At 36.7% G+C, this 112893-nt stretch overlaps 1 long non-coding RNA gene across 1 annotated transcript; it reads left to right on the forward strand.

The window, feature by feature from the left end:
- The first annotated feature begins 39411 nt into the window (after positions 1–39411).
- On the forward strand, positions 39412–110378 carry LOC134168106 (uncharacterized). The gene is made up of 5 exons (XR_009966420.1): positions 39412–39479; positions 78243–78307; positions 97071–97198; positions 107432–107533; positions 108804–110378. It is a non-coding gene; the product is annotated as an uncharacterized LOC134168106 (long non-coding RNA).
- Positions 110379–112893: the final 2515 nt, after the last annotated feature.

Genomic DNA, 112893 nt, shown 5'->3' on the forward strand with positions numbered 1-112893 from the left:
AAAATTAATAAAACACATTTATGCAGGTGATTTCATAGAACCTATTACAATAACAGTGACACTCTCGCCTTTCATCATCCTGTTTGTGTATTAGACACAGCACAGTTTTTCAACATGCATGCTTTTTTCTTTCTGCACTAAAAAAAAACTACAATTGAAATCTAAGAAACCAACAAGAAAAAAATTTAGATCAAAACATGTTCATAAAAGAGATCCTACTTTTTATTAAAATTATTCTTTTTTTTTTTTACATAGTTTTATAAATTTTGTCATTTCTTTTCATGGCTAGGCCAGACATCTTAAATATCACTTTGGCTGCTCAAGTATTTCCTGTATTTTCCTGTATTTTGGGGGTTGGACTAGATGATCTCTGAAGGGCCCTTCTAACCCTAATGATTCTGATTCTGTATTTTTACCTCCTTTTCTCCATTTGCCTTCCCCATCAATAAGTTCTCTGAAGAAGTAGAAGCCACCAAAACCCACCAAAGACATATTAGCTGAATTCAGAGTTGGAACAGAACCAGATACACTGTAACGTACCATCATTTTAGTTACGTTTCACTTTTACAACATGAGTTTGTAGATTGTTTTTAGAGATCTAACTTTCAGCTGTGTTTTACTCTTCCAAGCTGATAGTAAATCTTTTCTGTTCTAATCTGCTTTTAAGATTCAAATTCCTACATGATTTTGTACAATTTACAAGTTTGAAATTGGCTGTTGCTGGCACTGAACTGTAAAAGTTAACTGCTTATCTTGGAGAAAAAAAAAGCATAAGATTAAAACGAAATCATATGATGGATTTCATTCACAGAAGTTAATTCATATTCGTTGTTGCTTACATTTGCATGAACAGAGGTTGCTCTTGCCATTCTGCACAACACAGGTCTCTCACAACAGAGGTTCCTCTCTAGAGGAAGGAAAGGTTGCTCACATGCCTGTGGAAGTTAGGGAACAAGCTCAAGGGAAAGAAAAATTAAAAGACTACAAGTTTGGGCAGGCAAATACAGCAGAGACCAGGGATCCTGCTTACAGCTTATGCGGAGACTGAGAGTGCTTGAGGAGCTGGGAAGAGGCAGGCAGGCCACAGAAGTAACAAGAAGCATTTCCTGGGGACTATGCAGAGTTTACTGCAGCTCAGAAAGTCACTGAGTTGCTTACAGCCAGACCTGAAAACAAGATTCCCTGCAGGGACAGAAGTGGCATTGCGATATGGAATATCTCCCTTTCCATATATGTTATCCTAGTCCATTCAAACTTTGTGATTTAAAAAAAAAACATCTTCCTAGTTTGTTTTCTAATGAAACCTTTGTTGTTACTCTGAATAGGATTAAAAGTGGTTTAGTATTTATCGCAGACAAATTATAAGTAGATCCACCTCAAAATGAATAGGAGTGCCAGTAGGATTTGAACCTAAAAATCATAAACATGCTCTGTTCACTACCTACCTGAATACACCGAGATTCATGATTTCCTTTGTTGAAAGGTTGTACTAGAAAGAATCATGGGCTACATAGGAAAACTGTTGAAACTGCTCTCTAAATCCATTACTTCTAGTAAAGTCTTTTGGTAATTGAGACTAAAACTTTGACTTTCTCTAAAACCAATTTTCTTTAAAGCAGAGATGCTAAATAACTCCAGGGAAAAAAAATAATACTGTGATTCAGAAAGACTGCAGAACTACTATGCAAAAAGTAAATCTCACACTTTCTTACGTGCACATAAGTATGATATTTCAAGAAAAGGAGACAGGCAGATGTCACGCACTTCATTATAATTTCACAATAAGGTAATATATGCAATTGAAAATATTGCAAGGAAAGGAAAATAGTTTTGCAAAAGTGATTTCAGGAATTCCCTTGGCTTCACAAGTTAGGATTTTGCTGTAATAAGTGATAATGCAAAATACATTATTATGTAGCAACAGTACCACTAGACCACTTTCACAAAGATGTTAATAGGATTTTCAAACTCTTTCATGTCCAAAACCAAAAGTTGAAGTACAAGATTTACTCAGTGGGCTTATATATGTGTGCAAAAATACCTATAAACCTTTCTAACACCATATCCTCAAGTGTCAGACACTTCCTTACACTGTAATCTTCATTAATTCACTTTAAATGGTATTTAGGATTACTGTATGTCTTAAAAAATATGTGTTTAGGAATGCTTAAAACGAAACGCAAATGCTATACCTCCTTATCCAACATGGCTATTCATAGTGGAAACATTTACACATGCTTCTCTGTCTACAGATAAGGTTTGTGGAGTATATTCAGTGCAAGTAACTCTAAAAAGACTTTTTTAATTAAAATTCGATATTTGGCTAATTTAAATCAAACTGTCAGATTGTTCTGTGCTGTCTCTTCAGCTGCTTAAATGCTTAATCTTGCTCTAAGGCACTGGCATACTAAAATGTATTTTAACAGAAGTCCAGCCTAAAAGTACAGTGTGCTTACACTTGCTCTAAATTAACTCAGAAGAGTCTCTCAATCTTTTCTGATAATGTGTAAACTCTGCCAGAGGAGTTGTAGAAGAGTGAATCCTCCAACTGGAAGACTAGCCCGTAGTTGTTACCAATACCAATAAAAAGCCACTAAGACTGAAACACATTTGAAAAGTGCTGCTGGTTGATGTGATCTAAGTTGTGCCATTTTTAATTTCCTTTGTTACAATTATTTTTATGAATTCATTGTTATCATAAATGGTTTTAAGTGGTTATATTTGATGTCTCACCAAAGTTTCTCCAGTATGCTTACACTGCCATCTATAGGGTACATTTCTTTTCCCACCCCAGTCTGTGCAGTTACATGCTGTAACTTGGCATATACAGAAGTTGTGTTGTGTGACTTTTATACTGACCGTTTCAGTTGTGGACCACAGAATAACATGCATATAAGAAGTGTGGGGAGTTTAAGCAAACATTTTCTTGAAAGATAGCAGATACTAGAAAAGAGATTTTCCAGAGTAGGTGAATGGCTACTCACGGTCACACTTTAATAAATTGGTATCTGGGCAGCTTGCTTCATCAGCCCAGGTGCTGATGCAAGGGATTATACGATATCGGTCAGCTGTGTAAGTGGGAGTATACAAAAAGAATATTCCCTTATGTCTGCAAAATAGTTTCTAGGTGCTGGTAAAAGTTGAACTTCCTCATTCTGAAGAGCTTGGTTCCTCCCAGGTTAACATTTTTTTACCTGTTAGCAGTGTAACAAGGTGGTCAGCCACAGGGCTTCCCGGGACCAGTAACTTGAGAGAGGTTTAGAGACTGACTCAAAATGTTTTAACTATAAGTATTTTATTCTCGTCTCTGATCTACTGGAATTCCAGGTCCACCCAGTCTACAGTTTTGCAATATTCATTGTATTAAACATATTGTTATATAAGTACATTAATATATATTCTTACAACAATGTAGAAACATACAAACTAAGAGATACTGGTTAGAGACACTAAACTGCAAGAGAACACAGGTATATATGGATGTTCAGAATGCAGGAAAATATATTCAGGGCTTCAGTAATTCTGGAAAAAAAGAGACTGTTTTGTAGCTAAAGCAGACCTGTGCCATTATGCATGTGAACCTTTACCAAGGGAACAGTGGCTTCTCATTTAAAGCATATGAATTAATAGTAACAAAATACACAGTGCAAGTTCTATGATTTCTTAAGTCTTCTAATGGCTGGAAGCTTAGTCTAGACATTTTCAAATAATTTTCACTTCACAAATTTTTTAATGGCCAATATATGCACGCACACGTATGTATACGTGTATGTGAAAAGTTCTGTTGGCTTTCTTGGCTTTTTGCAAGGTTTTCTGATAGAATGTATGGAATGCTGCATCCAGGTAAAGAAATTAAAAATCAAAATTTGCACACAGAGCACTCTGGTACTGCAGTTTTCTGTGGCTGTTATTGCTGAATGCTGTACCTTATGGTAAGTCACGGTCCACTGTCGCATACATCTCTTACAGTATTACTCTTGGGAAGAATGGAAGAACCAGGGGATAGGAAAAAATCTGTAATTTGTCTGTCTAGATTTAATTCTGTAAGTATATACTTAAAGATGCAGATAGTCTTTACATAGCAGGCAAGCTTTTATATGTTCCATTCTTGCTACAACATCTACGGGGCTAATTCAGTTTCTTGCAATGTCCTTTAAAAATACTAAATTTTTAGTAGAGTTCACATGTTAAACTTGCAGGAAAATATCTTTAAAATTAGTATGAGTCTTATTCCTATGAAGTGATACTATTTCTTTCAAAACAATGAATTCTAGACAAAAATTGGTGGCTGATGAATACAGTAAGGATTACAAATGCACTGAAACCTTTTTCATAATCTGCATAAATTTTCTGGAAAGAAGCAGCTGAACAAATTGTATCTTCTCATCTATGAAATTAATACTTTTGGATTGTAATGAGAATTGCTTTCTGTTTCTCATCCAGTTCTTCTCAGATTAAAAAATAATAATAAAAGACAGAAAACAAATCATTTCACTTCGGTTACACTCTCATACCATTAGAGCACAGTATTTTGTGACAGAGGAATGCTTTTCAGCAATAGGGCTTTTAGTACCAAATGTATTTCAAAGTAATACATAGTAGTGCTCAATGATGTATCGATACGCATCTGTCCTCCTATAAAGATGACCTTTAGAACTCTCAGGGCCAATGTTGCACAACATTGTGTGGACATTGCTCTTACAGCTTCATAATGGCTTACTGTTGTAAGATGCTCTGTAATTAAGACTGTTGGGTCTTTTTATTGGCATGGAAAGTGTGAATCTCAGTAAAAGATATTTCACAAAGTATGCAGTTATTCAAAGTGAAGTAGTAATAATGGTGTCCCATCGTAAAAAAGATTTCAACAGACTCTTGGCCAGACAGCCTGGGAGTTTCGCAAACCTGAAGACTGTATACTGCACACAAAGGAAAATAAGAGAGCTGAAAATAAGGTACAATTTACCTTATTTATCAACTTGTAACCGATAGAATTTTTTGCAATGTTACCCTTTTATAGTTAATACTATTTGGGACGGTTGGGTTTGGTTTCTGTCTTTCTTAAAGTATAAATTTTTCTTCAATTAAAAAGGTTTGAGAAATACTATCTTCATACATTCCAGGGTTTGAGAATACATTAATCCTTTCACTCTGAACAGCCAATGAACACATTTCATAATTATATTTGCATAAGGAAATTTCGTATGTTATATTTCTTAAGCATAAAACTTGTGTTTCTTCTGAAGTCAAGTATAGGAGCTTGTTTTTACAAAGTAAGCATTGAGATTTTTGTCTCTGCTAGACAGTAATTGCAGGGATAACCCAAGTGTTAATACAGCGTTACTTAATATCCTTCTTCTGTCGATTAGCTCTTAATGCCGTTGTCATATGTGTAACAATTGAGTCTATGTATTGAACATTTATGCATAATTGCTTGTTTCCTTTACCTTTCCCATTTTATCTTCCTTAATGTTAACTTCTTTCATTTATTTTTTTCCTGCTGTTTCTACAAAATCCTCCCTACATTATCACTTTCTAGAAGCTTTTCTGGAATCAAATTATTGTTAAATGCTGTGAGAGTGAAGCTGTTTCAATAGAATTTTGTCTATAAATCTCAATGTAATGCTGGAATGAATTTAAGGTTTAATTTCAATGCACTGAAAACAGAAAGAGGTGTATTTGTGGCCATTTTCTGCTTCTCATACCTTGACATTGTCTGTTGGTTCAGTCCTGCTGTTCTAAAGAAGTGCAGGTGGATTCAGAATCATAGATATGTATAATTCATTGCTAACATACTCATTTATGATATTGCTAACATTAATTTTTCAGTGCAATGATGGCCTTGTTTTCTGAAAGGTGTTCTTTATATAACACTGAAGTTCCTCTGTTGCTCGGTCAGCACAGTGTGGAAGTCTGTGACTAGCTAGGTGGCCTGGACCCCAGCTGGTTTGCTCCAAAGGGGAGCTCCAGTGTAAACAAACATACACACTGTGTCAACACTTTAGAGACCCACACCCATGAGCAAAAGGCGGGGTGAGTGAAGTGACAGGGAGAACTTGCTGGCACACAGCTGCACTCTCTGGATCTGTGCAGCCAGCCTGTTCGACCTGTGGCTTCAAATCATGGCATAACAATCTAGCTGAATGCTCAAGTAAATTAGATTATTGACTTAATTTGACAAGATATATATATGGTTAAGTTATGATAACATTAACTGTCAATATGCTGTTAATAAAGAAAATGTCAGGGCCCTGAGCATGTTTATGCCCAGAGCAGCCTCCCCAGGGCTTCCTCTCAGCCCTGTGGTCCTGAGCCCATGTCAGTTTCCCTGGGGTCCTCAGGCCTGCCGCATGACACTGTACAGTGTTTGCCTGCAGATCCACCACCACCAGGCTCTGCCAGCCATGGGGCCTGCTGACTTGGGCATTTCCTGCGCCCATCGCTGTTCCCACAGCCCAGCTGTTCTGGGGCTGGCCCTGATCCTGGTTCCCCTCCTGGGCCTGAGCCTGCACATCGCCCATGAGCTGACATCCCAGCATGGCCTGAGCCCTGTGGGCTGCCCACCCTCAGGGAGCAGCCTGGTTGTTGCCATGTACTGGCAGGATGGGTTTGGGTGTATGGATAAATGAAACAAACACCATGTGTTATTATCAAAAAGGTTTTTTTTTATATGTGTTCTTAGTGGTCTTTTTAAACATTTTTATCTCATAATACATGTTTATTCAAAGATATGTTTTTCCCTTATCTTTACTGTTATATTCTGTCTGGTTTAGAGCTAAATCTGCCAAAGGCAACAGGTATTAACTACATATTCTGTGTTACGGCTCTAATGCCAGTGTCTTGAGGAACAGGATTAATCATGCAGGCAATCAGCTGATTAAAGAAGTGCAATTTCTTTGGCCTGTCAGTGCACCTTATTTTTTTCATTATACCTGGTTTAAAGTATATGATGCTACAAGATTTAGGAACTGGCCATGGAAATAATTTGGACTCTATGGAAACTTATTTACTGTTGTGTAAGCACAGCGGGCACCCAGTCTGTACAGTTGGTACACCACTGCCGTACCATTTAGGGTAAAAAAATGCAGCAGCAGAAAAGGAGTCTATCCACATATGTTTTGCCTGGTGTAGTTTATATTGTAGCAGTATAACAGAGAAGTTGAAAATGCTTCTGATGTTAGGTCAGATGTAATAACTGCTGCCCTCGCTAACCTTTTGAATTAAGGTAATACAGCTACTGAAGAAGTTGTTATATCAAGAAAAATGATGGGGTGACAATTTTAATTCAAGGAATATGAATTAATTTCATGAAGGTTTTCTAAAATCATTAAACCCTTGTTTTAATGTAACCAGTACTGCTTCTTGATGAGAACAAATTACAGAACACATCATCTTGGCAGGAAATACTAAAAAGGGATAGAATTGGAATGTTCTTCATAGATATTCTCTTCAAAATATCAGCTGTTTTTCCAAAATCTAGATAATGGACATAAGACTTCTCATTTCAACCAACCAACCAAAAAGTATTTTTAGTCACAGATATCCAAACATTCTCTGTATTAGAATGTTCAAGGTAAAGAAAAAAAAAGCTAAAACTCCGTATTTGTTTTTAAATTTCAGAGCAATTCAAACCATACATTTTTCTTGCATCAAGATGTGATCACATTATAATATTTTGATTCAGATAACTATTCTTTTTAATTTTTTTTACTATCACCAGAGGACAAGTGTAGATGCTAATTTTACTGGTATATTCCTACTCTATATTTAATATATTCTTTCTGTCCTAGTCAGGTCAGGTAGCAGTGAGACAACAATTGTAACTTGAATTAGGAAAAAATGCATTGAGTTAACTTGTCAAAGCTCAGTCTAACAAAGGAGGGACAAAGTCGTCTTAGGAATAAAAATGGTTATATTTTATGGGACTACTGTAGCAGTATAGTATGTAACTTGCAGTTACCAGACACTATATTCCAACAACGTATTATATTATCCATTCATAGACTGAAGGTGTCAGGTACAGCATGTCTTGTTCTGAGCCTCTGTCATTTTTAATTTATGCTGATTGATTTATTTACCCTCATTAAAAAGTACTGCACATTTGAGTTGGTTATAATTAAGATGCATGCATTCTTAATGTAGCTACTCAACTACAACTGTTCCAGAAATCAATATGACCTCTTAAATAAAGAATGCGGGCTATTTGTTGTTTGCTGTAGAAACACGTATTACTGTGAGTGTGCATGTGCTCAGCTAAGATGGGGTCCTCAAAATATTATGTATGCATCTATAATTTTATCAGAAATCTTTCTCTTGTAGATGATTGCATCTATTGAGAGTCTGTTGGTTTGCCATTGCAGAAGTTTATTTGCATTTTGAGCTAACAATTACCTGAATTCAGCAATAACAGGAATGGGGTATCACTGCAGTGGACCGTGCATTGAGTAGGAAATAATGTCTTTCTCCAGTCAAATGATCTTACCTACAATTATGATTGCTGAATGTCTTTCAAATAGGTATGTTATTGTTCATAGGCAACTCCTCTGAGACTGCAAAGACAAAAATGGACCTAACTGTAAGTAATTTTCCACATTTCATCTTTCAAGTCAGTTGCATAAGTATTCATGGAAGTGCTCAGTAACAATGAATTAAGTGGAAGTATAGCAATATACTTACAAAATTAACTCTTCATAGCATTGCAGTCTTTCTGATTGAGTAACTTAGTGGTCTTTTTATGGTCTTTATTAAAGATAAAATATCTAATACTAAGTGTACAAGTCTTTGGTTTTGCTAAAACATGAGGGTTAAAAAGTAACATTTTCTTAAGGAGAAAGATCACTGGATCATTAAAGGTGATCTATTCACATTTAAAAGTGTGATATTTTTAACCAATTATTGGAAATAAAGCTCTTTTTTTTTTTTCTATTTAGCAAGAAGTTATGTAAATGATGAAGAGCTTAACTCGTCTGAATTACCAGCTTTCGATGTGCTGAACAGAGTTACAAATTGCCCTCATTTTAAATGACGTTATTACTGTGTTTATGACATTGAGAATGGGTTACTTCACTAAATGCATCATTACAATTCAGTGTAACATTCTATTTTCAGAGTTATACAAAGAAAAAAGAATGACAGGAAGGTTATAAGCAGGCACAATTACTGGCAGCCTTTTTTTTACAAATGAACAAGTTACAGTTTTGGAAGAGTACTATTTGTGCCAGAAAAAGATTTTGATAACTGAGCCTGTCAGGAACACCCTGAAGGTCAGCATATCTGTGGATGAGACCTACTGTAGAGCACACAATTTACTGGGTGAATCAGCAACATTTCTCAAAGAGTACATCATTCATCATGGTTATAACAACTGAGAGGCAAAAATGTGATTAATGTCTTTCTGCTGTTTTGGAGATTTGGAAAGCATACATCAATTTCTTTGTTCATCAGATAACTCATTTCTGAAATACATCTAAAGCCAAAAAAAAAAAAACCCAAGCATTTGAGTGTAACTTTAAAATTGCATGCCACTTTGGTGTGCATTTTTTGTTTATTGTTTCATGATGCAGTGTGAGTGCTCTATTTCTGATGTGGTCATTGATTGTATAGAAACAGAGTAGACTGTATTATATATAAACTGTGGAAATCCAGATGGTACTGGTGAGCAGCTCTAGGGTTTGCAAGGTACACAGTTAAACTGGCAACTGGCAACCAGTTCTTGACAAGTGACATACGTAAAATAAATGTGGCATTAGTAGGTGTATGGAAGACAGGGTGTGCTAGGGCTGGAAGAAGCACATTGTGAATGAATGTTAGTGACAAAAGAAAATGTCATTATGAATAATCATTTTAATGCTATCTGCATTCCTTGGGAAAGTTGACATTCCACTGTCTTCCGATTCTGTAATGGTTGCATGACATTTGCTTTTCAGAAGCAAGCCTCCTTTATTATCCGTGCTGAGTTTTTCCTCTTTTTTGTGTCCCTTTCACATGCCCATCAGGCAAGATGCTTTGCCAGAGGAGTGGTATGAATAACTAACAAACACCTGGAGTATGAGTTAAACTTTTGGTTTTACTCCCCACATGCCCTTCCTCAACCCTTTCCCTCCCACCCCCCACCTTTAATATCTGGGCTGTTTGCAGCTGTTTGTCTTGTTTTACTGATACCCAAATACTGTGTCCTCCACAGTCACCTATTGTATGTTGTGGCATATGTGGTTACGAGAGGCAAAGATAACTTGTCTCTTAAGGGTCATACTGAATAAAAGGTGTTTACATTTGATGGATTGTGTATTCTGTTTTGCTCTACTGCAACGGGTTGGATGCCTACAAGCTGCTGATGCATCCAGGGCAGAAGGAATCATACATGGGATGAGGAGCTGCTGGACTGCATGAGTGACAGCAAGCTGACGGTGTGAGTCTAGGTTGCTCTCTACACCCCTAGACACACAATTGACACCCAGCATGAAGAAAAGAAAGATACACATTCAAAAGGATCTGCAGAGAGAGACTTCTGAGATCTGCAGCAACAGGTCATCGGAACAGATCATCAGAATTTATCTGCTGGAAAGCAAGTCTTAAAGGATGAAACAAGCAGAAGTGATTGCAAGACCCTTTTACACTCTAATTACCAGAAGACATGAGATGTTCTATAAAGCACAGTTCTGTTTTACAATTGAATTAAACTTGGCTTTAGAATGTAGAATCTTGGTGGTTTGGGTTTTGTTGTTGTTTGGTGTGTTCATAGAATGGAAATAAACTATTGGCAGGATCACCTGAAATTCTGGTCAACTTGCATGCCTTCTCAAGTTCAATGCGGGCAATCCGGATCTTAGGTTTAAAAACTTGCTTGTTTTAACAAACTGTAGCAAGAAAAGGGGTTTTACCTGGAGGAAGAAAACCTAATCTGTTTTTGATCTGTTCACAGAATGTATACACTTAATTTTTGTGGGTAGATTACAGACTGCATCTGCAAACAAAGCAGTAACAGTGTTCTTTGTTAGTTGTGTATTCTCTGCTTCAGTAAGATCAGTTTCTAGATTACTGAAATTTTAATTTCCTTCTTTCCTTACATGCACTGTGTAACTTTGTAGTTCTCTTCAGATTCTGGTCATGGGAAGGGTTCATTTAATTTCTAAGAATTTGTTGCAATTTTTTAATTAGTATCCCATAAAGAAGTTTTTATTATTTGTACATAACAAACGCCAAGGTTTGCGATTTATAATGAAAATATCATTGGAAAATCTAGGGACTTGATCAGAAAATAATTTCCTAATTAGGCTGCAGGGGAGATTAAAGTGAGATTTGCATTAGAGCTGACAATTTGGCAATCAGATTTGATATAACAGAAAACATGACCTGAATCCATCACAGGGAATTAAGAGGCTATAAATGATTCACTTATGTCCTTCATCTTTTTAATCTAATGGCTAATCAAAATTTGTATTATTAACAGGCATGTCCTTGTGTCTCTAAATATGTTAAGAGAAGAAGAAATGACATGAACTTACCACATGTACTATTTGTTTAATAAAAGTCTTCCAAAAGAGAAGTAAATTGTTTCAGTATGAAGTATGGACAACTGTAATCTTGATTTAGAACCATTTGCATTGGTTACGTGGCTTATTTAAATACTTACCTGTAGGATCTGCATGATCAGAAGTAGTTTTGAATGGGCCTAATTTCAATCCTTATTTTTCCTGTCATGTTACACTGATTTTCTCCATTTTCTGACTTTTAAGTCAAAATCTGTATGCTAATTCAACATATTTTCTGCTCACAAAAGACTGTAGAGGTATCTTTAAGCTAACCATACATAGGCCCTGAGCTATCCACCTTAACTTTATGCGCTGAGCAGCCCTCCACAAACAAAATAGCAGAAGCTAAAATGCACACAGTCAAGTATGGGCATAAATCTAAATCACTTCAATTAGACTATTTGTTTCTTAAATAAAACTGAGAATAATTAAGACGAAAATTGTCTAAATAGAAACAGTATTCATTTTGTAGTGAGTATTTCAGAGTGATGTTCAGTGTTCCACATCAAGCCTAATATCTTCTTATAAAGGAGTTACAAAAGTGTATATGCTTTTAAGTGTCAATGGATTGTGGGACAGCTGTTTCAGAACTTAAAATCTATTAAAAACTCAAATATTACCCATGTGAATAATAAACAAATGACAATTCCATAAATACATCAATATAGGCAATAAACAGTGACTCTTTGCCTCATTTACCTTTCATGTTGTACAAAATTCATTATAGTTCATATAATTCAGTTAATTTTTTGTAATATTAAGTATAAAACTTTGTAGTACACCATCTATCCTATTAAATATTTTACTCCAAAGTTTTACAAATCTAACTAGTGGCTGGTGTCTGATACTTCGTGCATTGGGTTTTTTTTTAAGAGAAAAAACCCAAAACAGCTACTTTTTTCAGCCTTTTTCTGATTAATATGGACACATGGCAAATACATGGTAAAAAATACCACATTCAGTAGTTTGAGGTTTTCTGTTTTTTTTTGTTATAGTTTAGACAAGTGGATAAATATTGAATCATTTTTCATTCCTGTAAAAATTCACATTGCAAAAATGGGTAGCAATATTTTACAGGTGTACTTTTGACATCTCTGACTACAGCACAAGTTTTTGATTTTCTGTTAATTTTACAGCGTACTTGCAAAGATTAAAGAGATAGTACAAAAGAACAGGTAATACAAATGTAAGTATTCGCAGAGAAAAAACAAACAAAACCCTATGCAAAAGTAGATACAATTGAAATTTTTTAGCCTGTATGTAGCACACCAGCTGTTCTCCAGGCTGGAAATGAAATGTGCCTGTATTGTACTTACAAATGTCAAAGGCAGATGTTTATCACCCTGAAATGTAGGGGGGCGAGTGTTCCTGTTGATTAAGTGAAAGGCGTCATCAATTGCAGCACACCACGTAGTGATACTGCGATCAGATAAAAGCAGGGAGAAGTTTCCAGCCCAGAGGGGTGAACAACCAGAAGGGATTGTGCAGCACTGTGTGTTATTCAACGATACTTCTTTTGTTTTTAATAAATCAAAACTTAGGCTGAGTCGGGGAAAAAAAAAATAAATCCAATGATGTGAAGTAATCGAACAGTCAAAAATTATATGAAAAGTCCCTGTTGAAGAAATACTTGAACTGACAACTTGGTCTCTTGCTCAGACACGACATTTCAGGCCCAGGGAGTTTTAGCTCAGACTTTTCTGATTAAGACACATGATTTTGTTTGTTTTTCAGGCTGTCTTCAGTTCCTGGGGGAAGGACCACCTTGGTATGGTCAAATGATGGTAAGAGCACAGTTCTCAGGCAAAGGAAGAGCATGAAAATGTTCTGGTTAACAGTAATAGCAAAAATGTAATGCACTACTTTTAGATATATTAAACTTTTAGGAACAGGATTCCCCTGTTTAGAAAATAAAACCAACTCTATGAATTGATGCCTGGATGTAGATATTACACCCACACAGAGTCTTTATGTAATCTGTGAGCTCCCAGTCAAATATAAATCTCATATTGTCACATCTCTTTATAGGACTGAATTATATATTAGCAGTGATTCTTTGTTTAACAGTTTTATTGCTTTTTAAAGGATGTTTGTTATTGATTCAGTGCAGATACCACATTAAAAAAAAAAAAAGTGCATTTGGAACTGACTAAAGCCTGTAGAATGACTTTTAATACATTTCTGTTAACAGTTTGTCTGAAAAATCATTCTAAATTTGCTTTTCAGAATCTTGTAAATATTTAGGATGACAGAAAAAAAATGCCAAGCCCATTGAAAATACAAATACCAAACAAAAATATACATAGAATCACAGAATAGTTAGGGTTGGAAAGGACCTTAAGATCATCTAGTTCCAACCCCCCTGCCATGGGCAGGGAAACCTTATGCTAAATCATATCACCCAAGGCCTCGTCCAGCCTGGTCTTGAACACTGCCAGGGATGGAGCATTCACAACCTCCCTGGGCAACCCATTCCAGTGCCTCACCACCCTAACAGGAAAGAATTTCCTTCTTATATCCAATCTAAACTTCCCCCGTTTAAGTTTTAACCCGTTACCCCTTGTCCTATCACTACAGTCCCTAATGAAGAGTCCCTCTCCAGCATCCCTATAGGCCCCCTTCAGATACTGGAAGGCTGCTATGAGGTCTCCACGCAGCCTTCTCTTCTCCAGGCTGAACAGCCCCAACTTCCTGAGCCTGTCTTCATACGGGAGGTGCTCCAGTCCCCTGATCATCCTCGTGGCCCTTCTCTGGACTTGTTGCAACAGTTCCATGTCCTTTTTATGTTGAGGACACCAGAACTGCACACAGTACTCCAGGTGAGGTCTCATGAGAGCAGAGTAGAGGGGCAGGATCACCTCCTTTGACCTGCTGGTCACTCTCCTTTTGATGCAGCCCAGGATACAGTTGGCTTTCTGGGCTGCAAGCGCACACTGCCAGCCCATGTTCATTTTCTCATCAACCAACACCCCCAAGTCCTTCTCTGCAGGGCTGCTCTGAATCTCATCTAAGATTCTTAAAGAAAATACGGGTGTTATTCTGTAGAAATGACCAGAACTGATTTTTTGCTATTTATCTTACTCTGTTAATCCTGGGTTAGCAAACTATTAGGAATAATGTTTTATATATTTGTGGAAACATAAAATGGTAGATAAACACAAATAGAAATGCTATCATCTTAAAATTAATTTTTTAAATTAAATGTTTCAGCTTCATTAAACCATCTTTTCTCATTCATACTAAGAAGTGAGAGGTTTTGCTGTACCTTTTGCCATTAAAGGAGGAAGTTTCACAGCCTACTTTAAATTATGCAGCAGTTACTGTTCTCATTTTTGCATCTTATTAAAACAATTCTATATAACGTCCACAGTAAAGTTACAATTCTACCTCACAGCCAGCCCTCTTTTAATTTCAATACTTTTACAACGCTCCTTACTTCCATCTCCTGCACAGTTATATATTGTTCTGTGCTTGAAGTACTGCCTAGAGTTTAAATTGCCTAGTGTTTTCTGCTATGTGTTTGTGTCAAATGTCTGTAACTTTATCATATATTTACAGTTCATGCTGAAAATTGCTGTGCAAGTTTCTTCTACTTTTGCAGTAAATATCTGATAAAACCTGTAATTCTTATGAAGGAAGAGGTTAGGAGAAATCCTGGGAAGGAGCCTGAAATCTGACAAAAGGAATTGCACTGTAAATGAATTCTTGTTATTTCAGTTTTTGAGGTTTTTTTCCCTTTCCCAAGGGAAATAAACTATATGTTAACCCAACCTGTTAGCTTCTGGAAAGTCTCACCCTTAGCTAACCTGGTTATAATTTTTGACCTATGAATTCTGTAGGAATTCCAACAGATGGGTCAGACATGATGACATGATGACGGCTAAACAAGTTGGGAAAGGAAGATCCATTGTAGTCTCAGAAGAGCTGCTTTGGAAAACCCTGGGAGAAGAAAGCAGAAGTGGCACAAGCAGTAAAAGCCCAGTGGTAGATGCAGCACATGAGGGCAAGGCAAGTGTGGGAACATGGACCTGGGGAGGAGCAAGAGAGGGGGAGCGGAATGCCACCATGACAAACCTTGAATGGAGGCTGTATCTGAGCTTCCAGCTACAGCTGTATCACCGTGTGTTTAGTGAAGGGGATGCAGTTATAGTAAGCTGAGGTTTTAATTTCTGTAAATAATTTTATCAAGTATTTAAATTGAAGAACAAAGGAAAGTAATAAAAATAGATATGCTGAATTCTACACATTTTTACTTGGTTGGGTTTTTAGTAACAGCAGTTAGAAAGAGGGAAAAAAAGAAGGAAAGACTGCATCCCCAAATAGCTGTTTGGTTCTTTATAATATAAATCAAGCTTGTAAATTATCCAAATAATTTAAAGAATGCATGGCTTTCATGTGAATGTTGATATAAATCCTCCCTTCTCTCTCTCTTGGCCTCCAAGAATTATTCAATATGAATCTAAGTTTAAAAGCTATAAATACAATGAATCATAAACAGGAAAGCAACTAGGTTGTATGCGAAGGTGTGTAGAGAAAGAAAGAAATCTGTCTATCAGCTTGCTAACACACACTTGCACAATGTACGTCCACACTGCACTAGGATGTTTCTGGGAGCATTTAATTGCAGAACCAGTCTTTTCAGTTTTTACATTTGGACCATTACCTCCCAGTACTGGTCACTTCTATTTATGTGGTGAATATTTAGGTCATCTGATTTTCAGTCACAATTTATTTCTAAACTGGAACCTGGAAAGCTAATGGTGCATACAACTAAATGGCATGTTAATGAGGAAATGAATTTAACTGGTAATTAAGGCACTGGCATTTGTGAGTAACAACTCTTTTTCTAGAAGTACTCTGAAACCATTTCTGGAAGGGCGGAAAACTCAACAGTATTATCTCTCTAGCTTGCTTACCAGAACAGATAAAAGTTTTACAGTTCTTAAGTGGAATCAGTTTATGGCATCACTGAGTCTTCCTCCATAAGTTAGGTGTCAAATCTAAAAGCATATATCCTTTGGACAGAAAGGCTATTGATTATTAATTCTAGTTTGAGAAATAGCTGGCTAATTTCTTTTATAACTTTATTTTTCGTTGGTTTATCTTACCTGTTCTATTCAATGTTGAATAGATGTTCCTCAAGATCTATTGTTGGATTTGTGTTCTTCTGTTATAATTTACAAGAAGATACATACATTCCAAAGAGACTTCCAGTGGAGTTTTCCCCTAGCAATTTTTTATAAATATCATTCTCAAAGTATTTTCATGCAGCTGTCAAGGGAGGAAGACATTCCAAGTAAGATATTTTGATAAGTTTTTAAGTTGAACTGTCTCTTACAACACCTTAATATACTCCTCATGTTGCTAAGCATGTAAAAGTACAGAAAATCTTGTATTTCTCTGCTGCTACTTCCTATTGATAGTATCAAAAGTTTAGTCCATTTGTAAGTCACTTTCCCACTTTACTGAGCACAAATACTGGTTCTACGAATCTATTTATCAGTTTCTTGTTAGCTCAGCTCCCTTTTATAAAGCAACTGTCAGTTCTATCAGAAGAACTGCTTCTTCAAATCAGCTTTATTTTTCAATCTGCTAGTGGTGTAGAATGCCAAGTGAGAACCTTTCAGTTTTTGTCTTTTCCTCCTTCTCTTGACAAAACTTAAAATGTTTTGCCTGTCATATATTTTATTTATCTAGGTGGCTGTATAGTACGCATCCTGTGACAAATGCGCCTGTCATCTATTCAAATGATAGCAGCCCTGAGGCTAGTGGTACTTTGCAGTTTGACAAGGAGGTGCATAAAAGTGTCTTTTCTGTCACAACGAAGTCCATGAATACTCTTCTTTTTCAGCACAGAATATTTACTTGAATGCTCTTTCCAAAAACCTACTGAAATACAGCGGTATTTTTGGAATTTGACAACAGAGAATTTGCTTTTTACTGTCGGTAAAAATAATATTTTTTCTTCATCCATAAAACATGGGAAACTGAGGAACAGAGATGTTAAGTTACCTGTCTTCGAAGTCAGGTTCTGTCAGTTTGGAATGCTGTTCTGCTCTTGGTTTTCACCCTCTACTGACCTAACCAGACTAGCTTCAGAAGAATTATATCCTTGAGATCAAAGGTTAGCAATTTTAGTTCTGAAAGTGAAAGTCTATTGGATGTATTTTGCTTTTGGCTTTTACCTTGCAGAAAAATCTTGACTTCCTTTAAATTATAATGTGATACTAATTCTTTTTTATTTACAATACTTGGTGTTTTATTTTTATAAGCACATTTAAGAATACATACGTATCTAAGCAGGAGTAGGATATTTTAAAGTTAGAAAAGGGAATTACAAGGAATAGAAATGCGTTGACTCTTTTATCTTTGATAATATTGCCTTTTATACTTCATGCATTTAGCTTTTATTCTCTGGTTCAATATGATGGGTAATGATGCAATTACCTAGCAGTGCAGGATGTAGTACTTGAAAGTACAGGGTTACAAAAATGGGTCCATTCAGTGATAAGATTAAAACTGATTAAAAAAAATATTAAAAAATCTGTGTTTTAATATCCTGTAAGAGCAATTAAAATCTGTATTAACATTAGCCCTAGCAGAAAGTTTCAGAATTATTTCTCGTCCACATTGATGAGCCTTTATTATAGAAACCCTGAGGTATTTTATATCTCACATGGAAGAATATAATTAGACACAAATTGATAGGTCTTGCCTAGTACAAAATTAGAATTTATAACAGATGATTCTGAACCTGTTGTCTGCCCGGTTTTACCCCTAGCAAATGCATCTGCAAACACTGTAACTAATCCCCTAAAATAATCTGTAGCCAATGTGCACGACATTCCCATTTCCTGATACACAAACCATTACGGAGTCATCCAGGTGCAATTCTTTTACAGCTTTACTAAACACTATTGAACACCTAATGACCTTGACAAAACGCCGTGCATTAGGGTTGTGAGTGCTAACCTGCTTCATCTTAGTGATGATGCTGTGTAGCAAAGCAAGATTTTCAGTAATGAAGAACCATAAACTTTATTTGGTTTAGTATGTTTTCCTACCTCCCCTCTTTGCTCAGTTCCTATTACCCTACATATTCTTTTTTAATTGTGTAGAATTTGTCATACATCAGTTAAATCATTTTGTGCTTATTATGGTGCAATATTCAAGTCAGTTTCCTTCCTGCAAATAAAAATAGTAAAAGACAATAATGCATTGTCTTACATATATCTGAGTTATAGGTAGAAGTAGAATCATGAATCTGCTAAAATAAAGTTCTTGAAGTGCCTGGAAAATACAGGTTGCTATTAGCTAAAAGGACTAATAGTATTCACAAGTGTTTATTTTGGGAGCTATATGGTCTAACTAACAGGAAACACTCAATGCTGGTAGATAAAAACTCAACCAGGAAACACTCAATGATGGTAGATAAAAACTCCCCCTGAAACAGTAGTTCGTGGGGAAAATTATTCATGCCTGTCTTGAAAACATAGCCCAAAACTGATAATGTTTTGTACCTCATTAGCTTCTGGGATAGTCTGAGAACAGAAGAATGAGTATGAATATAATCATATATACAAAAATATGGCATTCAGTTATTTAATTCTCTCTAAACTGTCACAATCATGATCCAGATGTGCAGATTATGTTAAATAGTTGAATGCTTACCCTGCTCTAGAAAGTAATATGAGTATTTGGATCAAATTCTTAGGCTTATAAGGTATAGGATCAGTAGTTCAACAGAAATCACCTTAAAGCTGTGCCTCCAGAAAGAGTTTTCTTTTAAAATTCCATTCAGTTGAAATCTCTCTAATGTATTTTTGTGGTCTCATACTTGTTTATTGTCTCCTTGACAGCACTGTTAGCAAAAAATGCTGTTGTGAACTTCCTATAATGAATTTGAAATCGTAGCAAAGGCTCCAAAAGGAGAAACAGATGTAACTGTAGGCAGCATGCACTTTGGAGTACATTTCTCTGCAGGCTTTGAGAAGGGCGAGAGAGAAGTAATGCTGTCTGTCTGCTACAAATGTTAGTTCTAGACTGAAGTATATAAAAAATCATTTGATAAGCTACCTTTTTTCCAGTCATGCACTGTATATAGGTAGGCAGTTAGAAAAAGACAGGGAGAGGATAGCACATCTGTTGGACAGATGAGCAAATTAACAATGATATTTCTGTGTATGCTACAGTACTACTACATGCTGAATGAACAGATAGTGCAGTAATTTCTGCTGACTTTTTAAATGTGCTTTTCATTGAAAATAGCTCTGCATAATGTTCATGTGGTTTGTCTAAATACAAAAGCTTTTCCTCATCTTACAGAGTCATAAACTTCTCATTTTACAAATACGTAAAAATTGCTGAAAATAATTCATTGTGATATCAGGGGGTGACAGTGTTGGTGGGTAAGGGAAGGGCAACTGATGTGTCATCTGCCTGGCCTTGTGCAAAGCATTTGACACTGTCCTGCATGCAATCCTTGTTTCCAAACTGGAGAGACAGGGGTCTGCTGGAATGGATCACTTTGTGGATAAGGAATTGGCAGGATGGTCATGCTCAAAGAGTTGCAGTCAGGGGCTTAATTTCCAAGTGGACAACACTGGCAAGTGGCATTGCTTAGGGGGTTGGTGTTGGAACAGGCACTGTTATCCATAAACGTTTTTTCAGACTTCTTTCTGTTTGATCTGGATAAAGCAGATCATACTCGACAATAATTGCTGAAGCTAAGGTTTCCAAACAGCTAGAATGACAGTTCACATTTAGATGATGAAATACTTATTTTTCTGTTTCTTTTTACCATAATTTATTTTTATCTTAATAGTATGGAAAATTCTAGGTGAGACTGCAAGTCTTGAAACTTAAGTTTATAGTTTTTAGAGCATATACATGTAAAATTAGATTAATTTACTTGTTTTTAAATTTATAATGTAGGGGAGCAGCAGGATAAAATTGGTCATTTGTCATTTAGCCTTCAATCTCAAACATAAAACCTCTTTTTTTCTGTTACCCCAAAAAGGAGGGGAATTTAGCATCCTGATACACGTTCTGGGATCTAATTCCAAGTATAGTCTCTAGAATATGTCAGATGAAGAATTATACTTTAACCACACGTTCAGCAATCGCTTGCTTTTGATCCTATTCACTTTAAAAGACAGAAAATTGACAGTTTAATGCCAAGGTACCTTGCACCAAGACTTTCATTGATTAGTTTTCTTATTACTAACGCACTGATATTTTGGTGAGAAAAAAAATACACAATTGTCTTTATAAAGTTTTCCATCCTGATTAAAGTTCTGTAAACAGTTATGAAGTTAGATGGAACATTCCAGTATAAACTGATTTTGGCTGGCCATTAATAATTACAGTATAATACCTACACTGTAAGAAGCATATTAGAAGAATTAATAGTTCTAACAATGAATCTCTGTAGCACAGCTGATGAAATGCAAAAGTAGATTTCCTGCTTCAGTGTTTACATTCATGTTTGCTGAAATAAACTCCTGTTCCCTTAAGACATAGTGACATTTCTGCCTGAATTGAAGCTACTGATCTTTGACGTTTATATAATATCCAAATATTTTAAGATAGACTGGCAAGTCAGTATTAAGAACAGTTTCAATCCAATATGTATTTTACAAATACGCTAGTTTGTAACAAAGCTTAAAATGTCAACAGCTAGCTTTAGCTTTTTTTAATCTATCTGAAGATCTCTCTTGATTAGCTTCTTTAATGACTATTAATGACGCCTGTATAAACAAACAGGGATAGAAAATCAGAAATCATGGAAATAGGACTGTTTTCTACTTGCAAGACTAGATAGATCATGACCATATCTGGCATGAGACCATACCATGAAAGAAGAAAAATACTGTGAGAAAATTAAAAGTTCTGTTGTATTTATTCATACAGTGCAGTGTATTTCCTTCTCCTTGTTTGGATTCTACATAATATACTTTGAATTCCTGTTCAAGGAATACAACAGACACAAGGCACAAAAAAAATCATATAAATACATTCTGTAATAGCAAGAACTGAAAGTTCACTGGAGGGGCAAAATCTTTATAGGCACTCATTAAGACTAAGAGCCTCGTTCTTCAATACCAGCTTTGTTACAAAAGAAATCTTAATGTCCTTTCCAACCCTAACTATTCTATGATTGTAAATACCTATGAAGATGAGAATAAATAATCTGAGGATAAAGGACTCTAGGAATATTTTGGGACTGAGCTACAGTCATATGTGGAATGTGAGATAGCATTCCTTTTCTCTTCATTGCAGAGAGCTGGCAACAATTGAGGGAAACTTGATTTGTGCAGAATTAGGATGCTTTTTTACAGTTTTAGAAAGCTCAGGAATCTTTTCCATGTTTGGTTGTGAATGATTCTGATTTTGATGAAGCAGTTCTAGAGGACAGGGTTGTTTTGAGGTAGGGAAGGCAGGCAAATTTGGTGAACATAGGCCTTTCAGAGTTTTACTTGGTAAGTCTTATCCAGTAGCAGGTTTTTTTCTTCATGTTATTTTCTTTCTTGGTGCTTCTGAATGATTGTATTATATTTAATACTTGAATATTTACAAATTCTAAGTCATGAGTCTTAAACTCCATGGCCAATGGCTTTTTAACTTTTAGGAAGTTCTTTGAGAAAGTTTGCACTGATAATGACTACAGCACATACCCTGTAAAGTATGCACTGGCTTGTTACCATATGAAATTTCAAGACACTGAAATGATACAAAATTAACATGACACATATTGAATGGATTGGAAGGAAGACAACTGACAAGTCTGAACATGAAAAGAAATCACTGAGCAGGTGTGCTTCATAGGTCTCGAGGGGCCTGTCTCTTCTGTAACATGTTTATGTTACACAGAACTGAAAATGCCAATACTGAAATTTCTTGGTACACAGCTTGGGATATGGTAAATAATAAAAAGCTTGATCATTAATCCGTGTGATCCCAGTAAGGTGGATTAAAGTAGGCTGTAAATGGTTTATATCCTAGATACACTTAACAAAGCAACTCTGCGAGGCCCGTATTTCAGTGTGTCTTGTACGCATCAAATTTCGTGTTCCTTCCTTAAAGCTTTTTTATATGTTCCTCGGTTAACTTTCAGTCTTCCAGTATCTCTTTCAGACCAGGTCTTTCCATACAACTCTCTAACAGTGAGGTATGACCTTTTGTTATATCCTTTCAGCAAGAATCTCCATTTGTTCTCAGCTGGCACAAGCAAAATGTCAGCTTTCAGGAAAAACATTTTAACTATGCAGTATCACCAAGTTGCATAGCTGGATTAGAACAAAGATCCCACAAGATTGGCGATTTCTTTTCCTTCCAGCTGTTCTGTGTTCCAGAGTAGGCTGATCCAGCTGCCTATGCATGTTATATGGAAAAGTATCTTTGTAACAACATTAATGTATTTCTCAATCCTGACATTCAGGACTACGGTACCTAGCACTACATAAATCTAAATATTTTCAGGTAATGTATAGATGTCAGAGATGATTATCAGTTGCTGAAGGTAGTTGAATAGTTGTCAAAATCAGCTGAGTGAGGGAACGTTTTGGTGGAAATTTTAGAGGAGAAAAGATACTCAAGAGCAGGTTATTTGGGTATGAAACAGTTCTGGACACAACAGGAGCGTGGCCTTCCATAGTTTTTCACAAGGTACATTGTTGCCACTAGACAAAATACAGAATTGTTGCAAGTAGAGTGACTTGGCAATTTCTTCTGTTATGTTACCCTTCATGCTGTGCTGCTACACTTCTCATCTTTTCATAAGAAAGAAAATTTAAAGGTAGACTTCTGAAAGGGGTTTGAACTCGCACTGTATAAGTCTGTGACTCTTAGTGGATAGAGAGTAGCCAAAGCTTTTCCTGGCTCCATTTTGATTTTTGGAATGGAGCTTCTGAGGCAAAAGCAAATGTCTTGATCCTCTCCAATCCTTAATAATTCCAAGTAGGCAGTGATAATACAGTTTCAGTGTTTACTTGTAGGCTATTTGTCAAAATAGGACACACATCCCCCAGAGAGAAGCATCTTTGTATGTTTAGATGATATTTTACAAAGGAGTTCCGTATACAAATCCATCCAAGAAGTTTAACCTAAAGTAGGAGGAGCATTAGTACTATAATTACTGCAGTCAGTTAAAAATTACCCAATTTCACAATAGTTGCAAAACAGCAAAAACAAACATTGCCCCTAAAACCAGGCAATTAAGTGGAGAAGGAGTTCTCACTAATTTGTTTATCACTGTACGAGTTCAGGTTTCTGGACTCAGTTCAAGTTAATTCAGTCATGGTTGTGGGAAAAAAAGCTTATTTATTACTCCCTCCCTATGCTTTTGTGTGAAATGTTTTTTTTTTCTCTCTTTCCACCTTATTAAAAAGTCTTTCATCTCCTAAAATCAATGAAGTTATCAACTGGGAATTATTTGGCTTAACTCAGGGATTCTTTGTAAGTTTTGCACGCAGTCTTTTGTATGTTACCTTTTTAAAATTTATTTCATTTGTTTTGATCAGGTATTTTTCTTGCCTGGAACACTTTTTTAACTCTTAGATGGATAGACAGATGCACATGTACACACGAATAAAAAGCCCTGAAAACGAAACACTAGACAATAAATGACCTGTGCTAAAAAAGTCTTATCTTTCCCTTCCTACCCACTGAAATAGCCTCAGTTTTTCCATTTCCCAGCATACTCAGTGGCAAAATGAGAGTATGTACTGTGACCAGGATGGAGGCCTGTTGGCTGGCCAATATATTTAGATGGACTTGCAAGCTGATGAAGATCCACTTGTCCACCTTCACTGCAAAGATTAATTTGTAGCTCCTACCACCTGTAGCCACTGCTTTATATAAAACTCATAGGACCTTTTTGTCTTTGAGGTATTTTTTTCCAGTTTCAAATTTGTTTGATATCAGTGAATAATTCCACAGTTATTCAGAGGTTGGACCTGTTAAGTGTACTTATCTTGTTCTCTTAGGAAGATAGACAACAATAATCCAACAGGTACACCAAGAATCACTCATTTTTTCCCTAAAGATACTGCATTGAGATATTTGCAATCTGAAGAACAATTGAATTAAAATATTGAGTGTACAGTATAAGATAAATGGAAGGAATAGAAAAAGCAGAGGCAAGAGGTTTTGTTCAGGAAAGAACAGAAAAAATCCATTGATAACATTTTGGCAAAACTTACAGGCACAAAAGCAGTTCATGCTGAAGGTAGTAATTAAAACAGTTACCAATGAAAGTCTAATTAAATATTTAGAGAAAGGTGGAGAAGATAGTGTGTTTTGATTAACTTAAAGTGAAAAAACACCAAGGGATGGTGGTTGAATAAAAAAGGAGTTAGGCCGCCAAATCACTTGGGAAAGAGGAAGAAAGGTCATGAAGGAAAGATAGGTAATGGTTTAGAAAGAGGAAAAATAAAAATGAATGATCACTATAAAAGACTAAAGTGTGTGGAAACACCTGTATATTTCAAGGGTTTTTTTTTGTCTTTATTTCTTTATACTTTTAGATGTGTATGTGCTATGCTTGAAACTCTTATGCATCAAGACATTTTGTTTTCCCAGATCCTCAAGATGTCCTCTTTAATTCCGGTTAGTGATTATTAACACTGACGCTATTGTCATGCTAATTGAAAAATCACATTTTAAGCCTGAGTACTTAAAGAACCTTTGGCATTTTTTTATGTAATTCTTCTGGAGCAATTTACTGGAGAAAACCAACAGTGTTGAAATAGTTTCTATTAAAGATGATTTCAGTAAAGTAAGTTTATATCTTCTGGGTTTAGATAGGTGATCTTTGTTGTGACTGTTTACAGAAAGCTCTTATATAAATGACACAAGTAAATATTAAGGAGAAACAATAGCTTAAGTATGAGGTAACTTAAGCAAAGGCAATGCTGAGTTTGTCTCTATACAGAGGCAAAAATACTCATGTCTTCACTAGAATTTGACAGTGACATGCTGTTAGGTATTAGTTAAATCAGTGGGGAGGGAAACGTGGATCTCAGTGGCAGCAAAGACAAATTCATAGTGTCTTTAACTTACTCTCTTCTGGACCCTACCTAGATTTGTTCTATAGAACTCTGAATTATTGAAGGTTCCAGATCTGCATAGGGAGTTGCTGATGGAGTCGCTATTTGAGTATTTTTCTTTATACCATTTCTGTATTGAAATATGGCAAAATCCTGAAAGAAGAAATCATGTTTGAAGCAGAGAAGGGAGTATGGTTAATGAAAGGAGAAAGCACAAGGTAGTTGTGAGCACAAAAAGTGGATTTCTGTCAGAGGTTTTATAAGCACTGAGTTTCTGTGAGCAACCAGTGATTCTTACTGCAGTGAAGATGATGTACTGTCAGTTGTCATTATTAATAAAAAGAGTTATAAATTATATGGCTGAAGCACAGATTCTGCATTACTTAAGTCAGTGGAAGACATATAAATTCCTTAACATAAGATATAATTGTGGATTCACAAGGCAAAAAAGTTAATTTTTCTACTTAATAAAAAAGTTATTTTTGGAGAAGGACCGTGTGTACCATATATGTTATTTAAATATTTTGCATCTTTAATTTGTAATAGGCTGGTGTAAAGGTAGGGTCAAAGAGGACACTTTCCTTAGTCTTTCTGCTATTGTTCTTCCAGGCACTGTGTAAAAGAGCATAATTTCATAGTTTGTATTAATTATGACTCCTGTTAGGCTGCTATTACCACTATGACATTCAAATAAGATTTAAAATTATTACATCAATATTATTTATAAGGTCAGGCATGTCACAGTTATATTTTTATTAAAATTAAAGACATCACTGCTGTAGGGTAATGAGCTTTTAGATTGCTTATTGTCATTTAAGGGCATATATGAATGTGGTCTATGGTACTTGAACTGGCAATTCTATCTTCACATTAGGATTAGAAGAATTCTTTTTCTGATTACCATAAATATTTTCAAATCTATCAATACGTTATCATTAGGTGGAGATATCTGCTTATGTCTTGTAAGATATTTCTTGCAACAGCTCTTGTGTATATTGCTTTCAAGAGCTGCACTTTTAAAGCATCTTTTACAAAAAGTTCTCAAAGTTCTTCTGACGTACAATTATGGCAAATAATTTTTTAGAAGCTTACACACTGTGTTTGTGACAAAGGTGGGAATCTTAGTTCCCGTTCTTGGCTTTCAAGAGCTGCTCATTCTTGCTACAGTCTTGTCTGCCCAAATTAACACGCTAACCAAGTAGGCTTATACTAATGAGTTGACATAATAAGGCATGATGTGTACATGCTTTTACTAGCAGAAGACATAGATACAGACCAGCATCTAACTTAACTTGAGAGTTTAACTGTATTTTTAAATCTATTGCGATTGGGAAAACACGTTTGCATAGATAATTAAAATACAGGGAACAGCAATTTTTAGGTGAGGGCTGTGAGGGCCTTATTCTTTATTTGTCATGGGTAAAGCTGTAAGCACTTCTTTCATGAGGAGCAGAGAGTCAGCCCTTTTTCACCTTTTTCTCAGCAAATCTATAACTCTTATGGTTCCTGATCTCTATCTAATGACATAGATACAAAGAATATTAAAATTCTTACTAATCCCAGTGTTCTAAAATAGATGTATAATACGTTGCTTTATTGTTATTAACGTAATTGACCCAAAGTGTATTTGTACCAACATTTAAACCAAGAAGATTGCATGGCTGTAAATACACAAATTTAACACTTTTTACTAGAAAGCAATCCAGCTCAATTCTGTGGTATCAATTGAGGATTTCAAGGCTAATAGTAAGAAATGCTCTTGTAAGTTAATTACAAAGGGTTTAAAAGCAACTGAAAGCAAAATTCCATGTATTCTCAGAGTAGAGCTGGGTTTTAAAGGCTCCTGCTTTGTCCTAGAAGAGGATCATTGATAAATGTACAGTTGGCTGTCTTTATTGCACCTCAAGTATGAGGTCTTGATGACACTTTGGTCACCCCAGAAGTGTGAGAAGCACAGAGAAATTTTCTGTTATCTTTAATATCCAACTGTGAAGCAGTGTCTGGTTTTGAGGTTAAGGCAGAGAGGTCACTAAGGAAACAGGATCTGCAAACAGAAATACTACGGAAAATTGCAGACTACATTTGATCTTTTGAGGTCCCTTCCAATCTCTAGCATACTGTGATACTGTGATTTCACTAATGCTGTCACACAGGCTGTGCAATAAATTTGAACCTGTATTTGCTTGTTTCCTTGCTTTTCTTTTTAACTTTGGCTACATATTTTCCAATTGCAATTCAGTTAGCAATCTGACATGGAAGTAGTTTAATCTTAATTGCTTGGTTTTGTTTCCATCAGGAGATGTATGTTGATTTTCAGTGTTGTTACTGATTTACAAGCACTAAGCAAGAAGTTGTTATGCTACTAGTAGTTCTTAAACAAAAAAAAAGAAAAGAAAAAAGCGTAAAACCATACTAAATTACTTTTCAACAATGGGCTGCTTTTCTACATCTTCTAATCTCATGTTTGAGCAAAGTTGCAATCAGAAAATGGAATTACTATCCTGAAAAGAGAAAGATGAAATCAATACTTGCAACAGTTATTGCTAACCATGTAGTGCTTATAGATTTAAATATAGAAATGGTTTATTCTGTGGTATTTATCAGTGTCAGAGGCAAGAGACTTCCACAAGCAGGAAAACAGTGACTGACAATAAAACCACAGATACCTGATGTTTTGTAATTCTTAATGTGGTTGAACAAGTAATGTAATTGTAAAATACAGACATAAAAATTAAGTTACAATAAAAATAAAAAGCTCCATCTAATGTTTCTGTGCTTAGTTCCCTAATGGAGCTTTAGCCTATAAATAGTTTGAATCCATAAACTATAGTTCGAGGTATACAACTGTTGTTCACACACTTTATGTAGCTTTATGAAATAGCAACAGGAAGCATATTTCCCAAGTAGAGAAAACAGTCTCAAAATTCTGTAAATCCAAAGACATTTTACTGAAGAGAAGCTTGCTTGAATTTTAAAAGCATACTGTTAAAAAACAGCCATTACACCCTGCATTGTGTAAAAATGCAAATACAATATGCTGAATACAGTAGGTAAAATCCTGGCACAGCTTTCACTGACTTCATCAGTTTTGATGTTGAGAATTCTGTTAGTGGCTCTAATCAGATGATTCACATTATTGTTCTTGCAGCAGTAACACAGAGTGCAGGAGATAACCAAATCTGGCATAGATGCAAGCTATATTTACTGTTGGTATCTCTGCTTTTAGCACTTTGCTGTAACGGCTTGATCATTAGGTCATAATGATTTGAATTTAAAAAAATCCCTGTAAAGAGCCTTGTGCACAGCTTTCAATACAATTTAAGTGACGGTGCCGTACTCCTGGAGCTTGTCACGGACAGAAGAAAGCTCACTGTAAACAATAATGAGATTCACAGATTAAAGGACAATTAAACTCTGCTTCTCTCTTCAGAACTATTTTCCTGCAAATAAAACTATCTCCCCTCAGCATTAGCAATTCTAGGAAAGGTGTCTACAGAGATGCAGGCTCTCTGTTAGCCTCCATCAGCAGCCAGACAGCACTGCCCACCTTAGCTCCCTTTGGGAGCTCCCTGCTGCTCCTGTTCATTGTGAGGCAGTCAATTAGAAGCAGGTGAAAAGGTACATTTTCTAGCTGACAGGTATCACAAGAGTGCCTAACTAGGAGGTAGGTCTTCAGAGAAGAAAATTCCTCTCAAATCTTAGAACGTTGTCCTTTTATCATGGTCAAGCTTATAACCCAGAAAGCTCTCTTAGGACTGAACATGTGGCACCACAGAATTTTGTACCACTATGTATTGTTCTTACCAAAGATTCAGGTTTTCAATTATTATGCAGTCTATTATTAAGTGAAATATCTGCCCCTAGACTCCCTGGTTTGTATTTTGGAGAAGTTATCTAGGAATGAAAAAAAGCAACATAGAGAAAATAATATTTAGAAAATGAGTGGTTTTGGTTAAGAAGTAAATAAATGATTACTTAGTGCAGTTTTTCAGGAAAACAAATTAACGACTACTGAATCCCAATATGTTACAAACTGTATCAATGATGTAAGTACCAATAGAGTTAAAAAGCCACAAGATAAAAGAACAAAGGTTCATTTAAAACAAAAATGCCTTATCTACCATTGATAGACATCTAAGCTGCAAAATACTGATCATGGTCCACAACCTGACATCATACAGGTAGAGTGTTCTTTTGGAAGAATAGTCATTTCTGTTCTCTTATCTTAGTTCTGCAGTGGTGCCCCAAAGCCATCTTAAAAGTTTAAAGGATACTACTGAACTTTCCGATAGCATGATCAGTTTGAAATCCATCTTACATTACCTTTGATATTTCTTCCTGCAGTGTTTGTACAAAGCAATGAAGCAAGAGATGCATGCTTTTTTTTCCAGTATTCCTTTCGGTATTATTCAGCGAAGCAGTGCACAGTGCAGTTAGCTTGAGATTATACCCTTAATACTAATAAAAGCACTAAAACCTATCTCAGGCAGAAAAGATTCTTTACATTATTTAAATAAATAGATATGAGCCATTTTTAAGCAAATCCACTGAAATACATAGACAAATTCAAATTGAAATAAAAAAAAAATTCTTTGTATTTCTGTTAATTATAGTGTATGGATTTACTTTAAAATAGGATATTTACATTAAATAAACTGATTTTATTATTGATTTAAAAAAAGGGAAGAAACTTTCATTGATGCTGGATAGAACTCTGTCTACAAGACAGTAAAGGACAACATAAATACAATATGGGGACTGACCAATGCATAAATATATATGTATTCTGTCTACTTTGGGAATCAGTAAAGTGAACTCTATTATTTGACATTTCTTAGAGTTAACACTTTAGCCATATGAAAAGAAATAGTCCTAAGAATACCAAGAAATAATAAAACAGTAAAATACACAGGTTAAATGAGAAAATTAATATGTTTCTGGATGAGTCTTTGAAATGAGAGTTAAGAATAGTGTAACATTTGACATTAAAATTGCATGATGAATTAGGTTAATTAACTGGAAAAGTTAGTACTCTCCAGAGCCCTATAGCTTTGGGAAAGGGAGATGACAAAGAATATCTGAAAAAAACTACAGTTCTTTACTCATGTAGGTGTCTCAGTGGGGAGAATTCCATGCTTGAGTTGGTTTTCCAGTGCTAGGCATTAATACTGTTGTTGTTTCTGTTGTTGCTGCTGCTGTTAGTATTATATAATTAATGATCATGATGTAGGAAAAACTTCTCAACTGCTTTTTAATTCAGGCTTTAATTCACAGCAGCTTTAACCTGCAGTTAGGTTATGCATAGGAACAGTTTTGTAGTCTGTTCTCCCCAGGAATATGTAGACAATTTTGTGTTGAATCCTACCAATATCTTTGAGTGTTGCTGTTTCACAGATGCTGAAACTTTAGCAGGTTTTTCTCATAAGAAAGAAAATGTGTTGTACATATATTTTGATGATCTCTTTTTTCCTACAAATGACATAGGAATCTAAAAAATCCCACAGAATTTTGCAAAACATGTAACCTATTTTAAGTTCAGTAGTAGAATGGAGAATTGGAATCATACATTTCTCCAACCTGGAAGAGTCCTAACAGAAAGTTATTGTTGAGCCCTCAGAATGTGTTTATTTGACGTGGAAACATTAATTATATTAAAAAAAAAATAACAATAACTATCCACATTCACTTTAGTTTTCAGTGCAGCCTTAGTAAGGATCATAAGAAAGCCATTTACCTTCAAATGAAGAAAGAATTTAGGCAGTGATGATGATACAGAGTAATGTATATGAACATTGGCAAAATGATCTTAGCAATATTTGAAGGGAGCAGTTTTTCTGTTTCATACTGCACTGGATCTGCCTTATTTTTCTAGCCTTTTACCTGTGGCAGCTGACAAGCCAAGCCACATTTGCACGGCATTTTGGGAGGAATGAAATAAATTGGGCTTGCTAGCTGTCATATTGTCTACCCTAGTCATCCCAGCCCTCTACAATGAGATTTATAGCACAAATTCAAATACATCAGCTCTTTTTGATCCACAGAGTATACTACACAAGTGTGCCACCTCTTGTTGACAAGATGAGGGAAGGGAGATACCTGCACTGGAGACAATAGCAGGAAAAGTTGCTCCACCATTGCTGTTTGGTACCTGCAACACCATCACCACTGCCACACCAGCCAGCAGGCACTGGATACATCAAAGCAGAGAGGCTTTTATGCCACAGAGTCACTGCACTCTCTGCGGCTCCTGATCATCCTCCACGATAGAAAATGTGTACTGTGAATGTTTAGATTCTCCTTTGTGGAGGGTTGTCTTTGGCTGGAGGCCAGATACCCACCCCCTGCTCTCACACTCCTCCTCTGCAGCACAGAGGGAGACAGTGCCATGAAAAACCTCCTGGGTCAAGATAAGACAAGGAGATCTTACCAACAACTGTCACAGGCAGAAGTCCTCTCCGTGTGTGCAGGGAAAACCTGCTCCTCCACGGTGTCTGCACGGACTGCAGGGGAATGAACTCTGTTCCGGGTGTGCAGCACCTCCTCCTCCACTGGCTGTGCTTCCCTAGGGTCACTTTTTTCCCTCGCACTTCGCAGCCAGGCAACATTTCATCGTTCCTCTAACACATCTTCCCAGAGGTGCCGCTCCCTTCACTGACGAGGCAGCGCCTGTTTGTGGAGGGGCCCGGCAGGAACCAGCTGGAGCCGGCTGTGTCCGGCAGGGGGCAGCCCCAGCCTTTCCTCGCAGAAGCCAGGCCGGGCAGCCTGCCTCACCTCCCCGGCCAGAACGGAGTCCTTGGATCCAGTACAGCCCCAAAATGCCTGCCACCTCGGCGTCAGGCCTCTCACACGTCCCACGCAGCATCAACACCCGCTGCCTGCGGGGCTTTCTGGAGCGCCTATTGCTGAGAAACATGGCTGTAACTTAGATGGTGAGCAGGGCTTTCTGGAGTGGCTCTCCCTGAGAAACATGGCCGTACCTTAGAGGGTGAGCAGGGCTTTCTGGAGTGCCTGTCACTGAGAAACGTGGCTGTACCTTCAGCCATCTGCAGTTTCACAGCTGACATGCTGCAAAACAGGCCTCCAAAAAGGCCAAGAGTCATGACAAAGTAAGAGACTTAGCCCTCGGCTCCTGGCCTGCCCGTGCACACAGTGGACATAAGTCCTGACAAGAGTTGCAGGACCAGTCGTTGTGTGACACTGCCGAGGCACAGTGCCCTGTCCAGGCAGCTCCCACAGTGGCTGGGGCCGCCCAGGCTCCCACAGCAGGACGGGAGCTCCGCTGTGCCTGACATTGTACAGAAGAGCTGCGGATGCTGAGGGAGAGGTTCACTCTGGGCCTGGGGAACTGTCCGAAGCGACAGCTTTGGGAGCACGGCTCTCAGTCAAGGTGAGCTCACAGGGCAGGTTGGTGAGCTGCTCGCAGTAACAGCACAGCTTAGCTGCCAGGGCATGGCCGGCTCTCCCAGAACCAAGCTCAAGTACAAATTAACACAGTATGTGCAGTGAGGGATTTGGGCTCACATACAAGTTCAAAACTGAGCTAACAAGACAGCGCGGATTGTGAGGCTGCTGGACCGCATTTTGAGATGGCCAGAGAGCCTTTGGCCTGTTTCATTAAATGTAAATTGACTCAAATGCTCTCTGAGCAAAGCAGTCCAATTCTTGGCAGGCCATGGTTTTTCTCAGCTGTTATTGAATCCCTGGCCCTCACGTAGAATAATTACCATCTCAGGATGATTTTTAACAAAAGGAAGGATATAGGTACAATTACAGGAAATATATCAAGTGCCCTGTCCTGCTGAAACTGCAGAAGAAGTTAGGACCAGATTCTTTACTGTACTAATGAATGCTGTAATGGAATAGGTTTTGTAGAGGAATTTCAGAGTGGAAACTTTAAATTTGTCATGGTATTATGTGTACTACATGAAAAAAGAACCACTAGTATGCATTGCAGTGGTAACATATTTATACTTGTAAAGAGTTTTGTAAAAAAATCATTGAGGTTTTATAGTGACGTGAGTAATACTGTTATAAAGTTCTTTCTGAAAACTAAGTACTTTTGAAAGAACAGAAGGGAGAATGTAAGCACATATTAATATTGATGTTTTACTCCGATCTATTTTTGTTAGCAAGTCATAAGAAATGAATTGCTGTGAAACATTGGAAGTTACAAACACTAGTGAGCAAGTAGGTTATTAATTGTATCTATTGGGGTGGAGAGATATTATGGGCAATAAAGAACAAAGATTTTCATCCATAAAGAATGCACTGAGCTGCCTCCAAAGTGATTTAGTTAATTGATCTAAAAGAAGGTTGATTCGTGATTAGCAAAAGGACAAATAAATCTCAATTTAAAGCTCTCAGAATGCATTCATTCAATAAACTGCATCAAGAAACACATCTAAAACAGCTGTTAAAAGTTGGGACCTTTCCTTCTTGATGAAGGCACAGTAATATTAAAATGCTTTTAGTTTGCTTATTTTTAATTTGAAACTGAATTTTTTTTTTAAATGAGCCATTGATTCAGTCTGCACAGAATATTTACCTGTTGTGTTTGTGTATTGAAAATAATCTTTATTTTTACTTTACCTTACAGGTGTGGGGTTAGCAGATTGCCCAGTAAGTACAGAGGAGCAGATTTGCCACTGTCTAAGCCTACAAAGGCTGCGCAAGAGGGAGTCTGGCTGTGAAATGGCAGGTAAACCACTATCAGCTGTGCAATCAGCTCCTTCAGGCCTAGGTCAGACCAAGTTGTTTACATAATGGACCAAAGTGTCTCAGTATGGCATGCCAGCTTTGGGGAAAGATCCTATGCAGATTTTGTAATTGCAAAAAAAAACATACCATGAAACTGGAACAAGATGTAAATGATCTCACAGTAGGTTCTTGCTGGAGTGGCTGGAACTTGCTTCTGTCTCCTTCCCTTTCCCTTCTGCCACTCTCTGTGTCCTTACTGGGCAATGAGAGTGAAGGTTCCCTTTGTCCTACCTTTGTTACTTTCCTTTTCTTTGGTGGCTACTTACAAAACCAGGGAAATGAAATGTGTAAAATGGCATCTTACACACAGAAGCTATTGAAATAGAATTACTCACTCAGGAATGGTACCAAGGAGGAAGAGGCCTCAAAGCATTGTAAACTGCAGGATACCTTTCACTGGAGACTAGAAAAACAACAGCAGGCAAGAGATAGACATTGAAATAGCAGACTGAGATATGTCCTTAAATGCTTTTTTCAGGGTTTTTAAAGAGGATCTGTGCAGCTAGAGAATAGCCCATCCCTTTTGATTTCCCCTGAGGATAACCCTCCTTTGCTGCTGCTGTTGCTCTTTCTCTAATTTTGCATTTGCTGGGTGATGCTCTTGTGACACCAAAAAAAAAGCATGCATTCTTTTTGGATACTTCAAAAACACATTTTTAAGTTTCTACCTGAAATTTGAACCGCTTAGGATACACAAATCCATAGTCAATCTCAATTTTGATATGCAGGAACCTGTTTTCTTTTATGTAAACAACATACACAAACTTTGAGAGAGGAGCAGTAGAACGAGGGAGAGGAAAACTTAAAAATATTTATATACAGAAATGGTTATTTATGTTCTGATAGTCTTGTTGCTAGAGAGTAGAAATAAAGATGAAATCTCCTAGGACTTAGCTTGTCCAGCGCCTGATGGTAGAGAAATTGCCCTATCTGTTTTCCAAGTTACAAAATAGAGTGAATTTATTACTCATGTTGACGCTGTATGGTTTCAATTATGGGTTATAAAATGCGTTGAGCTTTTCTACACAATGAGGATATCATTCTTATAATACAGAATTCCTATAATAAATGGACCTTTACAATATAGGCATATATATGGGGCATTATTATAATATAGAGATGTAAAAAATATTGTGGAACTATTATTTGTTTCGAAATGCAGATGAGATTTTGACTGCTTTTGAGGCAAATAAATAATAATTCTACTAGTTGATAACACCTTTTACCTATCATGTCTAATGACCTGCCATATCATCTCCAGATTTGTTAAGTCTATCTCATAGAAAAATATGCTTCTGAGTATGTTTACATGCCAATAAATCTTTTAACATTTAGCATTGAATTGAAGGTTTCCTGACAACAGAAATCTAGGAAATGTTTTCAGGACATATTGTCGCATTTTGCATATACCAGTTTTTATATGCAGGACGTGGCACTCAATCATTTAACGTACAGTACGTTTAGACACAGTATTTTTCTGAAGAAAAATTTTTTGCCATTTCTAAATGCTGGTTGTGACTAAGACTGCTTTAAATTTCAAACCAAGAACACAGGGAGTGTCAGTGTTTGGGAGCCTGAAGCTTCTGTTAGGTGGAATAGGGGAACTTGTGATCCCTCTGTGCCTCAAATGTGCAAGTGCTGTCACAGAGCAGTGACAAAGGTGTGTATATTTCACTCATGGCCTTCATATTTTAATGCACCGCAGTGTAATTAGCAAGTCTGTTGTTAGAAGTATGTCTTGTTTAGTATCTTCTTATGATGATGTAGGGTTCCATAATTAACAATAGTTTCAGCTTTTATGTTCCTCAGCAAAACACCTGATTGTGTCCTATTTACATGCTGTTAAAAAACAAATCAATGTAGAGATCTGCTGTTTCAAATGCATAGCAGCGGCCTTCGCTTTGTGTTGTCAGTGGTGAGAGATCTGTACATACATTTATGGTACGCACTTGCCAGTACCAAAACTCAAGTACATTATCAGAGTTCCCTTGGATACTTTGTTACATCTACAGTGTCTGCATTCTGAGAGTCAAAAGCTGCTATTAAACTTCCAATTATTATGACTATTCCAAACCTTGTCTGAGGTAAGGATGGATGCGTACTGGAATGGCACATCAAGACAATAGAAATACACTGAATTATATGGTTTACTCTAAATCATGAACCCTTTTGTGGGATTTAGTAAGTACTGTTTGCTGAATTCTACACTCTCCTGTATCTTTTAAACTAATTTTTGTCACTCAAGGTTGTTTAATTCATTAATTCGTTAAACCTTAATCTCTATAAATCTCTTAAAGATTCTTGATATTCATATTCTTTTAATTACATGCAGTCTAAACAGAAATGGCACGACATATACTATACTATATAGAGAGAGTATATTAGCAGATTTGGAGTGTATATCATACATATGGTTAGTTTAATTATGTTCCTTAAGAGATGTCTCCCTTGCTTTTAAATTCAGCAGTTTCACCAGGATGTGTTGGACTCATCTCATCGTTAAGTGCTTGTCTTCTCTCCTGAAGAGAAGCAGTGCCACCTACAGACTCAATTGTTAATTTTCAAAAAAAGCAAGCTTTTATTTCATTTGAAAAAGTTGCAGAAAGATGCTGGGCTTGGAAATAATCCTGTATTTACATATTCATAAATTGTATATAGAATAGCCCAGTTAATAAGACTTACTGATAGTATTGTTTTAAACCATAAATGTCATTTTTGACAATATAAAATGCTTAGTTCAGTAAGTTTAATGATAGAGAAAAGCAATCAATATTTAATACTGACTAATTTTCATTTGAAATTACATGAAAGTAAAGGATGTACAGTTGTAATTACTTCACGGGAAAACTGAAAAGATCTATGTCATTTTCTTGGCTTTGTTTAAAACGACTTTTATTGAAAGAGCTACCAGAAGGAAGGTAATAACATTTTACACGCCTTTGTCCTACACCAAAGGGAGAGCTGTTCCTGTTCACCAGTAATTCTGATAGTGTTAATAAGCTCTGCGAAAGACTATCATATAACTTGCTGTTCTGCTACAACCTTTAGTCACTCTTGGAAATGGGTTGTAGGTTGACAAGTATTCAGTCATAATGTCTTAAGAGAATGGGGAAAAACGCTTTACTAATTAAGTATAGTTGTGAACTATGTTACATGCTGATGAGTTCATGTGACAGTATCTAAGGTATTAAAGTATCTGGGGTATTGATGCACTCCAGGGGCATTGAGGTAACTCCCAATCAAGTTAGCTGAAAATGAGGACTCAGGCATTTCCATTCCCTTTGCAACTCACTTGTTTTAATCAAGGTAATGCAACAACTACTTAAGATACATCTAGACAGCACAGCAGGTAACCTTCTTGGTGAATTATTCAGTTCTTCCTCTGCACCGCCAGTCCTGTTTGCCTTGTAGAGCTCATACCTGGGTTCACCTCTGCGAGGATGGTGCCTCTGTATTTCCTGCCCCAACATGAGCCCAGTCTTCTGACTAGCATGTGATGTTCAAGGAAAAAAGTTTTGATCTCTTTAAATTGTATGCTGAGGATTGAAAAAGAAGAAGGTTTTTATAATTACTTTAAATGATTAAAGAAGCAATTTTAAGAAAATTAGCACATACTAAACAATTAAGACATTACATTTGGGAGTGAACATTCAGATGATAATTTCATGTTGAGACTTATCTACATGGTGGTATAAATAATGCATAAGAAGTATAGTTGATACAAGTGAGATTGCTCAAGTGTGTAAAATTAAGTGTTCACAGTATGTATACCAAAAATAGATGAGAATCTGATTTCATAAGTAAACTTTACCAAATGAATTCTGGAAAAGGGTAAAAGTTTGAGTATGATTTACTGGGTTAGATATGAATTTCATAAAATGATTGATTTATTACATAAAATTTAATTTTGTCATTTGGAAGTGATTTAAAGCCAGTAATTAAAACTGAAGAAAGTTTGCTCACAGTAGAATGTGAGAGTGGGATTATTTTAATTACTAGAAGGACCAGAGGAAACATGACTTAGAAAAGGATTTCAACAGAAAATGTATCATTCTCATACTAAAGGCTGCTGGAGTACCAAACCGTAAGATGAAAAGTACAATGATGGTAGCTGGTTATGCATTAAAGCATGTATGTGCTGTAGGCAGAAGAATGGACATTCCTCTTTCAACTACCAAACAGACTCAGGACTAACTTCTATCTTCTATACCCTGCGTTGCTCTAGTTGTGTTGATCTGCACCTGGAACTGACTGTGCCATATTTGCACCATGTGAACTTCCTATAGATGATCCTAGCAGTACACACTTGCTCATCCGAACAAGATATCAAATGCATAGGTCACTTAAGACAACTGCACATGGTGGTCTCTCTAGCAACTCTTACTAAATGTAGTAGAGCCAGAGGAGAGCAGTTAGAAAGCAAACTTCTTGGTAAGTGTTAGACTTATTTCTCACCTGGGTGGTGCAACAGGAATGGGGGGTGAAGGGAGAAACAAAAAAAACAAAACCAATCAACCCTGCTCCTGACAAAGCTATGCCTTAGAATGACTAGAGCAGCTGATGTTTGATTTGGATTTCCTCTTGCTGGTCTATTGAGTTCTATGATTTTTCTCCAGAGAGTAATTAATGACCTCCTCTTGTACCTACACGTTACAAACACATACACTCCTACAGGAAGTGAATTGCTCAAAGCCACAATTAGCTTTCTGTGAGGTTCTGATAGTAGAAGGTCATCACCTCAGGCCCCCTGACCAAAATGAAAAAGTGAAAAAAATGAAACAACCCACTCATATTGCCTAGAGTAAAAAACTTGCTCTGTGTGGCAGTAGTTTAAATTTTCTATGTTGACTATGTTCACATACTTAACCCATGTTTCAAGTGTTTATATACTATATTCTGGTTTTCTAGTAATGCCTGATCTCCATAGTTCTAAACGCATGACCTAAAGGCAGCTGGTCAAGAGGGAATGACGAAGGGCTTAATTACTCTCCCACCCCCATTAACATCAAGTTATGAATTACAATCAGCTGCTGTGAAAACCTAATGCCCAGAAGGCAGAAAGGGAAGAAGTTACCTCTAGAGGGTTAGGAGTTGGATTTAGGTTTGTTATGTGAGCAACGTATGAGGAAAGAGTGCTGCTAGCAAGGTGAGTATTAAAATGTCTGGCTGTCAGAGAATAGCTTTGCTAATTTAAGATGGGGATGTTGCAAGTGTCTGATAATATTAAAAGTTACTGTGAGGTAGCAATTGCTTGATGATTTATAGCATTTGCACTGAAGTGACTTCCAGTATTTTTTAAGATAGGAATGAGAATGGAGAAAGGTATGATGAAATAAATAGCTCTCTTTTTTGTTGCAGTGAATCTGGGTAACCACACATCTGATTAAAAATATTAAAAGGGTCTGTTTGAAAAGAAATAGTCTAGTATCCAAATGCTGGTCTCTGTTTTCTGTAATGGAACCAAAGTCCTGTATATCTGAAGACTTAAGTCTTTGTCTTGAGATAGCAGTAACTAAGGTGAGTCTGTCTGTAGCCCCACTAATGCTGTCTCAGTGATTTCAAGTTCTGTGTGATGTTTCTATCCTAATCTCTGTGGTATATTACATGTATTTTATTTGGTTTAAAATATAAAATATCTTAAAGTCAACGGAGCCCTAAAGCAAGGGAAATATACTTCATGGATTGTTCAGCTGGGAACTATGTCAAATTTATTTTTGTCTTTTCAAGAGATCTGTGGTGCTATACTCTATCAGAAATGGTTATTAATAAACATTAACTAGTTTGATGATTATGAGTAGTGTCACCAAGCAATTAATATTTAATTGAGCATTAAATTAAGTCCAGTTACTGTAAAGCGTCACCATCTGAGTTTGAAAAGAACCTTAACAATCTTTTTGCAAAGCATCTTGTGGTTTCTGATTTAAAAGCACAAGAGAAGGTATCTTCTGTGGAAGCTTGAAGACTTTATTGGCAGCTAAAGACCAGTTTATTAAAGAGAATGAGGTCAGTTTGGGCACTTTGGGACCCTTTTTCTGTTTTCCACCTTAGTTGTACTTTTAGGATTTACCCTTTTTTGAACACCTCAGTATTTGATGTGAAAATTAAGTTGGCAGGCTTTAGCATTACAATTCAAAACTTATATGCTCAACTCCTTGTTTCATTTGTCCTCAAAAAAATAACTGGTTCCCAAATGCTTCATAGACATTATCTAATATACAAATTTGGCTTCTAAACTGAAGTGGAAGCACTTGACGGTTTTAAATGAAAGCACTACTGTAAGCATAAGCATAAAAATGGTGCTGTATAGGATATCTGATAGCCAGGTTTACAGGCATTTCTTTTGTAAAGCATCTCTTGGACTATGCAGTAGTATTGGCTTCCTAGGAAGCCACTAACTGGTCTGTTCTCCCCTAATTAGCCTGTTTCCAATACATTACCTCCCTGCACAATAGGTGTTTACTGAGTTGACTAGTAGGATAGCAAAACTTTAATTGTCATAGTATTGATTTAATCATCCTCATTTTCTCCACTTCTTCAGGGAACTAGCATGCTCTTACTGCTACTGACTTTGTTCTGCATGCAGATAATACTCTAAAGTAAGGTTTGGATTGCACATTAATTGACTTTTCTTTAGTAATAGGTGTTATGGCATGTATCTGATGCTTTACAAATAGAAGTCCTTTTCTGTAGTGCATTTCACAGGAGAGACTGCTGTGCTCTTGCAGACATGTACTGACTGTGTTGGGTCTCCCGAGTCAGTAACTTCTGGTGTTGCTTATTGAAGGAATACAATAACAGGTTCTGTCACGTTCCTCTCAGTTACTGTTTGTAGGTGGAATATGTGAATATCACACATTTTCACTTAAAACTTATGTTATTACTGGTTTGATTCCTCTGTAGTAGAAACACCTGAAGTAAATTGGATACATTCCACTGATTGCAGCAGTATTCTTTTCTGGTGATGCTGGGTAGAGGGCCTTGCACCAGTGTGGGCTGTTTGAGATATTGGAGGGGATTATTGTGCAGCTGCCAAGCCATTCTGTTCACTTTTTAATTGCTTTTCTGAACTGAAATAACATGTCTTTTCTTTTTCCCAATGTATGTTTAATATTTGTTTTATGATAGCTGAATAAACTGGGTATTCTCTCTGCTTATAAAGGTTATTAACATTGTTTGATATGTATTACTATCCTAATTGCATTCTTTCATCTCTTAAATATATTGAGTTTTCTGAAACTCATTGGAGAAAAGGTCTCCATTCCGTTGGATCAGGTGTCATTATTTTTACTGTGGGAACGCTGTAGGCCTGGGCAGAGTCCTTGGGGTAAGGCAATGATAATACGCTTGGGTTGCCAGAGCCCTAGGAAATGTGCAGCTGGTGCCACTGAGGGTGAGATCATGATGTGTGGGTGTGATGGGACCTTTAAGAGGACCTGGGCAAGCCTTTTTTAAAATGAGCTTCCAGAGAGATCAGAAAGGATTTTAAATTGAAGCAAGCGACCGAGAAATAACAGCTTTTGCTTTACAGCATGAGCTAGCATAATTAGTTTCTATGGGCAAGTAGAAGTCAACAGGTAAGACAATATAAGTAAAAAGGTTTTGAATTCTGATTTATCCCAGTACTTGAAAAGACCTTTGCCCTCAGCTCAAGTTCACTCAGTTCAGTGGCTTTCTGGCTTGTGCCACACAGACACCTCTTGAGTCCATAGAAGAGGTCTTTTTTTTCTCTTACCTTTTGAGGCTCCCTCCTTTCAACAGTCTTTTGCCTCAAGCTGTAGGCAACTCCGCCTTCTTGCTTTGACTTTCCTCTGCTAAAACAGATGTACTCATTGGACAAAAGACAGTAAACGTGCTGACAGTCACACTGAGGCTTATTGCCACAGGTGATGGGAAGCACAGCATCTATCTGTTCCTCTATTCTGTCTCCCACTTATAAATTCAGCATAAACCTTATTCTCTTCCTTAACTTTTCCATAGCATCAAAAACTTCTCTGTTTTGGGAATAATTAAATTTGTCAAAAGTGTTGACAGGCCCCAAAAGGTTTCTGCCCTCTTAGTCTGACCTTTACAACCATCTGTGTTAAATTTCTTTTGTAATAGTTCCTTTGTAGATAAAAATATACATTCTCTTTCCAAAATCTATAGATATTTTACTTTTCTCTGTATTGTTCTCAGTTTTACAGATATTAAAAATGTAGTTGTATTGCAAAATTTTAGGAGTTAATTGATTTTTTTTTTTTTTTTCTTCTTTAAAGTTTATTTGTCTATAAATGTAACCACTGAGTTTTATTGTACTTTTGATTCTCCGGGTTTACTCCCAGTAGAGGTAACTTATGGTGTCACTGATTTCTAAGGGGTGAAACTGTGTTCCAGATAAAGATAGTGATAGCTGTGGTGGTTCTTGAAGTACAGCTGAAGTTTTGACTTAATTGTGGAACTGCTGTTGTATCATTCTGTTAATGGTGATGAGGTAAGAGGGGTTTTGGTTTTGTTTTGTTTTTTTTTGAGAGAGAGAATTAAAACAGGTTCTAACCAACATTACCAGTTTGAAGGAGAATTCCATGGAATTTAATTAAAGGTTACAAAGATTACTTGAATTAATGCCAGCTTATTGTCAAAAGCAGATGCGGCTACCTGTGGGATGGCTTTTTCAGAGTAACAGTTGGGAGCGAGGTATGGGGATGCATTATGTGGGGGCTTTACAGATTTTCCTTAACTCTAGGGAATGAATATGTTTTCTGATTTTGTCATATAATGCTGTAGGGTAAAGATAAGGTCTGTTATAAATGCACAAATCAGCATACTGCAGGTACTTCCAAGCTGTAAGATAATGAAGATTATATTACACTGGAAATACAAAATAAAACTCACTTTATTTCTTTCTAGTTCTACTTTTTTACTACTTCTAGTTAAAACACAGGAAAATATTTGAGATCTAGTATGTTAATTCCTGTAGGTAATTGTGTTGGGAGGTTATGTTTTTGTTTTTTTTGCAGCACAAAGATAAGTTTTTGATTAGTTATCAGACTACTTCATGACTAGTTATCTCTGAGGATTGGACAAGGATACCTGAGCAGTGAAGAGATTTCTTAGACTAGCTGGTTAGTAATCTGTTGTTCGAACAATGTGCTTTACTTTTTTTATATACTCTATCACACATAATATTTCCCTATGAAATCCATGCAGCCTTAAGTTATCTAACCAAGCTTCTGATAGAAGAAAAAATAATTAAAATGAATGGTTACTTTGGGAGTGGAGTCTGAGTTTTTAAAATGAAATGTGTTGTAATGACTTTCTTATCATGTATTGATATAAAATTAATCAAGTTTGTCTCCTGTCAGTACTCAGCTATAATAAATGACAGGCTGTTGTGGTGCCAAACCATCCAAGAAATTATTTGCTATAGGATTTGTCAGAAATCTGCTGACATTCAATGTGTTCTTGACTGTGGCTCAGAGATGATATTTCAGCTTTGTGTCATATATGCATGAGTTCTTCTTTCAGGCTGTTTTGGCTTTCTGCAGCTGTTAAAAGGTCAGAGGTAATCAGATAAGCCAGTAGGATGCTATCTGTCATTATAATTGACTTGAGCCATCATACATAGGAAATCATGCTGAATATCAATACTGACATTTAAAGTGATGGTATAGTGATTGTATTATTACAAATGTATCCCATATTTAGCTACAGCAGATCCTGTTTTTTTCTCTGTGCAGAAACAAGTGCTGCAAGGTATTAAATTTTTATGTCTACTTATCTGGTGAAAATCATCTAAACTATCCAGAAATTATTTTCCCAGAATGATGTGATTGCGTTCATCCAGTTTTGAAACATGGTTGTGCACAATTTGTATTATTTTTAGAGGCATAACAGAGGTATTAGTAAAATATAACTCATGCAGCTGGCATTTTGAATAAAAAGATTAATAAAGCAGTCAAAAGTTGTTCTCCTTAACGCTATTAAATGTTTGTCATATGTCTAGTTGAGCTGATACCAGGTACCCATGTCTTTCACTACCTGGTGAACACCTCATTGCTTGGAACTTATGTTGAAGCTACAAGTCAGGGTTTTGGTAATGCTTCTGTATGTTTTCCTCTAGAGCAGTTTGAGCCATGCAAAATGTCATGTATACCTGTATTTTAGCTCAGAGACATTATCTGCTCTTATTTGATGTTCTTATGTAATCTTTAGTAAAGACGAGCTCGGGGGAGAGATATTGCCTGAAATCCTGTTGATAAATCTAATTAAAATTGAAGTCTTGGAGAATATTGTAATTATATACATATATATACACACACAAATTTAGCAGTGAATATTTGTTTTCTATTTTGCAAAGTATCCCAAGAGTCTATTTCATTAGCCCATGAAGTACTTCTAGAACTGGGGAACTGTGAAGTCACTTGACACAAGTGATTGTATGCTACACTTGTGTTCTGCTGAGGAAGTGATCTTCCAATTAGCAGCAAAGATTTTTTCATAATCCAAAACAAATTAAAAAAAAACAACCCCAAAACCAACCCAAACCTCCCAATAACATAATTTTAGAGGAAAAAAAGAACTTGCTCATCTCTAAACTAGGAAAATATATTCTGTAATTTCAGTTGTTGTTAACTGTAAATCATACTAACCAGAACATTTATTCTTTCTTCCCAATTTTCTCTTTAGTAATGAGAAATGAAATTAATTCATCAGGGTAGCTTAAATAGTGGCAACTTGCAAAAATGTAACTGCAATCCTAAATTAGTAGGAAGGAAAAATTTTTGGCAGAAGAGAAAGTATTTTGTTTGAAAGGCTGTCCTGTCCCTTAGTTAAATCTAATATTAAGATGTGAGAGGCTCATCACACTTTTGGATCATACAGAAGACCTCTCTAATACCAGTATTGATGGTATTAACATTAGGCAAGGTCATCTTTTCTGCTATAGGTTCATGCTGTTAATGTTTTATTTTTGCCTTGATGTACTAGCCAATATAGAATCATAGAATAGTTAGGGTTGGAAAGGACCTTAAGATCACAGTATCACAGTATGCTGGAGATTGGAAGGGACCTCAAAAGATCATCTAGTCCAATCCCCCTGCCAGAGCAGGAACACCTAGATAAGGTTACACAGGAATGTGTCCAGGCGGGCTTTGAATGTCTCCAGGGAAGGAGACTCCACAACCTCCCTGGGCAGCCTGTTCCAGTGTTCCGTCACCCTCACTGAGAAGAAGTTCCTTCTCAAGTTTAAGTGGAACCTCTTGTGTTCCAGTTTGCACCCATTACCCCTTGTCCTATCATTGTTTGCCACTGAGTAGAGCCTGGCTCCATCCTCGTGACACTCCCCCTTTATATATTTATAGACACTTATAAGGTCACCCCTCAGTCTCCTCTTCTCCAAACTATAGAGACACAGCTCCCTCAGTCTTTCCTCATAAGGGAGATGCTCAACTCCCTTAATCATCTTGGTTGCCCTGCGCTGGACTCTCTCCAGCAGCTCCCTGTCCTTCTTGAACTGAGGGGCCCAGAACTGGACACAATATTCCAGATGGGGTCTCACCAGGGCAGAGTAGAGGGGAAGGAGGACCTCTCTCGACCTACTAACCACCCCCCTTCTAATACATCCCAGGATGCCATTGGCCTTCTTAGCCACAAGGGCACAGTGTTGGCTCATGGTCATCCTGTCATCCACTAGGACCCCCAGGTCCCTCTCCCCTACACTGCTCTCTAGCAGGTCGTTCCCCAACCTATACTGGAACCTGGGGTTGTTCCTGCCCAGATGCAGGACTCTACACTTTCCCTTGTTATATTTCATCCCGTTATTCCCTGCCCAACTCTCCAGCCTGTCCAGGTCTCGCTGGATGGCAGCACAGCCTTCTGGCGTGTCAGCCACTCCTCCCAGCTTAGTGTCATCAGCAAACTTGCTGATAGTACACTCAATTCCCTCATCTAAATCATTGATGAATATATTAAATAATACCGGTCCCAGTACTGACCCTTGAGGCACTCCACTAGTTACAGGCCTCCAACTAGACTCAGCCCCATAGACTACAACTCTCTGGCTTCTCTCCTTCAGCCAGTTCGCAGTCCACCTCACTACCTGGTCATCCAGTCCACACTTCCTCAATTTAGCCGTGAGGATGCTGTGGGAGACTGTGTCAAAGGCTTTGCTGAAGTCAAGGTAGACCACATCCACCACTCTGCCATCATCCATCCACCGCGTTATTTCCTCATAAAAGGCTAAGAGATTGGTCAAACATGATTTCCCCCTGGTGAAGCCATGTTGACTGCCCCTCAAGATCATCTAGTTCCAACCCCCCTGCCATGGGCAGGGACACCTTATGCTAAATCATATCACCCAAGGCCTCGTCCAGCCTGGTCTTGAACACTGCCAGGGATGGAGCATTCACAACCTCCCTGGGCAACCTATTCCAGTGCCTCACCACCCTAATAGGAAAAAATTTCCTTCTTATATCCAATCTAAACTTCCCCCGTTTTAACCCGTTACCCCTTGTCCTATCACTACAGTCTCTAATGAAGAGTCCCTCTCCAGCATCCCTATAGACCCCTTCAGATACTGGAAGGCTGCTATGAGGTCTCCACGCAGCTTTCTCTTCTCCAGGCTGAACAGCCCCAACTTCCTTGGCCTGTCTTCATATGGGAGGTGCTCCAGTCCCCTGATCATCCTTGTGGCTCTCCTCTGGACTTGTTCCAACAGTTCCATGTCCTTTTTATGTTGAGGGCACCAGAACTGCACAAAGTACTCCAGGTGAGGTCTCATGAGAGCAGAGTAGAGGGGCAGGATCACCTCCTTGGACCTGCTGGTCACTCTCCTTTTGATGCAGCCCAGGATACGGCTGGCTTTCTGGGCTGCAAGCGCACACTGACGCCAGCTCATGTTTATTTTCTCATCGACCAACACCCCCAAGTCCTTCTCTGCAGGGCTGCTCTGAATCTCTTCTCTGCCCAACCTGTAGCTGTGCCTGGGATTGCTCCGACCCAGGTGTAGGACCTTGCACTTGGCATGGTTAAACTTCATGAGGTTGGCATCATCCCGCCTCACAAGCATGTCGAGGTCCCTCTGGATGGCATTGCTTCCCTCCAGGGTATCAACCGAACCACACAGCTTGGTGTCATCGGCAGACTTGCTGAGGGCACACTCAATCCCACTGTCCATGCCAGCAACAAAGATGTTAAACAAGACCGCTCCCAACACCGATCCCTGAGGGACACCACTCGTTACTGGTCTCCAGCCGGACGTTGAGCTATTGACCACAACTCTTTGCGTGCGGCCATCCAGCCAGTTCTTTATCCACCGAGTGGTCCATCTCTCCAATTTAGAGACAAGGATGTCGTGTGGGACAGTGTCAAACGCTTTACACAAGTCCAGGTAGATGCCATCAACTGCTCTACCCCTGTCCATCAGTTCTGTAGCCCCATCATAGAAGGCCACCAAATTGGTCAGGCAGGATTTTCCCTTAGTGAAGCCATGCTGGCTATCTTTAGCGACAGATCAGGGATTGAACTGGACAAATTAGGAGCTAAAAATACAACTTGAGCTAGTCAATTCTTGTAGCTGGGGATAAGAACAAATTTCTTTTTCCTGTGACGAGAGAATATGGATGGGGAGACATAGCACCCATTTGCTATTAGAGTACATGACAAATGTGAAACTAGCTGTTGTCTGGTAAAGAAATAGCCCCTTAACTAGAATAAATGAAATTAATAAATATATCTAAAGGTATTCCTTATGCTAAAAGTATGATATGGCAGCACTTCAGGAAGCAAACCCAAGTTATCTAGTGGTAAAGTTAAAATGTCATCACCAGTTCCTAGATGAGGCCACTATACCATATTATTACATTGTGGCTTAAAAGGTACAAAAATATTTGATTTATGACATGGTATGTTCATAATTATTAAATAAAAATCAATAATCTCTTTTAAAAGGCCTTGTGGATGTATTTTTTTTATTTTTAATAAAATAACTCAGCTTTTGTAAGCTTCGGTTAGAATCAAAGACCTTTACATTTTCAAAACCATGAAACAAAACACTGCTATGTATAAAGCTTTAATATTTGTCTGCATTTACCTCATTACAAGCAAACATCTTAGAAACATTTGACTCACTGCCTTTTTATTATGTTGTGTTAAATCAGACACTACTGTTACAGTAAGTATGTTACATGTGTGACCTATCAAATTAGATAAGTTAGGAGTGGTGTTGGGTGAGATTGAGGTGCAGCTTTGAAGTATTCGCAAGACTCACTTCAAGAAAATTGCTCTGTTTCCATTTAATGTTCTAAGTTGTTCTGTGTATTTTTGTACTATTGAGCACTGTTGATGAGAGGAACATCTTCAGGATCAGATTCCAAGATTTTAAACCAAAAGCTGTCTTTGAACATGCTAGTTGAGTGGGTTCTCCAGTCAAACATATCAATATGAAGTCTATTTCACAGCTCTTCTCTGCCAAAATAATACACCTTATGGGGATTTGAAGTAGTCCTCATATTCTTGATGCTTAGTGAAATACCCTTCTAAAATAGGCTGCTTTAACAGAGGGACAAAAAATTGCTGGCAGAAGTTTTGCTGATGCCACAGTGTCACTGCACTGTGCATAATCTGATCTTCGTAAAATTTCAGTTATTGGAAAGTGAATTCCTGCATTACTAAAGCACGCTTTCCAGGTGAATGTGGGTTATTTGCCATGCTAGCACTCAGAAGTCTTGGAATTGCCTTCTGTTCGTCAGTCTTTCTTCAATTAAAAGCAAAATGTTCTCATTCTCTTTGACCATTTAATGTGGACACAATTGTATAATATATGAAGATAATAATGAGTATTTTACTATTTTGGGTTTTACTGGTTTAGTAATTAAAAGCATAGAAGCAATTCCTAACATTCTGAGTATTACATACAATTTAGAATTACTAGAGTGTATGTCTGTGTGGATCTGAGCATGTATGACAAGGATAGCAAAATGCATGCTGCATTCACTTTGATTGTGAGATAATACATGGAACTAGGAGCAGTGAAATGTTTGAGAACTAGCTGTCAGATATTTTGAGGGTTTCATTTGCTGTTGTGATGAGAAGCTGTTCTTATTTTCATACCCAACTGTTGATATGACTGTGAGCGCAACAGACACATGTCTTTTCAGACTGTATCAGCTAATGTGGCTTATTCCTTGTCAGTAAATTACTGGATTTTTCAGTTTGCTATAGTAATCAGTTCTTAGACCTGAATTGCATGCAGGTCATGCAAGCCATTGTAGCACTTTGTGCATTAGTTTCTACTGCTCTCGTTTGTAAGTGCTGTTAACTCATAAAATGAGTTTTAAAATTAAAAAAAAAAAAAATCTTAGTTATTGTTCCACAAAGCTGATTTTACATAAATGCTTCAGGAAAGCAGCTAAGAGTTCTCATGTGATACATGAATGTAAGCTGAAACAAATTAAACAAAGTTTCAAATTATTATTACCCACAGTGAAAATATATCTCTTTAAGGAATCATTAAAGTAGCATCTAATCTAAGCATTACTTAGTTATTGGTCTGGAGCAATGACACAGTGTTTTCAGTACTGAAAATTAGTTACTTCTTAAAGGATGTGCGGTGGGCTGTGGTGTATGAGAACAACAGGAAACTAGTAAAAAATGAGCTACTCATGGAAGTGTCTTTTCAGGGTTTCTGATTTATCATTAAAAATTTCTTTCATCAGTATGAAGGTATATTGGCTCTCTGTATAATTTTATTTATATATCCTGCAGTGCATAGTTCATCAGTGTAAGACTTGCATTATTTTTTTTTGTTTTGTTTTGACAGTGGCCTTTCTGTTCCCTTTATTGGTTTCACATTCTTTTGTTGGAAGGTTATCTGTATTGTAAGTGATCATGAATTTCAGTGTGTGTCACTGAAAAGAAAAAATGGTCCCTAAAATTTAAGTTCTTAAATGGCACCTCACAACTCTTTTTAAGTATGTCATTCTCATTTATGCAAGGCCTCTATTCTCTTCCTTGAGATTGGAGCAGACTCTTCAGTATGAGTTAAATACCTCACTAATTAATCCCTGGGTAAAACAGGGTTTAGCCCATAGTATTTAGCTGACACTGTGAGAGCAGCTATCATCTATATTTTCTCTCTGTATGTTTTTTCACTATTCTGTGAAAATGAGACTTGCTTGTATTCAAAGAATGTAGATAGTGATTCTGTATGGCATTTCTTTGTCTCATTATGCCTAAGAAAATACATTTGGCACTGGCTGCTGAACTCATGTAAACCAGCCAAGTTAAGTGCAGTCAGATGGGAGTCGATGCTGTTTGTCAAATAGGTATCTCCCCAGACATGCGCATCTTAAGGATTTACACCAAGAAGTCAGATACTGGCTGTATGACCCTTGTCACACTGCTTTGTAGCGTTATCTTTCCACCTGGAAAACCTAGCTACTGCTAGAAATAGTAAAAGTAAAGCCCCACACCCTGAACTGCTCACAGCAAGAATTCTTACATAGATACATAGTTAACACTTTCATTTTCATATTATTTTGGCCCTCATGAATTTCTAATGCAGAAGAAGTTGCTGTTGGGAGAGGTAACAGAAGTATTATGATTTGGAGGGGCAGAGGGAGCATGCAGCTTTGGGTGTGCAGAATTTTCAGACAGCAATAATGAAAGCTGCCAAAGTTGAACCAGACATAAATGAATGGGTAACTGAGCACGAGGACACAGTGTGTGTTTGGTTGGGTGTTGCTAATCCCCTTTTTTACTACTTAGCTATAGAGATTGAAATGCCTTAGTCATCCTATATCAATGGGTTATTTAAAATCTAGCATACTTGGGATTAGGGCTCCCTGACTTTTACTGTTAAATATATTTTATAGGAGAGTGGGAAAGGTAACATGAGTATAGAGCTTTGAAGCTCCGTAGTATATAATTACATTACAGTTTTAAAATACCTGCTAATTTAATTTGTGAACTCTGTCTCCTTGGCTCCATTTGCTCTCCTGTATCATTCTTTCCCAGGGAGCTCAGGAACACAGTGATTGTAGCATTTTTGTAAGTCTTGCAATATACGGTAACATCATGGACTGGGGGCACACACACACAAGTAGCCAAAGACTGAGGAGTGAAGGAAAAGTGACAGCTCTGAGGAGCTGTTTAGAGTAGTTGATGGTTTCTTGAATCATTTCTTTACCACTAGTAAATTAATTGAATGCATAGACTGGAGAAGTCATTCTTAGCACACAAAGAAGTTGCTGCTTGAAGCATTATTTAAATATTCTTTGTCAATAAAGGCTTTAAAAGATCAGCAGATACATTATATTTACGTATCTGCTATATATGTTATATATACCCTCTTGCAGAAATACTTATTTCCCTATGGGAAAGATTGCAAATGTTGACTGGTTGATTGCCTTACAAAACCCCAACCTACCCCAAGTAGGGTTGTCGTGATGTAGGGAGTTTTATTTGTTCGGGTTTTTTGTGTTTGGTTGGGTTTTTTAAGTGTGTATTTCCCAAATGGCCTTGAAGTTGCTCAAGTTCTTCCTAAGTGCTTAGATCCTCCTCAGTTGTCAGATAAAAAAAAAATTCAGTATTTCTTTTGTCACTGTCCTCTTAGGCTCCTGTGTTCTGTCATCTGTTGCCACTCTTAAGTGGAAGCTAGGAATTAAGTAAAATGACATTAAGAAATGTGGCATCAGTTTATAGTTCATTGTTATTAGTAGTAGTCATATAATCCATCATGTCTATTAATGTCTATTACTGGAAATGGTTAATAAATTTTATCTCCTTAAGTTTCTCATACATTTGTGTGTGCATATAGCCCATATTTTCTGAGAAATTCTAAATCCGTTTCCTGATCCAGGAACGGATAAATATGCAAAGGAAGCAGGAAATAGATCTGGTCCTACAGGTCAGTCACATAAAATTGAAATCTAATAGGTAGTCTGAGGTCTAAGATTGATTAATCTAATCTTAAATTAATTTTTTATTGCAATTTTGTAATTGTTTCTCTAATGAGAAAAAAAGGTACTATATTTTCTGTCTTGGAAAATAAACTTTAAAGGTTCATGCGTAACACCTGTGAACAGATTGTAAATAGTTATCATTGTAGTAAAGGAGCTGATACTTGATAAGGAAACAGTGTTGAACATAGTAGAACAAACCAAACTCAGTTCAGAATCTAACAAATACTGAATATGTTAAAAATCAGACATGCGTTTGCTTCCCTGGTCATCCCTGTTTTCTGGCATTTGGTATGAGGTACGGCTATTAAGCTATGATTTCATTTTATGTTCTGAGCTGAATTTGAGGTTAGAGGCAAATAGAAACCAGTGTCTAGTTTCAGATTTCATTATATTGAAATAATGAGGTTTTGACCTTAAATGAAAGAAATGTCATGGGATCAGATGAATGCCATGTGTTTGTTTTTTTTTATATTATTTTTATTTTTTATCACCCCCCGTGTTAGATTACAGAGGGTTCTTAAGTCATCATAAATCATAGGATCATAGAATAGTTAGGGCTGGAAAGGACCTTAAGATCATCAAGTTCCAACCCCCTGCCATGGGCAGGGACACCTCACACTAAACCATCTCACCCAAGGCTTTGTCCAACCTGGCCTTGAGCACTGCCAGAGATGGAACATTCACAACCTCCCTGGGCAACCCATTCCAGTGCCTCACCACCCTAACAGGAAAAAATTTCCTCCTTATATCCGATCTAAACTTCTCCTGTTTAAGTTTTAACCTGTTACCCCTTGTCCTGTCACAGTCCCTAATGAAGAGTCCCTCCCCAGCATCCCTATAGGCACCCTTCAGATACTGGAAGGCTGCTATGAAGTCTCCACACAGCTTTCTCTTCTCCAGGCTGAACAGCCCCAACTTTCTCAGCCTGTCTTCATATGGGAGGTGCTCCAGTCCCCTGATCATCCTTGTGGCTCTCCTCTGGACTTGTTCCAACAGTTCCATGTCCTTTTTATGTTGAGGGCACCAGAACTGCACACAGTACTCCAGGTGAGGTCTCATGAGAGCAGAGTAGAGAGGCAGGATCACCTCCTTGGACCTGCTGGTTACTCTCCTTTTGATGCAGCCCAGGATCCAACCTATAATAAAACATATGGTCCTTTTTAGTTACTTTTTGACATGTAATTGTTAAGTTTGAGACTTGAGATGTTCTTAGAAATGGGAATTTTTCAGATTTCTCTTTTTGATTTGCCTGTAAGTGTGTGCAGAAAACTCTTACCTTGCAGTGTAATTGGTGGTGGTATTGTCAAGAAGGACAGTTGTCCTCCTGAAGTAAAGAGAATTGTGCCACAGCCATCTGGTCACTAGAGTCTCCCCAGGGAGTATTAGCATGCTGCTTCTACATCACCAAGATATGTGTTGTTTGGTCTATTGCCATCTATTTATTTACAGCTAACAAGAAATGTTTGAGAACTGTGCTTGGAGCCTGCTTTGAATTACTGTAACTTACTAAACCCAAATATCCATATATAACAATATAAATTGTCAGGTGCATTTTCAGTTCTTTTAGTCTTCTGAGCCACAAGCCAGGATTCTGAAATAATGAGGCTGCTGTCAGAGTTTTGCAGTGCTTTCTTGATGTATGTTGCTACCAGAATGCCCATTCACCATTTGTATTTGATGTGTAAATGTTTGATATGCAGAAAACATTTTCAGCATTCATTAAAAGCACTTGTAGGTGTAAAGATGATGTTATATAGCTATAATAAATAACATGTCTAAGTTGGGTAAAAGGCTTTAAAGTACTTAAAACCCAAACCATTTTTCATTTAAATACTTTACCCTTTAAGTTGATACACAATTTGCATCAGAGCTTCTGCAAAACCTCTATATTAGTGATTTGCATACTAAATATGGTTTTAAATGAGGATGCAGTTGTCCTTTGTTATTTTATTAGCAATTTAATAAGCCAAGGAAGAAGTTCAATAGCGTCCTGCATCTTGCAGTTCAAAAGTACTCTAGTATGCATCTTATCTAATTTAAATTTTATTCAAATAGACTACTAAAACTGATACATTAAGTTTACTCCTTAACCTCACCTTCTTCTAAGCTCTCCAAAATAGCATATCATATCCTTAGTCTTTAAATTCGTGAGACTTTTCCTTTGTTTTCTCTCTTCCTCCCATAAGAAAATCGGAAGCAGTGAGGAAAATGAATGTGGCGAATGAAATAATCCTGAGTGACCAAAAAAAAAATCCTGATGTAGCCATACATTAGAACCCTGAGCTCGAATACAGTCATTGAACCATTTCTTGAATGGCACAAGTACTTGCTATGCATTTTCTTGGTGCTTGTCACAGAGCTACAACCCAGTAGTAGATAATGTGCCCAAGGTCACTGTAGAAAGCAAGTAACACACAAAAAACATAATAAAATCTGTATTTCACCATTGTTTCTTCACTGTATTAAGGGGATATGAAGCCATATTAAAATATTCCTACCAGAAATATGATTTTGAGAATTGATTTCACAGTAAGTGCAGAGGTAAGACCTTGAACACAGTTAATAACTTGTCTCCCATGCTCAATACAGGTGAATACAAACTGGAAGACATATAAAATGGGGTGGAGCAGTCTTATGCAAACAGACTAGAAATTGATTCCTTTAGCCTTGTAAGATATGACTGCTTTTCCTGAATAGCACATAAGCTCAGAGCGTTACTGATGAAATACAAAAAATAAGTAGATTGTCCATATACAAAGTCTCACAAGAAGCAGAAGCATGTTTCAAATCAATTAGTAGTAAGGTTCTACAGCCTTTCACTAGAATTTGTGAGATCAAAAATCCAGTTACCTTTGTGGTGTTCTGTGGCCAAATGGATGATGCTATAGCAGAAGTTGGTAAGGGACTAGATAATATATATATTCTATTTCTATGATTTTTCACTCTCTCATTTTCCAGGGAAACTTGCAGTGATAGCCGCCTTCCAGTATCAGAAGGGGGCCTATAGGGATGCTGGGGAGGGACTCTTCATTAGGGACTGTAGCGATAGGACAAGGGGTAATGGGTTAAAACTTAAACAGGGGAAGTTTAGATTGGATATAAGAGGAAATTCTTTCCTGTGAGGGCGGTGAGACACTGGAATGGGTTGCCCAGGGAGGTTGTGAATGCTCCGTCCCTGGCAGTGTTCAAGACCAGGTTGGACGAGGCCTTGGGTGAGATGGTTTAGTGTGAGGTGTCCCTGCCCATAATAGGGGGGTTGGAACTTGATGATCCAACCTGTCACAGCCCTAACAGTCCTTTCCAGCCATAACAATTCTATGATTCTATGGTATTTTGCTGTTACAAAGGATCTTTAGTAGGACAAGGTTTGTAGGGCGATTAAGATAATGTCTTTTATTATACCAACCGATGTAATGGGGGGGGGGGGGGGGTGGTGTAAGAAATGCTAAAAATCAATGCATTGATCTCCAATCTGAAAGGTCCTCTTTTGGGTTTTAAGTGCAGTTAAATCAGCATGATCCAATGCTAAGTGTAAGTTGAGAAAGGAAAGTCTCAAGAACAGGTGAACCAAAGGAAATGGTGTCAGTTGCAGGGAAAAGGGGATAAATGTACCTTTGAGATTTTTGAAAAATAGGGTGGGTGACTCTGAGAAGATTCTTTGGAGTCAGAATCTTTATCTTCTTTTCTCCTTTTTTTTTCTTTTTGTTTTGTGTGTGTGTCCTGTCCCTGTCCCCGTCCCCCCCCCCCTATTGACCTGTACCAGTCTTGGGCTATGTGGAAATCAAGAATGTCAAATAACATGAATGTTCTTTTTTAACTGAAATGAAATTGCCTTAAGGCTCTTTCAAAAATGTCCTCTGTTCTCCTAGAGGAGTTGTATAAATATCTTCAAGTTATTGGGATGAGAAACTTTTCCTCAAAGCAAGAGCTTGACTGTATGTTATCGTTTTGGTGGTAAACTGTAGTTCAGTCAGGAAATGAATAGCTTATAGTAAGTTTGGTGCAAGGTTAGTGCAGGGTTTATTGCCTTAGTTTACAGCTGTTACTGTCATTACTAAGTCAATACAGGACACTAAGTTCTTGGATGCCTACTGGAATTAACTGTTTGGTTGTCTCTTAAATATGCCCAAGGGGATGTATGTGTCCTGGGTTACTGTTTCTTAGAAGCGTCTGCTAATTGTGAGAAAGTTTCTGCTCCCTGTGAAAACTTAGGTATTTCATTACAGCAAATGCTACAGCTGGAACACCCAGCAGTCAGTTCTGTCTGGATCACATAAGATGCCTTTTTAAGAAGAGAGAATTATCAAATCTTTCTGATAGCCAGTGGTCCAGTAAGTATAGAATTATTTTTGCAGACTTTCAGTCCGTAAAAGCTTTTTCCAGTGGAGAAGAGTAGCTGCATAAGGAAAATAAGGCTGTCATCAGGACTGGTTCTTAATAACCTTTCAGCATTAAACCTGTTTCTCTAGACTCTGCTAGTTGTGTACACTAGAACTAGTTCTTACCAACTCTCAAAAATGGAAACCTAAATACCTTATTTCCTACCATCCAGAAATATGCCTGAAGCTTGTGGGTGTTCAGTCATCTGAAATCAGTCTTTCAGTCTTTCCTTTTGAGTTTCTACAGCAGTGAATCTGAAAAAGTAAAAATAAATCTTTTGCCTAATGACCTGAACATGCAGGCTTGACTGAAGTTTAGTTTCCTGGTCCGATGAATGTTTAGAACACACCTCAGAAGCAGGTCTTGTCACTGTAGCTTTCTTATGCAACTTCTCTAAATACATTTTCCTTCCCCTTAACTCTTAAATCATTCTTCTGCCTCATCTAATGTTTCTTGCTTCACTTACTTCTTGCTGTACAAAAAAGAGTGAAACAACCACATTTTTTTAACTGAGGGTCAAGAGAATTAATTCCTTGTCATTTATGGTTGAGGGTAGGGAAAAATTCAGCAGCTGCATGGAAAAGGAAGGTCATATGGTAAGGATCCCAAACAATGTCACCACATAAGGAGGAGTCACGAAAAAATTGTGCTAATGATTTTGGATAATAGTATTTAGTGGGTTATTTTTTCATTTAGACTTTGGTTTCCTTTTATCATGTATCTATAAATAGGAATTGACAATAGGAATTGACACTCCTGTTCAATGTGAGCTAGTAAAGGTAGTGTTGCTATCATTTTCATGGGCAGGGGAGCAGAATCGCACTATACAAAGACTAATGAAGTGATGTTCTTAGAGAATTTCTGTAAATACAAGATAATGTAAATACTGAAGTTAATTTTTAATATAATTTTTTTTCCCCACTGCAGTGATGTGGTTTTCTTGGCTATCTTTGTGCCTTGTTTATTTAAATGTTACTTATACTGGAAAGTAATCCAATATTGCCATCTAGTGAAGGGATTAAAAATACCTAGCCAAACTGTTGCATAAAAACATAGATATGGTATTTACAAATTGAGACTTCTAAACATTGGTAGCATGCACTTTGATAAACCAGTGCAGGTAAGAATTTGTACCTTTTGGTTTGGTTTTGTAGTTTGTTCAGGGATTTGGTTTGGTTTTTTTAAAAGGTATTTACTGTGCATGTTGCCACAGATGTTTCATGGAAGTGAAGGCTGGGGGACAGTAGAAGTTATTCAAGGTGAAACTGTGTTGTTTACATAGCCTCTTACATGGAATCTGAGATACCTGATGTGGCATGGCCCATGAATATATTCCTGGTACAGGCTGGTATGAAAACGAGGAATGAAAACCTGAAATGGTGCCACCTAACATTCACTTATGCTGGACAAACAAATGCTGATGATTTAAAATATGTTATTCTGCAAAGGGATATTACAACATATAACCAGTGCTGTCATTGGTTACTTACTTCAGCTTTAGTACTGTCGCATACTGTGGTATAGCAGATTTATAATAGCTGTTGAGTTTTAATATTTAATTGCAAATTTGAAGTTTCTGTTTGAGAATCAAGCCAGCACCCCTGGTTTATATTTTTAAGCTATGCTTTCATATATTTCATTATCTGTTTCTCTTGAAATAATTTTTATAATGTAATTATAGTGCCAAAGTGTTTCATCCTCCTTGCTTGCCTGTCTATATTGTTGTGAAGGGGGAAGTGGAGTGTGGCCCTTAGCACCTGATACCTAGTTGGAAAACTAAGGGCCAGTCTTGTATAGAACTAGAGAAAACTATGAATTTTCCTCAATTCTTAATCAATGGATTTGTTACTTTTTTCTACTATTTTTCACCCTCCTGTATTTTTCTGCACAAGTGTGTATTGTGTTGCCCACTAAGTCTTCCATGTGGATTCATTGTAATTCCATGAGAACATACTTGTGAGGATTTACAAACTCATATTTTAGAAGGGATCCAAATCATGAGAAAATATAAATGTCTTGCATTTATTTACCAGGATAATTTTTTTTTTGTTCATAAGGAATTTGTTTGTTAAAACTATGGATCTGCCCACGATAACCATGTGCAACTGAGTCACCATGAAAATTTGTGTCTCAGATACAGCCCAAGTACAGGTTTGGGGTTCTCAATCTGCATTCCCATTGGATTCTTCAGTTATGGAAAAGTTGCTTAATCTTTGTGTGTTACCCGGAGCATTCAGTGAGAATCATAATGTTTGTTTCCATATGTTAGGAAGAGCCTGAAAATGTCAGATGATGTTTATACAACATTTAGAAAAACTAAAGATGGTTTAATTGAGTATAGAGAGACTACACACAAGGGAATTGCCAAATCACATGACTGAGCCTTGCAGTCTAGCCCTGAGTTTGTGTTCTTAAGCTGTTACCCAGCAAGATTGGTCAGTAGTTACCTTGGGGGAGATACAGCTCTGACCTTGCAGAGGTTTCTTGGTTTTTTTTCTAGTGCAGTAACAGAATATTAAAAAGGCAATGTATAGCTCACAGTTACCCCAGTAACTTAACACAAGGGGAAACAGCAAGTAGTAGTATGAGAGAAAGTATGTTCTTGGGGATTTTTTCCAGTGCAAGTCACTGAAGCTTTGTATCACCACTTACAGCTGTAACCACTGCTGCCCTTAATTGAGAAAGGCTTTTTGCTGCATTCTCTAAATATGCCTGTGCTATTGCAGAGGCCATAACAAAGTTTCTCTTAAATGCAGTAAGAGAAAGTAGAAGCCAAGTATAAATTAAAAGATAACAAAGTAGTATAATTAATTGTCAATTATTCACCCTGTGTTGTTCACACAAGTTTGTAGGACAGTGGGATAATATTGCCCTTCACTGCTCCAGGGTTTCAGTCTTAAATAATTAGCCTACTGATCTCCTAGAAAGTATGGTACTATTAGCTTCAATCTTAGTTGCAACATAGTGGGCTTGCAGGTATGTAAATTATGTATTTATAGATCTATCTCTCAAGTATGCAGTTTTGAGCTGGTCTAAACAGACAAACTGAATGGAAGACCAAGTGCATTAATGTAATAGATTATTTTTCATCCCCCCCCCGAATGAATAAATGGAGTCTGATATACATCAGGAATGAAGAGTTGTATATTTAAGTAAAAAAATAGCTTCTTTATAAAAAAGATTCTCTGTGATAAACAACATTGGTTCTGTAATACAAAGACCACATCATATATTTTGAAGCATTCCTTCCTTAAGATGATTCTTTTTTGCCAGAGGTACTCATTTTGAGAATGCATTTTATAAGTGTTTTCAAAATCATCTATAATACAGATGATAAATTGCATATACTCATCATGAGAAAAGACAAATCAACTGCAATACCCATCACTTTTCCAAAGCAATGATTTTTCTTCTTAAAATTATTACTTTGCATTAAGAAGTGATGATGCCATTTCTTGAACTGCACTGCATATGTTGGCAATGTTTTTTTAATGTGAATTTAAAAATACTACAATTTGTTTAGATAAAATGTTTTTGCAAAAGCTCAAACAATTTTTGTCAGATGCTGACCTCAATTGCAAAAGACATTTTCAATTAAGAGAAACGTTTATATAGTTAGCAAGTTGTCATTCAGTAAAACTCATTTTTTTAATTAAACAGATGGTGATAACAAAGAAATTAATGAACACATACTTGCTTGCCTGCTATCCTAATTTGCATTTCTAAATTATTCAGGTTATGCAGCAATTAAGCTTTAATTGCTTCTAGACAAATGAATATCTCAGAATGAATGACAAATTATGATGGAATTGTCTAAGAAGCATGGTGTATTCTAATGCTTATGCTATTTTGTGACAATTTTAGAAGCTGAAATGTGGAAATAGAACATTGCTCTGCAGATTTACTCTGCTCTTTCTTTGTTCCATATGCAGCGCATCATCATGCTGGTGGTCTGAGCAGATAAGATAAACTCATATGCGTATTGCATCTTATATTTCAAACCTGCATTACTGCAGTAGCATGTTTTAGGAGACGGGTTAACATTTCCAGTTCATCTGTTCAAAAAGGAATAGATGACAAAATGATGTGATCATCACAACTGTTAGGTTTCTGCTACTTGATTTACAAGTAATACTTCAGAAAGAATATATAATTCATCAGAAATGCAGCAAGCTGTTTTATAGAGGGAGTGCACGAAAAGTCTGAATTATTTGATTGAAGAGAGGGAACTTTTACAGTGCTATACTCTGGGTCCAAAGAAATTATATACTCTTATTTGTTTCTTTGCCTCATTTTGACTATCTGCTCTCTTGTTTTTTTAGGATCCTGCTTCATTTTTTCAGTTTGTTTTATTTCTGGAGCACATCTTTGTCCTTTTAGTCTTTGCCCTGCCTATGAGTTGAAAAACTATATTCTTCTTGGAGCAGCTACGTTAACTATAAACACAAGGCATGTGGTACCGCTGTAGTTGCGTTCTCCAATATATTTCTGTTGATGAAACCGGCCAAGCATCTAGCTCAGCGTCAGGGGGTATGAGTTCACATGCTCTAAATACAGCAGAATTATGTCTTTTCACACTAAGTATACAAGTTTAATAGTTTAACTGGCAGAAGACAGATGTGTGAATGGACTTAAGCTCAGAAAAACTTTTATGAGAAGTCTTGATGGTTAAATAGCCTGTTCCTGAAAGGAGGAAACTTGACAGCGTGTGACACAATCTAAACTTTAAAATTCCTTTATTTTGTATTTTAATTAGACTTTTAAACAGTTTCTATAACAATCTTAGAAGCAAACTGGAGAAGTGACTCAATATATCTGATGTAGACTGTATTTCAAACTGTACTTAAAGCCTTCATCTTATCCACCTCTAAGCATTTAAATGGGGCACAAAGCTAGGAAAGCTGTTCACCTCAGGTTTTCATTGTATTTAGTGAAGAGAGGCATGAGCTGAGCTAGTCAATCTAGCTTAAAGTAAAATGGGGACTACCTGATAGCTGTTTCCTGCTGATTACGGCACCGTAAAATTGAATGAATCAACACTGGGTTTATGTTGCAAGGAAGAAATTCATTTGCAACCGTATCAACAAGACAAATGTCTAAAGATACAGAAATAATAAGGTGCTGGTTTAGGCTGATGATTCTGATGGAGAGTGATAGCTGCCAGAGGGGTAGCAGCTTAGAAAATGTGATAACCTGAATAAGCTTAGAAAATGTGATAGCCTGAAATGAAAATGTGATAACCAGGCTACCTTAGTCTAGACAGTAGAGCAGTACAAAAGGATTTGCAACTTGCTGCTTACAAAGAATTGTATTGACAAGGCCAATTATGAATTTATTCTCTGTATACCAAACATAAAATAAGAATCAACCTCTTTAATCAAGGCATGTAATGAAAAAGAAAGGAAAAAAACAAAGTAGTTTCTTCCTCCCTGACTGATTAGTAGCATCTAAAGCAACAGTTGGGCTTTGTCATAACATGACTGTCAATAACATTGAATTTAACTTTCTGTTGTTCAAATTCACATTATCAGATGTATCAGGAAAACTTAGTCTAGGATTTTAAAGGGTTCATGGTGACACTGTGTAGCAAATTCTCATGCAGGTCAGAGAGAGTTGAAGAGGAAAAAAAGTATTTTGACTGTTGCCTTATCTTTCTTATTTAAGAAGATTTATTAAACATGAAAACACTTGGTCTTGCTATCAATAAAAACAAATCAATAATAATAGCATACCAAGATAGATATATTCTGATTTTTAATTTTGAATATGTATTCATAGCTTATTTGAGGAAATCTTATTGCATGCAACTCTCATTTCCTGTGAATAGATATTCCATGCCTATTTTTGAATTTCAGGTCATTTTTCTTTCCTTGAAGATTTTGAAATAGGATGCATGAAGTAATTTCATTAGGGCAAAAATCTCTACCAATTGATTTCAATTAGTGTAGCACTACTACTTTTTCACCATCCTTTCTCAATGCATGTACTCAAATATTTATATGTGTGCCCCTGTGTAGGACGTAAATATTAATTGACTTCCTTCCTGTGAATATCCTCATCCAGAATGATTTACAGTAATATTACCTAATCAGCAAAGGAGAAAAAGATCCCCTTTTATATAGCCACGTCTTTTAATGATTTTATGGGACAGATGGCAGAAGGTGTGTAAGGCCTGTGGATAAACAAAAGTATTTACCTAGAATTTATTTCTGTCTGCACAGTTTCTCATAAGGTGCTAATGGCATTTACTCTTTGGAGCTTGAAAACTTTGGAGCTGTCTAGGAAAACAGCAAATAGCCTTTTTACAGTATATTAACGCTATTTACTTTTATTAGCATGAGTGTCCAAGGTTATTACAAGGTAAATATTTAAACTATTGCACTTGAAAATGTTAATCTTTCCAAGATAAGGGTTATTTTTTCCCCTTTTTATTAATATAAGAAAAATATATTGTCTATATTTTGCTCCTGGACATTGACAACTGTTGAGTCAGTATAGGCTTATCCAGACTGTACAGATCAGACCCTATGTAAAAACCATAACTACAGTTTAAGAGAATGTTGTCTTTTAACTACTAAGTATTTTGATTTTAAATTACTGTAGCAGTCCTTACCGTGTGGGATTGCAAACAGATTTTGTAAATAGAACAGGCCTGGTGGGTGATCCTGCCCAGACTACAGGCAGTAGTAAGGAAATTCTAAGAGTTAGCAGTTCTAAGGTCTGAAGTGTTTGATTGTTGGACTCATCAAGGTTTTGCACGGGACCGCTGCCTCCTATCATGGCTTTTTCTTACCTGTGTCAAATACTGAGTTAGGCCTGTCACAGCTCATTATTAGTTTCCTGCATAAAGCTCTGTGAAGGCCCTTGGTACTTGTTTCATGTAGCCAGCTTTGTTCAACCAAAAGCTTTAAGGACCCTTTAAAATTAATTCCTTAATTGCCCTTTTATATGTAGTCCTACATCCTCTTTATGAATAAAACTTCAGTGCAAGTATTATATTCCTATAGTAACCACTGCTCTATTTTTGGTATAAATTTCTATAGCTTCCTAATAAATTGTGTTTATTAAATTACAAAAGCCTAAAAAGGACTGGTAGGACATCTCAGAATAGTGAACATATGCTGCTGCTTTTCACAATGTCAACTGAAAGCTGCATGGGTTAAATGAAGGCATTTCTTAACATCTCTTTATCACGAGATGTGGTTACATCTTGATATTGACAGCTAAAGTAGCTCCATATCTCCTACAGATCTTTAGCAAAATATTTATAAACTCTTTTAAGTTGTTTTCCAGATGTTTTAGAATCTTTGAATGCAATAAAGCTATTATATATGCACTATGTGAAATAAAAATGAAATATTTGTATCCAGCTGAAAAGAAGTGCTTAACCTGATACATGTTCTATATTAAAATTATAGAGGCTTAGTGATCAGGAATATGGCTGAATTAACAACACAAGAAATGGAAACCAAATTAGTAGATTTTGATTTTTCACTGGTTTGAGTAAAAGCACCTCATAAATCTTATAGGAAAGATAAATGACTTACCTAGATAAATAAAGAAAAAAGTTGTCTGAGCCATAATGAATATTTTAACATCAGCGATTCATAGCGACTCAAACACATGTTGCCTTTAATACAAGTGCATGATCTTGAATGTTATTAAGGTTTAAACAAATTTAAATGTGACAAGCACAAGATTAAATGTGGCACATAAATGAGTTTAAACAGCTAATTAGGTTTTGGTGGTCCATCCTATGTTTGACAGATATGTAATAGCAGCAATCCTAATTAGAGGAAACCGTAGCACCAAACAGATACTAGTTTTATTCTGAAACTACACTTTTGCACCACACACTTCCACAGGAGGCACAGAACTGTTTCCCTGTTTGAGATAATTTGAAAACTAAAAAAAATTATATGTTACAGTTTCCTTAAAAATGAAAGATAAATTCTTAGGTTTTAGAGTAGAATTCCATTTATCAACCGTTCAAATCTAATCTTTGGTTTAGGTGAGGGTTTTTTTTTTTCCACTATTACAGATTTTGATTCCACTAACTGAATATGATCACTAAAATTAACTGCTATTTAGAATATTAATTTAAAATTAAGGTCTGCATTTTTAAAAGGGAGTCGGGTACAACTGAACAACCTCGTGTGTATATACATTTCATCTTATATGGGAAATCAAATTGTTGATAGTAATATAAATTGGTATTAGTACTTGGTTAGTCATTCTATCGCATAGCTGTCAACTGGTTATGATAACTGGTTAAAGTTAAAACAGACCTTACTTAACCGGGTTATAATGGAAAAGAATGGGAAATAGAAGAATGTGGTTTAAAAAGAAAAATGTTATGGTTAGGGTAAACCAAGTAAAAGCATGTAAAATCTATACCATTTTAATTTTAAAAGTTTCTAAAACTTGTATTATCCCACTTACTATACCTGTCTAAGTTGAGGTAATGCACTATTTAATAAATCTAAATCCAGAAGAGCTGTCAGCAGGCAGTGTCCTGCATTACAGGCCTATTTCAGACCAGGAAAGATAAAGGTGGGATCCATAAGCCTTACACTCCATCACCAAATACACATGCAGTAATTACAATTGTTGATTACATTTCATATAGATAGTTTTAATTCTCAGCTTCTGAGGTCAGTTGCCTCCATCCTGCTCTTTTAACACAAGAGCTGCAGACAAGCTTTAACTAGTGACTAAGCATGGGTGGGGGGATTAGGGTTTTGGTTTGGTGTTTTTAATGCCTGGTCTCATCTTGGGGTCAGTCATTTTCAGCTGTTTGATAGTACATGATTTATGAATCTCTAGACTCTTCTTGGGATAAAAGACAAATTGTGGATTGACTGATGTTTGTACAGAAAATTTGCCCAGCTGTCCTTGGGCCTATTTCTTAGCAAGCACTTAATTACAACTGCCATACAGAAGCTCTTTTAGGTTGTTTTTGTTTCAGGTTGGCTCAAGTGTCTTAATTTTAGGGGTACTGAATTTTATAGACCCAAATGAAGAAATGTCATTACAGAAATTATTAGTTTGTTCAGCCATGGTATTTGTAGATTTTGTAATGGGTATTCAATTACATCAGATTGTTTAATGGGAACTTTAAGAACACTTTCTCATACTAGCTACTTAAGGATGGCTTTGGTTAAATACTTGCTAAGGTTTTATCCAGAGTTTTAGGATAAGCAAGTCAGGTTAGCATCCACCTTGAGTTGCATAAGAATCAAACAAGCAATCTAACCATCAGGTACTGCATACAGGGAATTAAATTTTTTAAATAATGCATAATTAGCTAATGGGCAAAGAGTTTTTCAAAGGCTTGGAGAGAGAATATGGGTATGGTAATACTGGATCAGATGAAGGGTGCAACTAGCTTTTAATAGTCCTTTCAGTTGTTACTAAAGGGAAACGTGCAAGAATATGGCCTGACTGTCCAGAGTACTCTTAACTTCACAGATCCATCAATATTTCAAGAATTGCCTTCCCAAGTGAGTTTCTGCTTATGTATTTTTCTGCCTGCCACTCCTCATCTCCCGTTTCCACTTACCCCATCCCCTTGATTGTAAATTGCTTGACAGGGGTGCTTTGCTTATCGTTTTCCTAGTCTGCCCTGATTAATATTGGGTGTTTAGAACCTACCATTCTATAAATTTTAAGATAAAGAAAAATCTTTTTATCACTAATTTTGAGAGATTAGTAAAAGCTTACCTCTGATTGTGATACAGACACTGTATTACTATTATGAAGTTAAGATGCTTTCCTTCTGTATCCTGGAGCAACATCTGTGAACACTGGAATGTTCCAGCTTGGCATAGGGAAAAGTTACAACTTGGGGACAAAAAATCCAAAGTAACTGAATATATCTTAAGCAGGGAATTCTATTCTTTAGCAGAAGAGAGGGGAAAGTGAATTCAAACCATGTCTTATTATCCAGTCAAGCTTCAGTCTTGAAAGATTCAGTAAGTAAAGCTTGAACCTTCACTAGAACAAAAGGATGGTAGCTGAAACAATCACATTAACATCTATCAAATTCTTGGACAAAAATTGACTATCTGACAGAAAGCTGCACAGGTTAGTGAATGAGCAGATGCTGTGGAATGAGATTGATGCCTCAACGGTAGCCTGAAGTCTGACTAATAATCCAGAACCAATTTGTCACAGATGCCAACTCTTAAGTATTGGTTAATCCCTGAGAAAATAGTCTGCATTTCTGCTCCTTAGTGTTTTTATTTTGGCTATAGTGCTATAAGTGGCTATTACCAATGCTCCTTTGGAACTTCTATTCTTAGCTTTTCACTTTACCCTGCAAGTGAATTTATCAAGCTAAGAGTAAGCCTTTTTTTTTTCCTTCAAAATAGAAATACAGGTGCAAATTTTGTGCAAGTGATTTAAAATCTGAATTTACAGTGAGCTTTGGAGAACAGTGCTGAACTTTACTGCTTCCAGATATTCAGATCCGGATTCCTACCTTAACTGGCTTTTATATTTCATGACATGAAAATCTCATCACATGAGATTTTCATCTTTTAGTTCCAGACTATGAAACAGAAAATAGTAAGGATGACAGAAGAAGCCATTGTTTCCTTCTGCATCTTACTCATTCGAATGATTAGATTGGAAGCCAGGTGAGGGGAAACTTCTCTGCTTTCAGGGGTGTAGTGATTTATTTGTAGCTTGTGCTATGCTGCACAAGTCTTCCATATTTTTCAGTTCTGCTTCCTGTTCTTTTTGGTTTCTTTTCTAAAATGAATTTAGCATCTTAGAAGTTGTAATAATTTTCTCTAAGCCATGAATAAGATATTTCTTAGCAAAGCCTTTATTAAAGAGTAGTGCTTGAGTGCTCTGTACCATTTGTGATATCAAGATAGTAAATCTTGCATAGTACTGGAGCCTTAATATATTAGGTTAATACAAAAGATCTTCAACAGAGAAATATTCAGTGAGATGATCTTCTAATGCAATTTGCTTCTAGGAGGCTGATTTAATAAAGCTAGAAAATCCATCTTCTAATGGTATTCTGTTAATCTTCATTGACAAGTTATTTTATGCATTAATAATACTATTTTGAAATACAGTTTTAAGTTGATAAATGTTGATATTTGCAACTTTTGTCAAGATCAGTTACAAAAAAATCTGGAACCCACAGCACAGCATTCCAGACTTCTGTATTCTTATCTAATCAGTAGATAATGATATTTAATATCATTTGGAAGAGGGAAAAAAAAAAGTCATAAAAAGTTCATTGATGTAAAAGTAATGAATCAAAATCTCTGCTACATCTCTGTAGCAGGAAGAACCTTTGAAAAAAGAGGGGTTGCTTGTTTCTGAAAATAGCTGGAGTTCTGTGGTGTGAAGTCATCACAATTTCCACTGCTTGCCAAAGACCTAAAAAATGCTTCACACATATCCCTCTGTAGAAGTGAGCTTTGGAAGCTGGTCTGTATCTTGCCAACTATTTGGGGGTTGGTTTGTGTAGCATTATCCATGCCTGCTGTTAAGTGGGTTTGTTAGATATGACTATGATTATGTTTGTGGAAATGGTAGAGCATTAACACTGGTAGAGTATTAACACTGAAGTTATCAAAATCAGGTTTATTGATACAGTTGCTACTGTTGATTTAACTCTGGCTTATGTGGCTTAAACTGAGCTATGTATTACTTCCTCCGTGATTCCCACAGGATGCTAAATATGGGCTCTTGTGAGATCTGGTGCTGTTAATCCACTGTTACTTTTCTGAAGGAAGAGAACATGACTGTTCTTTGAAGTTGGTACTTGCACTGGGTGAGGCATTTACCATGAATAATGCATTTGACAGATTTTACCCCTTTAACTGTTAAATTATTGATCACAGAATGAAAATACTCCAACATAATAATTATTTTAAATAATTTGTGAATTATTATGGATATATTTTTGCCTACAGATTGTGGGGATTGTTACGAATATTCAAAATTTTAAATACAATTTGCACACATCATGTGGGATTGAATCTTAAGAATAGCTACTGTAACAAAGAATGGCCTGGATGACATACTGACAATTCGCTTAGCTGTGTAGGTAAACTATGGCATCACAGTTAATGAACTTCACTATTTGGCCTAAGTTTCACTTTTTACAAGTGCTGCCACTAAAAGCTCTCAATTGCTATAGTGTCCTTAGGAAGGGAGAAAATACGGCAAACCCCCGCCCATATTTTCAACTTCTCTATAGGGAGATTATTATAATAAATTGGATGCAAGATCTGATGAAAGGGAAAAGTGATCTTATACAAAATCTTCAGTTAAGTTGATTTTATCTCCTCTATACTTACATGTACAAACCCCCAAGTGCCAGGACAGTGTCTGCACATGCTTTGTTTAGCAATGACAATTTATTCACAAGACAGGGGACAAGGGACACAAGCTGGCAAGCACTGCCCGTGTCTTTTCAGTTCCTTTTTGCTGGCAACAACAAACTAATGTTTGGGCAGATCATTTATATCCCACTGGAGTCATCAGTTGTGATGAGTGGTCCTTTACCTGTGAGACTTGCTTACTTCACCCTCTGTGAATCCTAGGGCAGGCTGCTACATGCTGTCTGTTTTTTCCTTCTTTGAATAGCTGTTTCAATGATTCATCTATCATCTGCTTTCCTGTTGAGGGGCCTTTTTGACATCCTCCTGCACCTTCCATTCTGGTGATGCTGTCAGAATGGAGGTTGTGACACTGAAACATCTTGAGTGTTATTTCTGAGACTGATGTCATGGAAGTGGTGTCCTAAGAAGAGTGTCCTTCATTATTATTACTAGCTGTTCTTATAACTTATTATTTTGCCTTTTTCTTCTGGTGCTTAAACATGAATTACCACTTATACTTTATTCACACCAGCTCTTACAGTTCTGTTACAAATCTCTACGTGTAGATCGCTATTTGCAGAATTGCCTGTAGTGTTTTCTTCCGTCAGCATGTCGGTAAGATGTCACTGACCTATTCAGAATATGTTAATATGAGCATGGTTTTTCTTCCAGGTGTCTCAGGATGCCTGAGACAACTTTTAAGTTAATAGCTGCATTTCTGACAATGCTATTTTCTTGGGTGGAAGAAAAGCCCGAACAGCTTAACTGCCAATATTTGAAAACTACATTTTTGCCAGATAGAGAAATGTGAATGTCTGACAAACAGAAAAGAAATTAATTTTCTTGAGTAAGATTGAAGAATTGATGAACCTGTCTTGTCAAATAATTTTTCTTTCAGATGCATGAGACATTCTCCTCTGTTTATCTCCATTTGCAATTTCAGTATCTGAAATGCTTCTCTTTCAGTACAAATAAATTTTAGTATGAGCTTGGAGTTTGTATCAAGAATGTTTTTCAGTACATCTTGGTGTATGAAATGTCGTAATTCGGGGGGGGGGGGGGGGCAGACGAGAGAAAAAAGTAGCCTGTTCTAGAAGGTAAATGGATGTAGGTGCTCAGTAGAGTAGCTCATCTCTATAATGACAAGGCTGCAAGGTTAGGACACTACATTCTTTCTGAAGTAGCTAAAATTAGCAGTTTAAGATAGCTGTATGGGTATCTGCCACCAGCCTCTGACGTTAAATCTCATTCATCTATTTTTGCGTACTTCTAATTTTTTTTGTAGACCTGCTGCATTTAATATAATATTGCAGAATAAGGGGAAATATACCTCTGGATCACCTATGTCCTGTTTTAACTTTCACTGTTTTGTTCTAGTAAGTACACAGGTAAAAAAGTACTATCAGATAGGATAAAGTAGAATTTCAAATTAATTAAAAATACTGCTTCACAACAGGTCCTGTGCTACACATACTGAAGACACATGAAACAGTTTGCTTAATGCATGGTGTTTCATTTACCTTATAGTTGTGACATAGTTTTCAGACTGCTCAAGTTTCTTTTGCAATGTCAAATGTGATTCACTTCTGAAATTACTTCTTTTTCCCTGAAGGCGCAACATACAGGCAGGCCAGTGGGATATGCAGGTGTTGAAGAATGTTTACAAACTAAATCAGTGTCTGTTGACTCTTTAGAATCCATTAAATAACTGGGACAGATCACAGCACAGGCTGAATAGGAAGAGACCTTGTCGAACAAGTATGTCTTGGTTATCATATGCAGTTTGAACAGAAATTTAAAATTTCTGCATTTAAATGTAAAATTTGGATTGAAGGAATGTCTGTCCTTGCATCTGAAACTGGAGACCTTTCCAATTTACCTTGTGGAAAATAAATTAAAGGAAGCTGACTGGATAATGGAGATGCAGAAGGAAACTTGGTATTTTCTCCTTGGATGTATTTCTGTTTTCCTGTTTTCCTGATAGTAGACAACTGTGAAGGAATCCAAGCAGATGATTTAAACTGTAAACAAATGGCAATGAAAAGTGAGATGTGTAAGATGTAACAATCAGTGTCATAGCTTATAGTAGAGCACGAGCTTTTAGTCCAAATATGAACGTGGAAACTATAAAGAGCACCCCAAAAATACGTGTTTTGTTGAAAAGCTGCATCTGGCTCGACTCTTCTGAGATCATGAAATGTGTTAGCTTGTCTGCACCAACCCTATTCTGACTGCCAAAGCCTTCTTTACTATCTTCTAAACATAATTAGGAAGAGAATAATGTGATTAAAGTAAATTAAAAAAAAAAAAACAAACCTCAGCTAAGACTTTTAATAAGCTTCAGTGAGAGATCACAAATCTCACCTGACACAGCAGCTTTGGAGCATGAATCGAAGTACTTGGAATTGGGGATAAACTTGTCATACTCTGTTAAAGACTACTGTCAGTAAAACATAGCTCAATCAAGGTGAAACGCTTCCATTTCCTATTGCATGCACACTGAGTTTCACTGTAGGCTCCAGAGGCTCTGCTGTGTTTATTATATTGCCTGATGCAGAGGGAAGACTCTTGAGTTGCATTAAAAATACAGCTTGGAAAAAAAATCCAACACATAGATGTCCTTGGAAAACTTCTGCAGTTATCTAACTTGAATGTTGTCATTGTGTTGCTCTGCAGAGGGTTGACCCTGGCTGGTTGCTAGGCACCCACCAAAGCCACTCCATAATTCCTTGAATCAGCTGGGCAGGGGAGAGAAAAAAGAATGAAAGGCTCGTGGGGCCATAAGGACAGGGAGATCACTCAGCAATTCTGTCATGGGGAAAACAGACGCAACTTGTGGAAATTAGTTTAATTTCTTACAAGTCAAGTCAGTGTAGTATAACGAGAACTAAAAAAGGAATTGTCAACACCTTCCCAGGCCCTCCCTTCTTCCTGAGGTCAATTTTACTCCTGATTTTTCTCTACTTCCTCTGCCCAGCGGCACTTGAGGATGGGGAATGGGGGTTGAAGTCAGTTCATCACATGCTGTTTCTGCCACTTCTTTCTTCTCAGGGGAGGAATCCTCAAACTCTTCCCCTGCTACAGCATGGGGTGCATCACACGGGAGACAGTTATGCACAAAGTTCTCCAGTGTGAGTCCTTCCCATGAGCTGCAGTTCATCAAAGTAAAAACAGGATTTGTTTACAAATATTGAGAGCTTAAGCAATGGCCCACTGGCAGCTGCTGAAAACTTTTTCATACCTTACTTGGGGTTTGATTCAGGACAATGTGCTGAACAGATGGTGTTATAGTACCCCCAGAGCATTGATGGAAAATGTTTATTGAAATCGTTCTGAAATGGAAACAATTGTCCAGATTTCAGCTCAGTTTGTGAAATTAGTTACCAACAGCTTTCCTGCTTCTTTTCCTGCTTATTACCTGTTTCTTGGCATATTTCTAAACACAGTTTTATTAGAGTATTACAGCAGCAACTATAAATTGGGATTGTTTCCAAAGTATTTTGTATACAGGGTCTATTGAGGCACTAGTTGTTGTTTTTTAAAACAAATAAATAAAAACCCCCAAAATCCAGCCAGAACTTGATGTACTGCTGGTGATAAGGAGCATGCAAACTATTAATTGCATTTGACATGAAGTGACACAAGCACCTTTGATATATAACTGGGGAGCGATGCAGTTTAACAGGTTTTAATTTCTGGTGCAGCTGGAAGACAATAAAGAGAACACATGAGAACAAATGAAATGGTATATAGGTCAATCATTCTATTAGCAGTCTTCAGGGAACGCATATCTCATTTACATAATTGTATTTCTGCTGCAACCAGACATACTGCTGTGCTAATACGTGTTCTTGGTGAGTCTATAAAAACATTGAAGATGGCCTTTCTTACATTAAAGTATGGAAAACTAGGATTACAGGAGCAAATACATTATTAATTTTACCTAATCACTATTTCAAGGTTAGCTTGACCCAGTCTACAAAGGGCTCAGCCAGCTCCACAGATAGTCATTTGTTGAATATTTTCCTTTAAAGCAAAGATTAAGTTCTTACATCTCTCACATTTAAATGCTAAGAAAACAAATAACCAAAGTTTTGCTTTAAATTCATGTGAAGATGCTGCTTCTTTGTGTGCTTGCTATGCTAAATTCAAGTATTACACATTTATGTGTTCACAAACCAGATTTGCTCTATACCGTATCTTGCCATAGAAACTAGTAAGTAAAGTTACAAAGAGATGTCTCTGCCTAAAAGATGCTCAAAACAGAAGTGTAATAATTAAAAGCAAATAAATGAACTGAACAGGAAGACTGAGTGGTTCTCCTACTTTCCTGCCTTTTCCTGTAAACAACTTTATGTTAATTTACCTAAAGTACTTCATTACTGTATCTTGGGTTTCAGTTCTTTTTCTTATATCTGACTCAATCTTCTCAGACCTGTGCTTTAATGCCTGTATGCTGGATCCAGTCTGTGTGCAAGACAAGTACTTCATGCTAAAATGCGTAACTTTGGCTGTAATCCTGAAGAAAATGTATTATGAGAAAAATACAATATATACTCTAATTTAAATTGAGAATGGATTAGAGCCATGAAATAATGAAGCACACAAGAAGCAAGTATTGTCCAGTCATTTTTTCTAATTTCAGCAAAATGTACTGTACCAATACAATATAAGACACTCTAGTAATACTCAGACAAAGTTTTTAATTCAGACAGAGTAATTCTCAAAGGGACTTGACATAAATAATGTTTATTAAATCTCAGTAGTTAATACCTTTCTCGAGACTTGTGTGAAAACATTGCCAAGATATTGTGTCCGTGCACTTAACATTCATAAGTAAGAAAAATGCATCTGGAAAATATATGAAATGGAGTACTGCTGAATTAAAATATACAGAATTTCATATAATTACCATAGAGGTTAATCAATACAAGAACTATGTTAGCTGTAGTTCTCTCCAGTTGGAATTGCATTTTGGAATTTCAAATAACTTATGGCTTGTTCAGTGACCCATGTTTTGTGGCATAGACTAAGTGTGAACAATGAAGAAAACTGGTTTTCTATGCAGTATACATATTCTACTCCAGGTATCTTTTTATGTGTCTGAGCTTACAGATATTATTAGTATTTATAATTGGTATGTACCAAACTGATCATTTTTAGGTAATTAAGGGACAGGTATGAAATAATGCAAGTTTATGAATGGGGTAGACTTAACAAGTGTGTCTTGAATAGTGAATCTCTTTTGGATGCTGCTTCCCATCTTAACATAAGCTGACTGCTGGTTCATCTCTTTGCAGAATTGAATGTGAACTTTCTTTTCACCCTTTGAGGGCTAGGCAGGGCCATGAAGAGTTCACATTCATGGGCTGAACTAAGACACGCACTCCACATTAGAACTGTCTTGCCTTTGAAGTTAGAAATAGCCACTAAAATTATTCAAATAAGTTACCAAAAGCTGTTGCTTTCAAACTAAAAATAGCACTAACTACCCAGATAGTGCCACTGGTGATTTTTATCATTGTTGTTCTTCAGTAGGATTTTCCATGTGAAACAAAACTAGTATGTTATGTTAGGATAACAAATAAATTGAAATCCTAATGACCAGCAAAATACTGCACTTTAGGTATATTGTTAGTGTATGCGTATATGATCCAAATTGCTTTCAACTTAAGATGAGCAAAAAAGAAGCTTTTGGAATTATTTTTTTGGATGTATCACTCTGAGAAAGCTGCATGGCTTCAGTAGTTTTTATTTGTGTATTTGGGGAAAACGCACAAAAATCTCAAAAAAAAACAAACAAAAAAAACAAAAAAACCACAAGGAGAACTGAAGTTTCAAAGTGACATGAAAACCGAAACTGATTTCTGCATGTACTTCCAGTATCAGAATCCTTGAATCAAACCTTTTGAAGGGATTGAGAACATTGTATCAAGTAGGTTTGCTGTTCTATAAATTTGTGGGATTTTATCATTGTTTTAGACCTTTGCAAAGTTTGTGTCCTGGGTTCACCCAGGACACAAACCACCATGTTTACCCTGACCAAGGACTCTGGTTGGTACACGTGAGGAGCCCCCGCGGCCGAGCCGAGCCTCGCGGCTGAGCCGAGCCCCGCGACGGCGGAGAGCGTGCCCCGGAAGCCGCCCGCCGAGCCCCGGGAGGATGCAGGAGACCACGCAGCACTTCCCAGCAAGTCAGAGGAGGAAGCGCTGGACTCAGGAAAAGAGAAGCTGGCGGTGGGAGAGCCGGCAAGCACAGCAGCTACACCAGCCCCAGTGACAAGTACTGCAGCATCGTTTGAGATTTCTGAAGGTTTTGAATGGCCTTTGGGTATCCAAGGGACCTGCACAGGAGATTCAATTTTTGGGAATAAAATGGCAAGATGGACGTAGACAGATCCCCACAGATGTGATCAACAAGATAACAGTAGACTATCGTGGCCTGAATGAAGTCACACCACCAATGATAATAATGATAAAGGAAAATAACAAGGGAAGAGAATACAACGCCTCAGCACCAGCTCACAAAGTCCTTGGCCAAACCAAAACATCCTTGTTATCAGCTCTGTTCCCGAGCTGAAAGTCAAAACACTGCACTGCACCAGCTACCAAGAAGGGGAAAAATGACTGCTACTGCTGAACCCAGGACAGTTTGTCATAATAATTACAGCTTTTTCTTCTATGCAAAAATATATATTGAAACTACAATTTGATTGCTACTGCCAGGTGTTATAAGTAGAGATGATGTGAGGCCACATCTACCTAGTATTTTAGTTCAGGGTAGGATTGGCCTTTCAAAGCAATCTTTTAGAGTGTTGGCATATACCATGCTTTGACCTCCACCATGGAGTAGTCTTAGGAAAAAAAAAATTTGAATTCTCTTGCCTGAAACTAGACTGAGAAAAAGTATCTAAGGATCTTGTAATGTACTGCAGCTGCTAATGGGAACCAGACTGGAGTGAGTCCAAAGTAAATAGAAATCCACAAATTAAAACCCACAGGTCATTTTCTCCATTTCTTTATACATACATCCACATTTACTGCTTCACATTACTTATTAACAGAGTTACAGTCCCTATATGTGCACTTCAGTCTGGATTAGAAATGTGTTTTGGCAGTGAATATCTCATTCATCCCTATATCCTGTGCTTAGCTGCGTTCTTTACGATGAAACTAAAGATATGATCCAGGGACATACCTGATATGCTCCAACATTCAGTAAACAGGATGAATTGATTATTGCAATCAAATGGAAATAAAATGTCTGCCTAAACTGGGATATCACAGAAGTATTCCAGAGTAAAAGCCACAAATTATGTGCGCTGTGGACATCAAGTCCTTAGTGCCAACAGACTTGCTATTCTGTATCTAGTCTGATGAAACAGGCACAGCCAAGTAAAGCTGAGAAAGACCTTTTGTAAACTTTGTGCATCATCTGGGCAATCCAGAGCATTTGCTTACAGATTTTAAATTTGAATCTGACATTTTATTTCCTCAGTAAAATGTATAAAATAAAGCAGGAGCAATATGCTCATCTTCATACTCCCATCTAAGGAAACGAGAGAGCACAGGCAGTGGGGTTTTTTCTTCTTGAAGAGCTTGCTTGTAGCAAGCATATGGACAATATTCTGCTTATGTAAGCGAGACCTGGCAATTGTGGGATTGTCTGTTTGATCTTTACCCTTCTCTCTTGATCTTCTCTGATTTGTTAATTTGAACATTTTGACATTTAACATCATTTTGACATTTGAAAACGTCTTTTTTTTCTCTCTCATGTTTATAGTTTAAATATTAAGTGTTGTGGGTGGAGAGGTGAGGCAGTGGCCCAGTGACCATGGTAGGAAACACCAGTCATATATTATTATCTGATTCCAAAAGCTTTTATTTTAAAGAAGAAATTAATATAAAAGTGGTACTTGGAAAGAACCGAACCAAAAAACCACGCAATTCTGTGCTCCAGTGTTTACTTAAGTATTATGATTAGTGAGCTACTTGGTGGTTTTCCCCTTCATAACTGCAGCTTGTGGTAAATATAATAAATGATTTCCAATTAAGGACTAGCAGAACTCATGACAAGAGAAATTTCTATCAATTTATTAAAATTAAGTCTCTTTACACTGGGATAAACAATGTAGAACATTAAAATATTGTGTCAAGAGTGTATGCTTAATTAAACTTTCATTAGCTAGGTAATTCTTTATATTTTAATAGGTATGATTTTTCTTGGTTTTAACAGTTTTTAACTCTGTATTTGTAGAAAAAACAAACTTTCAGCAAATCCCAGTATTCCAGTTCTGGTTCATTTTAACAGCTGAATGAGTTGGAGGTCTTACTATTTTACTCATTCTTATTAGTTTGTAAGGAGGAGATTGGTCTATAACAAATCTTGGTTGCCTGATGTAATACGTAATAGGCAACAACTTTACTACATTGAATGGAATGACTGGGATTTAAGCCATTGTAAGACTAAAGAGTAAGACTAAACATCTGGATTCAGAAATCCAGTCTGTGATTTATATTTGCTGAAGAGCAATAATAAATGTTGTACAGATGATGATCATCATCTTGAGTACTTTGCAGAATAAAGCATTGTTACGAGAATCTGTTCTCTGAGAAGTAATGACTTCAGTCTAAACCAGAAAGAAATAGAAAAACTGCTGTGTTGAGTCATGATGCTTTAAAAGACAGTATTTTCATTAGATTAAAAACAACTGCATTTAAATTCAGATATCTGGCTTACTGCTCATGTTGGGTTAATAAAAATAGACTGCAGCGATAACAAGCACTGATTATGATTTATCTCTTTACCTAATCAAATTCTAAAAGAAGTCCGATGTAATTTCTGTGGTATAATCTAGGAAGCTTACTCCTGGAGGTCCAGCTTTTCTTGATGAAATGATGTTAAATACTGTATCTGATAGTACAAATTGTTTTACAGACAGTCTTTTCTTCAGAGGAACATTGAATCAAAAAATGTGTCAGTACATAATTTGTTTAATGTATACATAGCTGTATTTAAAGGAGTGTTTGCTGAAGTGATACTTCTTTGGAAGTTTGCAAAAGTCTTTCCATGGATTTTTTTTTTTCAATTTTTTTTTTAATCAACGATGGCAGTTTAGTGAGTGTGAAAGCTATAGTACATCTAACAGGTTGTCGGTAGGGTTTTTTTTTGTTTCTTTCCTTTTCTTGAACTACAGATTGTAGTAGAGCTGCACTTATCATCTCTGCCTTTTATACCCAGGCAAAGGTAAGAAGAGCATAGAGGATTCAACTTTTCTGTAGTTTCTTGCTGAGTAAATGACATAGGTAAGAAAAATGGGGTGCAGAAGTCACCATATCTACACACACAAGAAACTAAAGTGAAACAGCTATTTTTTTTCTGAGTATACAGTTCTAGATATGTAAATTCAAATGTAATTTTTAATTAGATCAGCAGTGTGGCAACATTTGATGTGTTAGGAAAATCAGGCACTGAAGATAAGTGTTTTTTGCAGTATGTTCATTTTGATGTTTTTTTCAGCAAGTTCAAATCCACAGTTGCTGAGAAAGTATTACCTATCTGAATTAATTCAGGTACCTATGATCAGCTTTTCTATTGTAACATGAATGCTCTTCTGGTTTTAAGATCATGGGTATGTGTTGGAGAAGCAGTGAGTGGATTAATATCTAGTGAAGTGCTCTGTAGTGAATAAATATGAACACAGGGAAAAACCAAAGGTGAATGACAAGGGAAGGAGAGAAATCAAACACAACAGACAGTAAGGGAACCAGATGAAATGAAGGAAAAATACCCAGTCATCAACCTATCATGTTAGCTTTAAATTGCCAGACCAAAACATGGGTAATCACAGAAATGATAGCAATGGGACCTTTCTGACTCAAAATTCAAGTGGAAATAGTGTGCCTCTAGCTTTTAGCTCACTATTATTATGGCTTCATTCTTGACCTTCAGATTTTGCTTCTTCATGGCCTGTGTCAGACACCCCTATAGAAAGCAATGTGACTTCCAAATTTGAGCTTCGTTGCTAGAGGTTTTAAAACCTGCGTGTCTGAACATTTTGTTAAAGCAAAATTTAAATGAAATAGCAAGGAATTGTACCTTAGTGCTTCTATAGATGTTTTACCAGCTCTAAAATATTTTGGGAAGTAAATAATTACTATTTCATGTAACTATCACTGACCCTAACTGAAGCAACAAGCTTCTGCTTGGTTAGTTAATTTTTATTCATTTTTCCTCTGGGCCATGTATGTCTAGTTGCATATGGGGTATCTTTATTTCTCCCATCACTGTGGAAGGGGTTTTCTCATTAATGTTAATGAGCCACATCCACAATGAGAAAAGACCTCTTAGTAATTTCGTGATCCTTCCTTTAACATACCAAACAGTACTCCCTCTTAAAAATGGGTGAGGACATCTTGATTTTTACAAACTATCTAGTAGTTTCCAAATGAATCAGTATTGACTACATTCTCACTAATAAGCAAATAATGAATATAAATTTTTTGAGGGTTTAGGGGGTACTTGTGTTAAGATGTGTTTATGCATAAGAGTATAGAGCTTCTCTCAATGGCAAGAGCATTCTCAGAAAATTTCTTCCTTGGTCTCATATTTGAGCTTTCCAATCCCCAGGTTCCTCAGTGTGTTAAGAAATGCTACCAGAATTTGCACTATTCCTGGATTCTTCTCAAATACATTTTTTTTTACAGTTCAGGTGTGAGCAAGGCCATATTGTCTAAAATTTTCATAGACTATGCTGTTTCATTAAGCATTACATGCACATTTGTTGCTTTTCCATTTTGAGCATTTTAAATCCATTATAATGTTTTTTCTTTCCCATTAGTGAGTTTTTCTGTGAGTGAATGCAGAAGGAGCCCCTTAGGAGATCATGTATGCTTCTCATCTTGTAGTTCAGCAGAAACTGGCTTCTTATGAACATACAAATAGGATTAAAGCAGAATGCTCCAAGAAAAATGTCAGTGTTTTCACTGAATTTAAATTATTTTCTCCTAATTCTAAAATGAATGTGTACAGCTGTAGGAATAAGTGCTCTGCCATGGCTTCACCATTTGGTGAAAAGTCATTGTTCCTAAAACACAATACAAACTGCTAGACATAGCGAACAAAAAGCAAAATGTGAAAAGCTGTTCTGATAAAAAAATAATTCCCTCTTATTATCTATCATAATACAATGAGGATAATTAGTAAAAATGGAGGAAAGAGATTTATGAAGTATAAATGTTAGCTTAAAAAGAATTGACAGTAAACGGGCCATTCATAAATGTGGTTTGTCTGACTGGTAAGCATGATCTTTTGCTAAAATAGAGTGGGGGAAAAAATTCTACCTTAATTGATAGTTGAACTTTATGAAAGGGATTCTACAGCATCTTCAACTACTATATTAGCTATATATATCAGATTGAACATTTTTGTCAGAAGCAGATCTGCAGAGAAAAACAGGTAGTGTGAATCTCCTAATACGTAGTTCACAATTATCTTATTGTGGTCTGTGTCTAGTCCAGTCTGAATACTGTAGTTAGTAATAGAAGGGCATCTTCCCATTTAGTTACCTGTAAGAAAAGGTTACAGCATGGGAAGCATGCAAACAGACAGGTTTGTTTTTTTTTGTCCTGGGGTGTTCTTTTAAGGATAAATTTAGTAAATAGGTAATTTTCTTATCTGTAAAATTTTGAAGAGATATTTCCAATATTATGTATGTAGGAATATAGTTTACATGGAAAGGAAAAAAATATGTTAATATTTCGGTTAAACTGTAAAATCTGCTAGTTTGCTTTTATCATAGAGAAGTGTCATGGTTTAAACCCAGCCAGACAGCTCGTTCACTCACTCCCAGTGAGTGGTGCCGGACTGGAAGCAGTCAAGGCCTGTGCCGCCCCCCCGCCCCCTGGGGGCTCTCCCCTTCCCCGATCCCAGAGGGATGGGGAGGAGAATTGAAAGAATGCAACTACCGCGGGGTGAGACAAGAACAGTCCAGCAGCCAATGTACAACACAAATCACCACCGCTACCACCAACAACAACGATAAGAGAAAATAACAAGGGAAGGGAATACAGTACCACCCGCCGAAAAATGAGTCTGACCTAGAAGACCCCCTGTCCTTCCGGGTAACTCCCGGTTACCCCCCGGGCATGACATGCTGTGGTATGGAATACCTCTTTGGCTCGCTTGGGTCAGGTGTCCTGTCTGCTTCCTCCCAGCTTCCCCTTCTCCCTGGCAGAGCATGAGCCTCACAAAGTCCTTGGTCAGGGTAAACGTTACTTAGCAACAACTTAAAACATCGGTATTATCAGCACTGTTCCCAGGCTGAAAGTCAAAACACAACACTGCGCCAGCTACCAAGAAGGAGAAAAATTGACTGCTACTGCTAAACCCAGGACAAGAAGATAAAGAAATGAAAAACTATAAAGGTTACAAATTTAAACACATAATCGCCCTCCTTATTGATGTTTTTGCCTATGATTGTTGATCAAGATACTGTCTTATTTTAATTAGAAGATAAACTGGTGACATGTCAGTGTAAGGATTGATTAAATACCAGAATTACTGTTTGAAACAGTCTTTCGAAGTGCTCACTTTTTCTAATTTGAAGAGTATTATTGCATGTATACCTTTAAAATAATTTAAAAAACTGAGTTAATAAAGCTAATATAACAGATTTTTTGTGTCACTTTCATTTATAAATGACTGAAGGAAGATAACAGAAACCTTAGAAGGTTATATGCTGTATTGTGAGCTTTTATTTTTTTGAAATGTTAAGGGGGTTTTTGGTGTCTTCATTAAGCAGCTATTTTGATCTCAAGTGTCTCTCACTGATTTTTGTTTTAATTATATCTTTTGACATAAATATATATTAGAAATAGGTAAGATTCAATGAATGGTTATGAAAATTGAAAGAAAATTCTGTGGGAGAAATCCAGGAAGTACTATCAAGAAGCAAGAAAAAAAAACGAAAAAGGTTGGGTGTTTTTCTGTTGCTCTTTGTAAGTATGAGGAAGCGGACAGTTAAGTAACCTAAAAATCAGCATTCTAAACTCTGTGTGAGTAGAATAAAAATATTGGGAAGGTCTCTATAACTCTTGAAAGGGGGCTAAGGAAGGACAGCTAAATTGCATAATCCTCATGCTGGTAATCACTACCTCAGAAAATCTCCCTGGAGTAAAATCCTGGTTCTCTGCATATATTGCCTAATATCAAAGATTTTTTTTTTCTAAAGACATGTTTGTTTATAAGCAATATTTACACTATCCTGATTCAGAAAGCAGTTTCCTTCTCCAAAACGGTGACTCAGTGCAGTATCTCATCTAAGATAGATTTGGGAGCAGAGGCAGGGTCTCTACTGTGAGAATCCAGATCTTGGGTTTTTTTTAAACTGCAATCAATACCCCTTGAAAAGGAGTGTGAAAACTAAATACATAGAATTTCAGAGTCTGTCTACTCTGTACAGTCATTCTGTTACTAGTCTGTAATTTCAGTGAAGCTTTTCTGCTAGCCATAAAACTGTAAATTAAGTGCTTGCATTCATGATCATACCATTATTCCTCCTCCTCTTTAAGGGAGGATTGATGCCTTGGAATGCACGATACCTGGATGTTTTAGTTGATTTTCCTTTATTTGCTTTCATTTCTCTCTGTTTGACACAACTCTTGCTTAGAGCACAGCCTGGGATTAAGGTCTGTGCTTTGCTTACAAAAGTTGTGCTTTTGAAATGTAGCATATGAAAGACTGCTGTAATTTCACACTGTAAAACTATAAAATGCTGGTGCTTCTTTAGGGATATCTTTCCAGATTAATTAGAAATTTATGGTAGGATAAGAAATGCAGACAATTTTTGTGTGATGCTCAGAATGAAGGTGGATACCAGCCTGAAATTAGTTTTCCTGAAGGTATTTTCAGTATTAGTCCTGAATAGATATTGTTAATTCCTATTGAACAGTTCAGCACAGTGAAGGTACTCCAAATAGCAGTTGTCACTTCTGGAAGCAATTCAACATATATGTTTAAGTACATGACAGCTAGTTTAATTTATTATAAGTCTCTTGTTTACTCTGTGCAATTGTCACCTGCAGTTCTGGTCTCTCATGTGGCATGTTATTGCTGAAAAGAGAAGGAACACTCAAAAAAAACACTTGCACTTTCCATTCCCTTTGCAAATCTCGGCCCAGGGTAAATGAGGGACTTAAGTTCTTCTGAAGGAAAACATCTTTTGAGCAATATAATCCACAGAGCTATAAATGTAAATTTTCTGTTCTGAACAGGAATGAGAAAGATGCATCCAGTGTCTGGTTATCTAAGACCTGACAAAAGGAAGTGTACAAACTATCAAGAAAGGCTGCAATATTTAACTTTATAGTTCCGATACTGTTTATATTCATTTATGCTTATTTCAGATCTTACTGTCATATCCCTTTTCACATATGGTACCATATAATATCTTTTATAGTGGCAGTGTTAACGCAGCTGCAGTCTGTTCGGTTAGCAAAATGTTGGGCAGGAGCACATGTGTGTGATGAACCTCCATTTCCTAGTTTATTTTTCTTGTTGCAGGGTAATTCTCCTTATTCAAGCTGAGTTAATAGAAAAGTGAGAGAATGACTGCTTACTATGTGAAAATTTACACATAATCTCTCCTTAATGTTTACTCTGTCTACATAGTAAACATCTGTCATGTTACAGGCTAAATAAAATGTATTCTGATTTTTCTTTTTTTATCTTTTATTAAGTTTTGTCTCTATAGGTTCACATATTATGCACCATGATGTTCTCTAAATCTATTACGGGAGAACATGGCTGGCTGTGGTCAGCTATCACATAATAACGTCAAGGAGGGTGAGATGTACGAGTGTATGGTGTAGCTTACTTGTAAATAATACCAGCATTAAATAGTCATTCTTAGTACATATTTCTGATAGGGCTATTCTTTACAAAAGCCTTTTTTTTCAGGGAAGGAGCATCTGATAATTGTATATTGATCTCTCACAGAAATAGTCTGTTTATCTATTTGGGGGGTTGGATTTTTTTTCCCAGGCAATAAGAAAGCTTTAAGAACTTACTTAAAGGCATTGTACCATTTTTTCGAATTCAGAAGAGATAGCACGTACTTAACAGCAGCTGAACACCTGCAAAGTTACATTCCTTCAATATCTAATGAGTTTATTGCTACACGACTTTGAAGTAGAAAACTTTGTTTGAAGTCACTTCATTTACTTTTAAGTAGTCTTTCATGGCTGAAAATATTATAGCATTGAACATAGGGCTTTTGAGAGTCAACAGTTGTAGAAAGCTAATATTTCCTATGTACAGTAGTATATGCTGGCTTACAAGATTTTCAGCTTATATATTCTAAGTTGGTTTGGTCTCACATGGACTTGTAATTTTCAGAGATTTTTTTATTTCAGTGGGAAAAAAATAAATTGTGTCTAGTCATATTTCTTGGGCTGCTAGAACATGCTGCAAAACAAATAAATCAGTGTAAGGAACTAAGGGCGGATGGTCAGAAGGAATGTTCTTGCAGCTATGCAGTCTAGCATCACATGAGTTTTATAACATGGATATCTTTACTTGGGTGTTAAAAGAAACTGATAATTAACTGCTATGGATGATGCTGTCATGTATAGCATTACCTGGAGTCCGTATTCTGAACATGATTGTTACATTTCACTCCAGCTATTGCGGAAGAGGACTGCACAGGACAGTAGTGTTTAGTATAATTGTAAAGAGAGGATGTTACAAAGTTCTGTAGCTTCATCCCAAGCTCTGTAGAGCTGATGAGACAATGCAGGTACTGTAGCAAGTGACAGAATTGCAATCACTTGTACTTAACGGAAAAATTTAAGACCTGACCCTTGCTGTGATGTCATCTGAACCAGCAGACACTCACTGTGGTTTGGACAGGCAGCAAGCAGGAACACATTGCAAATTTTAATATGTGAAGGATCATTAAGTTGATTGTGTCAATTTGTTAAAGTGCCAGGTAATGATTTTACAGGTAATTAGACTTTAACAGGCAGAAACAAATTTATGTCCTTCTTGGTTTTATGATGTATGTAATGATAGATACACTATCATACAAGCTGTTGTTTTTAGGTACACAACATTTCTTAATGTCCTAAAGCAAATGAAATATTGCATGTCAGGAACTGATCAGCCCTGTATAAAACACATTAGTAGCTTTTCTTCTTTTAGCTACTTTTAATCAAAGCTCATTCATCATGTCATAGAAAGATAGAATGTCTCAGGTTATTCTTGCTGCATGGAGAAATGGCAGTGAACTTTTAAGGTCAAGAGGAAAAGACAGTAGTTACAGGTTATTACAATTGTTTTTCTATAGCTGATCCTCACACTGGTGTAGTAGATTTTTGGTTTACTCCTCAGTGTGTAAATACATAGTAAATAGGGAAAAACTTGAAAAGGATTTTGTCATTTCATTTAACTGTGTTTCCATAGAAGTTTGTCTGTTTGCTATTTTCCAGCCTTTGTGTACCAGAATCACAACAAACCACAGGTATTTTTTTAAAGGATAGCATTTATGGAGGTAGTAACAGTTAGCGGCTGTTCCCGCTACTGGTCTCACAGTTTCACATCCTAGGTGATGATTACAGCCAGCTTCTTAACTCTAGAAATCAAACTAATAGTAATTATTAGCCAGTATTAACCAAGTAAGAAGTCTGTATGTGGAGATTCCTTTGCAGTTTCTCCTGGCCCCATGAATATTACCTCACAAAAAATGTGGTACAAAAATCGGGCAGTGATTACTCTTCTTCATGCAACAGTTCAGATTTGGAGGTTAATTAAAGATGGTGCAATAAACCTGCTTCAGCTTTCAGCTGTGTTCCAGTTTTTGCTGCAGGAAGACAACATGAGTAGAGACTGTAGATGGTCCAAACATTTTTCATTGCTTAGACAAAATCTGGGGTTTGTTATGTTTGGCTTTTAATAGCACTGAGCTTCCTGTCAATCAGCTCTATTGTTAGTTGAATTGATTACTACTAAAATGTGGAGCTCTAGTCTGCATGATGCTGCCTGTTGTCTGACACTTCAGAAATTGGATATTTACTTCAGTGAATTCTTATATGTAATTACAGTGTTGCTATTCATGACAATATGGCTAAAAATGTGTCACATCATTGGAAGAACTATTTTAAGAGGTGAATAAATGAATGGTAGTTTATTTTGGGCCAAAACTGAGTAAAAGTATCATTTTAGTGTCCTCCCTGTGACAGCTACAAGACAACTGCTCCTGTTCCTTTGTGAAATTCAGAGGACACAGTAGCTGTTTACTTGAGCCTGGAAATAATACAGTTCAGTAAGTCTATCTACAAAAGGGCTAAAAATAAACCAGAGGTTTTGTGTTTTAGCCCTGAATGGATCTGCTTCTTTGCTAGAATACTGTCATCTTTTTGCAAGGGCCTAATTTAGTTTTTTCTGGTGCTCTACCATTAAAGTGGAATAAAGTCATAAGAAGTCACAGAATCAAAGTTGGAAGGGACCTCTGGAAACCATATAACTCCCTGGCACTTTTTTAGTATATGCAGTTTTAGAAAGCTCTTTTAATGTCCAATATAAACATAGCACTGCTCATTTTAGAGCAAAATTGGTTTTAACAGATTTATATATATATATATATAAAATAAATGTGATTTAGGTCAATTTAAACTTCAGCTTATATGTATCCAGTCACATAACAGTGTGAGCTGAGCTGTGGTTGTAGTCAAGGGAGTTGGTTGTTCTCAATAAAGCATCTAGGAATGGAGCCTATTCTATGTTAGATAGCGAATAAACATGTACAAAATATGGGAGTTAATGACCAGCTTTACAAAACTTCAGCAACTTCTGTTTTTACAATTAAAAAAATTCTCTTTGAAGCAACCCTATCATACAACTTTTTCAGCAAGTAAGAACTGAATTCAGATCTTCAGTCATTTTAATGCGAAGATATGTTGAAAATGATAGAAATAACTGAGGTTTTCTATAAACTTTTACTGCAACAGATGATGGAAGCATTCCTGTCATTCATAATTCTGAAATAGAAACAAATGTATGATTAGTTATTTGTCAGGAGTAGTTGGGGAGTTTTTTGTCTTTGTTACCCTAAATCTGGCCACTACTTTTGTCCACAAGAAAGGACTTACATTCTACATTAGGAATAATATATGCAATTTTTGCCATGTGTGCTTAGATTACTGATTCATTTGCAGTGCATTTTAAATTGCACCAAAGGAACAGAAGTACACAGAATTTCTATTCGTTCCATTATGGGTAATTATCTCTGAGATCATAGCCTACAGCTAAATTCTGCAACCCAATATTATTCAAATCTTTTTAAACATGTGATTATTATGATTTTGAGGCTACACACATGAGCCTGTGTCCCAATTAAACTAATGTTTCTCTGTGTTTGATCATGCCTTATCTGGATGCCACCTGATTTTATGATGAAACCAAAATGAATGGCATTATTATCTGTGATCACAGCAGAAGATTAAGGTTTTATGTAGTGGGGTGAAGACTGTAAATATCGTAGTTTGATCCCTGCATGGATTCACATACAACCAGTGGGAATGCATATAGCTATGCTCTTCATTTAGCTGTCAAGTGAAATTACTTGAAGTTTGCTGTCCTGGTTTCAGCTGGGATAGAGTTAATTTTCTTCCTAGTAGCTGGTGCAGTACTGTGTTTTGGCTGTAGCCTGAGGACATTGCTGATAACACACTGATGCGATCAAGGACTTTTCAGTCTCTCCTGCTCTGCCAGTGAGGAGGGGCACAGGAAGCCAGGAGAGAGCAGAGACAGGATACCTCACCCAAACTAGCCAAAGGGGTATTCCATACCAGAGCATGTCATGCCCAGTTTATAAACGGGAGGGAGTTAACACGGAAGGGACCAATCGGTGCTCAGGTCAGGCTGGGTATTGGTCAGTGGGTGGTGAGCAGTTGTGTTGTGCATGACTTGTGTTTCTTGGTTGTGTTTTTTTTTTTCCCTTTCCCCTTGTTTTATATTCTCTTCCCTTGTTGTTCTCCTCATAATTATTTTAGGTAGTAATAGTATTATACTTCAGTTATTAGGCTGTTCTTATCTCAACCCATTTACATTCTTTCGTTTCTCCTCCCCATCCTGCCTGGATTAATCTACTTCCCTGGAGATTTTCAAACCTCAGCTGGTTGTGCTCCTGAAAAACATGGCCTAACTTTGGGTCTAACTGAAATCATACCTGCCTTAAGTGACTACAGGACCTTTTCCAACCTGAAGTATTGTCTCAGGGTAAGAAATAAAACCAAAAGAATTCCCATCAAGTTAGTTGTCAGGTGCTAACATCCACCAAAAATGTTTTTTACTTAAATGCAAAATTATTTTTGACCACTGGTTTCCACACTTCCCAGCCACTGAAATCACTAATGGCCTAAATTGCTTCTGGAGTTATTTAAAAGGATTTTTAGATAGCTAGATACCCTTAACATTAAAATGCTTAATGTCTGTACCGTTAGGTAGCAGAGAACTGAACTACCTCATATAAGTCATCATTTATTTTTCTTTATAAACATTGAGAAGCAAGATTTGTTGTGTTGTCATCTGGTTACTTTTCTTTTTTTGTCTTTTATCCAATCACAGTAATATAATTCATAGTTCTATAACTTCACATTATTCAGCTATATAGAATGTGCATCTACCTAAGATTACGAAAGAGAAACTGCTTTGAGTAATTACATTGACTTAATTTATCATTTTCTAGTGACAAATTCTTACATTTAAATGAGTATATGCTAGACCAATTACTTTTATAACTTAGAATTTCCTATGTCCAGAGGCACCAGATGACTGCGTAGTTTGTGTCTCAGTTCATTTATAAACACTACAATATCTGTAAGGTAATATCTATGTACATATGTATTTGCCACAGGGACAAATGCTATCTTCTGCCTGTAGTAGTCATAAGGCTCTCACCATACCAGCTGGAAATTCACTGTAACCCTTTCACTCACTAACAGGGTAATCTGATGTGCACCAGAATGACAAACTGCAATGTTCCAATAAAGTTACCACGTCAAACGCGAGGATCTCACTTTTTTTAATGGTACGATTACGAGATGGCATAAACTGGTATTGACTATTAGGTTCTTACCAAGTTGATTTCTTCTGCAAATTGCAGTTTGAGAAGTAATCCCTTAACCTGTCATAATTCAGAAATAATTTCAAAATCCTAAGAGAAAATTATGAAGGTATTTTATATTCTTGGTGGTGGGGAGCAGGAAGGCTCATCAAATGATGATCATCTCATGCAAAAGTCAAAATGCGGTGAGAATCTGTATTTGGACACCAGATGCCTCTGAGAGCTACAGGCTGGTTTTCATAGTCAATTTAGCAAAAAGGGGGGGAAAAAAAGAGAAAGCCTGCTGCCTTTGGTCACAGAGCAGTCAGGCAATAAAATATAAGGAGGCTGTGATATCTTGCTTTAATTTATGGCTTTTAAGTTTAATGTGTGTTTAGCATTTTGCTGGAATATAAAGTGTTTCAATATCTTTTCTTGCATATTTGACCTTTGGGCTAACAGTGAAGCATTGATGAATCATGAACTCACTGACTTTATCTGACAGGTCTGACTTATTTTCTCCTTCAATATTCTTTTCTTCTAGTTCTTACAAATTATTGCATGTCCTGGGAATGTCTGGATTCCTGGCGTTTAGATTTTAATCAGTCCCTTCTCCCTTTCTTCTGACAGCACCATTAAGGGTAGACATTCTTCTACCTCTGTGTTAATGCTGCCCTTTGTAAGTGTTCTTTGTTTACCGAATGGGAGAAAAAAATGATCTGTGTTTTTATTTGAGCTGACACTTCACTATGTGTTACTGCTTATACGCTCATCCCATTGTATCTGCATTGTCACTGATAGCTGCCTGCTCTGCAGCATGAAGTTTCATTTGTAAATTGGAACACACAAGGACTTGCAATTTCCTCCTGTTTTCAGAAGAACATAGAATAAAGAGATATATTTTTATGATTTATAATAGAATTTTGATGCTTTATTACTTGAAGTATTTTAAGAGATTTTACTCGCTAACAGTCTTATTCTGTATCATATCTATGGAACAAGGCCTTTCTTTAAGCACAATACACTCAAAACATCCTGTGCTGAAGAGCTTATGATGCCAATAATATGAAATTATTTCCCAAGGATATCAGCTATTTATTTAAACTATTAAATTTAAGAAATCTACAGTTCATAGAAATCTAAATTTGTGAAAAGTCATTTTAAAGAAATCCTGTGATGTACTCATCATTTCATAATATGCTACTCAAGTTCAGCCTTTGCTATTTTTGATAGTAAAAATATTTTGTGAAATAAATTGTAAGCATGTACATTTCCTGCAGTTAATTTCAAATTCTACAATAATTAAGACAGTTGAGGAAGGAGGATGAAACAGTCTTCATTGCAAAAGCCATCGCAGCATATTTCTTGGTGGGAAAAGTTTTAATGTGCTGAGGGATATACAGTTGTAACAACTACTATTATTTGAGTTGCTTTTCTATATGCATAATGCACTCATGTTCTATTTTATGTGATATAAAATTCAAATGTTAACTGGAGACTGTGGAGTGTGGGGAAGGCTCATGTCAATTATACCATAATCAGCAAGTATTGTGGTGTGCTCCCACACGCACAGAGCACAGCACAATGTATTCTGCTGCATGAATAGACTCCAAGTAGCTGTGGTTATTTGCAGAGTGCTATAGCTGCATCAACTTTCACTCCACAATTAGGGTTTTGTTTTTCTAATTTCTGATTAACTGACAGTAAAAAGTATTAGGAATGAGTAGTGTATTATAGGAAACAGAGAGAAAGAAACACAAGCCAGTATTTCTATAGCAATTTTAAAAGGTCACAAGAACATTTAATGTGGATTTTACTCTCAGGCAGAAGCCCTGTGCGTATAATGCAAATGTTATAAAATGTGGAGGAAAGGCATGTTTTTGTCAGGAAGTAAATTGTTTCATAATTGGAAGATTCACTGAGTAAACATCAGGGAAAATACGTTCTCAGAAAAAAAGGTTTTGCCTATTTATAGCCATTTTTCAAAGGCATCACGCAAAAGATGCCTATAGGTACAAGAAACTTTCATATCCATCAGAAATAGCTGTTCCTATCTCTAGCAAATCTGAGGTTCAAAATGGGCTTTTACGTCTACTTCAGAAAGATTATTTCTTTCCTTAAGCTTATGCTTTCCAAGAGGCATTGGTTTGCTATGGTTACACAGGCAGTACTGAAAGCATGATCAGGGACTAATCTGATCTGGTGATTTGCTATCTGGGATTCCTGACTTCCCCTTTCACTTCATTTAGGGCTTCCAACAGCCTTGAAGATTTGTAGTCAAGGCTGAGGTTTTTGCTTCTTCCAACCTCAGTGTAACAGTCTGCAGCTGTCTGTCTTTGCTAAATCTCCCAGAAGGGGTTGTTAAAAGGATTCTGCAGCATAGTCCCTGTGTTGTGCTTCAGGGATTTATCACTGGCTCCCAAGAAAAGGAAAAGAAGGATAGGCAAGGGAATCATTTGAAAAGGGTTGTGTGATTTACTGTTGTGTGATTTACTGCTGAAAGAGTAGGAAGAAAATGTACTGCTAGAACCAAAGAATCGTGTCCAGGATTCCTAGAGATTTTCTATGTTTTGATTTTAATCTGTGAATTCTTTTTTATTTTTTAGTTGTTGTACAATTGCCAGAGGTACTTCAAAAGTTCAACAATTTTAAATTGTCTGTAGTTTTCACTGTCTGTATCGAGAATCACTGTGTACTCAGAGAGAAACCGTAATAGCTCAGAAAACTGTAGAATGATTTCTTCATAGTACTTGCTAAAGGTAACTAGTGTAAGACCTAAGCAAATTAGAAATTATCTTTGGGATTGCCTAGTGATTGTGAAATAGGCTGATCTTAAGCATTTCATGGTTATAGCTCTTACTAACTGTGTGTTTGGTTAAGTCAGTTATTTGATAAATTTTACTGAAATTAACCTCAAACTCTGACACATTCAGTGTAAAGAGGTAAGTGGGCTCCCAGGAAGGTGCTCACATGCCAACTGCATCTCATATTCAAGTTCTGCCTATAAAGTTTAAACTCATTTTTTCACCGTGATGAGTTGATCTGAATTGATTAGAGGTAAATGCAAACAATCAGGTTGTCTACTTACTGAGTACCTAGTTCTGCCCCCCTGTAGGTAGATACCAAAGATCTACTGTTGTAATGATGCCAACAGTCCTGGTACTATAGCAGTTATTATACAATTGTGCAAAACAGGGTTTAAGCTATTTTAAAGAATTTTTATCTGGGTTTTGGCCTCAGAATGCTAAAAGAGATGTCAGGAAAATCCTGTCCTTTATACATACTTGAAAGGTAATTGGAGATGATAGAAGAAAATGGGGAAGCACTCATTTACAAGAACATGGAGGAAGCAAGTGGTGCAGAGGCATGATGAATTGAACAGGAACAGTAATGTGCGGAGGCATTTAAGACTCTGACTGTTCCAGATTATGAAAACTGTAATAACAATTTCCTGGTATTTAAGGTAGCTAGGATTGCTGCTACACAGCATTCTAGCAGAAATTGTCTGGAATAAGCCGATTTCTGTTTATCACTTGCTAATAAAATACACATTAAAAAAATTAGAGAGCACTCCATCTCAAGGAAAAATCTAAATAGACATCAGGTATCAGTTTATTTTCTTGAGGGAAAGGGGTGATACATTCAGAGGCTATTGTAAACATTACATTTTGTAGCTATTGCTAGACTTTCAGAAAACGTAGAGTTTTGTTACCGGAAAAAAGATGTAGTGAACTAAGGAGTTTGTGTGCATGGTAAATGTGTACATCAGAAAAGTTACTACATTGAAATAAAGCTTCATTCCACTGATTGCGACTTGAACCATGTGTAAATCTGTACATGAGAGCAAGATGTATACTGACCAGGAAACACAAAGTTTCCTCTGTTAAATACGGTTGCTATCTCCCAGTGAGAGTGAGTTAGGATATCACCAGGGGATTTCAACTGAAAACATGAAGTTACTGCATAAAGCTAAAGCACAATCAGGTTCTTCACAGAGTAAGGGCAAGCAGTAATCCCCATAAGGGTGCTTCCAAAGAACTGCAACATCCATTACTTCATAGCAGTCTCACTTCCATAAAAACAGATTCATAAAGTGAAATGTCATTTCCTTATGTAATTATATTTTAATATATTTTTAAAACAGTCATGTCCTAACAAGTCACGCTTTCAGTGTAATTAACAAGTGACCTTATTTAGCATCTAACTATTGTGGACCTGCTGTATTAAATTCAGTTTATGATAGGTGTTTCTCTGAAAATGAAAATGGAAACATATGGGTTGTATAACTATGGAAACATAGGGCTGAGAGAAACCTCAGGAACCATTTATGCCTGAGAGTACCATGTAGACCTCAAGATTTGGCCACCCTCTGTTTAAATCCTGTTGCAGGCTTTGCTGCAGCTGACCTGTAGTTAAGTCCTTTAGAAAAACAGTGAGCTGCTTTTGAAAAGCATCTCAAAATGATTGGGTGGATACATTTCTGGAGGGAGCCTTTGTTATAATGTTCGAAAACAATTGCTCTTTTTATCCGAGTCATATATTGACTAGTTAAAACTATTAAATAGTTAATAGTTAAAACTATTAAATCAGGCATTTACTAAAAAGCCCTCAGAATTAGTTTAAAAACTGATTAATTAGACCCATGCTGCGACGACATTACTGTTCTGATATTAGTTCCAACTGAAGCCCAGTTACACTGAAGTACTTTCATTAGTTGCTCTGCGTAAATTAACTGGGAAAGAATGCCGTATGTTTTCAATAATTGAATAATTTTAATGGGAAAGAAGGAGTTCTTTTCTTTTAGACTCTAAGAGTTAGTGGTAGAATATGTAGTATGCATAAAATTGGCTTTGCAATCATTTCCATTTGCAGAAGATTGGTTTACAACAATTCATCCTTGTGAAGGGCTTATAATCAACTAGAACTTAGATTTACATATGGTTAGAGTTATTTTGTAAAATACCTGTAATACAGTGTACAGCATAGTACCTTTTGATGAGCACTATTAGCTAGATTCTGTGACTCGAATGGGAGTTGGAAAAAGCTTCTAATGAGAAAGGTACTATAAAAATGAATTAACTGGTGCCAATGACTGACAGCAGCTAAAAGAGCTTCCATCTTAAATCTGTCTACTTTGGTAGCATGAGAAGTACTGCAAGATAGAACTGTAAAATTGTGCTAATGTTAAAACAAATCTCAGCTCTTCAAGTATGCTAATGAAAAATAACTAAATACCAGAAATACTTATGACTGCTTAGCTGTAGAAAGAGGTTTAAGTAAGAAAAGGAAATTATAATGCAGATCAGAAATAGTGATTAGTTTCTCTTAATTTTATTTCTAAGAATTAAAAAACTGTTTTTGTGTATTTTCTTGATTAGGTTGTAGAGTTTTCCATGTTTAATGTTGTGTGAATAATATAAAACTTCAAATAATTCATTCTGGAGCTTTTCATGTGATATATAGAAATTTACATATATTCTCTGAAAACTGCAACTTTATGTCCAGCTCATGTAGACCTCCATGATACCTTCTGTATTTTTTGGATACAAGAAATTAGCACTAAAGCATGTTACTTTGAAATGAAGTATTTTAATTTAGTTTTCACATACCTTCCTGGTCAAACTAAAGGGTAAATAAGTCAATATTCATCATCATTTAAATTCCTTCTCTATTTATACGCAATTAGGTCACATGAGAGAAAATAACAACAAGGCTGAATTTAGAATAATATACTTCATTATAAAAATGGAAAAATACTGGAAATCCAAAACAGCTCTATCCCCTGGCCCCTTCCAGTCTTCTGCTGGGCTCAAGTACAGTGGCTGCTGAATCAATGTGGTCTAATCATTGCTCTATTTCTTTTCTGTATCCATAGATTGTCTGCAATATAGGAGCTAGATGAGATTTGGAGTTAGACAGCCACTGATAACAATTCATACCCAGCCTATATCTACCTTAATTTTCATAAGTCTCTAACATGCTGTGATGATGTCATGAAATATACTGGCACCACTGGAATGTATGACATTCCTACAGGTAAAAGGCTGGCTAGTGAGATTGTAAAATTTGACCGCATTGCATGAGATGCCTGTTTCCACCCTGCAGCTGCAGGTTGCATTACTGCAGACATGTTCTAACTTGCTGGCACAGTAAACACAAGGATCAGTGAAGCAGACTGGCTTGTACCAAATAGGGATGACTCACTTGCTGCTTGGCCTAAATGCTGTGTTTTGATCTCATTTTCCTGCTCATGTTTTATCATGGAATCCCATGTGACCAAGTGCATCATGGCACTGACTCTGGACTTGCATTTTTATTGTGGCTGCTAGTTCTGATTAGTACTCTACAGCTGGTACTCTGGGCAATGGTTCCAAAGTCCAAGGCCAGTACCTAAACTCCTGCTGATTATGTTTAAGCTTGTTAAAAGCATGCTACTTTGTCTCAGAAACTATGTATCTTCTTTTAAAAACAAAACAAACAAGCATAAACTATCCAGTAAGCAGGTTTTAATTATTTTGAACCTTTTATACCATCCTGAATTACATTTTCATTCTGATCAAGACTATTGTAGTACAAGCAGAAACAGATGGAGTTTTGGTAATGATCCAGGCTGCAGATGTAGTCAAAGGCCATCTCTGACTTGCATCATGGAGGCATTTAGCCTAACCAGATTGCACAGTGAATTATTTTAGCTAAAATGTAGTGGCTTGATTCTCACATGGCAATGATCCCACTTCTGTCCCAAGAGTTATCTGCTTAGTTCCAAGGATTAGTCGTCTTTCTACCCTCATGGTCTGTTCTGATGAGTCAAAAATCCACACAGGAGGCTGGTGCCTCCTCCTTTCTGAGGTGATACAAGAGTTACCTCCTGGGTCTTCTTAAGAATTATCTTTATCTTTATTGAAGATAATTCTTGCTTTCTTTGCAGTCTTTGGTGTTGAGGATTCAGTAGAATGCCCTACCCCCCCCCCCCCAAAAAAAATAAAATTAATGAACATAAAGCATATTCAAGATTGAAAGGTAAACACAAGTGAAAACTCAAATAACATTTTAATAATCAATTTTATTCTGGTTAAGAAAAGGTATGACTAACTATCTAATCCATTTAGAATGCCCAGTTCTCCTACTTGCCTTTTGGAGGAGTTCTTTTTCAGTGGTTTCAAATTTAAATGTTGCATTTAACACAACACTATATATTCACTGTATTATTTTACATATTATATATATGCAGTATAAAATTCTGTTGTGTATTAAAAACAGTTCACTGCATGTCTGAGGGGCACTATCTTCATTCTACCTCATTTCAAAGGGTTATCACCGCTGTTTTCTGTATTCCTCTATGTTAGCAATTTTTGTAATCCTTTCCAGTAGGTAGCTTCTAAAGATCAGAAGTGTTTTTTTCACTCTAAAGTAGTCAAATGGAAATATTGCCATTTAAAATGAATTGTGCATTCTCTGTCCAGAAACTGTATTGTACCACTTGAATTAATGGTGAAAAGTGATTGCTGTGATTATTGTATAACTAACAAAAGAAAAGAAGAGAGAAAGAAAATTGCAGCAGTTACTCAGGCGGATTGCTGGAATATTACAAAGAACTGTAGCCACCTTTTACTTCACTGTAGCCCTTACATAAAAACATTAAGGGCTAATAAACTAGCAGCATTTAAGTAAAGTTGACAGGCGATGCACTCTATTGGCACTCATAGAGATGCAGCAGAGCATGCAGCTTGACCTGGGCAAAGAGCATCCTCCAGTGGGGGTGGAGGGAAAGACACTCCCTGTAAAATAAAATGGGAATGGCAGAGTTTAACAGCTGCAGTGTTAGAAAAGACAAAGATTATATTTTTTTCAACTGAGAGAAATATTAGATTGGTCATTTACTGAAGATAGGAATCCGGTTGTTTTAACAGTAAAATAATGTGGCTTACTTGCTCAAAATACAACTAGGCACAAACTTTTGATTTCAGGTCAAGAAGAAGTTAAACTGAGTACTAGAGAGCTTTAAAACTGAAGAAGAGACTGACAAATAGCATTACATATTTGAAATCTTTTTGATAACTTCAGTGGTTTGAGACTTCCTGGGAAGGTTTTAAAGGTAACAGATATTCCCACTGTCTCATTTTGGGAGACATGTTTCTGTGATGCAGAGCTACCCTAGATGAAAAAAAACGGGGGGAGGGGGGAGCCCAAAAGAAAATCCCCAAACAGAACAAAACCCAGCTATTTTTTCCAGTGGCAAAGCAGCAAAATGAAGTATAGACGTGTGTGTGTGTGTGTGTGTGCATACATTTATCACAGACACACGCTTCCTAACTATTCCATGATTCTATGATCTCAAGTAAAAATACTTTTTTAGTATTCTGTTGTGCAGCAGCTGTTGCTACTCGGTAAATTATTCCATTACTTTATTTGTTACAAGGACTTGCATTTTGAATAAATACATGTGTTCAGTAGTAATGTGCCAGTTTCAGTTAGCCTCTCTAGCATAGCTTTATCAGAGAAACAAAGGCAGATTTGGGGTTCTTGCTGCTTCACTAGCTTTCACTTGTGTTTTTGGGCTTCTGTGTGTCCACCACCACCCAAGGTGGGCTGTAGTTCGTGCAGCTCTACATGTCAAATGCTGCTCTTTGCAGCACCCTGCTACCTCCCCACCTTTCCCCTGCCAACATTCCCACCCGAATGGCTGTCCCTGTGGCACATGATAGTGGGATGGTACCTTTTCACTTCTGACATGGAAGATGCATGAAGCCAGATAAAGACAGGTTTCTTTCTGGATCTTAGCAAGACGGCTTCTGCCTATGGCGCTTGCAGTGTTTCTTTTTATTAAGTAACAAAATGTTGCCATTGTCGAAACTGTATAGAAATGTGTTAATGTTGAAATGCATTAACAGTCTGAATATCCAAATAAATGCTGAGGAAGCGCCTGGAAGGAAAATCTGTCTTTGCAAACCTAATTTGGGCACAAAACTTGCAACGTTGAACTTATTGTTAAGAATAGCTTAGACTAACCTATTCCGTCTTTATTTTTAAAATAATTTCAAATAGGTTAAATCATTTAATTATTTTATTATTCAGTAACTTGCTTTGAGGATACCTCATTCCTAATAGTTATACAGAGTGAATATCTGTGATTTTTGTTAGAGTCAAAAAAGTATGGAGTCAACCTTCAGGGACGGAAGAAGGTGATTACTGATAATAACCTTGTCTAGTTCCCTGTCAACACTCAAGTATTTCATCAGAAAGTTGTGGGGTTTTATTAACTTTAAATACTCAATGGATCATTTTCAGTCATGGACTTCAGAGGAAGATCCACGCTGTAGAAAGTCTAACATACCTATTTTGTCTTATATAATTGAACATATGAACTAGGGGCTGTAAATATTTCCCACCTTGAAAATACTTTAAAACCTTTCCACTTTGTTATTCCACTCTTTATTCATTGTTAGCTGAGCATTTTTAATGGGTTCAATGTTTTCGTTGGTGATGATCTTTCTTCCTCCCTCACTACATTTTTTACAGTGTCTCTCATTGCATGGTTTGTTGGGATTTCGTTGTGGTGGTGGGGTTGTAGGGTTTTTGTTGTTTTGGTCTGTTTGGTTGTTTTTTTTTTATTTGTATGATAGTTGTTAAAATTCATCATACAAATTTCCCTTAAAGCTGTGGAAAAAATTCCACCATAATTCTTCTTTATGAGCATTAACATCATAATTATTTCTTTCAAGGCTGTTAATGGGAACAGAAATGCAGACCTGAATTCATTTGCATCTATATGCTGGTAAAAGAGGGTGTTTGGAAAAACTAACTAACTAAATATTTGGTCTCTTCCAAATGGAGATACCTTTCCTGTCATGTTTTTATTGTGTGTTTGTATAGTAGTAATGCCTAGAGCTCAACCCTGAAGATAGAGACAATTTGGGAAAAATGTTCCCATTGTTAGTTTTCCAGATAAAAACTGATAGTCATACTTCTGGTTAGCTGTCAGTTGTCTGTTGGATTACCTTGGTGGTATCTGTGGTTTGGCGTTATTTCAGTAAGATTGGTGTTCTGGATAGTACCATTGAGACCAATCTGTGGATTTTGATACTTTATCTAGCTCATTTCCCGATAACTTGCCTATACCTTTTATATGGTTTGCTGCCTATTCTATCCAGATGACAGCGACTGTGAAACTGAACTTCTTAATGAAGACCACAACATTCAAACTCATATTTTCTAATTGTGCAAGTATCTGTTTAGAGACAGTGAAAATGGGACTGCATCCCAAGGGCAACCTTGAAACGTGTGTGCATCAACTTCCTAGCATGAAGCATCTGAGAACAATCCCAGTGATGGTTTGTGTTCAAATTTTACATCCTGAAAATTATTATAAATGCTCCTGTGAGAGTATTATGTGGAACAGCCTCACCTTTAGGGATGCTTATTTGTGTACATGTGTCATATATAGACATAATCAAGTAAAAACTTTGAATCAGAATTTGAATCATTCTGCAGTCATTGCCTTTCTCATGGAAGTGAATGTGTACTGTAAGTCTGATTCTGAAACTTCCATTGTTGTAACCAAGTTTTGTAGGTAATTCCGTGGAAAGAGGAAGTGGAGCTGATTGAAACTTTATAGATCTTTGGTGTTAAGAAATCTTGAACTAAATATTGTTGGAGTGGGCACTTCTGTAGTTGCACAGTGTCTTGCCCTGATGAAAGGGCCAAGGTTTTTAGTGCTTGTTCATATTACCTTTTTGCTGCAATACGCTGTATGGTTAAGCTTTAGTACAATCTTCATTTTGAGAAAATGGATGGGTTTTGTTACTGTTCCTATTCTGCCACCAAGTAATAGGAGAGTGCAAAGGTGCCCTCTAGTTATTAGACCATTCTGTTGCTTTCTGATAGATACTCTGAGTAATGTTGGTAGGTTCTGAAAGCTCATTTTATCTCTACTTACATCTCACCTTGATCCACCTAGGCAGCAGTTATTTAATTCAAGAGCCAATTTACTTTAATACTGGGAAAAACTTAAGGGATTATTTGTGCCCTTTACCTAATAAGGAGCTGGCTGGGCTGGGTGTTGACTGAGGATTGCTGTTGCTCCAGTCTCACCCAATCTATCAGTTGCTTCCCAATTGCTAATAGTCTGAAATGAAGAACTATAAATTACTTTTGTTTCTTTCACCATTTCCTAGTGTTGGATCAGGAGTGATTTATGAACTGCAGCATATAACACTATGGAGCAAATACCCATAGAAAAGTCCTTCTGTTATTGAGTTTTTTGGCGTAGGCTAAGGCAATGGCAATGCTGCTATAGTCTGAGTGTCCTGCTAATGCATAACTGGGTGAATCAAGCTAACAGTGGCATTGCTCCTTTTCTGTTAGTATTTCTGCATTCATTTTTGTAAGTAACAAGAGGAAGGATCAAGAGTGGTTAAAAAAAAAAGGCCTTTGATTCAGTAAAATTGCGACACAGAATATGCTATCGAAGGATATGAAAATCCAGTTTTGACTGAAGACAGTAAAATTCACCTTTCTCTTCAACTTAAAAAAGAAAAATAAACAAAGTAAACAAAGACAGCAGTTGGAACCAGCAGAACAAGGTAGAAAGAATCCCAGTACCAGGTAAAAAAATCTAAACTCTTATTAAAAAGAAAAGCTGTCATTTAATCACTGTTGCCATCTTTTTACCAAATATTCTAGTAGTTTGGCTTATACCACCATCTGCTGGACAGCAGGTGGAAGTGTTCGGCTCATTCTGCGTTTTCACGACTAAAACATAAAAAATCTGTTAAGAAATGCTGCAGTGTCCATAAGGCCTTCATATACATCTCTGATTCTGACATGACAGTAGATTTAGGTATAGATTTTTTAAATCTCATTACATTGGCATAAAAGTGAAAATTGGATAGCATGGTAAAAGTTGTTCAGGCAGATGCTTTTGGAAACTTCAGCCACTCATATTTCCAGGTGCACTTTGGAAGCTGGTAATCATCACCTAGAAACTCTGATGGAAGCATTAAAAGTTTTAGTGTGTATTGCAGGTTCACTGTGGCACTTGCTCAGTTGATAATTCATAGAAATATTATTCCTTAGCATTCACATCCTGCATGTGCCACATCTAAAGAATGGTGTTCTAGCGTTAACAACCTATTTTACCCTTCTGTGTTTTCAATAAACTGAAATAGAGACATGCCAATAGGTATAAATTAAAATGCCAAGCCTTTAGACAAATTTCTGCAGAATTTACAATCAGTAACTATGAATTTGTGGGTTTGGCAACCATTTTCACTCACTGCACATGAGAAGCTGAATGATGCAGTACCGAGTTCTGTATGACTAGGAAGGGAATTAGGTAATTCTGCTGATGTATGGATGTATTTCTCGTGAGCTCTAAAGCTTATATAAGCACATTCCAACCCTCCAAGCAAATATAAGTCCCTGCGAGGTGATGTCAGTTCATCCTTTGGACTGGTAACATAGAGAGACTTCCCAGCTCTGGCTGTTTCTGCCTGTCCTTTTCCTCCCCCTTCCCAAGACAGACCTTCCATTCCAGAAGGAGAAGCAAAATGAAACCAATAATCAGCCTTCTGGAAAATCTCTACCAGCAAAGCAGTTTGTCACTTTAAAATGTTGGCCAGAATAAGGTAGGAATTGTGGCAGTAATTTCTCTGTAAATACAGCCTTTCTGCTGTACCTTTTTATGGGTTCAGCATGATCAGGGGATACTTTTTCCCCAGGCAGCAGTCCTGGGTGTTACTTCTCTCTGTTTGCGGCCTGGGACATTTGTCATCTAGGCTCTGATATTCCTGAAGACTCAGGGTTTGAGCACTATGCCTCCTTTTGCACAGGAGGATGTAAGCCATATTACAGTGCTTGTCTGAGTTCAAGAGTGGATTAAATTGTCACTGTAGACAGAACTACTATGAATTCAGACAATCCCCTTGAATTTAAGTCAGTAATTCATTAAAAGAAATGGAAGCCTTTATTGTGGACTTTAATTTCCACATTGCTAAACCCACAAATGAGTATGTGAGAGTTCATTCACTACTGTGCATGAGTAGCTCATTTGCCTCTCTCAGCTTCATCCGCTGGCCTGTGCCTTGGAAATTTATAAAGTGATGGCAGTACACAAGCCTGTTATCGCTGTGGTGGATTCCCCATAATAGTTTCTATAGTGATAACTTCAGGGCTCCATGGTAATGGACACAGCCAATTAATTTCCTGACTATCTTCTTCCTTGCATAGCTTTACTAATGCCAAAACTAAATGTCAGATAGGAAAATCGTGTAGTTTGTCCCTCTAGCCTAGTACCAGTAGATAAGCATAAAATCTAAACCAAACATTCCCTCTCTGGAGATTTCACATATGACTAATTACAGTTTGGAAGCATATATGCTTTTAATTAAGCGCTATCTTTTAACAGACAGTAAATAGTAAGGACCACAGTGATGAGTACCCTTAGGATATCAGGCTGTGAATTGGACTCTAGAAGTTGATCTGATAAGCGAGGAGGGAGTACTTCCTCCATGCTTTACTTGGAGAATGTAATCTGGTGTCAGGTGTTGAAAGGACTGGAGGGTATTCCTGCAGTCACAGGCATCCCTAGCAATTTTTCCTGTGGTGGATCATGAAGATTTGGCATGATAATGTCCTATCCAGTAGCAATTTTGACATTTTGCAGTGGGAAATCAAACCAGCCGGATACTGTGCCAGATTTGTGGCTAAATTGTTATTTCATGTGATAACTGCTATTGCTTCCTATTTGTCATTGCACTGGGCTTGTACATGCATCACTCTGACAGGTGTTCTTTACGGCAGTGTTTCTGGAACTAGGTCAAGGAGGTTGATGGGTAATTTGTGCTTGGGAGACCAGAAAGCATGGTAATGGGAGAGGAGGTGATTTTGAGTGGTTCTGTCCAACAGTTCATTGATCTGCTGGTGTAGATTACGATACGGCATTTTTACAGGCACAAAGCTTCCAGTCCTGCATACACTGGTTCTTTGTGAAATGAAAAAAATCCCAAAAGAACTGTTCACTGATTCATAGCTTGAATGTTGTGGGGTTTTTTTTTAATTTCTTTCTAAATAAAATGAAATACATAATAAAGAAGGTTGTGGGGTTTTTAATCTCTAGGTGGAGTGCAAGGATTTCTTCTAAAGTCATCAAGATATACTGAAAAAAAACCTCTTGCTTCACTACTATAATTTTAAGCATTCATTATGGCTACAATAAAAATAGAGATATCACAGAGTACATGGAAATTGAGTTAATGACCCTTAATGTGAAACCACATTGCAAAGTTGGTCAGGATGTGTGGGTGATTTGCATATAAGTGACAGTCAATAAGAAGATAATTGTTCACTAGTAATTTTGGACTTACATTAGTATTATTCACACATTTTAAGTTTTAAGTGTGCAGTTGATTAAGTAGGATCAGTCTGCAAAGCCCTTCTGTTTAAAAGGATCAAGTTTGAAGAATTAAGTCTTTCATCAAATGATTAGTTGGATCATTTGTAATGGCAACAAAGTTGATTGACATTTGCAGTTCCAAGCAGTGAAAGGTATGAGAGGTTTAAAAGCTGATAAATACTCTTCAGACATAGCCTTCCTATAAGACTGGCGAGTGGCCAGATATGCTGGCTTTGTTTCCGTAATACCTACCTTTACCTTAATCCCAATGAAGCCTTGTGTAAATATACATGGCTCTCCTCAAACTTCAGTAATTGAGCTTTAGCCCTTACGGAGGACAATAAGGGCATCCTGCAATTTAATGATATGGACCTAAAAGAAGCAATCATTTACATCCTGTGCAGAAGCATCAGCTGATTGTGCTTGTCTGTGGGAAAGTCAATGAAACAGAAATTCACTGGCCTGCCACTTCTCACAGGGCTGGGCATTAACGCAGGCAGTGAGTTTTACTGCTTGCAAAAAAACCTCCTTTCCTTTCCTATTTCCTTTTCCCTTTTCAGATCATAGTTTAGGCTGTGAACTGAAAATGTTACAGGTCAGAAGATGGTTTTACCATGTGGACTGGTATCTTGTACTGAGTGTGATTAAAATTCAGAATGATTCTTGAAGATAAAAGTAGCAAATACTAACTTTTTGGTGTCCACAGCTGGTGCTTTTTTTTTTTTTTTATTGGCTCTAACTGACTTGAAGTGATTTACCAAGCAAGTTAGGCAAACAGCCTTGAAATGTTGCTAATGAATTTCTGAGTACATGAAGAATATCATCAAAACTGCACTACTACTACTATAAAGAAACATTCCATGTAGACTTTGTTTTGTCTTTCGTGCTGCATTTTTGCTCCTGGGGAAACTCTTAGACAGAAGAAAAGCACAGAATCCTCAGAGAGGCTCACAGCATGTAGGAACAGATTGCTTAGCGGAGCAGAACCAGTATTTGTTCACTTGTTGTCATGTGTCATCCTTCTTTTGGGAGCCTCAGAGTTCAGGTGTGCTCCCCAGCTCCATTGCAACATGCCAAAAGGTGGCAGGGTGTTTGCTGAAAATGCTTTTTCCTCTTTGGAGCCCTTTGATACATGTTTCCCAAATGACCTTTGCAAGTCTTCTGAAAGCATGTGTTGTTTTAAGCGGTATGTGAGGTTTTAAAATCTAAAGCCTAGAAACCTTTTAGGCAGTCCTTTAGCCAGCTTTTAAGGGTACCCTTCTCTGTAAGAAGTGAGTGCCTTGTTGCACTGCTAGAATAATTCATGCTCACCTCTATCACGTGACAAGTTTTAAGGTTGAAAGTATAGATTTATGTAAAACAAGGGTCTACAGTAATGAAACAACTTTAGAGAAGATAAAATGCATTAACGGGCTAGACTTAAAGACTCTTTGCGGCTGCTTTCACATCTCGGAGTTTATTTGCACTCATCTTACTGCAGGTTAAACTTAAATCTCCTCTGAGATTTCTAGTGTTCAAAGTAGCTGCTGCTTTGACAGAAAATCAGAGAATGGTTTATGGAGCAAAAGTAATGAGCCCTCTTTTAAGCTGCCTGACCTGGCATGCACCAGTCTCTCTTACTTCCCAACTACAAAAGCTTCCTCCCTCTTTCCTCCAGATCAGACTTGGGAAGGAGTCATGTCCTTCCATCTTCTAGGAGGTCTTTGATTCCCATATCCATTGCAAGGTTTGCTTAACATATCCAGATTCTAGGAAGGTGGGTTTGGTTTGTTTGGTTTTTTTTTTAATCTTCTTACTGACAAGTTTTCAGAAATACATTGATAGAACTGTTGTACCGAATCCCTCTCAGTAGCATACAAAGAAGAGATTGCAAATGTTGGAATTTTTATTTTGAGACATATCCTTTCTTTCCTCTACATGTTTTAAAAATATCAGATACCGAGAAAGGCCTCTTGCATACCATGCTAATGAGGCTGTCATAAGCATAGAAGTACAAATGTAGATGGTTTGAGTGGTCACTAAAACTGAATCTCATTTTGTTTTGGTTAAAAATCTTTTTTTCTTTTAAGAACTAATAAAAGTAACTTGATAATTATCTCATCCTGTGTCTTGGGAAAAGCGAAACCAATTCATAACTTGATTGGGGGTTTTTGTGGGGTTTGGTTTGTGTGGGGTTTTTTTGTTTGTTTGGTTTGGTTTTCTTTGCTTAATGAAACCTTAAATTTTTTTATGAAAGAGAAATATGAAACTTATAAATGCTAAGAATATCCTGGTCTACCAATTTATGCTGTTTAAACACTTGGAATTAAACTTTTGTTACTGAAAGTACTGCAATAAGCTATCTGTGACAGAAGTAGCCTATCCTTTTAAATGTAAAGGAGAACCAAAACAAATTACCCAGGATAAGTATATATTTCACCTGATGAGACCTTGGTTTTATTAAGCGTGTCTGAAAGTACAGAGAGTATTAAGCACGTGTAAATGAACCACAGGTACTGAGTGTACGTTAGACACTTAACTGCCTTGAAAAGGTAACACAAAATAGTTTACATTCTTGTACACAGGCAACGTGCTACTTTAATAATCTGTTAATTTCCAGAACTGTACTTACAACAAAATGTATATGACAGAAGCCTGTGTCATCTCAATGATAGATATCTTGCTGCCAGAAGAACTAGGCAGTCGCATCCTTCCCCAGATACCCAAAGGGAAGTTTGGAAGGGGTTTATGAGATGAGCTAGTTCTATTACTTTTAAAATATATTATTCAAATTGGAATGCAATTTTTGATATTCAAGTTTTTAAAATTTACATTGTTCTAGTGGTAGCGTGGCCTTGAAAGTATTTTATACTTTGTCATATAAACTGCGTCAGTAGATAGGTCGTTAAATAAAGCTTTATAAAGTATGGTCTAGCAGAAGATAATACAGGTGCAAAACTGACTGCCACTGTTACCTAGTCTGTTTTTCACCGTCAAAATAAGACATAGAATAACGGCATCTGGCTCATGCCCCTGCTGTTCATTGTGTTTCATAATTAATGATGTGTACAACAGAATAAACCAATATGAAATATAGTATCTCATACATATGTGCTATTTCTCCCAGAAATCTGTTTTGCCAGCATTGGTGAGGGTACACCAGCCTAGACACCCTTGACATGGACTTAGGTTGGACCCAGCTCAGCTGTTCCTATATGCCAAATGTGTGAAGTGCACAGCACCGCACTTCAACAGAATCAGTCATGAAAGACAGATAGTTGGGGAACAGTTGGACAAATAGTATCTCACAGATAGAGAGATCATTTTGTTTCGTAAAACATGAGTCTCAAATTTCTCTGTACTGCAGAAAGTCATATTTTGTGACTGGACCTATAACAGGCCTGCGAGGTTTAGCATTTCTGAACCAGATTATACAGCCTTACCGATCTTTCAAGAAAGGTGTCTAACAATTGGAGAGAATCCAGGGGAAAGTAGGAGTCATTAAATGCCAAGAAAATATGATCTATACTATAAAATTGATGTAATTTGGCAATTAAAATGAAGAAGCCTGAAAAGGAGAAGCAACAGATTGAGACACCTTAGTAATTACTCTATAGCCATGGCCTACTCTTTACAATTCCCTATGAACCAGTATCCTCATATGTTATGGCCATTGCTTTATTATCTCACCTTGATCTCTGAGGCTGGTTGTTAGTTTTGTCCATGGGAGGTGTCTTTACATTTATGTAATTTATGTGCATTTATGTATTTACATTTATGTACATTTATGTCTTTATATGTGTCTATGAAGTGACAGTGCAGCAAAATCATGAATAATTTATATGTATTTTCACTTGAGATATTATAATCAAATAAAACTTTCAGGACTGTTATAATGAGAAGTAATCAAATCTTTAATTTTCAATATTAATATAAACTTCTGTATTTAATCACCAGGAGTTCAAGATTCATGGTTAACCTACTAGCAGAATCACTGTTCCTCAAAAGAAGAGCTTCAGAAATCATCACGAAGGAATCAAAGGGCATACTCTGAATAAGGTAAGTGGAATGAATGAATCTCTCAAACTTTGGTGATCAGAAACCATTTTATTATATCTAAGAGATATAGTATAATGCATGTCAGAACAGAACATAAATTCCTTTGATATAAAATTATACTGTTTAATGAAAACAAGCTACAGATGGATGGAAACTTCTACTGAATACTCTGTCAACCCTTGCCATTCTGAGAAGAGTTGGCAACAATAAATATGGAGGAAAAGTGATGATCTTTCTACTCAATTTTACACATCATTTACTGTACTCATACTGATTTCCTTTTAAAAAATGGACGTTTTCCAATGTCACATGCAGTGTTTTGGAGAAAAAGCTAGTCTGTAAGTTGTTGGAGCTGTTCAAAGTGAGCAGTTTGGCCAATACTGGGCCCACTAAATCAGTAGGCTGTCTTCCCTGATACAGTTACATACTTTCTTAATGAGAATTTATATAATTTAGTTTCAACAATACTACTTATCATAGGTCACATATGGAAACTGTCTGTTTCATAAAGCAACTCAGTAGATTTAATTTTATTTGTTACATAAAGAAAGATTTACTAGTGAGAGAGCTTGTCCTCAGCATGGCTTATTTTGTGCTGGAAAAAATGAACCGTTAAGGCAAAATAACTGTGCTACACTGAAATGCCAGGTAGTTTTTGAATACATAAAGTACAGTTTTTGTGTGTCCCTTAAATCTCATTTTAATAAGCAAAATCTTGAGGTGTTGTCATGCCCTGTTACAGCTGCTACTATGGTAGCTATCTGTGAGTTCTCGGAGTGCTTGAGGTATACTCCTAAGTTTAATTCTTTGAATTTATAGTATTGCTGATTGAATATTATTATGTGGGAAGGAAAGACAAAAGTCTAACTTTACCATGTCTGCATTTTTTTCAAAGCCATCAAAATTGCATATGCAACAAGTATATTCTGTTTTTCACATAGACTGGGTAGGGTAAGGTCTCAAAACCAATGTTACAAAGCATTTAAATACATTTAGTTACTTCTAAACCCATTCATTTTTTTAAATATTTCAATATTTAATATTTCAATATTGGAAATATCTCAATTTTAAACTGTTTTTATTTCTTAAGGCCAAAATGTCAGAGGAAAAAAAAACCTGTTTTCGGGAAGTCCATTTTAATCTGGATACCTGCTGATCACATTTATTATGTGCTTGAGCATGGTTTTTTTTTATAGAACTGCTTGAAGCTTTTATGAAATGTTGATGTTTGTACTTCAGCTCGCTCAATTTAATTTTATTCTCTCAACAGTTCCAGTAATGTCAACTTTATATGCATGTCAGTGCATCCTTTATGAAATTGTTGAGCAGTCTTGTGATTCTGAACTTGAGATAAATCCTCTGCCATGTGTGTCTTTGCGTAGAGACATGTGGGTCAATAATTAATGAAAACAAAATAAAACTACTACTGACAGGTGGGCTTTGAAAAGCAATCTTTGTGATAAATATAAACTTCAGTAGCTATCTCACCATTGATTCATAGAGTCTTTGTTAGCATCAAAAAATATTTGCTTGAGGCCCTAGAGAATTTTTTACACCTTGGCTTTGTCAGGTTGGAAAATATATTTACATACAACGTTTATTTGAAGCTTGAGAAAGCTGAGAAAGATAAAACATTCCGTTGGATTTAGTTTACTTTCTGTTTTTTTATTTGATTTTCATTTCTTTAGTACCCTGTTGGGGAGCAGGGGGTGGAAAGTTAAGGGTTTCTTTTATAGTTACTTATTTCTGCGCAATGTTCTCCTTTTAAAATGACAGTGCAACTATGATTTAGCCTTACAAAAAATTCTTTAGAGGAAAAAAAAAGAAAGAGTTCTGAACTGCCTTACCATTTAATGACCAGAGTCATTAATGTTAGATGTTAATTTGTTAATGTTAGTCATTAATAATAGATGTAAATCTATCAAAATGTAGAATTGAAATGGCTACAATAAACTTTGGATATTTTAAAAGCAGAGCTGACTTTAGGTCCTCTCATTCTCTCAGCTGTCCGGATCATCTAATAACCAATGTATCTGCTACAGATACAGATCTACTCTGGAGGTTCTATCTTATCCGTTGTAACATTCAGTTATTTTACCACTCAGCATTTATTAAATTTTCTCAATTCTCTGTTTTTTTTCTCTTCTTTCTCTTGTATGATTTTGCAAGTACCTTTGGCAGCTGAAAAACATAATTTTCCTTGCTTCCAAAATTTTAAGTTTGTTGTATTTTATTTTTTTTCATTTGTTCACCTGAGTATTTGCAAAATAATGAATGAATGACAGATTTTAATTCACAGATTACATTTATACATCATATTTACAGCAGAAAGCTCTTGGGTAGAAAATATTGCGTGTTACCCATGTGGCTTTGCTCCTCAATCTGTATGCATAATGCCTGTCAGTATCAAGATTTTTGGTTCATTTATATTCCTGAGAAATGAATGGGGTAACTGACTCATAGTTTTGCCTTTCATAGTAATTTCTACACTGACATTTAAAGCAGCTTATTCTGTTTTGTTAAAGTAGGATTCTCAATGTGCAGTTCAGCAGAGGACAGAAACAGATTTCAAAGCATGGTCATTTCTGTGACTTTACAAAAATCTACCATGAACTAGGAAAGCATTAGGCAAGCACTCAGATTTTGACTGCATTGTAATTTATTCCAATAGAAGTTCTGCATTAGCATCAGTGAGCTACGGCTAAGTGCTAAGGTCAGTTGTGCATTTTATACTTCAGCTGCAGAGGAAGAATTTTATTGCTTTTCATAGTCATGGTGCAGTGAAAAAGGTGCTTTATGATGCCACAGACAATTAATTGAGGTGCATTACCTAGAAACTAAAAAGGTCACACGTGCAAAATAATTGACACCTCATAACCCCTATTAATGATTACAGAAATGCAAATTAGTACTTTTCAGTTTCCAATGAGTAGCATAACTCTTCTCCAGCTTTGAATTATGTTTCCATTTGCTTACAATCTTTACTCTTTAAAATGTTTAATTTACCTTTTTTATAAAAAATAACCTAAGTCTACATTAAAAACTTATGCATTATATAAATTATACTATTCATAAAAAAGTCTATTAAGCTGCAATTATATTTCTATGTAATAGACATAGAGTAAGAGAGAACTGATACAAATATAGGAGTAACACACTTAATGGTTCAGTAACCTGCCTTTAAGGCTACATCTGTTAATATTTTTTCTGACCTGTGGGATTTCAGAACAATGTTTGCCCTTCCTTATGAAGACAGACTTGAAAATCTAACAGCATTTCAGGTACTGAATTATAAATTATAGGTTTATTTAAAAGCTGAGATGGCTTTATTGTTGTTGTCTACAAAAAGAGCAATCCTAACACAGAAGGATGGGGGACATTAACTAAGAGTTAGCTACTAAACTTGCTTCAATCTTTCTGTCCAGTTATGGGTAGCCACTTATTAGTACATCAGAGATCAGATCCTATTGATTTCACTATAACTAATACTACAGCTTATTGGTACTTTCTGGTGCTTGTACTAAGACTTCAGAATCACAGCATGACATGATATTTCATTGCCGAACTCTTGAGAGTTCCTCTCCTTGTAGGCTGTACATTTTTAACACCAACCAAGACCAAAGAAACATTTGGGGGAGTGTGAAAATTCTTTCAAGTAGGAATTTTTTGTCTTTTTTTTTTTAATTTTCTTTAATACCTTGATGTAGTTCCACCTGAAAATTGGATCATTGGCTGTTTTTCTGAAGTAAGGAATCTGAAGGAGTAAGATTAGAGCACTTTGCTTTTGCACTTGAGCCAAGAGCTATGCTTCCAGGGAATTATGTTGGTCTTTAAAGTCCAGAACATTTCCTATACCTTTCAAGTATGCACAGAGACAGTAAGTTTTGTACCAAGGAGGAACAAAAAAAAAAAAGCAAGTTTTGTTCTGAAAATAAAATAGTGCAATAATGGAAATTCATTGAAATTGAACTTCACATCATAGACTCTCAAAGGAGACCTAACTTTGAAATTAGGTCAGATTGCTCATGGACATGGCCATACAACAGAGAATTTTTTTCATACAGGCTTCAGAGAGAATGGGTGAGCACTGGAGCCGGTTGCCTACAGTGGCTGTGTCATCTCCATCCTTGCAGGTATTTAAAACCTGACTGGACACAGCAACCTGCTCTAGGTGACCCTGGTTTGAGGCAGCAAACTCTAAAGGTCTCTTTCGACTTCAGGGATTCTGTCGTTTCCACCCCACCCCCACTGTTCCTGGACAGCCTGCATTAAGACACAAATATCACCTTTCTTAATGTTTGTTTCATTGATGAGTCAAACTTGTATCTGCCACTGCTTGTGCCAGCTAACAAATTAAGGTTTCAGTGTCTTTGTCTTTCATAAAGAGTGCAGGTTTGGCTCCTTTTCTCCTGCATTCCCACTGATGTCATTAGGTTGCAGCAGACCTAAATGTAGTCCCCAGGCACCTTCCTTATGAGCCTGTGGGCACTGCAGACATAGTAAAAGAAATGTAAAGACCAGTGTGGCCTTTCTTGAACTTTCTTAATTTTTCCCAAGAGCCCCAGAGAACTGATCAGCCACATCCAGCTCTCCATCCTGATCTGTGCTATCAGTAATTAAAGGCTATGGAGTCCAGACTCCCCAGCTTTATTCACAGAATTTAAAAAAGACAAGTGGGTTTCAAGTACTGCTTGTATCTGTGTATTGAAGGGCACTTTACTCTTTCAGAGCACTGGTTTGCTGGTCTCGCATGTGGTAGGTAAACTTTTTTCTGCAAAGAGGATCATTGCACCAAGTTTTTAGGTGTTGTGAACCGATATAGCTGAATACAGCCTGAATAAGCAATAGTGCTGGGAAACTTCGTAATTGTGGCTGTAAAGATAATCTTTAGCAGTTTCTGACCTTTTCAAATTTTTACCTTGCTGAAGCATTTTAAAATGAAACCATTGATTTATTTGCTTTTCCCAGATGACTGGTATGTTGATTTATAAAGTCATTTGATGGCAGAATTTTTTCTGAGGATGTCTAAAATACAGGGCTGCGCTAGAAACTATTTATTGTTTAGAGCCTTAAAAATTGTGGTAAAATTAACACTTTAAAGCAGGTAGCCATCTTATAATAGAGTTTTAATCTTTCCTTTGTAGCTATCTATGTTACAATGCAGTGTGAATGTTGAAGATGAGTGATGCAGAACCCTAACCTCAATGACTGGTAAATAGTGCAGAACTGGTGTTCCATGGCTCATTTCCTATTTGATTCATTGTGTTGTTTTTTTCCCTTTATTTAAAAGTCAAGAAAAAATCTCCTTTCATCCCTTCCTTCTGTTTAAGACCATAAATACTGTTTGCTTGTACTGTACA

The sequence above is a fragment of the Pezoporus occidentalis genome, unplaced genomic scaffold (assembly GCF_034315485.1).
Source record: "Pezoporus occidentalis ecotype Australia unplaced genomic scaffold, CSIRO_AGI_Poc_V1 ctg30, whole genome shotgun sequence".
Classification (NCBI taxonomy): Eukaryota; Metazoa; Chordata; class Aves; order Psittaciformes; family Psittacidae; genus Pezoporus; species Pezoporus occidentalis.